We start from the raw sequence: 144,179 nt of genomic DNA, 5'->3' as shown, positions 1-144,179 counted from the left end.
TTTACTCTGCTCTTGTTAATACCCCAGAGAGATTGCCAAGAGTCACTGCCACCGAGCCTGTGATTAAACCATAATAACCACTTTCATGTTTATAAATTTTGTCCTTGATATCAGAGAGAAGTATTTTTAGGCTAGAACTTGGAGCTAACAATCCCATTGCGGGAATGTGGATTTAAGCAAACATCTCTCCTTAAGGCCTATTTCCCAGGACACAGCAACAAGGCCAGGAGAGATCTGTCCATTGGAGTCAAATTAGGAGCCTCCAGGCGCCATGTCTCAATCCTTGCGGGAAGCTAGTCACACGAGGGTGCACATCCCATACTCCCAGGGCACCTCAATAAATGTGGAAGCTTTGTGCATATCTGTGCTTGTCTGTCCTCCCACCTACATAGGGCTACGCAGTCGTTCATCCATTCATTCATTCATTCATTCATTCATTCATTCATTCATTCATTCATCCTTTCCTTAACAAAGTCATTCAACATGCGTTTATTGAGTGCTTACTATATGCCAGGCACTGGGATCAGGTGGTGATTAAGCAGACCTAATCTCTGCTTTCATGGAGTTTCCATTCTAGTGGTGGTTGTGGTGGCCAAATGGGGGACTAGACAATAAATTAAAAACACAATGCCATTTTGTACCGAGTCCCGTGATGAAAATAAAGAGGCAGAAAAGCTACATAGGACCCGGAGGGGCAGGGCTACTCGGGGTGGTGAGATAAAAGAGGTGGACTGAGAAGGAGCCAGCCATCTGAACAGCCAAGCTCTTTGCTTCTGCTCTGCTGACCCAAGTTCCCCACTCTGCCCTCCCTCCTACCCCTCCCCTCCCCCCTCAGTTCCCAGGTAAGCATCTTCAACCCCTCCATGAACCAGCTGTGACTGAGACTTGACTCTCCTGGAAGGCTATTTCTTCCTCTTGCTGGGTCAGAGCAGGTGTTAGAGCCCTTCTTCCCAGCACTCTTTCCACCCGTGTGTCAACTTGCCCACTCCTCCGTGATGCCACACCCTCGCTGTCATCACTGTTGTGCTCCTACCTCCTAGACCCGCTGCCACATTCACCGAGGACTTGGGGACCTGGTCCACAGTCTTCATTTTCCAGCCCAATATTGACACCACCTGTGTCATTCACAGAGTACCGTAGCCTAATATTTATTTAACCTTCCTGATCCTTTTGACTTTCACCTCCACTCCTCAGCAGTGCATGTCCCCAGCTCGGGCCCACGGGGACTCTATTGTCAAATCTCAAACCAAGCATGGTGGTGAGCTCCTGTAGTCCCTGCTACTCAGGAGGCTGAGGCAGGAGGATCGCTTGAGCCCAGGAGTTCGAGTCCAGCTTGGACAGCATGGTGAAACTCCCAACTCTTAAAAAAAAAAATCTTAATGTTTTATATCTCACTCTAAATATAGTAAAACCTGGCTTTCTCAAGCTGATTTCTCAGCATAGTATCACAAGTAAAAGCAATTACTATTCTGTCCCCAAAGAACCATGAAAAGTACTACAAGTCCTTCCTGAACTGAACGGTTCTTGAGACAGCGGCAAAGGAAGTGGGAGGTATACAGTAGTCCCCCTTCTGCAGTTTTAGTTACCCTCGGGCAACCACTGTCCAAAAAGAGGTGAGTACAGTACAATAAGATATTTTGAGAGAGGGAAAGAGCACATTCACATGACTTTTTAAAATAGTATATTGTTATAATTACTTTATTTTATTATTAGTTATTAATCTCTTACTGTGCTTAGCTTATAAATTAAGCTATTGTATGTATGTATAGAAAAAAATATATATATATATTTATGGGGCTCGGTAGTATTTGCAGTTTCAGGCATCCACCAGGAGTCTTGGAATGTGTCCCAGCTGAGGAGCGGGGACTGCTGTATACCACACAATATGCAGGACGTCCTTCGAAAAATGCCCTGTCCAGATCTCTCTGCCCAGAGTCCCACACCTTATGGAAGTTCCTTTTCTCCTTTCCTTCCATCCCACTCAAAACTTCCAGCCCTCCTAATTCGCTCATCCTTCCCCTCCTTTGCTTCCTCTTCCTAACTTCCCTTTCTTCTCTTTCTCAAGTAGGGTCTGTGTGTGTTTTTAAAACGCTCTCGTGGAAGACCCTCCATGAGTTCTGTGTCTTTAACCATCACCCGACCAGCAGATCAAACAAAGACTCCTAGAACCCCATCCTCCCTGGAAAACAGAGTTGAGTATGGGCTGGGGGGTTGGGGAGAGATTGTGAATATTTGTCATATGATTTGTCATTATTGTACTTCTTAGGGTCCACCATCTCCTGTCTTTCCAGATCTTTCGTTTCCATTGCTCCCACCTTGTAGAGCCCTGTAGTACCCACAGTCCACCTGTCTCTGTCAGATGCCTCTTCCCCGCTTCTCAGCTTAGCTCCGAATGATTTCTGTTTTTTTTTTTTTTTTTTTTACTATGCCTGTTGAGCCAAACTCAGTTCAAATTCCTCAATCAGCTCTTTCTTCATCTCTACCTGGAGAAAATTGCGCAACTTGAAAACTAGGGCATTGCAAATCCAAGGTGGCAAATGCCAGGCCCAGAGGGGTGCTCAGAAATCCTCCTACTCATGTGTGACCAGTTCCTTCTCAGACCGGGGCCTGCACGCCTAAACCAAATCACGTTTGGACTTTCCAGTTGCAAAAACAAAGAATTCCTCTCCTGCCTTTTTTGCTGGTTTATTTAATTGGAATTGGGTTTCTTCCACTTGAAATCGGAAGACTCCTGACATATAGAATTAATGACCCCAAGCCCAGAGAAAGTGCTAGGCGAAGAAGGAAAAAGCCACCTTCCGAATTGAATAGTCGTGTGGGATTAGATGTTGATCCAATTTGGTGTTCAGTCTCTGCAAATCCTGAGGACGAGCATGGAGGTCTGGGAAGCACAGGCACATCTCATAGAGAATATTCTGGAAGACAATTGATGAGAGCAGCTCTGTCCTCTTCCTGCCTTTGCTCCAAATCTTCCTTAGAAAAGCAGAACTCCCTGCGGTTTGAAATGGACAATCAGACTCTGCTAACAGCTGCAGCCCAAGAACTTCAGTTCTTGGCAAAAGGATCCTGACACAAAAGTATTTCTTTGTGGAAAATTATGCATTCATCGGGCTCATTTGAAACAAAATATGATTTGCATCTTAACTTCCTGTAACAAGCTCCAGTTCTTCTGCGGATTTCATAATGTCTGATTTTGTTGAACCAGATTGGTGGGGCACATGCTTTACCAAACAGTTTAAATTCAAGCCCAGGTTTTTCTTATTTTAAATAGCAACAGCTGCTAAAGCACGATAATTATTGTATTTCATCAAAATAAACTCACCAAGTTGCTTCTGAATATTCCTTAGAGCTGCTCTTCTGGGGGCTGGGGGGTCCTCAGGGCTGTCAAAGAAGGTTCAAAGTTTGCATCTGAAAAACACAGGAGATGAGGCTCCAAGTCCTAGAGGAGGACAGATGAGCAATTCCAGGAACAGGGAAGGGGGAAACCCGTCGCCAGCTGGAGGCAGATGCAGTGAGATACCTCTCAATATCTGGTTTCTCTCTGCAACGTTCAGCAATTCCAAATTTTTGAGGGTTGCCAGGATTCAGGAAGGGAAGGAAGAAAACCCTGGGTGTCCACTATGTGGGAGCATCTCGTACCCATATGGCAGCCGGGGTGATGTGACAGAGAATTCAGATCATGTCCCTCTCTTGCTTACTGGCCTTATTCCAGTGGTCTCAACTTTGGCTGCTCATCTAAAACCCCAAATAGCCCCGTGTGGAGGTGCACGCCTGTAGTCCCAGCTCCTCACGGGGCTGAGGTGGGAGAATTGCTCGAACCCGGGAGTTTGAGTCCAGCCTGGGCAACATAGTGAGACCCCTGTCTCTAAAAAAATAAAAATTAAAAATTAAAAACTCCAAATGCCTAGGCTACATCCCAGTCCGAATATATGAGAATTGGTGGGGCTGCAGCCCAGACGTAAGCATTTGTGAAAGTTTCCTGAGTGGTTTCAATGTGTAGTCAGTGTAAGAACCACTACACTTAAATCGAAAATTCTGACCACAGGTAGCGAGTCCCTGTCCTATTTAGCCCCTACCTTTCTCTCAGACCTCATCTCTAAACATTTATCCTCTGTTTAACTGAAGTTAAGTTTCTGGTCTTTTAGTTCTTTGGTCTGTGTGGAGTATGTTCCATGCTTTATAAGACCTCTGACCCAGGGGGAAACTTCTGGTGATCTGGCCTCTGCCCACTTCTCCAATCTAACCTTGGCCTCCTCACCCTGTCCCTGACCACCCTCCTTTCTGTTCCTTGAAGACATCTCTCCTTCCAGAATCTCTGTGCCTGCAGTTCCCTTTGCTGCCTTCTGGTAACATACTCCTTCCCCAGGTCCTCCCATGGCTAATTTATCATTGAGAAACCTCTCATGACCACGTGGTCTCTAACTTACCCCCTTCCTACTTTCTGTCCCATTACTGTGCTTTGTTTCCGGTGTAGCATATCATTGTCTGAAGTCATCTTATTGATTCGTACCTTGTTCTTTGTCTCTCTCCTAGAAGGCAAGCCCCACGAGGGCTGAGACCCCCTTAGATATGATTCATGGCTTATCCCCAGGGGTTGGTATGTGGCAGATGTTCATTTGTTGAATGAAAGAATGAGTGTGTAGGAGGTCACTCAGTAGACATTGGCTGAATGAATGAATGAATGAGTAATCTCATTTGATCCTTCAAACAACAGGTGTCCTCATCAGGGTCAGAGGCTAAATAACTCTTTAAGGTTGCAAGTAACCGTGGAGGTTTGGAAGCTATCTGCTACTGAAAGAAGAATGGTTTGTTAAGGGGGGAGCAGACATCCTTTTTCAGACCGTGGATTTTTGGGGACTCTGCCATCATTAGAGAGGGTAACTCCTTCCCTAATTGGCAAGAATATGTAATTAGGTTTTAATTGTGGTCTTCTGAAGGGACTATTTTAAAACCACATCTGTGGTTGCCTTTGATAGAATTTGACCCTCTGACCTTCAATCGGGTGATGGGAGGGTGATCTCGATGATTTGGAAACCAAGGGAGAACCTCATTATTTTGGGGGTGACATGATCTTGGCATACCCAAAGGAACTGGGGGCTGGGGAATGGAACAGGACTTAGAATCTCAGGGACTTCCCTGCTGTTGACTCATAGCAATTGTCAGATGGTCTCTACCGAGCTCTGCACCCTACGCTGAAACGAGAAACGGCATGAGTCATACGCCGATGGTCTCTGCAGTGAGTCAGCCAATGTGCAGGACTGGAAAGGAGTGTGGATTTTGGCTCCCTCTAAACGATAGGTCTGGGAACCTTTATGAGTATGGAAAACCAAGAGCACCTTGGTTTTCAGCTTTGCATCTGGATTTTAAAATAACAATAGGTGACGTATTTGTCCACTAGGGCTGCCATAACAAAATACCAGACTAGGTGCTTTAAACAGCAGAAATTTATTTTCTCAAAGTTCTGGAGGCTGGAAGGCTAATATCAAGGTGTTCACAGGCTTGGTTTCTTGTGTGTCCTCTCTCCTTGGCTTGTAGGTGGCTGCCTTCTCACTACATCCTCACAGGGTCGTTTCTCTGCACCCGGGCATACTCGATGTCTCGCTTTGTGTCCAAATCTTCTCTTCTAGTAAAGTCATCCATCAGATTGGATTAGGGCCCACCTTAATGGCCTTGTTTGAACTTAATCATCTCTTCCAAGGCCCTGTCTTCAAATACAGTCACATTCTACGGCACTGGGGGTTAAGGCTTCAACAGATGAATTTTGAGGGAACATAATTCAGCCCATGACAGTCCATGATATTTATTTATTATTTATTTATTTATTTATTTTTGAGACAGAGTCTCACTCTTTTGTCCAGGCTAGAGTGAGTGCCGTGGCATCAGCCTAGCTCACAGCAACCTCAATCTCCTGGGCTCAAGTGATCCTCCTGCCTCAGCCTCCCGAGTAGCTGGGACTACAGGCATGCGCCACCATGCCCGGCTAATTTTTTCTATATATATATATTAGTTGGCCAATTAATTTCTTTCTATTTATAGTAGATATGGGGGTCTCATTCTTGCTCAGGCTGGTTTTGAACTCCTGACCTTGAGCAATCCACCCGCCTCGGCCTCCCAGAGTGCTAGGATTACAGGCGAGAGCTACTGCGCCCGGCCCATGATATTTATTGAGTGTCCATTACGTGTTAGCCTCATGCGAATTATTTTACAAACATCATCTTACCTGATTTCCCAACTGCCCTAAGGGGTCAATATGATTATTATAACCCATTTTATAAAGCCAAGAAACTGAAATAGGTTAAGTAGTTGCCCGAGATTACAGAGTTAGAAGTGCCAGAGCTCAGATTCAAGCCTGGGTACCCCTGATTTTAGAGTCTGTTCTCTAAATTGCTGAATGCTATAATTTTGGCTTTTCTTTTCTCTCCTTTTAAAATAGCTATATGTGTTTATTTTTGGATGTCACATATCTATTTTTTATGTTTCATCTTTTTTTCTCATAACTTTTATCTCTTTATTCTAAAAATATAAAGAGATTTCTTGAGTTTGTCCTTTAAGTCACTTATTTAATTTTTCTGCTATAACCAATCTGCTCTTTCCTGCTTCTCCTTGCATTAAAAATTCATGAGTGAGGTCTCCTCTCTTTAAGGTGATTTTCCTATTTATTATGTTCCTTCCCCATGGTTGGTCCTTCTTGCTTTTGTCATACCTTGAGCAAGAAGGAAGTGTCATACCTTGAGCAAAAGGAAGCCTCAGCTGAGCATCATATGAAATAAATGAAAAGATTGTATAGCCATGCCTTCTCAAACAAAGGTATGGCAATCTTCTCTAGAAATCATCTATTATTGAAAAAACAATAACATGGCTGGGTGAGGTGGCTGGGCAATGTAGTATGATCCTATCTCTACAGAATATAAAAAAATTAGCTGGGCATGGTGGTGTACACCTGAAGTCTCGGTTACTTGGGAGGCTGAGAAAGGATGATCACTTGAGCCCAGGGGTTTGAGGTTGCAGTGAGCTATGATGACGCTGGTGCACCCTAGCCCAGGCAATAGAGTGAGACCCTGTCTCAAAAATAAATGAATAAATAAATAAACAAACAAAACTCAAACCAAAACCAAAAAATCCTGTTAGTTACCTGCATGCCCAAAGGAACTCTATTCAATGTTCAGGACAAGGAAGTGTTGGTCAATGAAGCTGTGCTTACTTCGCTATGTTCTCTGAACAATTCATTGGCCCTCTCACTTTTTTCAATCTCTTATTTTCAATCTCCTGGCCTAAGACCAGAACACCTCCCATCTCCCTGCCCTAAGTGTGAATTTCCCCTCATCTATGGGACAATGGGGTTAGGAACACTAGTAAAAATCAATAGGGTTTGATTTCTGTGCATATACCCATGAGAACTGAAAGCAGTTCATGGTAGTATCATTCACAATAGCCAAAACATGGAAGTGGCCCAAGTGTCCATTGATGGATGCATGGATAAGCAAAATGTGGTATATCCATACAATGGCATATTACTCAGCCTTAAACAGGAAGGAAATTCTGCAATATGTTACAATATGGATGAACCTTGAGGACATTATGCTAAGTGCAATAAGGCAGTCACAAAAAGACAAATACTGTATGACTCCACTTACCTGAGGTACTTAGAATAGTCAAAATCATAGAGACAGAAAGTAGAATGGTGGCTACCAGGGGCTGGGGGAGGACAGGAATGGAGAGTTATTGTTTAATAACTATAGAATTCTATAACTCTATGAAAAGAGTTACAGAGATGGATGGTGGTAATGATTGTACATTATGAATGTATTCAATGCCACTGAACTGTACACTTAAAAATTCTTAGGATGTACATTTTATGTTACATATATTAATATTTTATCATAATAAATTTTTTTTTAAAAATAGAGTCACTAGGGGTTGGCAGCATGGGGGCAGAAGAGAAGTTGAGCATCATGCTAAGATTTAAGCCTCAGGGTTGAGAATTTAAGGATCTGAATCACCTTGAACTTGAAGCGCCAGTAGAACATGAAGGACCGCTAAAGTTTGCCTTTCTCCAAATGATCTCTGATCATACCTGGTTTACTCCTGCAGGGGAGGGGGCTACAGGTTCTCCCATTTGAATTGTGCTGTTCTGTGTGGAATTTTCTTTGGCCTTCTATGGGGTCCTAGACAGAAACAAAAAGGGAGGTTTGGCTTATTTCCCTGCTGGAGAAGCAGGTGGGGTAGCTCCGTGAAGGACTTCCAGCTAAGTGCCCCGACTCTTGCCAGCAGCATCCCTCTCCTCCCCTGATCCAGATGTCTTCCCCATCAACTGGGCTCCCCAGGGAGACACTTTCATTGCCTCTGGCTTTTTCCCCCCTCCCCATGTGTTCGTTTAGATTCTAAAATGTGATTTATTGCAGCAGCCTCTGGGAACATGCTCAAAAACACCCAAACCACAAGGAGAAATTGTCCAAACTCACATTGCACCCAGATTTCTTGGGGAGCACTTTTCACAGCTGCCTGAAGGTCGGTGCAATTGTCCTTCGCCAACTGTGAGCCATTTGGGGCTCAAATCACTTTCTCATTATCAGTGAGATGGGCTCAGAGATACAACCCCCTAGATCCCTGAGGGCGTGGGGCCGGGTGATACCGGGTGTGACCAGGTGACCCACATTGCAACACGCTTCAGGACTGCTCATGCTGGTCTTTTGGTCTTCCTTTCAGGCCCTTTCTCTGCCTGCCAGCATTTGACAACTCTTTTTTTCTCGGACTGAATTTCAGAGATCACCTGTTTTTATAAAGCTTTATCCTGTTCTCAGAATCCCTTCTCATCTGCATCTCTGTTAGCATTGTGTACACATCTTCTATTCATACATTCAATAAATATTTATTTTCTAGTTACTGAGTGCTGGTATTTTGTCTGGCAATGGAGATACAGCAGTGAGGCTTTGTCAAAGAACAAAATTTCAACAAATCGAGTTTAAAGATCTAATTGGCTTTTATTAGTGACTCATGATTTGGGCAGCATTCCATCTAAGGAACAGAAAGGCACACTGCCGGGCGTGGAAGAACAGCTGGCTTTTGTAAGGTAGCTTGAGCAGGAACAAGGAAACAGTATAGCGTAGTATAGTAGAGTGGTTAATGCCAGGTTACTTGAAGCCACTTTCCTTGTATGGGTTAAAGCAGAGGGGACTTCCTTATAATGTGGGCTCAGGTCAACTGGTTGACTGGACCCCATTGGATCGGTTGTTGGGAATTTCAGGTTTTTGTTTTTGTTTTTTTGAAAACTGGCTGTTTCTGGGTTCAGTCTGATTTGTGGCACCTGGCACAGGCGACTCCACCGTGGTTTGGTCTGGTCTGTTGCGCCTAGTACAGGAACTCAGTCCAAAACGACGGTCTCCCATACATTTTGTCTAAACAGCTTTAACGTTCACGGAGCTTACCTTTAAGTTTGCGTAGACAGACCAACAGAACTCTCGCGGAAGTGTTTATCTCCCTTAAGTAGGCCCCTCCTTAGCTAAGATTTCACTGTGGCTTCAGTTACCCGAGGTCAACGGTGCTCCAAAACTTTCAAATGAAAAATTCCAGAAACCAACAATTCCTAAGTTTTAAATTGCACGCCCTTCTGAATAGCGTGAGGAAATCTCTCGCCATTCTGCTCCGTCCCAGTTGGAGCGCGAATCGCCCCTCTGTCCCGCGCAGCCTCGCTGTATGTGCTACCTGCCCGTTAGTCGTTGACGCTGTCTGCTCCTGACATCCCGCCATAGACGTCGTGACGGCTGGAGGATTCAGGATCCCCCAAGGCAGGTGATCCTCCTGACGTGCCTTCAGGAGGTCAACAGTAGCCTCACACCATGTCACCACGCCTATGCCATTCTCCTCACTTCATCTCATCACACAGGCATTTTGTCACCTCTCTTCATCACAGGGAGGGGGAATCAGCACAACATATTTTGTGTGTGTGTGTGAGAGAGAGACTGAGACCATATTCACATAACTTTTATGACAGTAAATTGTCATAATTGCTCTATTTCATTATTAGTTATAATTGCTCATTTCTTACTGTGCCTAATTTATAAATTAAACTTTATTGTAGGTATTCATTTGTAGGGAAAAAAACATAGTATATATATAGGGTTTGGTACTAACTTCAGTTTCAGGTATCCACTGGGGGAGTCTTGGAATATATCCCTTGAGAATAAGGGGGGACTATTAATACTGTACTAGGTTAAAAGCTGCATTGTCATCATACTCGTCATTGTCATCCTCCACCAGCTCCTTATCTTAGCAAACCCCGATACAGCACTTCCTGCGTGCCTGGCTCCTCAGGCACTCTGCGTATTAACTCGTTTAAGGCAGGCGCCACTCCTTATTGAACTCTGTGTAGCGCCCCACCCCTCATGGCCCATAATGCCCAGCGTCATGCCTACCACGTGGTAGATACTCGGTTCATCTATGTTGAATGCACGTGTTGCCCTATTGACTAATTCTGAACAGCCTGGCCTGGTGACACTTGTAACAGAAACATTTGAATCCAAGGGGAGATTTTTCCTGTTTTCCCTAACCCCTGTCTCCCAAACACATTCAGACATACACACAGGGTCTAACTAGGAAAACCACAATGACTTCAAGGATTCACTACAGAAGAAATTTAGGCAGAGGCTTAGTTACACAGGTGTTGGAGGAGATAATGGTAAGGTGTGGGAGATTGCAAAAAGGGCCACAGATTTTTTTTTTTCTCTCCCATCTAGAAATGATGTATATTTCCTCACCTTTTGAATCTGGGTAGGTCTTAAGACTTCCTTTAGGAGGGAATAATGTTGTATGAATTCCAAGCCTGGGTTTCGAGAAGGTTTTCATGTTTTCTTTCTCTTTTATTTCTCTCTCTCTTTTTTGCCTTCTGTTTTTTAGAACCATCTGCCAGCTGAATATGCCTAGACTGGCCTGTTGGATGCAGAGAGACTCATGGACCCACCATTGCCCAGATGGGGGCCAGCAAAGCAGAGCCCCTGCTCACTTGGCAGCATGAGAATGCCTCCTTAAGACCAGCAGAAGAACTGCCCAGCTGATCCCAGCCTAAATTGCTACCTCATGAATTGTGAGCTACAAATATATGGTTGTTGTTTTAAGCTATTAAGTTTTGGGGTAGTTTGTTTCCCAGAGAACCGGTACATGAAATAACCCAGAGATCGGCAACACCGTGGAAGCCACTACTGCTTTAGGCTGTAGAGACAAAGGGAGAAGGCAATGGAACTGGGGTCCGGGGTAGTGAGAGCTCGAAAAAGAAGAGGAGTAAGGGAGGGGTGTCCCGTGGGGGCTCAGAGGCACACAGGAGGTAGGGGAGAGGCAGTTGATTGAATTAGAAACTGGAAAAAATACCTTGACTTCTCCCTTCTATCTGCCTCCCAATCTTCCACCAGGGCAGGCTATCAGTTGGGCTCAGAAGGCAGCCAGCTGGGACAAGAGCCTGGAGATGCAGCCTCTAGGAGTTGGCCTCTCTGCAACACAGAGCAGAGTACATGAAGGGCTAGGAATGGATCCAAGTGCAAAGAGGCTGAGGACCAGTACTGTATATCCACTGGGAGAAAGAAAAGGGGGGGGGTTACTGATTGCATTTTCAAAACAACAAACTGTATTCCCTTCTGCATATTTTATTCCCTGCTCAGGAATTTAGACCAACAAAAAAGAACTGTAGCTATTGGAAAACTGTGATTGCAAGTATCTCGACTTTTGAGAACATATCCAATCAAATTATATTAGTCTATTTACAAAATGTTCTACTCACCTTGACCCATTAAAAACACAGATAATCAAAACATAGCCTGAACGATGCTATTGTTAAGTCAAACAACACAGAAGTCATAAAACGTAAATTTGATTAATTTTAATTAATTCGGCAAGCATTAAAATCTTTATGAATGCCAACCAAGCACAATGAACACCACAAGACATGCACACACATATACACACAGATAATTGTGGTATACTACAAATGTCATTGAGGTATGAAGGGAGTGGGGTGGGGTTATTTAAGCTGGGTCTTGAAGAGTGAGTAGGAGTTCGCCAGATGGAAAAGAGAAAGAATATAGCTTTCAGAAGGTGTGTGCAAAGGTTTAGAGGTAAGATGCAAGATGTCATATTTAAGAAACCATAAATACTACAGTTTAGTGTGGCTGAAACACCGAGTATAAGAGGGAAATGGAGAGAGAGGAGGCCATAGAAGTGGCAGGGGCTACCATGGAGGCCTCCTATGTCCCATTTATTAAAAAGAAAAAGAAAGACAAATGAGGTTCTGATATTGTGTTATACTAGAGCTAGGTAAGATGTTACCCTTGAGGGAAGCTGTGTTAAAGGGTACATGGGCCTTTCGGACCATTTTCACAATCTCCTATTAGTCTCTAATTATTTCTAAACAAAAAGTTGTTTTTTTTTTTTTTTTTAAAGCAAAAGACAAATGATAATCTGGTGGGGGAAGGGAACCTTTGCAAAACATATACATAAAGATTAATGATTAACAATTACTAATATTCAAAGAGATTTTACCAATTGAAAAGAAAAAGACACCCGAATAGGAAAAGGAACAGCAGTTCACATAAGAGGTTTGCCCTTTATGAGCAATTGGAAGACACTGACATTTTTTATTTTATTAGGTTTTCTTTTCTTTTTTTGTGGAGACAGGATCTCTCTATGTTGCCCAGTCTGATCTCAAACACCTGGCCTCAAGAGATCCTCCTGCCTTGGCCTCCCCAAATGCTGAGACTACAAGCATTAGCCACTATGTCCAGCCTATTTTATTAGATATTAAAGAATTAAATTATTATTATATGTGTTCATTTTAAAGAGTTAAAAAATGACGTAGATAAGTTTGCATCTAATGTCAGAAAGAAAAAAATGAAAAAAAAAATGACGTAGGAGGGGAAAAACGTTTATAATTTCTGTCCTCTCCTGCCCTGCATGTAGCCAGGGTGTGTAATCAGGAGGGTATCCTAACACACCTTTCTCATATGCAGGGTTCGTTGGTTTGCTTATTTGATCTGGCATGGATTGCAAAAATGGCATAATATACTTATTACTCTGCAACTTGCCCTTTTCCCTTAACGATATATGGACATCCCTCTGGATGAATTGGATCTAATTCATTTGCTTTTTCAACCATTCTCTTATTGGTGGATATTTAGGTTGCTTTTTGTTTTTAGCAATGACAAAATTACTGCCATTAGGATGATCCTGGGTATATTGGGACTTCCATTTCAGTAAAATAGATTTCCAAAGGTAGGATTTCTGGGTCAATGAATGTTTGTATTTTTAGTTTTAATATGAGTCTCCAGATTACTTTTGAAGGTTGTAGCCATTCCTATTTCTTAACGATGTCAGCCAGAAGTGGATATTATCTTTCTTTCACTTGTAAATTTTGGCAAATATAATGGGTGAAAAAAATGCTGGTTTAATTTGCCTTTCCTTGTCTCCTGCATATGTTGAGCATCTTACTGTACGTTCAGTGACAATTGCACATTCCCTTATGTGAACTGCCTGTTCCTTTTCCTATTCGGTTGTCTTTTTCTTTTCAATTGGTAAAACCTCTTTGAATGTTAATAATTGCTAATCATTAATCTTTATGCATGTGCTTTGCAAAGGTTCCTTCCCTCACCAGATTATTTGTCTTTTGCTTTTTTTTTTTAAAAAACTTTTTGTTTAGAAATAATTAGAGACGAATAGAAAATTGTGAAAAATGATACAAAGAGGGCCATGTACCCTTAACACAGCTTCCCTCAAGAGAAGCATCTGACATAGCTCTAGTACAATATAAAAACCTCTATCGTCTTTTTTTGAATTTTTTTACTTTTAGAGATGGGGTCTTGCAATGTTGCCCAGTTGCCCAGGCTAGAGTGCAGTGGCTATTTACAGGTGTGATCATAGTGCATTGCAGCCTTGAACTGCAGGGCTCAGGTGACCCTCCTGTCTTAGCCTCCCAGGTAGCTTGGACTACAGGCTCGTGCCACTATACTCAGCATTCATTTGTCTTTTGATGTATTATAGTTTATGGTATTGTTTTGATTTCAATAATGTCATTGTATATTTTAATACCTGGTAAGGGAAGTCTCACCACTCCATATTTTTTTTTTATTATTTTCTTGACTATCCTCAGATACTTATTTTTTCCATTTGAATTTTTTTTTTTCAAATTCCACTCTGTCGCCCAGCTAGAGTACAGTGGGGTCACCATAGCTCACAGCAACCTCAAACTCCTGGGCTCAAGAGATCCTCCTGCCTCAGCCTCCCAGAGTGCTGGGATTACAGGCATGAACCACCCTGCAGGCTTCCATTTGAAATTTAAAAGCCTTGGACAACTCAGTGCAAGGAGAGAGAGAATTACCCTTCCTCTGCCTTTTTGTTCTATTTGGGCCCTGAACAGATTGGATGATGTCCATTCACATTGGTGAGGGTGGATCTTTTTTAGGCAGTCTACTGATTCAAATGCTAATTTCTCCGGAAACACCCTCACAGACGCACCCAGAGGGGGATTACACAAGGCTGTGAATACCAAAAAATAGGAAACAGGACTCATTTTAGAGGGTGCTTGTCACACCATGGAATACTATGTAGCAGCCCAAATAAGGTGTCTCTGTATATAATGACAAGGAAAAATCTCCAAGATACATTGTTAAGACAAAAAAAAAAAAAAAAAAGAAAAGAAAGAAAGAGGCAAAACCATTTATGGCATCACTTATGTTAAAAAAAAACACAAAAAACCTCATCCATAAAAGAAATTTTTTTTTCGATAGATATGTATAGAAAATAACTGGAACATTGCCAACTGATTACCATGATTAAATCTTGAATTTTTTTATTATTCTGTATTGTTTGATTTTTTTTAAAAAGATAATATATTCATGTTTTATGCAATTGAAAATAATTTTCAATGAATAAATAAAACGGACTATATTGTGATCACAGAAGAGCGATGACAGCTATAAATAATATGGCAGCAAGGAGGATAGAGAAAAATAGGATATAAGGAAGGAGTATGTTAATGAAAAAAACCGGAACTGTAAAGTAATTTAAAGAGGTTTATTCTGAGCCAAATGTGTGTGACCACGGCCCAGGCAGCCAAGACTAAGAAGTCTTGAGCAAGTTGTCCTGAGGCGGTTGGGTTTATTTTGGTTTTATACATTTTTAGGAAGATAAGAATTGCAGGTAAAGTCCTAAATCAATACATGAATTGGTCTGAAAGGCAGGACATTTCAAAGTGGGGGGCTTACGGGCTAGAGGTGGATTCAGAGATTCTTTGATATATAATTGGTTAAAGAAATAGAACTTTGTCTAAAGGCTTGGTATGTTATCTTAAATTAGTTATTTAGAGACCAGGTCTTGCTCTGTCATGCAGGCTGGAGTGCAGTGGCAAGATCATAGCTCACTGCAGCCTCAAAGTCCCGCCTTCCATGTAGCTGGGACTATAGGCACACACTGCTACGTTTGGCAGGGATCTCACTATACTGCCCAGGCTGGTCTCGAGCTCATGGCTTCAAGTGATCCTCCCTCCTCAGTCTCCCAAAATGCTGGGATCATAGGCTGAGCCACCACTCCCAGCTGCTTGGAATGTTTTAGTTAATATAAGGAAGTCTATTAATCAGAGATAAGCCACAGTATACCACTCAAGTCACCTGTTAAGCAAACTGATGGTCTGTAGATGATTTTACCTTCGCCCTACATGGCCTTAGGTCTTGTTAATAGCTTAGTATCTTATTGTCACAAAGAGTCTGTTTTGTCAGTCTTGTGGTCTCTGTTTTAACATTAATGCTGGGCAGTTCTTGTATCTAAACTCCAAAAGGGAGGGGGTATAACTAAGGCATGTCCAACTTCCTTTCCCTTCATGGCTGGGAACTCAGTTTTAAGGTTTTTCTGGGGTCCTCTTGGCCAAGAGGGGGCCTGTTCAGCTGGAAGGGGGACTTAGGATTTTATTTTAGTTCACAGGTATTTCAGAGGTAAAAATCAAGAGGTTTTCAAGGATCTGATTTTTAAAGAAAGGAAGAGTTTAGGAGAACTTTAAGATTTCAAGCTTAGGTGACTGGGTGGAATTCTCATTTAATTAGAGAGCACAGAAGGAAGAAGAGATTTTGGAGGAGCTAAGGGTGAAACGCTTAGCTTTTAGCAACCCCCTCCATGCCTAAGGCTGACAAGGCCACTGGTACCTGTTAGTCTTGCATCTGGAGAGATTAAGAGGAAGCTGAGAAATGAACCTTAACCCAAATCCTTGACTGTCCTGCTTGTTATTAGCCTCAGGTACAGAGAAAAATGCCAGGGGAATTACTTATTACTACAGCGAGTGCTTTGGCCACAGACTCCAATGTCATCCCTTGCTGAGTTAAATGATGTTTATGCCAACCAGAGCACACCACTTGCCTCCAGTTGGTAAAACCTACCTAACCCACTTCAGGCTTCCTTTCTGCACATCCTACTCTGGATCCCCCTCCTTGGTCTTCTGCTTAGGAGAAGGCTTGGACTCTTTCCTACCCCACTAGCCTCTGGGATGAGAGAGAAATGCATCAAGATTGGGACCCAGAAATAAGAATCCTTGGAGAAAAGACAAACACCAAGAGAATGCCACCAGGACTTTTTGCCTTCTTGCTTCTTTCTTCTTTATGCAAAAACACCACCCCACAGCAACCAGGATTTGGGCTTTCCTGACCTTAGTGCTCAGAACTGTTCTGCTTAAGGTGTGTGTGCCTGCGTGTTGGGGATGGGACTGGGGCGAGGGTGATGGTTGGTGCCACTGAGAATCCAAACAGCCCCTCCATAGTTTGTCCTTCTTTAAACTGGAGTTGGTTTGACAACCAGGCTTCAGCCAACTAAGGATGGTATCACTGCAGTCACCATCACAGGAGATAAAATTCTGCCCATCTCTTTAGTCATTGCAATTTCATCGCACTATTCATCTGGGACCAATGGGAAGTGACCACTGGATTTAACAAGGAGCCTTTAAAAATATCTCTTTGGCACTGGCCCCAGAAGCTGCTGAAAAGGTCAGGAAGGATGTTAATAAATTAACCTCAAGGCCACAGTCTTCACTGAATCTAGGAGCCTCCCTGGATCAGTTGAGCCTCCAATCTCAACGGGCTTAGTTACAGTGTCCAGTGAGGCCCTACAGAGAGGGTTTAATACAATCAAACTTCAAACTACACAACACTTGAGTCATAAAATTCCCTAGACATGGCACTACTCTATGTTTTCACACTACAAGTTTCCTTTATCAATTTAATCTTTTGTTCCCATAGAACAATTAAAACTCCCTTTCCACTTTTGCCTCTTAAATACAGCGAGGAGGATCTCCCCAGATGTATTCACTGGCTGGAACTTGGATTTTTTCTTCCACACTCAGAGCTTCGGATTCTCAGCCCAGGCTGCAAATTAGAATCATCTGGGAGCTTCAAAAAGGGCCCCCATTGGACTCCACCCCTAGAGATTCAGGCTCCATTGGCCTGGGGTAGGGCCCAGGTATCAGGAGTTTCAAAGCTCATCAGCTGATTTTAATGGGCAGCCAGAGTTGAGAACTGTCCTATGGCCTGGGCATGTTCCTGGACTAACCCATAGCTCTTCCAAATGGATTTTGTCCAATTCCAAGTCTCTCTTGTTTCCACTTTTCCAAAATTCTAATCCAGTCAAATTTTCTGTAGTGATAGCTCCTATCAGGACAGGGACTAAGGTGATGCAGTAGGGTAAAAAATTTAAAGAGGCTCTTATTTTCAGGTGCCAACCCTCCATTTGCACAACACTGGGAGTGAGTGTCTCCTTAAATTTTGAGCCTTGGGTGCCTCCCTTGACTCACCCTAATCTCAGCTCTGATTCCTATGGCACATGCATTTTTAATGGGGGTGACATGCTGCCTCCAAGGGGGCAAAAAGTGGTTCCTGGTTGGGGTGGGGCAAAAAAATCTTACTAGTTTATTATGTATGAAGCAATGATATACATACAGTACATGAAGACATATGCAGTACATCTGTGCTATTAAAATTTCATGGGGTATGGTGATTAGAAAAAAATATCTAAAAAGGCTTCTTGCAGTGGGAAAAAAAGTGAAAAAGAGATGGAAAAACACTGACATAGAACATTGAGCAGGAGTAATATGGAGCACTTGAAATGTAGCTAGTGAGACTGAAAAACTTAATTTTTTTTTTTTTTTTTTTTTTTTTTTTTTTTTAAGAGTTGGAGAATTCACATTTATTGAATAACTGATGTGATACAACCTGGAATTTCTGAATTCCAAATAAATAAATTTCACTTTTGGGACATATGATCTGTTATTTTTAGCACCAACAGACCTCACAATGGGTTAACAACCTTCCCCTGCTGGCCCTTCAATCTGCTTTAATAACAAGTCCTTTGCTGCTTCAGTCATTCTCCCAGGGGATGGCCTACTGTCCTCCTTTCTGCACAATTTGGGCAAACCGACTGGTGATGGCTGAAAAACTTAATTTTATTCAATAAATTAAATTCAATTTCAGTTCATTTCAATCTACATACCTGCTTCCAGTTGGGGGTTACTATGTTGCACGGCACAGGTTGGGAGGGTGGACAAAGCAATGAGACATCACGGTCTACAGTCTGGTCCAGAGCACACACATACCCTAGAAACACATGAGATCTCCTTGGCAGTTCACAATGTAGGTACCCATCTACTCCCACCATCTCGCAGACCAAAGTAGTGTTCCCAGAGCCCACTGCAAATTACCAGCCATGCACCCACCGTAGAGAAGAGGCAGAACAGAGGAAAGAGAGAACTCAACAGAGACAACGCACTATAAAAGGGTAAGGAGGACACAGTTCTAGGGGAAAATGGTCTCCCAACCATGTGGCTTACCTCATGGAGGGGTGCTTGAGATATACTCTGTACCCTCTCTTGTGCCCAGGACACCCTGCATTTGTAAATGTTAATCTTTCCGTAAAATTTCCTGGATTTGCTCTCCCCAAACTCCCAATCTTAAACTTGTAACTCGCTTTACTTCTCCATTCTCATCAAGATCCCCAGTAGGCTGGATGCGACTGTTTCCAACCCTAGAACTCACTGGGCCTCTGTGTTCTGCTTCAAAGGCCCCTCCCTGTTTCTATAGTTATCCAAGCCAGAAACCCTCCTCCCCTCCAACCATTCTCTAGCCTGAGGCTGCTGTGACCTGAGGAGCCAGGGAAAAACAGTATATTCGCCAGTCCTGCTTTTCCATAGCTTAAAAAAAAAAAATTAAACATTTATTATCTCATAGTGTCTGTGAGTCAGGGATTCAGGATCAGACTAGCTGCATGGTCCTGGCATGGGGGATCTCATGAGGTCGTGAAGCAGGTTTATTGTATCCTGGTTACCAACTTGTCTTGAGTCTGGTGAGACAGAACAACTCATATGCAACAAGTTACATAAAACTGGTTTATTACTCACAGAGAGGCAGCAAGGGACAACAGATGCCTGGGATTCGTTGCAAGCTGGTCCCCTTAGTGCTCTGGAAAGCTGCCTGCAGTGGAAGGAGTCTCATCTGAGCATGCCCCACTTGCACCACAGCAGAGGGACCCCCCAAAGCAGCCCACCCTGAGTTTTATACCATGAGGTCACTGGAATTGCCAGGCTAAAGCACTGAAGGACACCCTAATCCAGGGGTGGTGGGGACTGGCACAGACCCCAGGCTATTTCTGCCAGTCTCTCCCTATTTCAGGATGTTGCATTCCTAGCATATGCTACAGTATTCTTGAGTACAGGCAAGAAAGGGGAGAGTACTGGCTTGGTCCAAGGCCACCTAGAGAACTGCCCTGCAGAAGTTGCAGCTGAGATGGCAGCAGAAAGGTTGTAGTCATCTGAAAGCTTGACTGGGGCTGGAGGATGCACTTCCAAGATGGCGCACCTCACTCATATATCTGGCAAGTTAGTGCTGGCTGTTGGCAGGAGCTCTCAGTTCCTTGCCACATAGACCTCTACCTAGGGCTGTCTGCATATCCTTCAGCTTTGTAACTCTTGGGTAAACCTTACCTATTCTGGTAGTTCTAAAAGCATTCTTTTTTCACCACCATCATTCTCTTGGCAGAACCCAAAGCTACTTCCTCTGGAGTTCTAGGTCTATCCTCTCTGATGTGTCATTATGGTTATTTCTTTTTTAATTTAAAAAAGTTTTACAGTTTTATTTACCTATTTTTTTTGTTGACCCCTTGGCCAATTTGCATCCTTATGCTTATTTCAAGTGGAATTGGTTGGGTACATTGTCTCCTTTCTCCCTTACCAGGGACACTCTTTGTAGATCCAAGTGCCTTCCCCTTCCTTCATCCTTGCTCCCACCATTCCTGTCTTGACTCCAATATTAAAATTTGTTTGTCAGGCTGCTGCTATTCATCCTTAAATTTCTGTCATTCTTCTGAATTCTGGGCAAATTTTTGTTCTCCAGAGACCAGTGTCTGAAACCATCTTACCACCTATGTGCTCCTGAGAAAACCTGAATTTTAGAGCAAAATGGACTTTTCAGTTCCTAAAAATACTCTTGGGTATGCAATAATTCTATTGAGTATTCCTCCCACTTCACCTGAAGAAAATGACACATTTCTTGTAGAGTAAAGCCCCCCTTCTTACCTGTCAGTTGATATTTGAACCCGCTCTTTGGGTCCCTAACTTCATGGTCATTATCTAGGTTTAGGAACAGCCCTATCATTTCGCTATTATCTATGCTCTTGAAGTATATAAATACATATATGTATATATATCGCTCTCTCTATAAAATATATGCTATATATTATTTAGTTTATATCCACATAAATATTATGGAAATATCATGTGATGGGGTGCTTCTGAGCACCTCTTTCCAACTTGCAACTCTGCATTCAGCAACATTATACTAGTTGTTTGAAATCAGCCATGCTTGAGTATTTGTACCATGGTAATCAGCCAGTGCATCAAATCAGGGACTGACTTAGTATTGTTTTTTTTTGTTGTTCTTGTTGTTTTGGTTAGATGTCTAGACTTTAGAAAGTGATAGAGAAAACTTTAATAATGCAGATTAAATGTCAATGTGTGTCATGTGCATAGTGGCTACATTGCTGATAGCATAAAACATTGCTAAATCATGACTGAATTGTAACCATAGGTTAGCTACAGATACAAGAGTTCAGCTAAATTCAACAAAAGCATCCTGTAAGAATTCATTGGCTATGCATAATTTAAAGTGAAGAGTATTTTATACTTTATTATTATTTGTAAAGTGTGTGATACACATTCTTGATATCAGTATGATTTATAATAAACATTTGCCCATAGCTGTATGCATGCCTTTTTCCCCTCCTCAAAGCTGGTGTTTAAATATGTACCAGCACCATTGAACCTGGCTGTCCAAGCAGGGCTTTGGCCAAAATGAGTGCTGCTGGGTGTTGCTACCTGAACTCCCTCTTAAGCTCAGATTCCCACTTCGCCAAGTCCCTTTCCTGTGGCAGGAACTGTGCTTCTGCCCATGGGACTTTGCCCAGAAGTTCAGTTAGGCTGTCCCAGGGAGGCGTCCTGGCCACCCACATCCCTACCTCCTGTGCACACTCATTTCCCTCTGCCAAATCACTGATACGAGATGTGTCTTGGTGCAGGAAAGAAACCAGTAAGGATCCTGAGCCCCTGTGTCCTCAGCCTCCTGCTGTCTTTCGAGAGAATCATATCATAGCCGGGCATGGTGGCGCATGCCTATAGTCCCAGCTACTCCAGAGGCCGAGGCAGGAGGATTGCTTGAGCTCAGGAGTTTGAGCTAGTTTAAGTTTGCTGTGAGCTAGGCTGACGTCACGGCACTCTACCCTAGGTGACAGAGCAAGACTCTGTCTCAAAAATAAAATAAAACCTAGATAAAACCTCTAAGAAATGTTTCTTCATGTGGGGCCTCCCACCAATTCCTTTAGAATCACTTGGTAAATATGTACATTACCGGACCCTTCCCAGGCCTGTTGGGTTATATTCTCTGGAGGTAGAGTCTGCAATTTTGAACGAATCAATTTTAATCGATTCATTTATTGAGTGCCTACTATCTGTCATGCACTGTTCTAGGCACCGGATAGGCCAGGGAACCAAACAGACAAAAATCCCTGTTTGCATGAAGGTTATAACTAGTGGAGAAACCCCTAATAGACAGAATATTTAAGTAAAATAGATAGCATATTAGCTAGTTATAAGTGCTAGAGAGAAAAATAAAGCCAGGGAAGGGGATAAGAAGTATGACGATGACATCTGAGTAAAGACCTGAAGGAAGTCATGAGAGCGAGTGACATAGAGTGAGCCATGTTGAACGTTTGTGGGGAAAAGTGCTCCAGGCAGAGGGAATGGCAAATACAACGGCCCTGAGGTAGGAGTTCTCCCACAGTGACCTGGGAAGAGGAGCAAGCCAAGATGGCTGAAGAATTCTCAGAAGATTATTCTGTGTGTGAAAACCGAGAACCCCTTAGGTGAGCAGATGCCCCTGGCTCTTTCATGTCAAGTCTGCCATCTTCTACACACTGTGGCTCCGGACTCATTCTGAAGTTCCTCCGTTTCTTTCAACAAGCATTTATTGTGCACTTACGAAGGGTCGGTGATTTGTGATGAGGCTGAAAATCCTTGACTTACGGCCATGACCCTGCTTCTTTTTTTTTTTTTTTTTTTTTTTTTGAGACAGAGTCTCACTTTGTTGTCCAGGCTAGAGTGAGTGCCGTGGCGTCAGCCTAGCCCACAGCAACCTCAAACTCCTGGGCTCAAGCGATCCTCCTGCCTCAGCCTCCCGAGTAGCTGGGACTACAGGCATGCGCCACCATGCCCGGCTAATTTTTTATATATATATCAGTTGGCCAATTAATTTCTTTCTATTTATAGTAGAGACGGGGTCTCGCTCTTGCTCAGGCTGGTTTTGAACTCCTGACCTTGAGCAATCCGCCCGCCTCGGCCTCCCAAGAGCTAGGATTACAGGCGTGAGCCACAGCGCCCGGCCTGCTTCTTTGCCTATCGGTCCAACACCCTTGGACCCCAAATGGATTTCCTTCTCCTGTTCTTTGAACCTCGAGTTATGAGGCTACCACCCCACCCCACGTCCAAAATAAACTTTTTTCCAGGTACCTTTCATTTTCTGCTTATGGCCACAGGATAACTTTAGCTCCCAAACCAGGCTCCAGCCCCCAGAACCTCCGTCCCAGCGAAAGGCCCAGCTCCCTCGCTGGCCTGTCAGGGGCACTGGGAGATTGAGTTTAGTCTTAGACGTAGGAGCGTGAGGCCCAGGGGGACACAAAGGGGGACATGCACGGCAGGAGCAGCAGAGCAGTGTTCATTGTATCTGTTAAGTAGGTTTTTACCCCTCCCCTCCTCATCCCTCCTCCCTTGATTTTAGGTGTTTTAATGGGTGTATGGTAGTATCTCATTTGCATAAATTGCAAATTTGGTCATGTTCCTTCCCTACTTGAAACCATCTATGACTCCCTATTGATTTCTAGGGTAAGCCCTAATTGGTTAGCGTGACTTGGAAGAGCTACTTGCTGGGGGAGAGAAGTGGGTCTTTCCTTGCCTCTCGGACCCAGCTGTTGCATGTCACTGAATCCCTTTTAGCTCCCTCAGTGCATTATGTTTTCCCCACTGTTACATTTCTCCGTATGCTGTTATCTCTGCCTAGAACATTCTCCTCCCTTCTGTCATCTGGTCAATGCCTTCTCATTTTCTTGTTCTTAACTTAGAGGTTGAATACTCCAGATGCCATTTCTTACGCCTGCCAGTCTAAGTCCTAACTCCCAGGGAACACTCCATTTCCCTCTCCTGCCCAGTTTCCCTACCTACACCCTGATGCAGCCCCTTCTAGCTGCTTCCAACTATGGTAAATTTCAAAACCAGCCACAGTACTTCACAGCTCTTCCCATCAAGAGATGGAGTTTCTCTCTGCTCCCTTGAAGGATTATGCCCATTTTATAGACAAGGAAACTGAGCCCAAGATCGCATAGCTTGTAAGTGACAGAGCAGCATTCAAACCCAGCAGTTCTGGGTTCAGATCCTAAGCTCTTCCCACCAGGCTGTGGGAATCTGGCTCCCACTGATGTGCCCATTTGCAGCCTGGCTTGCCTTGGATTCCTTTCTCACTGGGGTATGTCACCTCTCTCCTTTAGAGGAACTCCTGCTCCCATTCTAACATCATGATTTTAATGGGGATTATCAAACACAACATGCCCTGTTCCTTTGGTTACAGGGCATATGACCTCAGCCAGAAAATCAGAGCTTTCCTTGAGACTTTCTGAATTAGAACTATGGGAGGAGATGTGAGCTTGGCCACCATTGACTGCCATGCTCCCAGCTTCATGGAGAAAAACAGATCTGAGGAAAAGAAAGTACCAGCCAGCAGGGAATGGTTTGTGTTGGGCAGGGTGGGAGGGATTGGGGAGGAAGGGAGTTGTCATGTACGAAGCAGGAACATCCGAGTTTTTTGTTATATTGTCCCCAAAGGCAACTGCATCCTAATCTTCTCCAGGTTTAGTTGGTTTCATTATCTTGGTCAATAAATTCCCTGCTTTGCCTCATTTAGTTAAAACTAGGCCACCTGCAACAATTTTAAAGAGCCTTCGTAATATATTAGCCTTGGGGGAATTGATCGAGGGGGGAGGATTAAGGCATTAGGTAAAACCAGCCCCTTTGAGCAGCTCAGGGGTTGAGTTGGGGGTGGGGCTGTTGATGACACAGGTGAAGGTGTGGCCTGGGACTCTGGGTCCCCATAGAAAGTGAGGGCTTTCAGCCAAAAATTCAACTTTGGTTGCAAAGGACTTAGGGGAGAAATGAAAATGTGTGCTTCTACATCAGAAGGGGGAAAAAAGTGTCTAACAGGTTGTGAATAATTCAGATTTAATTACTAGGAAAATGCCTTCCTTTTCTTTTTACTTTTTTATTCTTTCCCTGGCCTGACGCTTAGGCAGCAGGTTTAGTAGATATTTTTGTTCCAGAAATTCTACTTGGGAAATAGTGAGCCAAGTCCCTGGCTTCCTTCTTGTCAGGTGCGAAGGCCAGATCGTTCTGGATGTGGGCGGGAAGCACCAGCAGGTATCCCCTAGCTCTTCCTACTGAAAGCTGCCAGGCGTGGTACCCACCTCGGGGGTCCTGCTCTAACACCTGGGACCTCTGAGCTTGTGACCTATACATTAGAATGCACAGGTGTAAAAGGCGCCCAACCATGCATGGGTGCCATTACAATTTTGTGGCTTTGTATCTTAGAAAGGGCCTCGTCACTGCTCAGCAATCCTATTACACAGCCACCTCCATCAATTTCAAACCTCATTACTCACTTCACAGCCTTAGGACTTAGTATCCCATCCCCACTCTCTCCTCTCCAGGAGGTGAATTTTTAAATAACAGCTTTATTGAGATATAATTCATATACTGTAATATAAAATCTACCCGTTTAAAGTGTACAATTAAATGACTTAATGATTTTTGGTATAGTCACAGAGTTGTACAGCCATCACTGCTATCTAATTTCGGAAGATTTTTATCACTCCATAAAGAAACCCCATCTCCATTAGCAATCACTCCCCATATTCCCCTCCTCTGGCAACCACTAGTCTACTTTCTCTATCTGCTGTCTTAAAATAGGATTTGCCTCTTCTGGACATTTCATATAAATGAAATCATACAACAAGTGGGTTTTTGTGTTTGGTTTCTTTCACTCAGCATTGTTTTCAAGGTTCATATATGTTGCAACATTTATCAATACTTTATTCCTTTTTATGGAAGAATAATTATCTATTGTGTAGATATAGATTTGGTTTTTCCATTTATCAGCTGGTGGAAACAACATTGGGGTTGTTTCCATTTCTGGACTTATTATTATTATGAATAATGCTGCCATGTGCATTTGTGTGCAAGTTTTGGTCTGGAGATAAGTTTCCAATTTGGGGAGGTCTGTCTCTAAGAGTGCAATTGCTAGGTCACATAGTAACTTTTTGAGAAACTTTCAAACTATTTTCCAAAGTAGCTACACCATTTTAAGGTCCTCCTGGAAATGTACAAGAGTTCTACTTTCTTCACATCCTTACTAACACTTGTAATTATCTGTCTTTTATATTTTAGCAATCCTAGTGGTAGAAATGGTATGTCATTATGGTTTTGATTTGCAATTTCCTAATGACCAATGGTGTTGAATATCTTTTTACATGCTTACAAGCCATTTATATGTCTTTGGAGAAATTCTATTCTCAAGTCCCTTGCCCATTTTAAAATTAGGTTATTTGTTGTTTTATTATTGAGTTATAATCCTTCTTTATATAGTCTGGATACAAAGCCCTTATCAGATATATGATTTTCTTTCTTTTATTTCCTTTTATTTCATCATATTATGGGGGTACAAATATTGTTGGGGTTACATATATTGCCCCTGCTACCCCTTCCCCACTCCGTGCCAGAGCTTAAAGCGTGTCCAACCCCAAAGTGGTGTGCACCGCACCCATTATGTAAGTATACACCCTTCCCCCGCCCCCTCCCACCTGCCCACCACCCGAAAAAAGTTGTTTTTTTTTGACATTGTGTATCTTTGCCTCTCCCTAAAAAGGGTTAGAGGTATTCCTTTCCCCCCCACAATGCTTGCCACATCCCTAATTGGTACTAACTGATTAAAACTATGGCGCTCAAATGGTGGTAGTGTTTACCAGGGATTGCAGGGGGAGACCCAGATATATGATTTTCAAATATTATCTCCCATTCTCTGGGTTGATGTTTCACTTTATTGGTGGTGTCTGTTGAAGGACAAAAAAATTTTTAACTTTGCTGATGTCCAATTTATCTATTTTTCCCTTTTCATTTGTGCTTTTGATGTCATACCTAAGAAACCGCTGCCTAAGCCAAGGTCATGAAGATTTACTTCTGTGTTTTCTTCTAGAAGTTTTATAGTTTTAGTTTAGGTATGATTTAGTTAGGTATGATTCATTTGGGTATAATTTTTAGGTATTCATTTAGGTATGATTCATTTAGGTAAAAATTATTTTGAGTTTATTTTCATTTATGGTGTGAGGTAGGCGTCCAAATTCATTCTTTTGCATATGGGTACCCATTTGTCCCACTGTTTGTTGAAAGACCATTTTTTACTAATTGAATTATCTTGGCATCCTTGTTGCAAATCAATTCACTGTAAGTAGGTGCTTCTATCTCGTCTCTCAATTCTATTCCACTGATCTATCTGTATGTTTATTTTTATGCCAGTTCCACACTGTCTTCATTCACACTGTAACTCTGTGCTAGGTTTGAAACGGAGAAGTGTGAGTTCTCCAACTTTGTTCTTTTTTTTTTTTTTCCTGAAAAAATGCTGACTGACAACTTTGTTCTTTTTCAAAATTGTTTTGGCTATTTTGAGTTTCTTGGATTTCTATAGGAACTTTAGGGTCAGCTTGTCAATTTCTGTAAAAAAAAAAAACAACAACAAAAGGCAGTTGGGATTTTGATAAAGATTGTGCTGAATGTATAGATCAGTTTGGGGATTACTGTCACCTTAACGATATTAAGCCTTCTGGTCCATGAATATGGGCTATCTTTCCATTCATTATAGTTAGGTCTTCTTTAACTCTTTCAACAATGTTTTGCAATAGTCAGTGTACAAGTCTTGCACTTTTATTGTTAATTTTATTTCTAAGTACTCGATTCTTTTTGATGCTATTTTAAGTGGAATTGTCTTCTTAATTTCCTTTTTGGATTGGTCATTGCTAACGTATAAAAAATTTTCGTATATTGCTCATATATTCTGCAACCTTACTGAATTTATTAGTTCTAGTAGTTTTTTTGTGTGTATTCCTAAGAATTTTCTATATATGAGATTATGTTATCTGCAAACAGAGATAGTTTCAGTTCTTCCTTCCCAGTATGTATGTCTTTTATTTCTTTTTCTTGCCTGGTTGACCTAGCAGAGGAGCTTTTGAATGGTTTAATATAGTGCTTGTGAGGTATAGCATGGGCTTTGGAATCAGTCAGATCTGGTCATAAATTCTGATTCTACCACCCTACTTACTTGCTGTATGATGGCAGGCTGGTATCTTGACTTCTCTGAACTTTGATAGTTCACCTGTAAAAATGGAAAACCCAACTTGTAGGTTTTTAAAAAACATATTTTAAAAATTAAAGTATAATTTATATAGAATAAAATGTATAGGTCTTAAGGTTCAGCTTGATGAGTTTTGACTGCCATATATGTCTATGTAACAACCCCCTCCCAAAATAAGGTACGAAGCATTTCCATCATTCCTTGAAATTCATTTGTACTTCTTTCTAGTCAGTCTAGATCTCCTATCTCCATAGATTCATTTAGCCTAAACTAAGACTAGACTGTGTAAGTGTAGTCATACAGTATGTTCTCTTTGGGGATTAACTTCTTTTGTTAAACATAATGTTTTTGAGATTCATTCATGCTGTTGTAGGTATCAGTGAGTTTTTTTTTTTTTTTTTTTTTTTTTTTTTGAGACAGAGTCTCATTCTGCTGTCTGGGCTAGAGTGCTATGGTGTCAGCCTAGCTCATAGCAACCTCAAACTCCTGGGCTCAAGCGATCCTCCCACCTCAGCCTCCCAAGTAGCTGGGACTACAGGCATGTGCCACCATGCCTGGCTAATTTTTTCTATATATTTTTAGTTGGCCAATTACTTTCTTTCTATCTTTAGTAGAGACACGATCTCGCTCTTGCTTAGGCTGGTTTCCAACTCCTGATCTTGAGTGATCCTCCTGCCTCAGCCTCCCAGAGTGCTAAGATTACAGGCATGAGCCACCGTGCCTGGCCAGTTTTTTTTTTTTTTTTTACTTTGTACTGCTGAGTAGTACAGAGTGAGCATCTCTAATCTGAAATACTCCAAAATCTGAAACTTTTTGAGTACTGACATGATGATCAAAGGAAATGCTTGTTGGAGCATTTTGGATTTGGGGTTTTCAAATTAGGCATGCTGAACCAGCAAGTATAATGCAAATATTTCAAAATCTGAAAAGATCCAAAATCCAAAACACTTCTGGTCCTAAGCACTTTGGTTAAGGGATATTCAACCTGTATTTCATTATGTGGACACAATACAGTTTGTTCATTCATCTTTTTGTTGATGGACATTTGGGTTGCTTCTAATCTGGGACTATTATGAATAAGGATGCTATGAACATTTGCATGCAAATCTTTTTGTAGGTATATATTTTCATTTGTCTTGGGTGAATACCTAGGCGCGAAATTGCTAAGCCATATAGTAGACGTAGATTTAACTTTACAAGAGACTTCCAAATTGTTCAAAATTCTTGTACCACTCTATATTCTCACAGCTATGTATGAGAGTTCCAATTTCTCACTATCTTTGTTGACATCTAGGGTTGTTAGTCTTTTTGACAGTAGCCATCCTAATAGTTTTGAAATAATATCTCATTGTGGTTTTAATTGGCATTGCCCTGATGTCTAATAATGATGAGCACCATTTCACGTGCTTATTGGTCATTTGTGTACCCTCCCTTATGAATTATTTGTTCATGTCTTTTGGTCATTTAAGAAATTAAGTTGTTAGATTTTTATTGTTGATTTATAGGAGTTCTTTATATATTTTGGGTACTATTCCTTTGATATAGGCACTATGTTTTTTTCCCCAGTCTGTGTGTGTAGGGTTGTTTTGAGATTGAAGTGAGGAATTAAATGTTAAGGACAGTGCCTGGCACATAGTAATTTTCAAAATAGAGAGAACAGAGGCTAGCAGGGGATGATATCCATCCATTCCTTGCCCAGCCACCCCCAAATTCAGCTGCTGTTCCTCCCATTCTTAGGGTTTTCTCCCCTGTGTTAGAGGAAGAGGAGAGTTTCTCAACCTAATCCACTTCAGCAGAGATCTTGCTATGTGAATGATATTCTCCTATATTTTTAACCTCTTTTTTTTAATCCTCTGCTTATACATATTCAAATTCTAAAATTTCCTCCATTAAAAGTAAAAACAAACTGGGCACAGTGGTGTGTGCCTGCAGTTTCAGCTACTCAGGAGGCTAAAGTGGAAGGATTGCCCAAGCCCAGGAGTTTGAATCTAGCCTGGGCAATATAGTGAGACCCTATCTATCTCTTAAGAAAAATAAAGTAAAAACAGGTGGGAAGAAGATAAAGGAAAGTAGTTATAAGTGACCTTTTTCTTCTCCCTGGTAGTTTTTAAGGATTTTCCCTTTATTCTTGATGTTAACAATTTTCACCATGATGCACCTGAATGTGGGACTTCTTAAATGCATCTTACTTGCCAATGCTTTTACCTAGTAAGTTTCTCAATGCTTAACACAAGGACTGGCTTATTCCACCTCCCCAGTTAATCACCTCAACAAATTCTCGTGGGGTCACACTTCCTTCTTGTGCTCCTCGACTCTGAGCTTGGAATCTCTACTCCTGCATTCCTACCTTTTCTGTATGTTCTCCTGCTTATTTTGAGGTGAAGTTTCCCTCCAGTTTTGTTTATCTGTAGTGTGTATGCTGTCCTCTTCTCTGCTTTCAGCTTTTTTTTTTTTTTTTTTTTTTGAGACAGAGTCTCGCTTTGTTGTCCAGGCTAGAGTGAGTGCCGTGGCGTCAGCCTAGCTCACAGCAACCTCAAACTCCTGGGCTCGAGTGATCCTTCTGCCTCAGCCTCCCGAGTAGCTGGGACTACAGGCATGCGCCACCATGCCCGGCTAATTTTTTGTATATATATCAGTTGGCCAATTAATTTCTTTCTATTTATAGTAGAGACGGGGTCTTGCTCTTGCTCAGGCTGGTTTTGAACTCCTGACCTTGAGCAATCCGCCCGCCCCGGCCTCCCAAGAGCTAGGATTACAGGCGTGAGCCACAGCGCCCGGCCTCTGCTTTCAGCTTTGACTTAAAATTTCTGGCCATCTGATGGCACTTTTTCATTTTCACATGCTGGCATGGACTTGTTTCATAGGATGTGGAGTAATAAAGATACAGGCACTTATGCTTCATTTGTCATCTCAGCCAATCTCCAAAGGAATTTTATAACACGTTACTTATGTATTGCATGCAGAGCATGGAATTTGGTCTGTTGCAGGCACTCAGCAAGTTATTTGCAGAATGAATCAAGAGAGTCGTGGGTGGTAGGGAAGCTTCCAGACACTGTAAAGCCCACTACCTTCCCACTGCTGATCACTGTAATATAATGTTCATAAACATGGGCTGTTGAAATAGACGGATGTGGTCTGAACCCAGCTCAGCTGCTTACTAACTAGGTGACTCTGAGCAAGTTACTTTACCTCTCCAGGGCTCACTTTCCTCATTCCTAAAATGGAGATGATAATAATTTCCATCTTGTAGCATTGCTATGAGAACACATGCAACAATGCACATAAGGTGCTTGGATTGGCACTTGGTGCATATATCAGAGCTATGAGTTGGATATTTATCTCCACTAAATCTCATGTTGAAATTTGATCCCCAGGGTGGTGGTGTTAGGAGGCAGAGCCTAATGGGAGATGTCTGGGTCATGGGGTGGATCACTTATGAATAGATTAATTCTCTCTTGGGTAGGGTAAGTGAGTTCACTCTCTGAGTTCTAGTGAGAGCTGGTTGTTAAAAAGAGCCTGGTACCTCCCATTGCTGTCTCTCTCTTGCTTCCTCTCTCACCATGTGATCTCTGCACACACCAGGTTGTCTTCTCTTTCTTCCATGAGTGGAAGCAGCCTGACACCCTCACCAGATACATATGTCCAACCATGAACTTTTCCAGACATCAGAATTATGAGTCAGATAAACTCTTTTCTTTATAAATTACCCAGCCTCGGGTATTCCTATATAGCAACGCAAAATGGATCGAGACAATCAGTACGGATTAAATTTGTTTTGAACAACAAAATATTTCAGATCTAAACACATTTTTGAGGTGCATGATCTATGTGACTTGCACTCTTCCCAGCTGTCCTCCCTCCCCCAGAATCTGTTTCCTCATTCACCTGTGTCTTCCTACACTTTGCACCCCTCAGCATCTATGTGCAAAGTCTCTCCCTTCCAAGCAATCCAGAAACTTGACACACAGTATTCCCTTTAGTGGGCCTTAATAAAAACCCTTAACCAAGCCCATCATCACTGTCAGTAGGAGGTGAGTAAGCATTTAGCATTCCTTACTTAATCGACCAGTATTTCTCTTGGGGTGCCAGTATCAATTAGGAGACAGAAATAAAGTTTTAATCTTGCTTCCTCCTAGACATAGCACGTGTGTGGTTGAAACACCCTCATTCCAAGGCACTGCATGGGTAAATTTGAGAACACTTTTATCTGGGGTGGCACTGCACAGTGGCACAGAAGTGATCATATGTCAGGGTTTAGAAATACATATGCTTCTTGTGCTCTAAAAGGGGGAAATGGACCTATGTGGGCTATGAAACCACAGAGGTATGATTCTAGAGAAAGTGAATGATAAAAGGAACTACAGAGGATGTATTTCTGGCAATTGAGAAAACGTAATATCCTAAGAGATGCCTAGAAATGGAGAGGATACATTTCTGTTTGGATAACAGAAAGCTCTTATTTATTGGGCAAATATTTGGCGAGTACCTACTATGTGCCAGTCATTCTTCTAAGTGCCAGGGTTACAGCAGCAAATAAAACAGATCTAAATCTCTTCCCCCATGGAGCTTACATTCCAGGTTAAGAGTAGTAGGGGACCAAGGGGCCAGAGGAGAAAGTAAATTTGGATGGTGGTTGAAGAATTTTGGATATGAGCAATGAATAGGATTAGAATTCTTCAAGGTAGAATTACAGGGACGGATGAAAGACCTTGGATCCCTGATCTTGTCTGGGAAGGGGGTGGAGAAATTCCTTGAGCTCATTCTCAGGGAGCTTGGGCACAGGAACAAAGATGAGCAAGAGGAGTTGTTTCCTGGTTTGGTGACCACAAGTAGGTCCTAGAGAGAGACATACTGAAGGGTTGGTGGGAGGGAGTAGTGTGAGCTTGCAAGCAAGCTCTCCTTGCGGGGGTGCTGGTGGCTAGAGGGGTCCAGGGCTCTGGGACTGAGGAAGACACAGAATAAATAGATCAGTTCCAGGCATGTGCTTTGAAATCAAACAGACCTGGATTTGAGTTGGAGTCTGCTACCTGCTGTGTGTGTGACCTTGAGAAAGTTTTCAACTTTTTCCTCAAATGAAGACCTCTGTTTCTTCCTCTTTAAAATGGGAGCAATGCTGGTAGCTTGTCGTATGGACTTAACATGTTAATGTGCGTGCATCTATATATATAACTAATATATACCTGGCATTATTATTATCCGTATGCATTGTTTGAAATATATCTTCCTTCTAAATTGCTTCTTCTTGGGCAGATTCACAGCCATGTCTAGAGAATGACTGGGGGAGACTCACCTCTTCTTCCTCAGACTGTCACGGCCACTGTCCCAGGGGTGCACTGCCCAGACGTCTAGGGTTGCTAAGGGTTCACTCCAGCTGGGCAGGGGTTCCTGGCTGCCTCTCTGTGTCCTTGCACTATGAGGCCTCTTTTCACTTTGTTTTTTAAATATTTCCCGAAGCTCTAATTGCTACACTTCCTCAAATGTTTTTAATACAAGCAATCAGTGACTACTGCAATTAGGAGGGCCTAATTACCATCGGCAAGCTTTCTCTTCTCTCAGAAACCACCATTGGAACAGTCACAAATAAACCTTAATGAAGACCAAAGATCTTTCTCTAGTCTAAAGCCATTTGTAATCATGATCTCTTATTGTCAAAGCCAGCAGGCAGAGGAGTCCTTTGAAGGACTGTTACATATTCAGCAGAACCAGCAACTGCAGCAGCAGCAACAACAGGGGGAGAGGCTCAATGGCTGGGAGTCTGTGGCCCATGCAAGTGACAGAGGGGGCTTGCATTCAACCTACTGTTGTTTTATTTGTCTGATAAAGTCTCTTAAGTCACTCTTTTAAAAAATTATTGAGATGTCACATATGAATGGTAAAGTGCACAAATATTGAGTGTCAAATTTGATGAATTAAAAAATATATATAGATGCCATGTGACCATTGAACGGATCAGGATATAGTACATTTCCAACATTCTGGGAGGCTCCCTCATGCCCTTGTGTGGTGTGTTGGTCAGAAAGCAGGACCATAATGAGTGTTGAGGAATCAGAGGTTATAAGAATTTGACCTTACATAAGTGTGGGAGGAAGTGCAGAAATAAAAGTCTGTTTAAAGGAAGTAGGGGATCAGAGAAAAGGCACTCAGCAGCTGTCCTGAGGCTCTGACACATGGGAGGACATGTCAGATCTTGCAGGGAGGCCTGGAAGCCAACCGAATTCGGCTTCAGGAGCGAGCGAGACCCCTAAGGGGCTGGTGGAGAAGCCACGGAAGGTTGTTGGCTCTTCGCAGCTGCTGCCTCTGTGAAGTCACGTCTGGGAGACACTGTGGGTGAGCAGGGTTGGTGTTCTAGGAGAAGAGCTGGACACGGTGTGGGGCAGTGAGGCCAAGCTGCAACCTGCCAGCACCTTTGCATCTGCCTCACCTTCTCGAAATTTCAGGGTGCCCCGGTGCATCTTCACTTCCTTCTCCCACCTCTCATACACCCTCACTTTTGGCAGTGCTGGCCAGGAGCCTGATGGGGAACAGGCCCCCAGTGGAACCAGGCTGACTGCAGAACAATGCAGCTCCTATGCAAAAATATTTGTGGTCACTAACTGTGGCTAATGGGTTGTGCTAACAGAAAAAAAAAAAAAATCCTAGACTCTGTAAAATAATTTAAAGAGGTTAATTCTGAGTTGAATATGTGTGTCTGTTGGCCCAGAAAGCCATACTCAGGAAGCCATGAGTAAGTGGTGCTGAGGTGGTTGGGTTACAGTTTGGTTTTATGCACTTTAGAATTTTATACATTTTATGAATTACAAGTAAAATCATAAATCAATACATGAAACGTGTACATAGGTTTGGCCCCAAAAGGTGCGACACCTTGAATTGGGGGTTTACAAGTTATAGGTGGGTTCAAAGTTTCTTTGATTTGTGATTGGTTAAAGAAGTAAAGCTTTGTGTAAAGGCTTGGATGTTTTAAATTTAAAAAGTCTGTTAATCAGAGACAAGACACAACATACAACTCAAGTGATCTGTTAAGCAAAATGATGGCCTGCAGGTGATTTAACTTTTGCCCTACATGGCCTTAGGTCCTGTTGATAATTCAGTACCGTATTGTCACAAAGAGTCTGTTTTGTCAGTCTTGTGATCTCTGTTTTAACTTAATGCAGGTCAATCCTTGTAGCTAAGCTCCAAAAGGGAGAGGGTATAAGGAGGTGTGTCCAACCTCCCTTCCATTCGAAGCAACTGGGAACTCTGTTTTAAGGTTTTTCTGGTGTCCCGTTGGCCAAGAGAGGGTCTGTTCAGTTGGCAGGGGGGCTTAGGACTTTATTTTGATTTAGTTTACAGTTGTGTCCTCCAGCTGTGAGATTGTAGGGCCCTTGAAAGAGAATCTTTATACTCCAGCCATACGACATTAGCACCAGAGTTGGTGCGGGGAGGAGGTGGCCAGCCACCCTTCACTCCTGTCCCCATCTCTCTTCAAGATAAAGAAGCACAAACAGAATAGGGTCAGATTCCAGAACAATGGGCCACGTTTACCAGTGGCCAACTCACTGTGCATTCACATGGTACTCACTTGTGTGTGGCTGCCTTTGGCTGTAGAGGTAAGAGCTTGGTTCTCAACTTTGGCTGCACATGGAGTCATCTGGGGAACTTTACAAAATACTGATGCCTGGGCCCCACCCCCAGAGATCCTGATATAATTGGTCTGGAGTACAGCCTGGGCATTGCAATTTTTAACATCTCCCCAGGTGATTCTAATGGGCAGCCAAGGCTGGGAACTTCTGGAGGGGCTAGACCCACAGCTTGGTAGGCTGTTTCTCCTGCTTTATGGGCTTTCTTCTTTCCCCCTACAGCAGGAAGGTTAAATGGTACTGAAGCTGGATGGCCTTGGGGGAGGTCTGACCACTTCTTTCCTTAGCGCTCATTGCTTTTGACTCCATGCTCAGCTGGTGTTAAGATCTGGACCAACAGGGAGCAAGAGGCTCCCCTTAGTGTCTGTAGCATAATAAGGCCAAATTTATTATTTCTCAAGGAATAAGGTCAAGGTCAACTTAGAAGAAGCAAACACATTTCTTAGTTAGCCTAAATGGGGGTGGTTTTTGAAGGGAAAATAACATCCTATCTGATTTCAATTACTTGATGAGAAAACAAGTCATAGCCCAGAGTGGAAATATCTGCTGATCCCCATCTTAGCCTGCACCCCTCATTCATGAAACTAGGACTCTTCCTTGTCACCATCTGGAAAAACAGAAGTATCAAAGCTTGCCCTCCCCACCAACAGAAAGAGCAGAGGAGAAATCTCTTCATATTCAGTAGACACCTGAGATGGCAGGTATTGCAACACATGAGACCAGCCTGAGGAATTGGGGCTTAATAAATAATATAATTATATAATTAATATTGTGAACTAAAAATAAAATCCTAAGCCCTCTGCTAAATGAATGGACCCCTCTCGGCCAAGGGAATCCCAGCAACACCTTAAAACTGAGTTCCCAGGCATGACAGGATGGGAGAGAGAAAGCACAATTACATGCATGTGATTTCCCTTCATAAATATTCATTACCCCTCCCATAACATGTTGAATATGTATATTTGACCACCCGGCTCATTCCCTTTTATCTCTTCTTTGAGGCCTGTGTGCCTGGCTGGGGCTTTGCTTCCCAACCTGTTGGAATGGCCACCCAACAGGTTGCCATCCTTTATGAGAAATAAAGCTCTTTTTCCCCCAAAGCATAAACCATGTTAATTTTTTTTTTTTAGTTAACAACATACATGTAATTCATATTCAACAATTCATAATATAATAATAAGATTAGCGGGGTGTTTGTGGTCAAAGGAGAGGAACACTTTCTTAAGACTTAAGCATTTGTTCTTGGACTGAAAAAAAAAATCCATTTGTTTCCCGTCCCAGTACAGTGTAAACACTAGCTATTCATTTCCCATTGGCGAGTGAAAGATTTAGTTTCTATCCTATTGTTAGGGACAGAAGAGGTGGCATCTACAGAGCAAAGTTTCTGCCAGGCAGCTGAAATCCTAACACACACCTAAGGCTGTCTCTGAAGATAACCCGGCTTTGGTTTGTGGAGCAGAGGCCATGTCAGAATTAGAGTTATTTTCTCTGCCCTAGCGGGAGAGGTTACGGAAGGTCATGTTATCATTCTTGGGAAGATGAATTTCTCCAGAGCCACAAAAGGCCTTTGTATTGTGACGCTCTGGGCCCCTCTGGAGGAAATCAAACTCTATTCTCTGGGAAGAGGGAAGTAATAATAGTCAGTCTTTAAGGAACAAATAGAAGCAGCTCCTGGGTAACTTTGGGGCCTCCTAGGAACAATCCAAGAACTACCTTTAAAGGGTGAGTAGCCCTGTAGTCTTGAAAGAGCGAAATGAGAGCTTTTAAGAGCTTAAAGGAGATAAATAGCTCTTGGATGAACCCCTGGGGTGGATAAAACCACGTCTTTCTGGGTGGCTAATACCTTGGAGTGGACAGTGAAGGCTCTGAATGGAAAAGCTGAGCAGATGCTCAACTCCAGTGGAGCGAGACCCTCCCTCAAAGGGTGGCTGAGGTCAGCTGAAGGATGTTCTGAGCGCTGACACACTAAACGGAAGCCATGTGTGACACCAGCAGGGGGTGTCGACAACAGGTGGATGAACCACCAGCACATGGAAGCCATTTGTCCTCTAATACTCTTCTTATTTTTCCTTCAACTTTGAAACTTGCCAATGTCCCCAGATGTCCTTTCCTCAAAATCTCTTGTCCCTCTCCAACAGGTAATAAATCCTCAGCCTTTCAAGCTGGCCCCAATTTGCCACCTTGGGTGTCTATTGTTTTCTGTTCTCTTCTGCTGGTGGAAGAGGGATGCGTTCTAATCTCCTTTTCTCCTGGTGGAGAGAAGGAAGCAAAGGGGTGATCTCTCCCATTCAGCTGTGGCTGGCTTCCTCCTAACATAACAGAAATCAGACTCTGTTCGCTTCCCTGAGGACTGACTCCTTATGGAAGAGCACCGCCCATTAAGTAGACCTAAAAAAGTTATACAGAGGAAACCTGCACAAAAGGAGACAGGTGTAGGCTCCAGTGTGGTTTAAGTTATTTTGGAGAAATGAAAGATTTATTACTGTACTCCTTGTTCAGTGTTGTGAAATATTAAAATCCAATACAGTTAATGCTACTAACATAATTATGGAGGAATATGAAGGTATTAACATTTCAGAGGCTTGATGCTACCCAGTCCTAATATTACTCATGAGGAAGCTTAATATTCAAACAGTTGGAATGAACTGGGCTACTTTAAACTCCTTCCTCTGTGCTCGGAGCAGACATTATCTTCTCAAGGTGGAATGGCCTTCCATTTGCATAATGTCTTTCCTTTTGTTCCTTCTGTCATCCCAACTAATTGCTTTGGAATATTGACCTCTCCTGTCTCTCCTCTCTTTCTTGCCAATAATGATTTATGGTCCTCTTCCCTCTTGATATGTAAAATATGAGTTCAGATACTTCAAAGGCACAAGACTTTGTGTGACTCCCCCCACATCTAGGGGATGGTGCTATTGGCCCTGGGGTGCCAGAGAGTGGATCTGGGTTGAGGAGAGAGAAGCCAGCTCCCTGTGGCTTCCTGCTTAATAGAACTATCTCCTTATGTGATGGGAGGGCATGAGTTTGAAGAAAAGATCGTAGGATTTGGGCTTTTAAAATTTTCATGGCTGTTCCCCTTCCTGAGATAGGCTTGGAGTGGAGATTGCATGCTTCTTTGTGACTAATAAAATCAACTAAGTTTCTGTGACCGAACTGTTCCACCTTTTCTAAATTGTCCTGAAACCTTAAAGGGCAAAGGTGCCAAGGCTGGGGGGTGAGGGGTGGATGGGACTAGTATTTGAAACTATCTAAGAAGTTCTCATTTATTAAGCATTGACTATGAGCTGGTCATGTGTTAAGTGTCTCAGAGGCATAGTCTTGCTTAATGCTCACTACACCGAATGAGTAGGATTCTGTTGTTATCCCTGTTTTGCAGTGTAGAAGGGGGAAATATTTTTCCTCCACCTTCTTGGGTTAAGTAACTGGGGCCCTGCAAATTAAACTGACAAAGGATCAAAAGGATAAAAGGCAAACATATTTTATTTGATGCTAATAATTTAATTTTATACGTGCACATGCAAGTTTCACAGACAAGAGAGTGAAAACCCAAAGGAGTGGTTAGGCTTAAGAGTTTATATACCACTTTAACAAAGGGATACATTTGTGGAGAAGTGATAAGACAAAGGAAAGGGTTTAGGCTTCTAGGGGTGTAAATTGTGGGAAGGTAAATATATGGTGGGGACTAATGGCAGATAAAGATTATTTCAGTAAGGTTTGCTTATGCAGATTTCAATTGGCCTCATCTCCAGTGATTAGTCATCTCTTTTTCCTGTGAGGACTGAACTCTGATCTTTTTCTTTGCCCAAAAAATTCCTTTCTAAGGAGGCCTGGTGAGTCACACCTACAAGTGACAAAATCTCAGTAAACAGGTTTTTTTATGATGTGGTTTACTTCCCAACCTGATTCCGGTGTAACATCACATAAAAGATAGAGGACCCTTCTCTTAACTCAAGCATTCCTTTCTGCTGATTCCTAGTTTTTTTGAACAAAGCCTAACTCTTTCAGCCAATTGTCAACTAAAGAATCCCTAAATCCACCTATGACTTGTAAGCCCCCACTTTGAGACCTCCCACCTTTTTGGGCCAAACCAATGTATGCCTTCCATGTATTGATTTATGACTTTACCGGTTATTCCTGTCTCCATGAATGTATAAAACCAAGCTGAAACCCAGCCACAGTGAGTCCACTTGCTCAAGGCTTCTTGGGTGTGGCTCCAGGCCATGGTCCTCAAATGTGGCTCAGAATAAACCTCCTTAAATTATTTTACTGAGTTTGTCTTCTTTTCCGTTGACACTTGGTGTGAGAGAGGGGAGGAAAGACACCTTCACAAAGGGAAATTTATGCCCTGCCTTTAGGCAGAAAGGGGAGGGTAGAGAGCTTTTCCTGCATCTACTATTTCTCAATTGCCTTCAACTCAAAATAATCCTTATGCCAAAGTGGGATATTTAGGGGTGGCATGCTCTGGCCCCCTAAGAAGCTGAGGACACCGAAACTCAGAAAACAACTTGTCACAGAGCGGGGACATGAACTAGATCTGTTTCGAAGACCAGGAGGATGGGGCTGGGGCAGTAGGCAAGGCAGCCAGGGTCGCGTAGCTCAAAGTTTCTGCTCTCCTCAGTCCTTTAGCCCTTGGGGATGCCCTGCACAGGGTGAGAAGCTGCTTGACCTCTAAGGAGGTGACACTCCAGGAGTGAGAAAGAACCAGGAGGATGAGGATCCGTGAGTCAAAGCAGGAAACTTCCATCAGTGGCCTGAGAGTCAGGATCAGAGGGGTCGGAGATCAGAAGGAGTCAAAATCAAAAGTGGGGAATAAGACCCAGGTTTTATGCCTTTAAACAAGGTGGTAAGGAGAGGGGAGAAGGCAGGGAGGAAGAGGAAACCGAGAGATAAGGGTATAAAGAGATTTATTGTGAGGAATTGGATTATGTGGTTGTGGGGGCTGGCTGGGCAAATCCAAAATCCACAGGGCAGGTTGTGAGGAAGGGCAGGCTGGAAACTTATGGCCAGGATGACACCTGTTGTCCACAGGTGGAATTTATTCTTCTTTAGGGGAGCCTCCGTTCTGCTCGTAATGCCCTTCGACTGCCTGCATCAGACCCACCCAGATTATTGAGGACAATCTTTTTTACTTAAAACCAACTGATTGCAGATGTTACTCACACCTTCAAAATGTCTTCACAGTAACACCTATGTCAGTGTTGATCGAATAGCTGCGTGCTATAGGTTAGCCAGGTTGACCCATAAAAGTGGCCATCACAATGCTCAATAGACATTTGCTTGAATTAATAAATAATAATAAGCAGTTAATATATGCCAGACACTGTTCTAAGAACTCTCCATTAATTTGTTTACCCTTTCCAACAGACATATGAAGTCACTACTATTACATCTGTAAGGCATTGGTGCTGCTTATCAATCAGTATTTCTTCTCTTTTCTGCAGGCATATGGTAGATTTTTGCTTTGCTGTACCCTTCACATTTGGTATAGCCACGTAACTTGGTTTGATCAATGAATTATGTATAGGAGTGATGGGTATCACTTACAGGTAAAAACATTTAAGAGCCAATTTATCTTCCTTTTCTTCTTTTCACTTTGACCAGCAATGTTCAGATGGTGGAACCTCTTATCAGCTTTGGTCTATTGGAGTGGGCATTGTGAGCTGAGCCCTAGCTGACCACGTTGAACACATAGTATTCAACTATGAACTATGTTCAAATGTTTTAAGCTAGTGATATTTGGGGGTTGTTTGTTCCCACTATATAACCAAATCTGTCCTGATTATCCCATTTTATGGATGAGGAAACTGAGGCACGGAGAGGTTAAGTAACTTGTCAAGTTACACAACTAGTAAATGGTGGAGCCAGGATTCAAACTCTTCTATCTGTTATACTAGTCCTTGCTGTCTAGAATCTTAGAATGACTCAGGTTTCCATCTCTTCCAAGGCCTAGTTCTTTAACTTCCCCATGCCTGCATCAGTGGTTCTCAGTTGGGAGTGACTCTCTTGCCTCCCCCACCTTCAGGAGACAGTTGGCAATGTTGGGATACATTTTTGGTTGTCACAACTTGGTGGGGGAGGGGAGTTGTGCTACTGGCATCTGGTAGGTAGAAGCTAGAAACGCTGCTAAACATCTTTCCATGCACGGGACAGACCCCCACAACAAAGAATTATCCAGCTCCAAATGCCGACAGTGCTGCTGTTGAGAAGCTCCGACTTAACGCTCAATCCCTCTGTTGCTGAAGTTAGCCACAGTGGCTTTCTTTTGCTTGCAACCAGACACTGAGTTGGGTTATTATGAGTTAGTTAATTGATTAATTGAGAACGGTGGGGTGTCAGTGCTGAGACTGGTCTTATTTGACATTTGCCTAACTGATCTGGAGGTGTAAGTGGTGATAGCTCCACATTTGCTGATGACACTTGGCTGTGCCAGGTAGTGAAATGCCAAGCCGCTGGTGACAAGCCGCAGGAAGATCTCACCAGGCTGTGTGAGTGGGCAGAGGAGTTGCCAAGGATGAGCTTCAGTGTGGGCAAGTGCAAGGTGCCGCGCTTGGCAAAAAATAATCCAAGCTATACATAGAGGTTGGAAGAGGATGGAACAGGATAGAAGAAAATGAATAAAAATGTAAAGGACTCCAGAGAAGTGATTCCCAAGCTTACCTGATTATAAGACTCACCTAAGTATGAGCTAACAATACAGGTGCCCAGGCCTTTTGCCCTGGAGCTGCTGGGTCAGAAATCTGGGCACTGATACTTGGGCCTGCTTTTAATTTTCAGCAGGAATACAGAGTTAGTTTTTCCAGATTTCCTGATTTTTCAAGAGAAGATGTAAATCCTGGCTTTTATGTGCAAAGTTCCCATTTTCCCCCCTTTTCTTGTAACCTTAAGTTTTGATATAATTTCAATCTATAAGAAAAATTGTATGAATGTTTATAAACAGCTCTGTATAGCCTTCACCTAGATTCACCAATTGTCAACATTTTGCCCCATTTGCTGTGTCATTTTAAGTTCCTAAATTTTATAAACATCTTATGGATCAAGCTAAACAAGAGGGTGAAATGGAATTGAGTCCTTAAACTATTAGTTGGTAACTTCTGGAGCCCAGACCAATTCAATAGAAATTTCTGGAATAGAGACTGGACATTTGTATTTTGAAAAATTTTCCCTCCAGGTGAGTCTAATGTGCAGGTAGGGCTGAGAGCCACTGGTCTTGGTCCCCTATGGTAATTTATTCCCCTTACTGATGACTGGCTTGGGAGTGGACACATGACTCAATGCTGTGTAGCAAGAATAAGGAGAGAGTCTACTGGTGTGCTTCTGAGATCACTTCCTTCACTTTTAAAGACACATGGGAAAGAGGCAGCCCCTTTCTGCTGGATGTTGTATCTGGATGTGATGGGACACAGGCCAAAGAATGAAGTGTGGAAAAATGCAAAGACTTTGGATTCCTACATTTATCTTTGAGCTGCCAAAGTAACTAACCTCATGGCCACTTTACCTTGAGATTTCTTTTTATGGAAGATACGTTTTTCTCATTTAAGTTGCATGGCAGACATGACTAGTTACCTGCCAAAGACCTGTGCACACCTTATATAATATAGAGTTATTACTTGGAAGCAACTCTCCAGCCATGGATGGCATTTTTGGCATCCCTTCCCCTGGAATCTAGACAGTACTGTGTGATTCATTCTCACCAACCCGATGCAACATAAAGTGGGTTACTTCGGGGCTAGGGTGATTAAGTTTAGGTGCATGATCCTTCCCCTTTTCACCACTGTTCCTTCCCTCTTCCTCCCATCTACCAGGCGAATGACACTGGGACAACCTTGAAGCCACAAGGTGGCAGAACTGCAAGACAGAAGCAGCTTGGGGCCCTGAGTCACTGCTTGCAGCAGAGCTACACAGCAGTGCCACCCAACCAGGAATACTTGCGTTGAGCAAGAAATAAAGGTTTATTGTGTCAAGCACCTGAGATTTGGGGATTTATTTATGACAGATAGCCTAGGCTACCAGACTAATATGAGCTAATTAAGTTGGAGTTAGGTGTTACTTGCAGCCAAAAGCATCTTGCCTAAAGCATCAGAGAAGAATCCATTAAGTACAGATCACCATCTCAAAACTCGTTTTATTTGTCTTTATTCACAAAAAAGCAGCTAGCATAACAGCAATTCAATCTAACATCCAGGAGTTGCTTGCTTTCAACCTGATGACTTACTTGGCTTTGCTGTTGCCTTTAGGGTGGCTTTGATTTTAGACTCATGATTTATTAAATTCTCGGATGCTGCCACTTGGTTTCTGGTTCCCAGTTCTCTCTCGGTCTTAGCTCTTTCTGAACTGAACTTGCGTGGAGCTTCTGTTCAATAAACATCCTGACTAAATACCTAGAAGTAGCACGGCTGTCCCACTCCTACTGTCTGTAAGAGGGACTCTCAGCTGACCCTCTATGGCTGAGTGTTCCCCAGTTCTAGAAGTGTCTTCAGGCACAGTTTCTAGTCAGCGTTTATTTGGTAACTAGGAACAGAAACTCACTCAGCCTTGCTCAAGGAAAGGGAGGATTGTTGAAGGAATGCAGATAAATTGTCTCGGGGATCTGAGAACGGCAACTTAGATACACCTGGGCCTTGAGGAAACGGGACAGGGAAGCTATTAGAAAACAAGGAAGCCACTCTCTTCCTCTCCCTTGTGATGTTTGTGCTTTCCTCTGAACAGCTCCAAATGCATTCTCCTTCCTTCCTTCCTTCCTTCCTTCCTTCCTTCCTTCCTTCCTTCCTTCCTTCCTTCCTTCCTTCCTTCCTTCCTTCCTTCCTTCCTTCCGGTATTTGAGCACTCACCAGGTGAATAGCTCCATATCAGGCATGGAGGATACACTCAAAGACTTATTTTCTTGGGGGGAAACCTATAAAAAACAAGTGAAGAAATCCACAAAAATAAAATATTATAAACTTTTGCACTATTAAGGGAATAAGTATGGACTCTAATAAAGAATAACAGGTGATCTATCTATTTCACAGAGCTAGCTAAGGAAGTCCTCTCTGAGGAGGTGATGCATCAGCTCAGACTTGATTGGTGACAAGGGGCCAGCCATATAAAGAGTGAGAAGATATTTTAAGCAGTGGGAATGGCAGGTGCAAAGGCCCTGGGACAGAAATGTTTGGCTTGACCAAGGAACTGAAAAGGAAGGACAGCCTCACTGGAGTGCAGGTATCGAGATGAAAGTAGCAGGGAATAATATTGAATAGGTCAGCATGCCTTAGATAATGCAAGCCCCTGGAGATGCTAGCAAAAGTTTGGATTTTATTTAAGTACAATGTGAAGCCTTTGCAGGGTGTTCCTCTCTTTACTGAATCATTTAAAAATAATATCAGCTTGCATTTGACCCACTGCTGCTGCCCTAGCCCCATGGCTGGCTCCCTCATATCCTTTCGGCACTACTACCTATAGCCAGCTAGTGATTGCCTTCTGTGTCTCTTACTTACAAATCCCAGTAGAGGCCAGGCATGGTGGCTCATGCCTATAATCCTAGCACTCTGGGAGGCTGAGGTGGGAGGATCATGAGATCAGTAGCTCAAGACCAGCATGAGCAAGAGTGAGAGCCTGTCTCTAGTAAAAACAGAAAAATTAGCCAGGCATTGTGGCATGAGCCTGTAGTACCCACTACTTGGGAGGCTGAGGCAGAAGGATGGCTTAAGCCCAGGAGTTTGAGGTTGCAGTGAGCTACAATGATGCCACTGCACTCTTCCCAGGGTGACAGAGTGAGGCTCTGTCTCAAAAAAAATCCCAGTAGAGATATCTAATTGGGACAGCTGACCTTTTGGAGCCCTGGCACGAATCCTAGCCACTGGCCACCCTATGAATGGATTGGCTCTCCTTATATCATGTGTGATCTTATGATTTAATCAGCTGTGACTGGGGCAGAATCATGGTCATATTTACCTACACGAGGGTCTGTGGACAAAGCAGGCAATGATACAAGCCCTTAAAGAACTATTTCCAGAGGTGAGATTTAGGAAATGAGTATTTCACTGTGTGCCTAACTTACTAAACTTCTGAAAATATGTATTAGGTTGTGTCCAATATCCCTAATTAAAAACTGTTAGGTGGCTTCTAAATGCACTTAGGGTCACAATCCCAAATCATTAACATGCCTGTAACGCCGCATCCTCTGGACCCAGCTCTGTCCTCTGCCCTCATCTGATGCTACTCTTCTCAGCCTTTTGGTCTGATCCTAAATGTCACTTCCACTTCCTTGACCCCCCAGCAAAATTAGAGATCCCTGTTTATATTGCTCTGTATTTTTTTGCTTTATATTTCCCCTTCATGGCATAGAGCATAACTTTAAATGATGTTGATTTGTGTGCTCACTTGTTTAATGTTTGTCTCCCCCACTAGACTGAGAGTTCTATGAGGACAGTAGTCATGTCTGTTGGGATTATAGCTGCTTCTGGCTGTCTTAATCTGTTTTGTGTTGCTGTAAAGGAATACCTGAAGCTGGGTGATTGTAATGAAAAGAGGTTTATTTGGCTCACAATTCTGCCGTCTGGAAGATTGGGCATCTGGTGACAGCCCCAGGCTGCTTCCACTCAGGGGGGAAGGCAAAGGGGACCAATGTGTGCAGCGATCACACGGTGAGAAAGGAGGCAAGAGAGAGGGCAGGTGCCAGCCTCTTTTTTAACAACTACCTGTCCTGGAAACTAGTAGAACTAATAGAGCTCCCTCCCTCCCTCCACCCTACCAAGGAGGGCATTAATCTATTCATGAAGGATCTGCCCTGACAACCTAAACACCTCTCATTTGGTCCCACTTACAACATTGAGGATCAAATTTCAACATGAGGTTTGGAGGGGACGGACACCCAATCAACAGCACGGGCACACAGTAAGGGCTTAATAATAAGTGTTAAATGAATGAATGCCAAGAAGTGAGAGATTGGATTGCCTGAGCAGTCACTAAAGACCTCATGGAAAGCTTGAGGGTTGATCTTGGCCTTAAAGGATGAGTAGGATTGGAGGAGGACAAGAGAAAACATTTCAGACAGGGAGAACATTTATCAGCAAAGGCAGAGAATTGGGAATACGTGTGGATATAGCCAGGGAACAGTGTGACTACCGACATGATTAGAGCAGAGGTGTATGCTGACAAGATCTGGAAAATAAGATTGTCTAGGTAGAAAAGGGCCCAAATGGAAAAAAAAATCTAAATCTGAGAACTATATTAAATAATAGTAGCTAAAATTCCTATGGTGCTTATTATGTTTCAAATTCTTTTCCAAGTGCTTCATGAATATAAGCTCATTTAATCCTCCCAACAAGCCTATGGAGTGAGTACTACTTTTGCACCCATTTTACATATGTGGAAGCTGAGATACAGGAAGATTATGTTGTTGAAGGTCTGTGGTTGATGAATGCAGAGCTGGGATTCTAAATCTGGACAGATACAGCTGCAGAGTTCATGTGCTTGAATGCCAAGCTGCCTCTCTCCTCTGGAAAAGTAGAGACGTAACTTGGCAAAAGATCAGCTTCAGGAGCTGCACGTTAAAACAGCTTGAAAGAGAGACGGAAGCATTCTGGTCTTGTGATCGGTGGAAGGACCACTCGTTTCTGGTCTAGAAATGAGTGAGCTGAAAAAAGGAAACTGCAGTTTTGGGGAAGAAGGAGATGGAAAACTCAGTGATGGTGCAAGAGATTAGAGAAGTGTGACCAGGAGAGCTTGGCCAGTGGCTGTGCGTAGGCCTTGGGGTCAGGCAGGCATGGGTTTGTGTGTCTGCTTTGCTGTCTGCTTGCAAGTTTCAGCATCTAGCCCATGGGTTTAACAACAATACCAACCACAAAATCAGGATTAAACGAGACAAAGTAAGTGACGCTCATGGCACAGTGCTTGACACACAGGGTGGTGGCTGAGTGAATGTGAAGGCTCTCTGCAGGGATTTGGACGGCAAGGACTGGCCAGAATCCTGGCTGCTACCTGGAAGTGATAATATTAATATTTATTTGATGCCAGCCAGCTGGGCACTGCTGAGCAGTCGTGAAGCAAGAGTACCCTGAGGCTCGCTGTGTCCCAGAGCTCTGCAGGGCTGGTGCAGGGGCCCTTTCCAGGGCTCAAGTGCCCATTTCTCTTCCTCCAGCTCCCTGGCCTTTGCAGAAGAGCTTCATCCTTGGCCTCCAGGGCAGGCACCCAGCTAGTTAAGACCCTGGGACCTTTCTCTCCACCCTGGATCAACTCCCCAGATGCCCTGTTTTTGACAAACTCCCAGTTCCCGGGGTATCTGGATGTTGCCTCTTCCTGTTCACAGTGTTCATCACCTATTTGTTCCAGCTCTCAGATCTGTCCCTCTCCAAGGGTGACAGGAGCCACTTTTCCCCCAAGAGTGGGAGGAGATGATGTGATAGGATGCACGGTCACAGTGTCATAAAGCATCGAATGACACAGTGAGAAAGGTATTCCCTTTGGGGTTCGCCTCTGGTCCTTCTGATGAAGCCAAGGGAAGCATCTTCTTTTGGTGCTAGAATATCTTTTAACACCTCTCTAACACTTCCATTATATCCTTTTGTCAAAGAGCTGGCAGCTAGCCTTCAGCTTGGGACAAGCGACAGCAAGAAAGCAGCACAATTATTTTGTTTTTATTGTATTTATTTTCTCAGTTACCTTTTGCTCATGGCAAGGAATTCCAGCTTTCCTTTTCCAGTAGTGACATAAATTTCCCTTTCAAAATCTACTTGTTGAAGGAAAAAATTTAAAGAAAAACATTAGGTAAATAATCATTTATGTGGTATGTGGATATGAACAACTTCCCAAGAGTGGTACCGAGAGGACTGAGATTTGGAAAACGCTGGAACACTGGGGAAGCCATCCGATGTAGGAAGCAGAGGCTTGGATCTGAACGCAAGCTTTGCTCATTAGCACCCAAGACGCTTACTCTCTTTGAGCCTCTCTTCCCTCATCTGCCAAAATGGAGACGATAGTTCCTACTACACATGGTTGTTTTGAGGATTAAATGATATAATCTGATGCATGTGAGTGTCATTTGCATGCAGTGACTCTTAAGTGTTGAATGGAATGAATCGTTCCTAGTGCACGTTTGATAATAAAATTCACTGCGTGAGTGGGAGCAAGTTACTGGTTTCCCAAGACTCCTGTCCCATCGTGGGGATAAAATCTGGGTAAGTCACGTAACCTCTCTTTTCGCAGTTTCCTCATTGATAAGATGGGGAGATCAATAGTATCTTATTCGTGGGGTTACTGGGAGGGTGAAATGATTTCCAGCATGTGTGGCACTCCTGGCATCAGCCTGGCACCCTGCAGTGTTAGGTAAGTGTGAGTTCTTAGGACCATAATCCTGCCTCCTAGAATGCTGGAGCCCTAAGCAGGAAGGCTCCCTGGAAGTGTGAAGTCCTGGGTGTTTGCCATAAATACTCGAGGAAGTCACTGCTGGTAGAGATGATGTATTTCTCATACTTTCTAAATAAAATATTCAAAATATTCAAATGTCCTTCCACTCTCTCTTCCCAGAGCCCTCAGAGCCTATGCAAAGTATACTCTCTTGCTCCCTCCATATAAAATAACTTTCCTTTGGTTTTTGTCTTCCTGCAGTAATGTTTGCTGGAGACTGAATTGTGGCCACACCCCCTCCCCTTCCCTCACCCAAAATTTGTATGTTGAAGCCCTAACCTCCAGTGGGATGGTATTTGGAGATGGGGCCTTTTGGAGGTAATTAAGGTTAGCTGAGGTCATGAGGGTGGAACCCTTGTAATGGGATTGGGGCTTTACAAAAGGAGGAAGAGAGACAGATTGCCTGTTTTCATCATGGGAGGACACAGCAAGAAGGCTGCTGTCTACAAGTCAGAAAGAGAGCCCTCCCCAGGAACTGAATCTGCCGACACCTTGATCTTGGACTCCCCAGCCTCCAGAACTATGAGAAATAAGTGTCTGTTGTTTAAGCCAACAGTCTATGACATTTTGTTATAACATCACAAGCAGACTGATACAATGATAACTCTGCCTTGAATCCATCCAAAAAATTAAAAAAATATATTATTTACAATGTGCTAATCATTTTACATATGATATTTTATTTAAACCTCACAACTCTACGAAGGGGAGCATTATTATCATGTTCCATTTTGCAGAGGAGAAGACTGAGGCTTGCAGCTTGGGCGACCTGCCCAAGGCTCTAGGGATCCTCTGGGCCAGAGTTAGATCTTGAACACCAGTGTTCACACGCCCACCCCCAGGTAGCCTCCGGGGATTCAAGTGGGGAAACACTCTGACTCTGGCATTTGTGGGGAACATCTTACTGGCTTCAACAGGTGAAGAGGGATCGCCCTTAGTGGCTGGAGTGCAGATGAGCAGAGCCCAGCTTCCAAGATGGAGAGAGGAGCCAGTTGAGTGGCAGGGGAGTGAGTTTGTGTAGGAAATACCCAGAAGAAACAAAACTCCCGCAGCTCAGTGGGTTACGACAAGGCAAAACCTTTAATAACATGAGTGCTTATTACATTAGCTGCTTCGGGGCTCTGACATCTTTGATTTCTGGTCATGGTTTTCTAACACGGAAAGGTGAATGCCTCCCTCAGGGCCGCCCGGGCGGCTGGTTTCCTGAGGATTTGTGTGGGTAGACGATGGGGACAGCCATGAACGCGCCCGATGGGGGTTCGGGAATCCCCCCCTGGCCACCACCCGTGACTTTTAGTAAAGTCCTCTTCCAAGGAGGGAAGAATGTGAAGGTCCTTCCAGTAAAGAAGGAAGAAAGGAAAACATCTGGCACAGATACGGAGAGAGGAATGACAGTAAAGATGGGCTTGAAAAGTGAGGAAGGGACGGAGGGCTGGGACTCGGAGGAGGACAGGCAAACGTGGGAGAGGGCTGAGTCCATTTGGTTTCATTCTTTGTAAAAAGTAATACCATCACGAGGACCATGCCATGCAACCTCAGAGACATCTCTGTACACTTCCCCCAAGGCTGTGTTGGGTGTGGGGCAGAGGCCAGAGGTCAGTTCAGACGGGCGTGGTGCGCCTGTTGGCCGGATTATTATGCAGCGACTCTTTGTACTCTTTGGGCGTGGAATTGTGGAACTGTAGAAACGCGTGGTCCCGGTCGGAGTTGAGGAGGGTCCCCATGGTGATCTTTGAGGGGTCCCGGGAGAGGGTGAACATCGAGATGTCGGTGGAAGGGATGGTGTGGAAGCCTTTGCTGATGGGGGACAGGTCTCGGGATCTGGGCTCTGTGGAACGAGAACTTGACCGCCTCCGGAATCTATACCTGTAGGGCGGGAGGCGGGCAAAGGTAGATTTCTTCAGGAACTCCGAGTGGGATTTGGCACGTAACTGCTGATGTTTTTCAATGTAGATGTGCACGGCAACCACTCCTACAATTTCCGCGATGATGAAAGAGAAGGCTCCGAAATAAAAGGACCAGCCATAGGAGTAACTTTTTTTGGAATCGCGCTGCCCAGGGTCTCCAGCGTTGGCTGATATATAAACTATGATGCCGATGATGTTGCTTAACCCTAAGAGAAGGGGGGGAAAAACAACAACACGTCTTTTATAAACTCAGAGGTGACTGTCATTTTGAGTCTTGAAATATTTATAGAAAACGTGGAGGTAACGGGGAGAGAGGAGAATGGATTAGAGCTGGGAAATCCAACCGCTGAGCTCTTCTTGCATGGTCTGTCTCTTGGGAAATGAAAAATTCTGCTGCTCCGTCCCAGGCAGTGTGCACTCAGCTAAGGAATACACTCTCCCCCTACAGCAAGTGCAGTAGAACTCAGAATGCATTTATTTCCCCTTAGAAGCAATTCGTTCCATCAACACTTAATCTTTGGCACTAAGTCATGGGGAAGACAAACAAGATACACATTCCTGCCCTTGAATTCCTTACCATTAGCAGGAGAGACTGACATATAAATGCAATTACAGCAACATGCAGTAAGAGCTCTACCAGAGACACATCAAATGGTTCAGGAGCAAAGGGAGAGAGAAAGACTAAGCTCTGTGCAGTGAAGGTGAGGTGACATTTGAGCTGGATCCTGAAAACTGAATAGGAGTGAGCTAGGAGATGAAAGCCGTTGACCAGGGGGTGTGAGAGAAAGAACTGAGAATGACTGACTAGGGTCCCAGCTTGGATGATGGGGAGGCTGGTGGCATTTTGAGCTAAAATAAGAGGCAGCAAAGAGACCAGGTTTAAGAGAAAAGGGGAGATTTGGCTACACTGAGTTGGAAGTGCTTATGGAGAGTCCAAATGGAGCTGTCCAACGGGTCTAGAACTACAATTTGGGGAATGAATAAACCCATAGGGAAGGGACAGCAGCTTACCAAGTCTTTTTATCTGCACAGGATAAGACAATGCTTTAGCTCAGCTGTCGTTTGAATGTCAGGAATTGGGGAACACGAAGCTGTTATCTCCAATAAACAAGGCTTGCGGGCTTAGCTTCCCCAAGTGCCAGCGGAATAGCATTGGCAATAGCTGCTCAGCCCATTGGAGAGGAATTGACTCCCTAGGGAGTGGTAAGAAGAAACAGTAGATTTTTGGAGGGCTGTGCCCATGTCTGGCTACCTTTCTCACATTATTGCTCCAAGGGGGAAGAAGAAATGTCTCTTTTTGTCCCTTTGTTTCAAGGGCTTGGTGCCAGCAATGACTCATGGAGGTTGGTACACCAGCTGGCATCTGCTTGCCTCCAAATTTAGGCTACCTGTACAGGGTGGTGATAAATGGGGGTTGTCCCTCGTTCAAGTTCCCAACACCAGTTGGTAAGCAACCATTTCTGAGAGCCTCCTGGGTCCTCTCTCCATTCGTGGAATGTTCCATAATCCTCCTGGGTATCCCCTCGATCTCCCTACAGTTGAGCAACCAAAGGACTAAAGCTTGGCGCAAGAGGACCCACAGGACTCTGCTCCAGTGCTACCATTCTGATTGGCTGGTGCACATGCATGAGGGTTATTAATATTTTGAATATGGCTTCTGATCACACTCCATCTAGAACTTGCCCCCAGAGGGAAGGGCTAGCATCTGCTTCCGCCCTGTCTCCTCTTGGTTCTACCCACGCGGGCATTCAGCAGGTAGGCAGCAAGCTCTCATTACTGAGCTGTTCCTTAATATTGGGGGTTGACACATCCAGTTTCGTGCCAGGCTGCAAGAAACCACAGGATGAAAAACGGCTCCTCTTCCTGGAGTGTCAATTTGGCTTGAAGATTAGTAGGGAAGACACATTCTTTTATATTAAAATGAACATGGATATAATAAGAAGGAAAAAGCAGAATTCACATGAATTTTTAAGTTAAATGGGAGGCAGACTTCAGAGACATATTGGCTCAATGAAGGTGGCTTCTGGCAATGGCCCCTGATGCCCCAGGGCCATGGTTTCTCTCTCCTCTACCAGCTGGGAAATTTCAGTGGCAAAATTTGGGAAGCCCCAGAAGGAGGTCTTGCTGGGTAGGGAGGAGGAGGAAAGAAAGAAAGAGAAGTTTAAAGAGAGGCTCAGATGTCAGACTAGGTAAAAATAGGCAAGACGCCAAGTGAGTTGTCAATCATTTATAGGGCACTTACTATATGCCAGGCACTGTGCATAGCCTTTATATACACCATGGCAATTAATGATTGCAATAGGCCTGCCTTTAAAAAAATTATCCCCTTTTTCCAGATGAGGAAATTGAGACGTAGAGAAGATTAAGTAACTTTCCATGTCGAACACAGCTAGGAAATGGTTGAAGGGAAATTTGAACCCAGAACTCTTAGCCATGGTGTATTTAGAGTTCAGTAATAAGGCTTGGGAAAAACAAGATGTGAATGGTCAACCACTTCGTTCCACCCATTAGACTGCAAGCTCCCTGGGGGCAAAGACTAGGGTTATCTTGTTCATTCCTATGTCCATAACTCTTAGCCCAGAGCCTGACCTGTAGGGAGTGCACAGTGCATATTTGCTGAACAAGTGAAGAGTGAACGATTTGGGTTGGCAGTGAGAATTAAATGGTACAGTGTATAAAACAACAGCTACTATGTATTGAGCACGTACTTGATGCTAGGCACCTTTCTGAGCACTTTAGGGCATATCAACTCATTACTCCTCTCAACAGCCTCAAGAAGTGGGGCTGTTATTATCCTCATTTTTCAGATGGGGAAATAGAGGCACAGAGAGATTGAGTGACCTGCCCAAGGCTACACAGCAGGGAAGTAGTAGAGCCAAGCTTTGCACCAGGCAGTCTGGCTTCAGAGCTCATGCTCTTGAGCACTGCACACAGAACCTGGCACACAGTAGGTGCTCAATAATAGGTTCTTGATTGCTCACCTGAAACCACAAACCTTAGAGCAGCTGAGCAAAACAGAGACTTAGAGAGTGTTGAATTCTCCACTCCTTTCATTTTAGAGGTGGAGAAACCGAGGATCTTAGGGGTGCTCGGGGAGATTAGTGGAGGGGTGGAGTATTACACCCCAAGCTTCCTGCTTCCTGTCAGGGCTTTCTCCATGAAGCCATGTGCTTTCTAGTTCCTGCACGTCTAATCTACCTGCCATCCCACACAACACCTCTTGTAAGAAGAAAGTTGCTGGTGACACACTCTTGCCTAACAATCCCCTTGGGGGACAAAATAATGATCTTCTCTTGTTCTTAGCAAACTCTCACATCAGCACAACGTTGGTCCTGATCCTCTGGATCCAGCAGAGCCTATAAGGTCTGGACGGGGCCACCAGTGACAGCACTGTGCCTCAAAGCCGCACAAGTCCCTGGGCTTGCCAGTTGTTGACATCTGTCCACACAGAGAGTGGCCAGAGGCCACCACCACCTTTGGGCTGACCACAATCCCCGGGGCAAGATGGCAGCTTTCTCCCCAGTCTCTGCTGGAGTCAGTTCTAGAGAGTCAGAGCTGGATGGTCCCACTTTCTCCTTTCACAGAAGGGAAAATGGTGGGGAAGGAACCCAAACAAGTTCCATAGGGCACCAGGATGCTGAGCTTTAGACTTGGGAACTATATTTTTGCTTTTCCAATACTAGAAAATGATATTGTGCTTTTTATGTTCAGTCTGCTTCCTACAACCCCATGAAGTTGATATTATTATTGTTTGTCATGTTAAAGTCAAGGAAGCCAAGTTACAAGGAGTTGGTCACATTTCCCAAGGCCCCCTTGGTGGAGGAAGGATTGAGATCTGGGAGGGTGAGCCTCTCCTTCTCACTGGCATCATTCCCATCTCAATAAATATTCTGCAAAGTTTGAAGGTCATCACCAAAGAGTTAAGCCACATCTTCCCCCATTTCTGCCTTGTTCTTTGCTTCTCTAAAGCATTTCATCCAGATGGCATTCATCTACCTTTGAGAGGGCTGGGGTGGAAAGTGACCGTAAAGAAATGAGAGGAAAGATGAAAACCCAGAGGAAATCGAGGAAGATGAGAACACCAGAGGAAGGCTGGAGAAGGGAGGGCAGAGAAGGCAGGACCATCTTCTGAAGATTGTCTCTCCTCTGCCTTGCCACCCTGGGCCGCCTCCTGGTCGGGTCTGCTATTGATTGGAAGGGCCTTCCCAAGAGCATCTTGGGCTGTTGTCTTTAATGTGTTCCCAGAGACACCTTGATGATATGAGGATTTGAGCACTTGCAAAGCTGTGAACTGTAGTTAACTGGCAAAACACATACCGCACAGGGCCAGGGACGGTATGCAAACGTGCCTAAGTGAACAGAAAAGTGGAGCCCTTTAAAACACACTGACTCTGTCTCTCAGTTCACACCTAGCACATGTACAAACATGCACATACACTCTCCTGTTAATCAGTCTCTCTCTCCTGACCCTGAAACCCTGTCCCCTCCCTGTCTTTGCTTTATGCCACCCTCAGCTGGAGTTTCAGCATCTTTGGTTCTAACGAAATTCTTTGCGTTGTTATCCTTAGCATGACAATCTGCACATTTTCTTGCCTTTTTTCCCCTGGAGGGAGCCCCAAATAGCATTGCTTCTCCACACAGCCCTGGCTTTGCCTTGGTGTCTGCGAAAAGATCAGGGCTGGGGGCCAGACACTCACCTGCAGAGACAAAAAAGATGCCCGCGCTGAGAATGACATTGTGTCTGCTGCGGTGGAACTCGCTGGCTGCCACGCAGAGCCCGCCGAAGAACAGCAGCGTGACGCTGAGGATGGGGAAGACACTGGAAGCCCTCACAGCCCCTGCGGAGAGAAGGAAGACGCTTCTGCCTGCACCCGGCCAGCCCCGGATCCGCCCACCGTGGGCAGGGGCTGCCCGGGGGAAGCCAGCGCAGAGGTACGTGGGCGTGAGACCAGCGCAGTCTCTCAGGGCCCTGTGTTTGGAAGGAGGCTCCGGGCTTGGGGTCAGCGCTCTGCAATCACCATCCTGAGAGTCATAATGATTGTGCCCTTGAATGTGTGTTTTGTGAATCTGAGGGGACGATGGTGCATTTGCTGGAGGCTTGGAACCTTGATGCATACGGGACCACTTTATCCACACCCTACGCACCCCTGCCTCCCCACCTGCCACCCGCCACCAACACCGGCCCACCTCCGGGCCTCCCTGGGACTCCCTCAGCCTCAGCCCAGTGACCTCTGCCACTCTGTGCCCCTGCTAAGGGTCTGGGCAATGAACACAAGAAAATCAGATTTGGGTATAAGCTGCAGGTCCCTGGGGAGATTTGCACTCGCCTGGAGAGTGCCCCTACCTCCAAGAGAGTGTGATATTAAACAGCAAATTAAAAACACCATGACAGGTCACAAGAGGGATCACAGAAGAAAGGAAAGGGTCCTTTTTGCCTGCATTTTGAACCAGGAGCCTGGGATTTTCACCTGCAAATTATGTAGCCAGACCTGTACACAGGGACTTCTCTCAGACCGCACACCACTCATCCAAATGCAAATCTTTCCCAGCACATACCTACATTTGCACACAGAGCCTGGCAATGCCCATTTAATACCCTTTTAGTCACTGAATGAACAAATGTATTTATTTATTCATTCAACAAACATTTCTTGAGCACCTACTAGATGCCAGGTGCTGTGCCGCGTGCTGGGTTACTAGCTGCAACGTTTAACAACCACAAGGCACAGGCACTGCCCTTCAGAATGGACACTGGTGAGGAATTGATGCAGTCCCGGAAGCCCCTGTGTCACACCTTAGTTTCCGGATCATGGACAGGCCCTAATGTCCTGGCAGAGGACTTGGGTGGGGATATACCAGGATTTACCCAACCAGGATAAGACTATTTCCCAGTAAGTCCAGGCCAGAATGTACCAGGTGGATAAATTCTTGTGCTCACTGGTGTACAAAAGCTCCAGGGGCCCTGTCCTCATGGGGCTCAGGTTCTAGCAGAGATGACAGGCAGGACCAGCTAGTAACTTGCCTTTTGTCAAAATAAAAATGTGAGGCCTCTTGTTCCAGATTTGTTAAGAATTTCAAGATGGTGACCGCAGACCAGTGACCCAAGGGTGGGGCCCTTCTGAGGGTGGGGCCCTGTTTGAACCCAGGTGAGAGCCCACTGCTCCTTGGGCTGGGGTGGTAGACCGGAGGTGAGGAGACGTGGTCGGATTCAGAGTGTGTTTTATGTTTTGAAAGTCAAGCCAAAGGACTTTGTGTGTGGACTGGCTGTGGGCTGCGAGCGTGTTTGGTCTGAGGGAATGCTGGAGCCCTTCTGGACCCAAACACCATCTGCAGGAGGAGCAGCACAGGGGGCCGCGAGGGCCATGAGTTCATTTTGACCATAGGGGGTTCAAAGCTTAGTTCACGTTACTCGGCATTCAAGGCTCTACCCACTACATGCACTGTGTGTTTCCCTGATGGTTTAGCTCCAGCCCTCTCTGTCTGCTACTGCATGTCAATGGCTCAGGCTCCAGCTGCCAAGCTCTTTGCACTTTTGTTTTGCTTGTTTTGTTTTTTTAAGTTTTCTGAAAGTTTGGTAACCGATTTAGTCCACGGGGATTGCCTGGCGGGGGTGGGGGGCGATAGGGGAGACCTGGGATGTGGGGCTGGGGGCACACAGGGGTGAGATTCTCTTAATGATCAGAAGATGGAAGGGTCCTTGCTTTCGTTTCAAGGCAGCTGCCTCAAATTACCCAACACGGGGGGTCTGGGCAGTTTAGGGTCCCAGGTAACTGCACTCCTCTCACCCCTCTGCTGTGATGACGAGGTTTTGGGAGGGGTTTCAAACTGTCCAGAAATCTTTCTGGGAGAAGCCAAGCATGGGGGAGAGGATCCTGGTGGTCTTGACCCCCTGGGGTGTGATTAGAGCAGTGTCCTTGCCAGCTTCTGAAACATTATCTTTGCCACCATGCAGGCTTGCAGGAGGCAGGCCTGGCCCCCGTGGCTCCGTTAGCCCCCAGGTCTCGGGGCAATCCCAGGGAGTGGGCTCTGAGGTCCTGGGTGTGGGTGTAGCTTATTCGTAATAAGGTCCACCTCTGGGCGCAGCTTACTTATCATTTCTAAAGATTTACACCTATGACCTGTGGGTTTCCATTGGGACCCTTGCCCCTGGGCCCCCACAGATACTAGTGGTGGGTCTGCTTCAACTGGCTTCTGGCACCCATGAGGATCCTGTGAACTAATCTTTAAGGGATCATTTGCATTGTGTATTGACAGTAATTGCTCAAATATTCAATGTAATGAGTATAATTGATAAAAAAGATAATATCATTTAAAAAATTTTCAAAGAATGATTAACCTTTGACATGTACCCTAAGAAATGATCTGAATGCCCAAAGCTATTGAATTGTGTTGGTTATAAAAGTATACATACATAATGAGCGTGATGCACACCAACTGGGGGATGAACAGGCTTGAAGCTCTGACTTGAGGGGGGAGGTGGGGCAAGGGCAATATACGTAACCTTAACATTTGTACCCCCATAATATGCTGAAAAAAATAAATAAAAAATGTATATATGTGAACTGTGTGGATATGAGATGTATAAATATGACTGTTTCCCAAATGGTGCAGTAACCGTTTGGCAACCCACTGGTGGCCACACTCCACTCTCTGCCCCACAAATGAAACGTGAGCAGATTCTATAAACTCTGGCTACAGTTGTCTGCCTCCGACAGGCCATTTTTGGCTGCTATTTTCTCCCAAGTCAGTTGGAGTCCATTCTGCATTTGTTTTTAGCCCACTGAACACATGGTGGCTTCAGAACCAAAAGGTTTTACTATCTTCTTTCTCTGTTTCTTCTCCCCAAACTATCTGGAGCTAAGTTAGGGTCATAAGGATGGGGACATGAGCTTGTTCGAGTGAATTTCCACCATCAGGGGCTGAGCAGGACTTTGCTGAGTGTAAGGCTGTGTGATGAGAGTTTCTAATCAACAGAACCTGTGGGCTGTTGAGCCTTCTGCTGTGGGTTTAGGCTGTCATCTATCCCAAAAAGCACACGAGAAAGAGAAAATGGCAGAAAAATCAATATGCAGAATCTCAGTTCTACCAGGGTTGGGGGTGTAAACTAAAAATAAGGTCCTCAGTCTGCCACTGACTGAATAGATGCTCTCTTGGCCAAGGGGACCCTAGAAAAACCTTAAAACTGATTTCTCAGCCATGAAAGGAAGGGAGGTTGGACACACTTCATTATACCTCCTCCCTTTTGGAGTTTGGACACAATGATTGGCCAACATTAATGTTAAAACAGGGATCATGAGACTGACAAAGCAGACTCTTTGTGGGAATAAGATACCAAATTATAAACAAGATGGAAGGCCATGCAAGGCAAGGGTTAAGTCATGCTTTCCAATGCATAAGATCTAATTAAACAGGTCTTTTTTGCTGGCATGGTATCACATGACAGATAACAGACCACCTTATCTTAACTTAGGCATTCTTCCTATTGACTCCAAATTTTTAGACAAAGCTTAACTCTCTCAGCCAATTGCCAATTAAAGAATTTCTAAATCCACCTCTGACTTGCAAGCCACTGCTTCAAGATATCCCAGCTTTTTGGGTCAGACCCATGCATACCTTTATTATATTGATTTATGATTTTACCTGCGATTCCATTCTCCCTAAAACATATAAAACTAAACTAACCTGACTACCTCAGGACCACTTTCTCAGAAACTCTTGACATTGTGTCTCTCCAGGGCTGTGGTCACTCATATTGACTCAGAATAAACCTCTTTTAAATTATTTTACAGAGTTTGGTTTTTCCCATTAATAGCGGTCATGGCAGGAACTGGCAGCATAAACACTGGATGGGCAGGGAGGCCCCTTTGGGACATGCCCCTGGCCCTGTGTGGCTGGGTCAGGGATTGATTCCAGAATTCCCAGCAGGAAATCTGTGCACTTGTTAATGCCCCTCCTTAACCTTAGCTGGATTCTGTGGCTATTGATTGGTGAAGCTTATGTGGACCATATGGTGTGGGTGAGGGGAGATGAAGGGACAGAGGACCCCATTTTCCCAGAGGGGAGAAAAATGCCTTCCTGGGAAAGCAATTGACCTCTCAGAAGAACCCCCAAAACCGGCTTTGCAAAGTTGTGCAATAGAAGCCACAGTTCTGTTTAGTCTTCAACATGGCAAATGTGAAAATATTTTATCAAAATGGGAAAGAAAAACAAAGAAAAATGATGGGCATTCCAGGAAAACTCCATTTGTGATGACTATAAAGCTGTTCTCTTTTGAGGAGGTCCAAGTACCCTGTGACATCCCCCAAATTTTGGCCTATGTCTCTACCTATGTGTGGCTTTTCCTCCCCACACCAAATCCTTTTGAGCTGCTGAAGGGAGGGGTTTGAATAAATTCTAGTTGATGGATAAGGACCAAAAAGGGATAAATGCTATGTTTATGTTAAAAAGTTAGCCTGAAAACAACTGTTCCTTTTACATTGACCACACTGTTCCTATTGTTACGCGATTAAGATCCACAGCCATCTGCAGACTAGCAGGCATGATTAAAGCTAAAAATGATTTCAATTTTAAAAACACGCTTCTTAAGCTATGAGCTACAAACGTAATCTGAATAGGACAATTACTTGGAGTTTTTATTTATAATGGCAGTTAGAAAAAAAAAACACCTTAAATTTAACGCTCCTGAATAGCAAATGAGTCAATGCCTTAGCATTTTCCTTTTGCATGAACTGGATATATATTTTTTGCTGAAGAAATCACATTTAAATCCTAAACCAAGTTCTCTCTGTGTCTGGACCAATGTAAGGTCATGTCTGCAGTTGAACTTTGCCGCTGCTAATCCCATACCACGAGCAAGAGCTAACATATATTGCCTCGTGACTACATGTTGGGCTCGGAGCTAAGTGTAATATGCATTAGCTTATTTCATTTTCATGACCCTGTCAGATAGATGATATTGTAATCTCCATTTCAGAATAGATGAAGAAATTTAAGAGATAGAGAGGTGAAGCAACTTGCCCAGGGGCCAATCCAGCTAGTAGGGAGTCAAACCAGGGTCAAAGCCAATTCCAGGAGGCTTGCTCGAAGCCACCACACTCTACTAGCTCCCACATGCTGTAGTTGTGACAGTTCGTGTCATATCCAGGTGACTGACCTTGGAAAAATCCTATGGAGACACTGGTCCTGTCCCAGTAGGATTGAAACTGAAGGGAAGTCAAAGGAGAGGTGATGTTTGGTTGTATTTCTTCTCCCAGGCCTTGCCCCTTGGGACCTTGCCCATTAGCACCTCACCTCACCCCTTAGCACTGTACCCATTAGCACCTCAAATCAACCCTCTGGGGAAGGCGAAAACTCGTATTCAAGTTCAAGAAAATTCCTTACATTTTTCTCCTAAGCAGACTAAAAAGAACCTTTTGGTTTTGACTCACCTACTTTTTCCTTTCCTTTCTATTTCTGGTTCATTGAAATGAAAAGAGACATAGATATCAGAACCACTTGAATGTCTTTGTCTAGAGGCATCTGAAGCTCCTTTGCATTTATCCATTTCTAGGGATGGGTACTGAGAAACCTCAAACTTGGAGGGAGGTGAGTCGTGGCAGGGACCCTTCCCTTGCAGCCAGGGGAGACCCAAGAAGCTCAGGAACTTACGCAGGAGATACTCAGCCGTGTCCTGTTCGTAGTCAGCATCTTCAGGGAAGTGATCGATTTTTTTGCACACACCTCGGAAAGCCCCTGTGGAAACAAACACAGTCTTGAGCCAGGGGGAGGAGACGGGGCCTCTGGGGCCCAGCCTGGGTCCTCACCCCCACGGTGCAGAGCCTTTTGCTGCTTGCTGGGGGCTGTGCCTAAGGGAGGCCCAAGTGCATCTTTCTTTAGGGCACAAAAAGGAGACCAGTAGAGGCAAACAAAAACAAACAAACCAATAAAAAGCAGAAGACTGAAATTTGCTGCTACTTAGATTTTGTGTGTTGTTGGGACCCATGTAGAAGGGTGAGACACCATGAAGCATAAGCACCGATTATGAGGATTATCTTCTTATCTTCCTCCTCTCCCCTGATCAGTGAAGGAAAAGGCAGGTGGAATTTAAGTACAGCAATTTATTAGATCTTCCCATTTTACAGGTGAGGACCCTGGGCTTAAGAATTCTGCCTGAAATCCCTCAGGTACGAACTAGAGCCAGAATTCCAATCAAGATCCGAATCTGGGCATTTCGGCATAGTCCGCTCTCCCTGGCAGTGCTCACATCTGACCACAGGGCTGTCCTCGTCCCTCTCTGCCCTCCCCAAAGATCACAGCTCACACTGTCTCTTGCTGTGTGGCTCACCCCCTTGGGAGCTGCAGATTTGCCGAAGGATGCATCTTGGAGCAACTGTCTGCACTGACTTCCTTTCCTTTCTTCAGCATAAACTTAACTCGGTTGTGGGTGTTTGGTAACTAGCCAATTAACCAACCTCTGCGGGCAGTTAATGGCTCTGCTAGTTCCTATCAATGACAAACAATTTTCCAAACTTCTCGCCTCAACACAGCATGAAATGATGCATTCTCGTCCATCCCTGCCATGGAAAGGAGGGAGGGGTGTTATGGTGTCGTGGAAAGTGGACAAGGCTCAGACTAAGACAGAGCTGGGCTTGTATTTCAGAGCAGTTATTGTTAAGTGAAATAAGGCCATACAGGAACGTGAGATAATTTTGCAAAGCTCTGGGCATGTCGCAATAATGGCTGACACTTACTAAGTGCTTCTGGTGGGCTAAGCACAGAGCTGAAACCTCACATTCCTTATCTTGTTTACTGAGTTGCTGGCCAGGAGAAGGCAGGTCAGACATGCTTGTCATACTCCCTTCCCCTCTTGGAGACGTCCTGACATCCTTAACTCATTAACAGGCCTAAGGCTATGCAAGACAAAGCTTAAACCACACCTGTAGGTCATCAATTTACTTAACGGATCACTTGAGTCTGAGTATATGTCTGGTGGCCTGTCTCTGATTAACAGACTTTCTTAACTTAAAACATTCCAAGCCTTTAGACAAAGCTTCATTTTTTTTTAACCCAATTACAAATCAAAGAATCTTTAAACCCACCTATAACCTGTAATGCGCCACTTTGAGATGTCCTGCCTTTTCGGGCCAAACCAACATATGCCTTCCACGTATTGGGGAACATATGGCCTTCTAGGTCCTAGGTCAAAAGTGCAGCCTTTTGACTGAATCCAGATTTCACAGAACAAATTCTTCTATTCAAAAGGGGTGTAGTAGAGATAGATGGAGCTTTTCTTGCCTTGTTTGGTGCTTTAAAAAGAACAATCTTGAAATCAGAAAGCCATGGGTTCCCCACCCTGCACAAGACCACTTGCTCAACACTTCTTGGGCATAGCTCTCCGGGCCAGGCTCACACATATTCGGCTCAGAATAAGTAAACCTCTTTAAATTATTTTTACAGAGTTTGGGTTCTTTCCTCTGGACAATACAATGGTGTATCACAGAGGAGATGAAGGTGTCACAGCTGGTGAGTGACAGAATCCAGATTCCCAAGCCTGTGGTTTCATCATTGCACTATGAATGGTGCCATTATTATGATGTCTACTGTCATTATGTCTATTATTATCTAATAATAATAAAAGTGCCATATATTTAATTCCTACTACAAGTAGACTCCAAGCCAGAGGCATTTCATTATAAATGTGATGAAATATGTAGAACATCTCCTTGGTTACCAGGCAAGGAATAGACTCAAGACCAAGAATGGGGTTCAGGAGAGAAGACTCAAGGAAATTCTTGGAAGAAATACAGACCCATAATTTCTTCCCTGATATCGAAAAAAGGCCTTACTTATTCTTGTTCAGAATTTAGAGTTTCATTCACATATTCCTGTTTGTTTTTAAGCCCTGTTCCCTTTCAGTTGACTGGGCACTAAATCATGAGTAACACACATTGTGCACTTGTTATATACCAGGTGCCATTCTAAGTATTTTACATGTTTTATCCTCTTTAGCTCTCAAAATAGTCACATAAGGTGCCTGGTGTTATGACCCATTTTATGAATGAGGAAACTGAGGCTTAGCAAAGTCAGCCCAAGGGCACAGCTAGTAAATGGTACACTCAAGTGTGGGTCTGGCTGACTCCAAAGCCAAAGTTTCTAACCACTGTAGGAATTGCATTCTCTTCAACAGGTTTTAGTGTTGTAAGCAGAGTTTCTTGCCAGGTGGCTTTATGATAGCTTTGTTGTCCATCCCCTGCTATCGATTTGTGGCAATGCACTGAACTAGTAGTTTCCCATCAACTATGCTTTCTTCATGATGTATGCCAGGGACCACTGGGCAGGCCAAGGGGGTTGGTGGAGTACTATCTCATTGCTAGCTATTTTACATACTCCATAAAAGAGCTCATGGGAAGAAAGGTTCAGGTGAAGATGGAATGGGAACACTACTAAACAGATCCATCTGCATCACTGTGGGAATTAGGAGCCACACCGCATGCCCACATCTGCTTGTGAAATGGGCGTATTCAAGGTGACTTAAGGATTTAGAACCAGCAAACACTGGTAGTTCCTGGAGACACAGTCACCATTTTTTAATGGTCTATACCTGTGTACCACCCATCTTTGTACTGCCCATGAGCTAAGAATGTTTTTTTCATAGATGCTGGAAAAATATCAAAAGAATGTATTTATGATATGTAAAAAAATGTGAAATTCAAATTTCAGCATCTATAAAGTTGTATTGAGACACGATCATGCCCATTTATTTACATAGTTTCAATGGCAACTTTCATGCTACTATGGCAGACTTGAGTATTTGTGGCAGAGACAGCAATGATGACAATATTTACTCTCTGGTTCTTTAAGAAAAATTTTGCTGATCCCTGGCCTAAAGTTTCTGTCCTGTATGGGCAAAAGTGGAAAGAAAAGGAGAGTTTAGGCCTTTCTGGGATCCAGCCTAGTGCTTCTAAAGTAGATAATATTAGGCTTCTTGGGCAAATCTGGGCTACAGACTGTTTTGTTTTGTGATTTTGTGTGTTTTGTTTTTATTTTACCTGCAATATTTCATTGCATATCTTATTTTTTAAAATTAAATATATTGCTACAATCTAAAATTCAGTGCATTTCACATGAAAACCTGATTCACAGTTTCTCTTAAAAAATGGGGAGCCCTCCAACAACCCCCTTTAGCTGGACAAACCCCCCAGTTGGCCAAAGTCCCCACCTGGCTCCATGTTACTTGACTGGCCCTGTAGATATTTGTGTTTGCAACCCCTGGACCAATATATGTTTGGTAAAAGCCCAGTCTTTGGTGGCATACTTGGATATGAATCCTGACTCAGCCACTTACTAGTTGTGGACCCTACAGCAAATTACCTCCAAACCTCAGTTTCTTCTTCTACAGAGTGAAGATAATAATAGTAACTTCATGGAGTTGCCATAAGAATTAATTGAGGCAGTAATCATAGTTACAGCACCAGTTGCTGTTCTCAGCACTTTACATATAAATCTTTTAATCAGGCAATGACGTAAAGTGTTTGGTACAGGCCTTGGCACATAGTAAGAACTCAATAAATTATAGCTATTATTACCATTGGTTTGGGTAGGTATTTTAGACCATAAGAGACACATTGGCACCATGGTGAGATTTCAAAAAGCAATATATAAGGAAAGAGAATCAGGAATTTCCCCAAGAAAGACTCCATACTGAAAATGAAGCTGCTGGCATCCCAAGTCATATATTCATCACAAAGTGAACTTGGCCATTCATATAAGTAGCATATTGCTCACTCCCAGAAATAACCACTACTTAGCATTTTTGCATATTTCCTTCCAGGCTTTTTTCCCTGTGCTTTCACACACAAATGGTTTTACAAAATTGAGATCATGCTGTTCTTTCTTCTTGCTTACATTTTCTCAGGAGTATTTCCCCATAACAGTAAATCTAAGAAAAATAGAATGGGGTTGGACTTGCCAGCACCTGCAGAGGATAGAACCAAGAGAGATGGTGGAAACATTCAAACTGCAAAGAGGAAGTCAGAATGTAGAGACAAGTACTGTCTTAGCACAGCTTTAAGCTAAGGCATTGGAGCAGAGAGAAGTAGCAATCGGAGTGAAGCAAACCAGGAAGACGATTGAAGGTGGCTGGTTTGGGAGACAGATCCAGTGGTTACAGGTGAGAGGTGATGGGGACCCCAGCATAGGGTAGATGTGAGAACTGAGCTGTGAGATTGCACAGACCCCAGGACCCCAGGGAGAGATTTGGAATGGATGATAGAGCCAAGAGGGATTTCCTGAGGTGTGGAAGTATTAATATAGTTGTAGAGACTGGCTTTGTGGTGACCACAGCTTCATCCTTGGCAGAGAAGATTGTACCAATAATGTTCTGGTTCAGATGATGGAAGGATACGAGGAAGGGTGCCAACCTTAAACCAACATTCCCTTTTTGCCCTTTTTATTTTTAGTTGACACGTATGTAATAATTGTACATATTTATGGGATGCAGAGCGATATTTCGATACATGCATACAATGTGTAATGATCAAATCAGGGTAATAGCATATCCATCACCTAGAACATTTATCATTTCTTTGTGTTGTAAACATTCACAATCCTTTCTTATAGTTTTTTGGAAAATGCACACTAAATTATTGTTCACTATATTCACCCTAGAGTGCTACAAAATGCTGGAAATTATTCCTCCCATCTAGCTATAACTTCTGATAATCCTTCTTAAAGGTCAAACCCTAGAAATATTTTTATTAAAATCAAGAATGAGACAAGAATGCCCACCATCGAATCTATTATTTACCAGGGTTCTGCAAGGTCTGGCTTCCACAAGAAGGCATAAAACAGAATTAAGAGTTGTAAGCAACAGAAAACAAAAGGGTAAGACTACCATTTTTTTTTTTCCAGGTGATAGAATTAGTCTACTTGGGGCTAATTCTTTGGGAAAACAATTTGCTAAGAAAACAAAAAAACATTAGAATGGGTAAAAAAACTGACTGCGGTGGTTTCTTATATGATATTAAACCACACAACAAAGCAGTGCTAATTAAGTCATTGTGGTTACGGGCATTTAAAAGTAACATTTATTAGGGTAGTTTTTCAATGCAGAGAAATATTACAAAGAAAAAAGAAGCAGTTCATTATCCTTTATTCTGATAATCCCTTTTAAATTAAAAGAATATATGTACACAGTTAGAAAATCCAAATAGTATGGAAAGGATTAAAAGTAAAAGCACTTCCCCCCCACCACCCAAAATTCTCTCACCTGATAACTCAGTAGAATAATTTTTGTTACCTGAATGTTGAGTGAAATCATGTCTAAGCTGAGCCCTGAAGGTTAATTAGAAGTTAATCAGCAGAAAGGAGGCGTGTTTCTCGAAGCAGAGGGAATAGCATGTGTGATGAGGAGAGAGAATGCAAAAGAGGAAAACGCATTGGAGAACTGGTGGGTGTGCTGCAGGGCAGATCCAGAGGGCACAAATGAGAGGGGAGGAGGTGCAGGGAATCCAGAATAGGGTGGAGAACCGGGCTGTGCAGATTGGTTTTAGGGCCTAGGAAATTCACCAGTGCCCAAGACAGAGAAGGTCCTCGTCCTCAGAACTTCCATTCTCACTGAGAAGAGACTATAGACTGGTAAATAAATGAACACGATGACTGTGCTTTGAAGGATAGAAAACAGGGTGATGCAATGGTGGCTTTGCATTGGGTGGGGACCTTGGAGAGGGTGGTCAGGAGTGGGGGGACATTAAAGCTCATATCTGACAAAAGAGAAGGAACCAGTTGTAAGAAGAGTCAGGAAAGGGCTTTCCAAGCAGAGGGAACTGCAAATGCCAAGGCCCTGAGCTGGGGTGAGGTTGGTGGGTTGGAGGAACAGAAGAGAGGCCCACGGGGAGAGAGAGGGACAATTGTGGTGGGTTCACTGGGTCCACTGACTTCCCTTCTAGCTGTCCCGTCAACCATGGGATCTCTGGAAAATCAAGGAGGTTGAGCGGCACATGTGCCACATGGTGGCACATGGGGCTCACCAAGGTCAGCCCCAGCTCTCCCTCAGGGTTGAGAGTGACCCCAGGGCAGCCAGGTTTGGGGCAACCTAAAGGCCCTCCCTGGCCCTGGGTGGCTTCCAAGCATGTAGAGGTGTGGAGGGAGCCTAGAAAATGGGATGTTTGTGCTTGTCACTCTTAAGCCCTTTATCCTCTATCTCCAGGTAAAGTGGCACCTCCAAGTGACTTGAGCTGAACATGGGGCTCAGAGTCCCCGTTGTGAATGTTTCCTTTGGGATCCCAGACTGAGCCCGGGATGTGGCCACCAGCAATCACAAAGAGGTATATGGCTGTTCACCCTGAATTTTTACACACAAGTCATAGGGTTGTGGTCTGGGGGACACGTGGACTGCCTCTTCTTCAGCAGGTACCTGAGTGACTTCTAGAAGGGTAGTGTGGTGTACTGGTGGGAACACAGGCTTTGGGGCCCTCGGGCTTGAATTTGAATCCCTAACTTGCAGGTTGGATGACCTTATGCAATGGACAGAATGTGTCCCTCCAAAATTCATATGTTGAAACCCCCAGGATGATGATGTTAGGAGTAGGGCCTTTGGGAGGTGATGCAGTCATGAAGCTGGATTAGTGCCCTTATAAAAGGGATCCCAGAGAGCTCTCTCATCTTCTTTCTACCACATGAAGGTAACAATGAGAAGAAGGTAATTGGCAACGTGGAAGACGGCCTCACTGGAACCCCACTGCCAGCACCCCGACCTCATACTTCCAGCCTCCGGACCGTGAGAAATAAACTTGAGTTGTTTATAAGCCACCGAGTCTATGGTACTATGTTATAGCAGAGTCCTGAGTGGACTAACTAACCTTGGGCAAGTTATTTATTTGCCCAAGCCTTGATCTCCTGATTTTTTAAAATGTTAATAATCTCCAGATTGTTGGGAGTTTCAAAAGAAATCATTATATGGTCCATTGTTTATTTAGACATAGTCTGCCAGGCATCGAGTTAAGGGCTATTCGCGTATTCCTGCTATCGGTTACAGGGTGGGTTGAGGGACATGCGTTTTTGGACCTAGAATGCCTGTTTTGGGATGCCAGCTCTGCGAGTTGGTTAACTTTTATGTGTGCCTCAGTTTCCTCCTTTGTAAGCTGAGATAACAATAGCATCTACCTCTTAGGCTTTTTATGAGAAGTAGGAGAGTCAATGTTTTGTCAAGTACTTTAGAGCAATGCTTAGTACATGGTGAGTATTATTTAGCTGTATGCTAATCCAATAAATGCATTTATAGACGAGGAAACTGAGGCATAAAACCAAGGTCTGTCTACCCCTAAACCCTGAGCTTTTAGCAAAATCCTCTTAGTAGTCATACTAATGTAGTGTGGGCTCACAAAGGACAGCTATTAATGTCACTGTTAGCTCTCTTCTGGGGATAGAGGTTAGAGGAAACCAGTGGGAAGCTGGAGAGTGTGGTCCCCTCCTCCTGCCCTCACAGACACATGTACACCCGTGCAGACCTGTGTATGTGGGTACATGCACGTGTGTATGCCACGTAGGGCTAATCTAGGCAGGGAGCCTGAGGGGCCATCACCCTCCACTGGGAATAGACATAGACCACCTGCTATGACAAGTTTGGCCAAAGGCTAGACAGAGCTTTTTTTGGGTTGTTCAAAGACAGCTGTGCATTTAGAGTCTTTTGGCTTCAAGTCAAGAAATACTGAATCCAGAACAGAGGGGCCTGGGAAGTGAGACTGTCATACATGGCCCAACCCTTTCATGTTTGCAGTCCTGAAATGAGATCCTGAATGGAGAAGCAGCAGACTTCCCCAGGATGTCCCTCCTCCAGTGGAGGAAGAGGACAGCAATGGAGCCTCTCCATGGTCTTCCAGAACAGACCCTTCATATCCGTCTGCTCTGGACTGTGAGCAGTTCACACGCGTGGTCTGGGGGCAGATTTTGGTGGTTGTGGGTCCACCAATCTAGCAAAAAGACATTATACTTTGCAGCAGGCTTTGGACAATCACATGCTCATAGTGAGAGTTGACACTGCTAAACAGCCCACCCAGCCCAGCTACAGTGCCCAGAACAACTGGTCCAGCCCAGAAATACAGCCAACCCCGTGCTCAGAGCTTGGCATCCATCCTAGCCACGAGCCTAGCCAGTGCAACCACATTCCAGCCCCCAAAGCCCCACTAAGAGCTCAAAAGGCTTCTGGGTCCAGCAATGTAGGTCTTCTGGTAGACCCCCATTGTGATGAATTTGCCTTGAGAGGTCAGGAAAAAAGAGTCAATATCATATTTGTTTATGCTCCCTGGGTACTTGAGTTAGGAAAGCAAGAGCAACATCCTGACTGTAAGAATGTTTGGGTTCCTGGTGTTACAGCAGATCTTTCTTATCTGAGGATAAGAATACCTTATAGCTGGGCTCACTTATAGCAGTGGCTCACGTCTGTGACTCTAGCACTTTGGGAGGCCAAGGCAGGAGGATAGCTTGAGCACAGCGGTTTGACACCAGCCTGAGCAACATAGCAAGACCCCATCTCTATAAAAAATTTTAAAAATTAGCTGGGCATGGTGGTGCACACCTAGTCGCAGCTACTCGGGAGGCTGAGGCAGGAGGATCACTTGAGTCCAGGAGTTTGAGGTTGCAGTGAGCTGTGATGACACCACTGTACTCTAGGCTGGGCAACAAAGTGAGACCCTGTCTCAAAAAATAAATAAATAATAAAAATAATAATTAAAAAAGGATGTCTTAAACCAGTGATTCTCAATGTTGGCTCACGTTAGAATTACTTTGGGAAGGGCGGGAGGTTTGAAAACGATTGAGGCTTGGGCTCTACCAGAGATTCTTACTTAATTAGTCTGGGCGTCTGGATTTTCCAAAGCTCCCCAGGTGATTCCAACTGTGGGGCTAAGGTGGAGAACCACAGCCTTCAAGCGAGTTCACTTAAAAATGGGACCCCTATTTCATACGAAGTCCAAAGTTATGCTTCCAACTTTATCTTGAAAATGAAATTATAATTTATAGAAACATTTATTTTGTCTGATCTTTTTCTAACTATGCATTAGGAAGGTGGAGATGCATCATTTTTCTCGGAAGATCTCATGATGGTCCAATATGTAATCCTTCGCTTCCCTGACAGGATCATGAAGTTTGACTTCCACAGCGGGAGCATAAAGTGGGTCATTTTTGCAAAAGAAAAAAATCTGAGCATGTCATCCGTTTTCCCAAGGGCTTCTGTTAATCCTTTGATATTCAAATCATTGGACGTGTCTATCGCATCATCATTCTTGTCAATTTTCTCTTCTTCCTTTGTTAGCTCGAGTCCCTGCGGCAGGCTCTCATTTGCCCGGGGTTGGCACATCACGTTTTGCTTCCTATTTGCATTGTATTGTCACATGTTGACAAGAGCTGGCAATCAGGGAGAGGCTGCCAGACAAAAAGCGTGAACCGCAGAGTGTTAAACGGGGCAGGGGTGTGGAGCAGGTGGGGTGGGGAGGACGTTTGTGCAGAGACTGATTTGATAAGCAATGTTATTAATGCACACATTCATGTTAAGCCAGAGTTTACATGCCTGCCCCTGCAGCCTCACACAGACAGCAATTGGGATAATGAATTCATGGCAGCAAGGACCCTGAACTAAACTTGGTTTCTCTGAGCAAGATGAAGCACTAAGAGTATGGCGGTTCTGAGTTACTCTTTCTATTAGAGAAATTATAAGAGCGAGTTACTGAGAAATTAATGTTTTCTTCTGACGTAACAGAGCTGCTGTTGGTGCACATCCTGATTCATTCTTTTGTTCAACAGATGCCTGCTGGGGTGCCTACCTTGCTTTAAGCACTGTCCTGAGTACTTGGAATTTATCAGTGAATAAACAGACTAGGTTCCAGATCTCTGTTGCATTCTACTGGGGAGAGACCTAGAATAAGCAAAGAAATAAATGGAACAGAGGCATCAATAAAAAGGAAAAGATGATTTCAGATAGTGGTAAGTATCTGTCCTTCTCCACCCCACAATAAATAGGCTTGTGTTATTTGTTTGCTTGTTTCTTTTCTTTCTTTTTTCTTCTTCTTTTTTTTTTTTTTTTTGAGACAGAGTCTCTCTGTCATCCCAGATAGAGTGCAGTGTCATCATCATAGCTCACTGCAATCTCCAACTCCTGGGCTCGAGTGCTTTTCCTGGCTCAGCCTCCCAAGTAGCTGGGACTACAGGCTCATGCACCGTCACACCTGGCTAATTTTTCTATTCTTTGTAGAGACGGGGTCTCGTTATATTGCTCAGGCTGGTCTCAAACTCCTGGCCTCAAGAAATCTTTCTGCCTCAGCCTCCTAAAGTGCTGGGATTGCAGGTGTGAGCCACTGCACCTGGCCTAGGCCCACTTTATTTCTGAAGAGCTTAGTGTTGAACTCTTTGCTCCACAGACCCATTGGGGAGATTTGGGGGTGAAATGCTTTACTTGATCCTTAATTATTTGGTTAATTGAGGGTCCACTGGCCTAGCCCAGAGCTCAGATTCTGGTCAGTCCCAGGGCACAGAGCCAAGACCCCAGCCCATCCTAGTCTAGATGGCAGGGCATGTTCTAGTTCACCAACACAGTGCCTGCAACTTCATAGGCACTGCTGCAGGACTCACCAATTAGGCAGAATAGTCATGTATTGGGGGTACCAGCAAAGCAGGGGTACAGAGAGAGAAAAAGAGAGAATGAGAACTGGAAACTGATGTTTGACATTTACCAAAAAGCATTAAAATGCCATGGGGAAAAAAATCAGAAGTGTGTTGATCTTCCTTATTGAATAGCTTAGTTTTATTATTATTTGAATGTTGGATATCTATGCGAGTAGGGTGGTCACCGTGATTGTTTTATTGCTTAGAGTGTCTGAACAGCTCCTGAACCCTGCCTTGGTAGACATCACACTGAGCTGAGAACTCATTCTGCTTCCAGACCACGGAGGCTGCTGTGGCAGTGGCAGGGTCTCTGGGGAGAAGGATTGGAAGAGAGCGAGGGTCCTGGCTGTGGCCCTCTCATCTCAGCTGCTTTTATGTGGTGACTTCTCTCCTGCTGAGGTGCCTGAAAAAGTAGGATCCGCCTTGTGCGAGCACCACCCAGGCTTTTGTTAAAACAAGCAAACAAACAAAAGCCTGCATTCCTGGGCCCCTGCACGATGCGCTTAATTGGAGATTCTGGAACTTGTGTTTTGCAGCAGGTTCCTGCAGGATTCGGACACACATCAGGGCCTGAGTGTGCGGCCCTGACAGCTGGAAGGTGCTCCGGTCCCCTGTCGCCAGATGGACGCAGCGTAGCATCATCACGTCCACGAAAAACTTGGTTTCTGTGTTTGAGGCCTTGGCTGGAGGACAAGAAAGGTGGGTTTGGGGGTGAGGAAGGTTCGTGGGGGGTAGGTATTGTTCCCTCTTACAAGGTCTGGGGTTTGAGGCCTTTTAAGACTTGTTCGAGGTCTTGCAACAATGGAGCATCACAGGCAGGCTGAGTCCCTGTCCCGACGGTAGCTGTGAGTGCAGAGCCGGCCGTGCCCTGGACTCAGGCTTCGCTTTCACAGATTCAGAAAGATTCTTTTGCTGTGATTCCCCAGTGAGGCTGTGCACAGTCACTGAGATGCACCGACAACGGGCTCAAGGGACATTCTTCGTGCAGCTGCTAACCCATACCTTGTCCCCAGATCCTACCATTTGCCTTCTCATCCTGTAAGCAGCATGGAAATGGCATAATGACAATACAATGTGTGGAGGTTTGGAGTTCAAAAGCTTATTTTTAAACCCGACTTGGCACTTTCTACTTTCTTCATTTAAAAAAAATAATGCTCAAGAGTTTTAAAAAAAAAAAGTGGCATCTCAACTCCTGAGAGACCTGGGCTTAGATTTCTGCACCCCCGCAAACTCCGTAAACATGTGCAGAATCAAACCCACAAAACCGGAGTCTATGTTTAACTGTCTGCATAAAGAGCCACACTTTTTTGACATTTTGTTAAATGTTAGTGTTCTGACTATGCTAAACTGAGAAAGGGAAGAACGGCTCCTGGATCTGTTGCCAGCTACCCTGGACTGTTCATTTCAACCTCCGCTGGTCAGCTCTGCTCGGCACTAACAGATCTGCTCCCAAGCAAATCCATCCCGCGCCCTGACATTTATCCGGGGCGTCTTTTACTCTCTTCTATTCATTAAGCGAGGGTGGTTGCCACGGCAACCATTAAGTGCACCTGACATCCAGGAATAGTTCTGGCGTTTTTTGAGCAAACACCACACTGGGATGTAGTTCTGCAAGGTAAAGAGCCTGGCCGCCTCCCTGCAACCCGCGTGGACGTCCTGGTGGTTCCCCCAGAATCTGAGCTCCCCCCCAGGCCTCCTGGCTGGATGTCCCTCCTCCACAGCCCCGTTCTCCCTGCCCACGCAGCTCCCAGCAGCTTTGCAAGTTGCCATAGGATGGGGGTGTGGCAGGGACTGTCTCTGAGTGAGGTGTGTTCAGGGCGGGGGTGTGTGTGTGTGTGTGTGTGTGTGATGAGTGAGGGGGTGAGGTTTGGGGGGGAACTGGGTTATCAGAGGTGGGCGCAGATGTATTCTGGAAGCGCAGAGATGTCAGTGGGCATGTGGCACCCCTGTGTGGACGTGACTCTGTGTGAGTGCACTGGGGACACGTCGTCTAGCGGCTCTCTCTGCCTGGACCTCTCTCTGCTGGCCCTTCAAGGAGCGCTCAGGTCCCCGCCTCACTTGCACACCGCCAGTGGCTTCCTTTATGGAGTTTCTGATTATCTGTGAGTGTGCTAATTGTCCTGCTTATATTTATGGCCTCACTTATTCTCCGACTTCTTCTGTAGAATGTAAGCACCACTGAATCTCAAACATCGTCACCCAGCCTGGTACACAGTAGGTGCTTCATGAATATTTACTGAACGTCTGTCTGTTGTGTGTATGGGTCTGTGGGACTCTTAGACAAAGTGGCTTCTGGTTGGATAATGACAAGAATCCTTTATCTGGGCTATATGAGGTGTGATCTGACCGGGCCCATCTCCGGATGCATCTCACCAACTGCCCCTGCGCAGGCTTCTGTTTTATCTTCCTGCCCCAGGGCCTTTGCATGTGCACCTGTGCATGGAACATCCCTCCCCATTCATCCTCCGTTTGATCAATTCCTACTTGTGCTTTAGATCTTACCATAAATATGTCCCCAGGCTGATGCCTTCTAATTATTTGCCCCCACAGCATCCTCAGCTTCTCTTTCTGGGACATATTATAAATAATTAATTACAAGTTTAATTATATGTCTGTTTATTTCACTCTACTGTAAATTCCAAGAGAGCATCTCTGCCTTGTTCACTGCTCCCCTTCCAGGGCCTAACACACAGTAGGTTGTTAAATAAACAAGTGGACAAATGAATGAATGAATAGGATGAGTATTGAGTGTTTCCTCCAAGTCTGGGTTGCTCTTTGAGCTTTGTTGGTTGGCTTCTCTTCACTGCTCAAGATTTTCTTTCTATTCCAGGGTCTGTCTGGGCCTGAGAGCTTGGCTTGCTTCTTTTCCTTTTCCCTTTCTCAGGGCTATGGTTTTTTGGCTTGGGGTCCCTGCCGTGCCCACTCCTTAGAGACTTAGAGACTTCATATCTCCCCATGAGGAGGTGGTCCAGGCTCCCAGAACATTCACCACCACCCCCTCCAGCTGGTAGTGCAGGCTTGAGTCCCAGGGAGTGGTCAGCCTCTGTCTCTGGCCTGAGCCTCAAGCCTGGAGCCTACAGTTAGCTAGACTGGTTCAGGATCAGGTGGTGGGGAGAGCTGAGGTCACTGGTCTGTACCAGGAGTCTGGAGGGGACATCTGTTCTAGCTGCCCGAGTAGCATCTATTCTCCCTCTGCTGGTAACAATTCCCTGATTCTACTATAGGGAATGACTTTCCCCCCATTTCAGCCTGTGTGTCTAGGGAGTAGGGTGGGGGATGACTCCATTGTCAGCTTCATGGGTGGGCATGTGATTTGGTCATGGCCAATCAGAATTCACCTGGCTATAGGGTAAGCACATGACCTAGATCTGGGCCAATCAACACATCCTGCCACTCTGACATGAGTGATTGGCTCAGGGATGGCCATGTGACTGAGTTGGTCCAATAAGGATAGTCCTAGAACTTGGTTAGAACTGTTGCAAAAGAAAAATACTCTTCACCATTGGGTTGCTGAGTTAGTGGGCTGGGGCTACTGCTGCCAAAGGCCACCCCTTGGAGAGGGCAAGCCTGAGGGTGAAATCAAGACAGAGAATGTAGAGCTGAGAGGCACTGATGGTCTGAATCTTGATAATTTCATTTGAGCCCCTGGATCCAGCCCTGCCTGAATGAGGTGACCGTAGGTATGTCAGTTCCATAAGCCAATAGCTTATGTGGCTGCTTATGCTTATTCGAAATGCGTTTCTGTCATTTGCATCTGACAGTTCTCACAAATATAGGATCATCTTCTTGGAACAGCAGCACCATTTATTAAGCTCTAACCAGGTGACAATCTCCCAGTCCCAGCTTTGCCCCAAGCCTGCTCTGCAAACCTGAGCAACTCACATAACCATGCCTGGTTTTGATTTCTATATTTGTGAAATGAAGCTCTTAAACTCTACCTTTCCCACCTCCTGGGCTTGCTGTGAGCATCGGACATGGCGATGGGTGTGAGGTGGCTTGTCAACTGTGAATCGCTGGCCGGCCGTGCAGAACAGTGCTGAGCACCTTCCCTCAGGAGCAGAGCTGGCTGGTGTCGGCAAGGCTTGTGCTCGGGGCCCTGTCTCGACCTGCCCCACCCCTGTCTCTAGGGTCTGGCTCCTGGGACTCAGGAGCTGCTGAGATCCAGGCTGCTGGGTGTGCCAGGTCTCAAGTGTGCAGAGAACTAGAGTGGGACAAAGACTGGTGGTGGGTGACTCTTCTGAATATTAACCGATGTCCCCGCCCCCCCCCCCCCAGCCCTTATTCCCAAGTGCCTCATGTCCTTCTTTTGTCCCAGATGCCAGCATGGATAGACGACCCAGACCAGATGTACCCACCCCTCTTGCCCCTCAGAATTTTGATCCCCCTCAGGGGAAGGAATCGGTTGAGATTAAATTCCTGCCCTCTTCCTCCAGTGGACACGGTGCTCCTAACAGAAACTCATTCATCCACTGCACTCAGTAAATGCTATGGCATGTCTGGCACCCCAGTAGGCACTGGGGCTCCCATGGTGTAGCACAGAAGGAACCCTTGGATCCTCCCGGGGGGATGGAGAGGACAATGAAACGAATGACTGCAAACAGTGATCACAGCTGAGAAGAAACCGAAGCAGGAAAAGGGCTCTGGGTGGCCGAGGGAGGGGAGGGGGGTAGGATGTCTCCGAGGGGGTCTGTGTGACCCGGGAGCCGCAGGGGGAAAGGACAAGCCCCGTTTCAGATCAGGGCAAGTACTCAGGAGGAGGGAAGAGGAAGGGCTGGCCCTTGGGTGGCAATGAACTAGCGTGTGGAGGGACAGAGAGGACCCAGTAGGGAACCTCTGAGAGAAGGCTGAGGCCACAGGCAGGAGAGCTTGCGGTCCACTGAGGACGCTTGTTCCAAGTACGAAGAGGGCGGGAGGTTAAGCAGGAGAGTGAAATGATTATATTTTTTACACGGCCCCTCGGGCTCCCTGGTGGAGAATGGTCTCAGGGGCGGGCAGCGGCAGCTTGGGCTGAACAGGCAGCTCGGGAGTGGGGAGAAGCTGGTGCCTTCAGCTAAGATGGAGTTTTGAAGGCCGAGCCAACAAGCCTCAGTGTGTCGAGGGTGGGGAGTGACGGAAACAGAGGCACCGAGGATGTCTTCGCTTTTGGCCTGTGCGACTGGGGTAAGTAGTGGCACCAGGAACTGAGACGGGAAAACCAGGCGAGGGACGGGTTAAGGAAGGAAATTGAGAAACTAAGTTCACCTGCAGAAAAGTAAAGTTATAGTCACACACACTGGAGTTCCTGGGCTGAGATCCGGATCCGTTAGAAATACGAGCAAGGAAGATGTGGGTTCAGATCCCAGCTCCACCCCTTCCTGTGTGACATCGGGCCATTTACCTTCCTGAACTTCGGCTTTCTGCAGACAGGATGCCAGTGTCTTTCTATAATAGTCTCTTTGATAATTCAATAAAATAGTGTATAAGAAGCCTCCAGTGAGGTGCTGGACACATACTTGGTGCTAAATAAGTTAGTTTTATTCTTTTTTCCTCTGGCCTTCCAGGCAAAGGTAACGCCTCCAGTTGGGTACTGATATTTATGGATATCAACCTATCAAGATGATGATCTAGACTTACTCAGAGTTGCTGTGATCAAGCCTCAGTATCAAATGCTTTGCATAAACATGAAGTCAGACCATCCTGGTCCTACCACGTACTACCTAGATATACCGCTGAGCATCAGTTTCCTTAGCTTAAAATGGGTATAAGGATGCTAAACTCAGAAGATGGCTATGAGTATTAAAAGGAGAGTGGTATTTATAAAAACCAAAAAGCTTGGAAACATCTTAGATAATCTTTATTAGGGGAAGGGTCGGATTCCTTGAAGTACAGCCATGCTATGGACTATCAGGCAGCTATCACAGAGAATGAGGAAGCTCTGGCCATTAAGGGTGACCAGGAAAGATGTCCCTAATGATTGTTTTTCTTAAAAGTGAGAGATCAATATGGAAGGCCTTATCTCATTTTTGTAAGGCAAAAAATATGCGTGAGTGGATTATAAGGCAGTTTATGTGATGGTGGCTCTCAGAGTTGAGCAGTGCACAACCTGGGCAGTGGTACATGGGTTATTTTGTAGACCGATAGCTAAATAGGCAGATATTGATTTAGATATGGACATAGTCATGGATATAGACGTGGACATACATATGTCTCCACTTGCATAGGGAAAGATTGAGAGAGTTACTTTAAGCACTGGTTACCTCTGGGGGTTAGGAGGAGAAGACTTTTAGAAGCAGAATGGGGGAACAATTTTTGCTCCTCATACTGTATTCTTAAAAGTGCATTATGAGTGAATTTTAGTTTTTTTTTTTTTTTGGCTCCATTTTCCTGTGTTTTTCAAATTTAAAAGTCTTCTAAAAACAGAGCTAATGTATAAGAAAATGTTTAGCTAAGCACTGCCTGGCACAGGGTTTGTGTGTTCAATAAAAATGACAACCAAAGGGAAAAAAAGAGAGAGTGTGTTTCGTAGGGAGGGGGCAGAGTAGGAGGCTAAAAGAAACTGTGGCCCTGGAGCTCGCAGCTTCTCTTGGCAGTCTCTGGGGTGTCCCCAAGGGTGGCGAGGGTTCCTTGGAGGTGCTAATGACCTCATAGAGCTGCTCACAGGAGCTGTTGGGCCGTGGCGCTCCCTCCTCCTACCTAAGGAATGATGCTGATGCGAGAGTCCGTATCCAAGTAGGAGAGCCGGGCACGGGGTGGGGTGGGGGTGAGGGTGGCTATGTTTGGTCTGAGTTCCAGGCCATTCTCTGTTCTCCTTCTCTGGCCATCTTGCTTCCCATCTGGGTTGCCTCTTAGCCATGTGACCTTGGCAAATGACTCAACCACGTGAGGCCTCAGTTTCCCCATCTGGAAAATGGGTATCCAGCAATCCTCCCTTACTCATGAGGGTCTTGTTCTAGGACACGCAGTGGATGCCTGAAATCACAAATGGTACCAAGCCCTATTTATACTATGTTTTTTCCTATACCTGCCTGCCTATTAATATAATAATGTTTAATTTATAAATTCATTGCAATAAGAGATTAACAGCAATAACTAATAACATAGAACAATTATAGCAATGTACTGTAATAAAAGTTATCACACACCATAGCCGTAACTTTTGTAGTTCGAGGTGCGACAGCAAAACCAACATGAATTTTTCTTTCCTCATTCACAGTTTTATGAACGCTGTAGAGCTAGCAACCTCAGCCTAAGACTTCTTTTTTCTTTTCTTTTTTAAGCCAAGAACTTTCACCTTTTCACTTAAAGAAAGCACTTATACCGCTTTTCTTTGGCACGTCCCGATTGCCAGCGTCACCACTCTTGTGCCTTGGGGCCATGATGAAGTAAAACAAGGGGGGCCTTGAACGCAGCACAGTGACGCTGGGACAGCTCCTAAGTGACCAATGGGCGCGTGGCATATCGAGCGTGGATACGCTGGACAAAGGGCTGATTCACGTCCTGGGTGGGACAGAGGGGGACGGCACAAGATCCCATCACGCTGCTCAGAACGGCACGCAATTTACAACTTATGAATTGTTTATTTTTGAAAGTTTCCATCTGCTATTTTCAGACTATGGTTGTCCTTGGGTAGCTGAAACCTTGAAAAGCAAAACCACAGATAAGGGGAGCTACTGTAATCATAGCACCTAACTCGTGGGGTTGCTGTGAGGATTATATGAGATCAAATAGGTAAAGCATGTAGCGCAGTGGAATACTCATTAACTCTCAGCTAGGATTAGCATTAGGATTATTTCTAAGGTCCACAATCTCTTATCCAGACTCCTGAAATCCTAAAAGCTCTGGAAAAAAATACAAGTTCCTTGAAGTTTATTGGCAGCAAAAATGTGAGGTCATCCCATGAACTCATTTTAGGGCCTAATCTGACCTGATCTGACTTGGGAAACTTCACCATTACTATTTATATCACTTGCTGTGACTATTTCTAAGATTTTCTGCAGGGTGAGGAATGCGTTTCATTGCAGGGTGCTTCCCAGAGGTGCTAAGTCACCTTTGGTAAATTAACTCTCCTGCCTTTGTAAAATCCTAAACATCCTAATTCCTGAAATGCATCCATATACAAGAATGTGAACTTATACCACAAGTACAGCAGGCTGCACATTCCCCAGTTTTTGTGCTTTTCTCCATGTATTTATATCACATGCTTCAGTATTTATCTTACGTTTCTCTTTTGAAAGTTGTCAGCATCAAAATGGAGTCACTTGTGTTGAAAGTCCTGCCAAATGACACTTCAAAGTGGTAAAGATGGTAAATTATATATGTATATTTTGCCTCGATTTAAAAAATTTCAACAGCGAGTGTAACGTATAGGATTAAAATTTCCTTTTACCACCATCCCCAGTGTTAGCACTGGTGGCATTTTTGCTTGGGCGACAGCAAGAACTAACTTATTTAGTTAGAAATAGAAAGTTTGCTGAGACACTGTGAGACTAAAGGGACCACATTTCAAAGGAGGCGCTGGACTAAATGCAACATTTATAAATAAGATGTCAAGAAACCAGTTAGGGCCAGGCGCGGTGGCTCACGCCTGTAACCCTAGCACTCTAGGAGGCTGAGGCAGGTGGATCGCTCAAGGTCAGGAGTTCGAAACCAGCCTGAGCAAGAGCGAGACTCTGTCTCTACTAAAAATAGAAAGAAATTGGCTGGACAACTAAAAATATATAGAAAAAATTAGCCGAGCATGGTGGCCCATGCCTGTAGTCCCAGCTACTTGGGAGGCTGAGGCAGGAAGATCACTTGAGCCCAGGAGTTTGAGGTTGCTGTGAGCTAGGCTGACGCCACGGCACTCTAGCCTAGGCAACAGAGTGAGACTTTGTCTCAGAAAATAAAATAAAATAAAAAAAAATGAAGAAGAAAGAAACCAGTTAGGCGACTCTTACCCCTTCATCCACATCGGTGGTATAAAAGTTAGAAATGAGAATGGGGGACTTTCTTTGGAGAAAGCTACGTAGTGAGTCTGAAGGAAGAGGGTTGAAGGACCTTGTTCTACGACGCCCAGGTAAAGGGGTTTTTTGAAGCTCATGGTGTGTCTCTTGCAACACAAAGGCCACGGCGGATGGGGTCTGAGTCACACCGGGAAAAGTCCAGTGGCTGCTTTGACAACGTGTAAAAGAGAAGTAACTGCTTGGGGACCACACGGCACTCCCAGATTTTTCTGGGGCAAGAAATGTGTGTTTCTCGAGGAACAAATATGGGCCACACGCAAGAGAGAGCTGATGTGAGTCATTATCTTAGTTTCTATCAGGAGAAACAGACCTCAAGACTTTTATTTTGATTTTATAGCCTATATTTTAAAGAGTATTTTATATACATTAAAAAAAAAGCCTTGACAAATAGAGCCAGGGAAGGCCACGAAGAGACGGTTCTCATGCATACATGCCTGATAACACAAGAACTGCAACAAAACACTCTGCAAAACCCACAATCTTGCACAAAAGCCATCACAATCTCTCTCTCTCTCTCTCTCTCTCTCTCACACACACACACACACACACACACAATACTTCCCCAAGGACACCTGCCCAGCAACTGCCTGCCTGGTCTTGAACTGGTGCCACCTTTGTTATTGATCCTTGTCGCCAAAGATCATTAGCTCAAGACAGTCATGACATCCTCCTCGTTTTTCCTTTAAAAATCATCGTCTTCCTTTACCTCCCTGAATGCGCACAGAGCTCACTACGGCTCGCACATTCCCGTGGCAGTGCCTGTTCCGGAATTAACATCCTTTTCTCGTGGAGAGTCTCCCTCTCTGATATTTAGGCTGACACTCTTTAAATCAACTCATTTTCCCTTTTAACTTAAATTTGTTTTCAAAAGGAAACTTTATAACCCAACTGTAAATGGAAAGCTAGTATCTCTGGCTGTAAATAGGCCACTGTAAAAATAAACACAATGAAAACAAAATGATGTTATTAAATTCCAGCTAGATACCCGTGAATGGAAAGGGAAATAGCTTTCTCGCCACGCGGTGAGATGTTATTTAATGCCGTGTCTGGATACCACATATCGGCCATCATAGGTGCCGCCTGTACTCTGGGGGCCTCCCCCTGGGGGCGCTGTTGGTCATTGGCAGAAAGAAGGAGCTAGTTAGCTCCTACCCCCTTCAACCTGGGGTGGGCAGAACAGATTTCCCCATGCCTCAAGGGGCAGCATTAACAGCCACGCTGCATGGGATTAGAGCAACCAGAATATGCCCAAAGCCACCCCGTAATAGGTGCCCCCACCTGTGACAGGACATTCCCTCCTGAGCTGTAAGACCCTTGGGCCAGGGTCCCAGGGAGACACCCTTGAAGGCACCAGCCATAGTATGACCAGGGGGCAGAGAACCTACTTGCTGATTCTGGCTGGAAGCAGGGTCTCAGGGTCTGGGCAGGAGGCAGGAAGCTGGTGTTTGCTCATTCATTCATTCATTCATTCATTCATTCATTCATTCCAAAAAGGGTATAGTGAGTGCCTCCTACATGCTAAGCACCATTCCTGGTGCAGAGGGACGAAGTGGCAGCCCTTGTGGCTATGGGAGAGGAAGAGTAGGAACGAGGTTACTACTGCATGGGAGGCGAGCTAGGAAGGAAATAAACGCCAAGATAGCCAGTCCCGGTGGGAGGTTAGGGAAGCCTCTCAGAGAAGGGGCACGTGGGCTGAGGCCAGACGCTGAACACAGCAGCTACGCTAAGAATAAGAGGGAAAGCGTCCAGGAAGGGCGGCCAGCAAGTGCTACGGCCCAGAGGCTGGAATCCCCACCTCTCTCGAGCCACGTGGAATCCTCTGGAGAGCTTGCGAGGCACAGACTCCTGGGCTGTATCTCCAGAGGGTCTGACTCAGCAAGTCTTGGATGGGTCCTGAGGTTTTGCATTTATTTTTCTTTTTTTAAAAAAGATTTTTTTTTGAGACGGGGTCTTACTATGTTGCCCAGGCCAGTCTCAGTTGAATTTCTGGCCTCAAAAATCCTCCCACCTCAGCCTCCCTAGTAGCTGGGATGACAGGTGCCCACCACCGTGTTCAGAAGACTCTACATTTCTAACAAGCTCCCCGACAGGCTGAGGCTGCTGGTCCAGGGTCTTTCTATTCAGCAACCCCCACCCCACCCCACTTAGAATGCCGGGAGCCCCCACTTTCCTACAGCCACTGCTGCCAGCCAACTACAAACACAGGGGGGCAGGGGGGCGTGGTCAGTCTCTCCAGGCTTCCAAACCTGCAAGCGCCCAAGATGCCAGCACGGGGCTGTGTTTTCCCCACACCTTGCTCTGCCAGAGCCGCCTCGTGGCAAAGAGAGCAGGACAGAGAGACTGGCTGTCCCCGGTGTGGTGGCTCTGGGCTCCACAGTAGGCCTGGCTGGGCCCCCCTCACCCATCTCTCGTGCAAAGGGGATCCCCCACTTTCTGCCGAGCACATCTACCCCGTCCTCTCTGTCCACCTCTCTGCCCGCCGGCCTCTCCCTCCAAGCGTGTCGGGCGCTGTCCTGTGGCCGCAGCGGGAGCAGCCTCGCAGGACAACCCGGCCAAGAGCTCAGGCTCGGGACTCGGCCAAGCCCGAGTTCAAACCCGCCTCTGCTCCTTCCTAACCGCGTCACGTTCTTTGACTTTCTCAACATCTCTAAGCTTCCGTTTCTTCGACTGAAAAATTGGAATGGCTGTTTATATCAGATAGTATAAATAAAGCACCCGGCGTGTCCCCGAGGCACAGGATGATGGTGGCAGTTATGCAGCGTGGGGCAGGGGAGGTCACTCCAGGGACCCCTTCGTCCGCAGAACTGCTGCAGATCCGGTGTAGGCAGCTGGTGCCATGAGGTCTCTGTCCCAGGTGCTTTCCTAGACGTTCCCCCTGCCGTGTTAGTCCCTGTGCGTCTTTATGTGTATTTCACTGGTGAGGACGCTGCAGCTCGTGGACGTGCAGTTGTCTGATGGTGACCCAGCCAAGCAGCCGAGCTGGAGTTTGAACCAAGGACTGTTTAGAACATGCCGTTTGTTTGGAATTTGAACCGGGTCTGTCTGTTTCCACTGCACGTGGGGCCGCCCCATCAGGACCTGGGAGGACGCCAGGCAAACGGAGCGGAACTATGTCACCTGCTCCCAGGAACCAAGATGTGGATGGGCTCGGGGTTTGGGGGGCCTGGGGTGGAGTCTCGGGGTGTCTCAGCTGGGGCTGCTGTGAGGAGGACTGGGACGGTACCCAGAGCACAGGCCAGCCACGGATGGGTCATCTGGTGTTGCCACGGTGAGCACCATGGTGCCCACGCCATGCTGGCTCTGTGGGGGACGTGGAAAAGCAGGCCGTGACCTTCCCGCGGGCGCTTGGCCTCGCTGGGGAGAGACAGCACAGACTCTCAACGAGGGGGCCCGCTTCAGGGCAGACAGCGCATGCTCCAGAGCTCTGGGCATCCAGGTCCCCAGCCAGGGAGGGCACTGCCCCGGGGAGGCACAGGGCGTGTGTCGGGGAGGGCTCTTGCCAGGGGCTGGAAGGGGAGATGAGGAAGGAAGGCTGCGTCTGGATAGTGTCCAGACAGCTCCTGGGCTCCTCCAAGTGGGGAAGACTTCAATTATTTTTGTTTTGTTTTGTTTGTTTTTTAAGACTGCAATTTTTTCACTACAGCCCAGGCTGTGTGACCGTGGGCAGGTTACTTACACTCTCTGAACCTTAGCGTCCTCATCTAGAATATAGAGATAGTAGTACAAGCCCCCTAGGTTTGCTGTAGGATTAAAGGTGACATCGTCTGGAAAGCACATAGTACATGCTCAACAAACGTTATGGAGATGGTAATGATGACGGTGAAGGTGGTGATCAGAACAAACAGGAAGATGTGAGGTGATAGACGTGTTTCTGACAGCCGAAGAAGTAAATCTGAGAAACCCAGACATCCCTTGCTAGGATTTGAAGGCGACCTTTCTTTCCCCTGGAATGTCTGGGAGAGACACAGAAATGGGGAAATCTTGATGAAAGGGACAAAGCCAGCCAGCAGTATGACAATATGGCCTGGCCCCTGGTCATTGCCTGGTGAATACTCGTTGAATTTAATAGATTTCCAGAAATCATTCTGAGATGCGTTGTCAAGAAGCTGGGACTCTGGCATCAGGGAAGCGGTAGCCCGGCAGTGGGACTCCCCTGGACAGTTAGGTGGACAAGGCCACTCCCATATTCCAGGAGCTTCCTAAGGAGCCCAAGTGGAGAATAAAAATGCCCTGCACGAGCCCCCAGCTTCCTTGTGCAGTGGCCCAAGGGACTCACCGCCTTGCAGACTTGGGGACTGTCGTTTTTCAATCCCCTTAAAGCTCAGAGCCCACAGATCCTCTGCCCCTGCCCCCCTCCTGTCACCTACCTGGGTTTCCTGATCGTGTGGGTCCCCTGCAAGGCATGGAAATGAGGGAGAGTGGGAGGGGGGCGGAGGAGGCGGGGGAGGAGGGGCGAGAGTCCCTGGAGAAGTTGCTGGGTTTCGGAACGGAGCTGCCACATGTCTGCTGGGGAGTCGGTGGGAACACAGGGACATATATATCTATACCGTGAGGGCTGTGGCGGCCCACACATGCAGAACACTTTCCTGGTTAATAGATCTCAGGGAGAAGAACTGGGCTTTGGCTCAGATGTGCTGGAGACTGAAGAGGAGCCTGCGGTCTAGGCTGACCCATGAGGACAGGGTTTCCTAACCTTTTTCACATGCAGCCGCACTGGGGCTCCCAGCCCCCAGCAGAGCTCGGATCACCCACGGCTGCTGTCCTGAGGGCCGAGGGATCCATAGGTCCCAGGATCAGCTTTGGGGACACAGCACCTGGGCAGTCGCACAGGGCCCCATGCTTAGAAGGGTCCCGTGCTTCATTTAATGTTCTGCTCCCCCTGGCTTGAAATTCTTGCTATTGTTTGAACAAGGGGCTCCCCATTTTCATTCTGCTCTGGACCCCATACATGGTGTATTGGTTCTGCTTAGCATACTAGTATCCCATGTCAAGCATGCCTCTAGGGAAACTCTGTTTCCGGGCATTGAAAACTTGCTAGATATTTCTTTTTGGCCAGTTTCATCTTTTCATCAATCCTGACAAGTGTAGAAGAACAAAGGTTTTAAATGCAAGAAGAAGCTCTCAAGACAATATAGCGGGGGTGTTATGAGCCTCAACTCTGAAACCGAAGTGCCAGAGTTCAAATTCCAACCCTGCCACTTTAAGCTGTGTGATCTTGGGCAAGTGGCTCAACCTTTCTGAGTCTCATTTTCCTCCTTTGTAAATTGGAGTAATAATAGAACTTATCTTAGACAGTGTTTGTGAGAAATAAAGGAGTTTTTCTACATGAAGAATAGTGAATATTTTAGTGAATATGTTTTAGCTAGTGTTAGTATTTTTAAAAGACAAAGAGCCCGTGCACACTGGGATTATTAGTTATTTAGTGCTTACTGGATAACAGAATATACTTCCATTTAATTCTCACAACAGCACCGTAAGATACTATTATCACCCAGTATTTTACAGATGAGAAAACAGGCACAGAGAGGGTATGTAACTTGCGCAAGGGAGCACAGCTAATGAGTGACAGAGCTTGGCTTAGAACCCCAGTGATCTGGCTCTGACTTTGTGCTCTTTGCACTGTACTTTTCTTTGTTATGCAACTCGCCACATTGGGGAAAGGAACATAGACTGCGCTTGTGGGGAAGGAGGAGCTGCTGAGCTCATCATGGATGGAAGAGTCAGAGAGGCCCGGGGAACATCCGAGTGGAGACGCCCAGTGGGCTGGGTTCTCGCTCAGATCCACCTTAGACTTGCAGCTCCCACCCATTTTCCCAAATCAATCTCCCAATGGGTCACGTCCAGGGACAGATGTGATGGCTGATCATGACCAGAAACTGGTCTGTGGACCGCCTCTCCTCTGTGCCCTCACCCACCACAAATTTTATCCCTTTATTACAACTTACAAAGCACTTAGAACGCACCTGGTACCTTTTAATGGCACCTGACCTATACTAGCTCATAATAACCCTGCAGGATGCTTACATGGTCCCCATTTTACAGATGGGAAGATTGAGACTCACAGAGGTAAAGTAAATGACCTTGGATCTATCTGTAGGGCTTTTGCCCTTAACTCTTGCCTCACACTGTGTCCGTGTCCGAAAGAGGCAACCCGAGTGCCCTGTGGCTGGCTTCTCTCTTCCCAGCATCGAAGAGGGAAACACCTTGAGAAGCCCTAAGGACCCCGGTCCCTCTGGCCAGGAAGCAGGATTCTGTGACATTCCTGGTATTTGCTCGTTGCAGGGACATCGTCTGTCTCTATGTGACCTCATACGGCCTTGGGCGTGTAGCTCCACTGAGCTGAGCTGTGCTTACTGACCAAGCAGCTCAGGGCAGGATATGGGGAGCCAGGAAAGTTCTTCCTTTTGTTCTTTGTTTCTCCTCCTCTTTGGGGAGGAGAAAACAGGGTGGAAGTTTAGCACAGAGACTCTGGAGCCAGGCTGCACAGACTCAAATCCTAGTAGCACCACTTACGAACTACGTGACCGGAGGCAAGTCACCTAACTGCTCTGTGCCTCAGTTGTCCCCATCTGTAAAATGGGGATCACAACAATGCTTATCTCATAGGGTTTTTGTGGGGATCGGTGATATATGTTAAGTGATTAGAATGGTGCCATCATAAACACTGTTTAAATAAGAGCTGTATTCTTGCTGACTAGCTCAGAAAAGTTGACTTCTTTTTTATTTATTTACTTAATTTTTTTTTCAGAGAGAGGGTCTTGCTGTGTTGCCCAGGCTGGAGCACAGTGGCACCATCATAGCTCACTGCAGCCTGCAACGCCTACACTCAAGGGAACCTCCTACCTCAGCCTCCCAAGTAGCTGGGACGACAGGCGGGTGCCACCATGCCCAGCTGTCTTCATGACATCTTTTCTCTCCCCCACAAACATCCAAGTTGTCAGCATATTCTGTCGACTCAGTCTGCAAAGCATGTCTCCTTGGAACGTTTTTCTCCCTCACACCTGTCCAAGCCGCCACCACCTCCCACCCGGATGGCTCCAGTAATCTCCTTTGTGATCTCCCCGAGTTCAGTCCTGCTCATTTCTTTCCCATGGCGCTATTTCACAGGGAAAGCCACTTCACAGGACTTTAAAGCCCTCCAGTGGCTTTTTGTCCTATTTAGAAGGACATCAGAAGTCACCACCAGGTACCATGACGGCTTCTGCGATTTGGCCCCAGTCTACCTTCCAGTCCTCATCTCCTCCTCCTCTAACCCCTTGGTCCCATCCAAGCTCTTCGCTGCCCCAGGGCCTTGGCACGTGCCACTCCCTCTGCCTGGAATACGTGTCCTCCACACGCTTACATGGCTGGCTTTGTCTTCCCACCCAGGCGTCCCCTTAAATGTCACCTCCTCAAAGAGGCCTTCTCTGCCACCCCATGGCAAGGCATGATCTGATTTGCTCTTTAAGAAGACCATTCTCGCTGCTTTGTGGAGAAATCACCACTCACCCAGCATGCTTGTCTCACTGTTTCTACCGAGCCCCGCCAGGCACCAGGCGTCCCTGCGTGAAAGTACGTGAATTGCAATTCATCCGCTCACTCGACAGGCTTTGTGCTGGGAACTGTGTGTAAAACCGAGACAAATGAGTAATGGGGCGGCCCGCCAGGAGGTCACAACCCGAGCTGGAAGCTTATGTGATGGTTTTCTCATGCTGAAAACGGTTTGTAGCTCGCAGCTTTCTGTGAAGAGGGAAGTGGCTCTAACGGGTGTCAGGAAGCCTGGGTTGAAATTCTGGCTCTGATGCTTGCTGTGATGACCTTGGCCAAGTTACTTGACCTCTCTGGGCCCCCCTATCTCATAGCACAGCTGTTGAGAGTAAAAAAACCATAAAGTATTGGGAAAGCACTTAGTACACATTAGGCAATAAATATCACTTATTTCCTGCTTTCTTTTTCTACCCTGCAACTCATTTGTCCTTCTCTCTTTTTTTCAAATGCCTTAACTTTGTGCACAGGGAGATATACAGAGCAGTGGTTAAGTGCATGCGCTGCTTTATTAGCTGTGTGACCTCAGGCAGGTTGCTTGACTTGTCTGTGCCTTGGTTTCCACATCAGCAGACCGAGAATGACAGTCTACAGGGCTGTCGTGAAGGTTAAATGAGCTAATTCAAGAAATGTAGTTAGGCCAGGGGCGCACAGTAAGTGTTTAAAAACTGTTAGCTTTTACCAATGAGAATATTAATTAATGAAATGCTTGCAGTGGGCTCAGTCCGGGACAGGAAGATTCAGGAATACAGAAGCAAGAAAGATACTGCCCAGCTACAAGGACAGCTTGCAGAGACGGTGGATGGAATTGAGCAGTTCAAGGTCAAAGCCAGCGCAGTTGCACAGGCCTGACGGATTCTCAAGTACAGAGGAGGGAAACGGGGCCTGCACCCGGGTTGCTGCAGCCACTAGAAGAGCAGACGGCTTCAGGAATAGCCACACCTGGGCCATGGCGCAACAAGGCAGGGATGGGCTCTTTCCCCAGTTCATCCATGGCATGGGAGTGAGCTGGGGTGACCCACCCGCCCGCAAGTGTGGTCATTCCACCTTTACTGCCCTTCTTCCCAGGTCCCTGTCTCTCATCTCTTCATTCAAGAAGCATTTTTTGAGTGTCCACAGGGTCAAAGATCATGTCCTATGCCCGGATGCAAGTGGGCGCTGGCCTCCACGCAGCAGCAGCTCAGAGCGCAGTGGCGGAGACAGACGTATCAGCAGCCCCATTGCTCCCCCGGATGCAGACGAGAGAGCACAGGTCTTGCACCATTGGACCAGGGAAGGGAGATTTTTCTATTGCAAGCCCAGGGCTGCTGGAGGGACAATGGCCCCCCTCTGCCTAGCTTGTCTTGGGAGATGCCACCAACCCCAAGAAGTAGAGTCAAGGGTCAAAAATGCAAAGGATGCAAAGCCGTAATGAAGTTGCCCACCAGGCAGGATTTCTTCCCTGGCCCCACGTTCTCCACCAACTTTGTTATACGTGGGGACCTCCAGTTCCAAGGAGTGCATGGAGAAGTGGAGGGGCTTGTGTCCCTCATCCGCTTGCTGGGTCCCGTGACAGAGAGGCTGTGGGCGCAGCCTGCAGTAGAGCACAATTCAGTGTGGAGTTGGGTGCTGTCTTAGTCATGGTCTCAGGATCACGCCGAGGTGGAGCTTTGCTTGCCTGAGGTTTATTGGGACGGGCTCCTGGGGACAACCCCCATGGTGGGGGGTGGGTGAGGGGAGCAGGACTCCACAGAGGAAGACGTGGGACTGTCGTCATGACTGTGGGTTCAGCCAGTCCTATGGGGACTCTGGAGCCAAGACGGCATTTAGAGATGTCCCGAATGAAGGCAACGGGGTTGAGCCTTTGTACCCTGACATGGCCCAGCCTTTGGATGTGGGAGCCCTCTATGGAGGGGGTGTGACCCTGGCCAAGGCAGCTCCCTTTGCTGAGGCTGATTCCCAAGAGGGGCTCAGCCGTGACCTGGCTGTGTCAGGGGAGCATGGGGGTGTCTGCAGCGTCTGCCCCCACCCTGAGTCAAGTAGACTGAAGGGCCAGCTCTGGCTCTGCCTCCTACAAGCTAAGAGACCTCTGGTGACCCAACCCTCTGCAGCCTCACTTTTCCCACTTGTGAAATGGGGTCAAGGCCAGGAGGGGCTTTGTACGGCTGGGGTGAGGGCTGAGCGAGGGGCTGTACGTGAAGCTTGGCAGGGCTTGGCACTGCTGTGAGAGGTGTTTGTTATGTCCTGTGACAGTGCAAACTGTCACACCTAATGCAAACTGAGGGGTGTGCAGGAATTTGGGGTGGGGAGGTAAGTGTCCAGGCAAGCTTCTCATGGTTGAGGACAGTTGCCCTTTGAAGAAACTGCAGTTCCTGGCCATAGAGGCAAAGAAATGGGGGAAGGGAGGTGCCACACAGATGAGAGAAATCGGAACAAGTCCAGTGGCAGGAAAGAGCCCACGACTGCCAGCTGGTCCCCGTTTCTGGGGGTCAGTGCCAGAGCTCCCTCCTTCCCTCACCCCACACTCCTGCACAGGAAGCTTCGGCTTAGTTGCTTTCTGCTTGTGAAGCCACCAGGCCGCCTTTGTGGCTTGTCCAGCAGGGCCACCGCTGCAGCCGGGAGGGAAAGACGAAAAGCCCAGCGGGAAGAACAGGAACCCGAGCTTCCCAGGGGCGAAATATAAGCCCCCCTTGAAGACAAAGAAACCCAAAGGCAGTGACCGCACAGTGGCTCCAAGAAAAGCCCACCAGTGTGACAAGCCCCACTAATGCGTGGCGAGCTGTGGCACAGCTGGGTAAATGGCACCAGGGGTGGGCACCAAAGCAAGCTCGGCTGGTGGCTTCTATCAAAAGGCTCCTAGTAACCCGGCCCTGTAAATGCACCAGTCAATTGCTTTGGGTAGAAAGGAAGTTAGGTCAGCTCTGAGCCCATCACTTAAAAAAATATATATATATATTTAAAAAAAAATATATATATATATGTATGTGTGTGTGTATATATATATATAATGTATATATACCTTATTTTTAAAAGCAGTTTCAGATTCACAGCACAAGTGAGAGGAAGGTGCAGAGATTTACCACACCCCCCGTCCCCGCATACAGCCTCCCCCATTGTCAACACCCCCCTCCAGAGTGGGACATTCATCACAACCGTTGCACCTATGCTGATGCTTCATTACCACCCAGAGCAACTAATTAACTAACCTATTAGTTTATTCAACAAACGCCGATTGAGCATCTTGTATTTGCTAGGCACTGCTGTCGTTGGATTAAAACTTAAAAAGACACACACACACAAAACCCCCAAAAAGCAACCATAAAACCAAAAACTCAATCTGTGCTGTTAGAAGTGAGGTTAGTGCTCTCCCAGGGCAGGGAGGAGCACGAGAGAGGCTTCTCGGGGCTCATCAGCTGCCATTCTTTGAACGTGGGTGTGTTCAGTTTATGCAATTTCATTGAGCTACATGCCTACGACATGCACATCTCTCTGTATGCATGTTACACTTTAATTTTTTAAAAGCTAAAAAATTTAAAAGCTCTAAGTACTGAGAAGATGATGATATTCTTTCCCATGTGTAATTAATAGAAAACCACTGTCCTTAAAATATGCATAAGGAAGTCTGAAAAATTCTAGTTTTTTCCATGATGACTATTTTAATAAGATTTTGAAATGTCAAATCTCATTTTTAAATCATTTTCTTTCTGTATTCCCTCTCCCCTACCCCACCCCATATTGTTGTCCAAAACATATGCTTCGTTTGCTATTAATCCAGCCCTCCTGGTAAATAAAATCCACGAGGTCACTATCTTCCTGCAAATGAAAGTCTTTTTTATTTTCTCTCTTTCTTTTTTTTTAGAGACCAGGTTTTGCTGCGTTGCCCAGGCTGGACTCAAACTCCTGGATTCATGCCATCCTCCCTCCTCAGCCTCCAGAGTAGCTGGGACTACTGGAGCAAGGGCGCCACCATGCCCAGCAGGAACTGAAATTCCAGTGAAGGAAAACAGCCATCCCGCAAACAAACAAATACAGAAAACCAGTTGCCTGCAGATAGCAATGCATGCCATAAAGGGAATAAATAGGGCAAGGGGATACAGAGCAGGCGAGGGGCGGGCATAGTAAGGTAAGGTTCCCTGAGAAGGCGACATTTAAACAGAGTCCTAAATGATGAGAAGAGGCTGACTATGAGAAGAGCTTTTTGGGTAGTGGCGATGCCAGAGCTGGGGGCCTAAGAGTTTCCTAGAGTATGAGACAGAGGCAAGCGTGGCCGAAGTAGAGGAGAGGGAGGTGGCAGGAATGCAGCTGGAGAGGTGAGGGGGGACAGATAAGGCAAAGCAGTTTTTTTTAAACCCCTGCTGCACCTTACAGCCACCTGGGGAGCTTTGAACAAATTCCAGGGCCTGGAAGCCATCGTGGCAGCAGATTCTGACTCAGTAAGTACATTTCTTACAAGCTCCCAGGGATGCCGATGCTCCTGGTCCAAGGACCACACTTTGAGTAGCAAGGGTTTGGGCTGTGATAAGAAGGCTTATTTTTACAGACCCATGAGAAGCCGTTGGAGAAGCAGGAGGGTAGCACGGCCTTACAAATATTTTCAGAAGATTACTCAGGCTATGATGTGGAAAAGGGATTGGAGGGAGAAGAGAGTGGGAGCCAGGAGCCCAGTGGTGGGGAACTAGAAGAGGCTGAGTTACATCTCCTGCTTTCCATGTCGCCTGAGGCCCTAGGGGTTCTGGGCTTTGGGAAAGCAGGAGCAAGATTAGAAACTCACAGTGTCTAAGGCCTAAATCCAGAACCTTCCCCTATGTCATCCCATCAGATATTCAGAACTATTTCATGTAGGATAACTCACCCGGGTAATGACTTTCAAACCCAGATCTATCCCCAGCCACAGAGATCTCAGAGAGCAGAGAGGAGGTGCAGTTATGGAGAAGTACGGAGGACCAGAAGAATATGCAGTTGTTTTAAATTGTAAGAAAATGATCATTAATGTCTCAACCCCTTTGTTGCCAACTAATGGTGCTCTCTTGGGCGAGAGTGTCCGGGCTGCGTGCCAAGATGAATGGAGAAAGTATGATATCCATTTGGAGGCTTGATACTGCTGGAGAGAGAATAATTCCCCCAGCTGCCTTCCCTGCCTTGGGTGATGCCTGCAAACCAATCCCCATATCCCTGAGAGAGAGAGAGAGAGAGAGAGAGAGAGAGAGAGAGAGAGAGAGAGAGAGACAGGGAGAGAAAGAGTCATGAGTCAGAAGAGCAAAGGAAGCCATGAAGACCTCAGGGATGAGAGACGACCGTCACCAGGCAGTACAAGGCCCTTGTCTGCCTGCACAGTGTCTGTGATCGTTTTGAGCTACGGGGCACCGTGCTGTTTCCCGCACCGCATAGAGAGGTTGACTGAGTTGGGTTGCTCTGCCTTGGAGGGTTTGCTGAATTCCAGTGTTCATTCCTCAGCCTCCAGAGAACCTAGATTCCAGCTTGCCTAGAAACTCATCGGCCCAGGAAAGAAATAAAAGGGGATGTTTTTGTAAGACAAAATGACCCAATGTTACCCAAATTTTCTAGTATGTGGGACACCTTTTCAAATAAAAAGGTATTCAGGGATCCCCATGTAATTGAGTTGTTAATGCTTTTTCTATCAAAAAGAAACTACAGATCCCAAGATCCCAAACTGGTGGTCCTGCCAGAGGACATATTTGGGTTGGCTCTTGCAGTGTTTTGGAAAGATTGACAATCATAGCCAACACTTAAAAACCGTAGGAGTTAACGCAAAAATCTAGATTTCTGGTTTTTCCAAAAAATGAGCCCACGTTCCCGAAAGAGGCCGTGCGATTTCCAGTTTGCCCGAGGAGTCCCCACCCAGCCCCCTCTCTCATATGTGACCTCCCTGGCCTCCGCAGGCACCTGATTAGGACCCCCGTGTACAGATTCAAGAGCCTATTGTTTGCCCCGTGGGGTCCATGGCCCACAAATTGGGAGCAAGAGACCAGCTCTTCATGTGGGATGTAAAAGCAGTTTGGAAGCAGTTCAGATCAAAGGCCTTAGTCATCGCTCAAAAGAAGACTCTACAAAGTGAAAAATAAACATAGAAATAACCACAGCTTTCCATCTGGAGTTCTTCTTTGATGTTAGTGGTCTCTGATTCTCAAAGTGGGTGAGTTGTACAGACAGTACTTTCAGGTTTTGATCTCTTCAAGCAAAAGGGACTGTAAGTCCCTCATATAACATAAGAAGCGTCATCCTAGGATACATCATTCTATCCTGTGTGTGTGTGCAGCCAACTGGATTCAAACCTGATGAGCAGCAAATAGTTTCAGGGCACACTTCTCTTCCCCTAAGTGCCCCCCTGATCACCCCAAGGTCATGGAAGGCAATATGGAAATATAATTCAAAAGCTTTTAAAATGTGGCTATCTTCAAGGGAGAAGGCTGGAATGAACCATGTGATACTGGATTCAAATTGGAGACATCAGTATGAGTAATGTTTAGTTTAAGGTAGGCACAGATGGACACATGTAGAACTAATTAGGAATATATCTAGACACATAGATCAGCATACACATGCATATTTCCAAGCTCTGTCCATGGAGAAGACCCAGCTGCTATCCCAGTAGCAATGAGCACATCGGTACCCAGATCTTGGTGTCTAACTTCATTCTCCAATCAAAGGAACCAAGGATCCTTGAAAAAAAAAAAAAAAAAGACTTCTTCTAGGGCTGAGTCAAGGAATATACAAGATGAGGCTGGAGCATCTTGTAGTGCCAGAGATCAAGGATGTGTTCGAAATGCAAACTCGTTGGTTGAGTGTGTGGGGGTTTATCAAAGGGACACAGGAGTCAGGTGGAAGAACTCCCATTGCCAAAGGGGGAAAACCTTTGGGCAACAAAAGAAACAATGTAGTGACGAATTATAGCCCAAAGTATAAATTGAACACCTATGCGTCCTTATGGATAAAAATATGTGAATACATAAATAAGTAAATGGGGGAGAATAGACAAATCTTCTGTACAGAAGGATTCTAAATAATTTATGCAGATAACAACCCCCTCAAGGAAGTGGAGGCTAATTCCCTACTTCGTTAGTGTGGGCTGTGCATAATGATTACCTTCCAAAGAGCACACTAAGGAAAGGGAGAAAAAAAAAGAGTAAATCCACAATGGAGAAATCTGATGGGCACCACTTCAGCCAGGTGATCAAGGTTAACATCATTAGTGGCACATCATGTTGAAAGCATGTACCCCTTGAGATGTGATGTGACGAGAAGGACATTTAACCTCTGTGGTCTTCTTCCCCCAAACGTATAACTCCTCATGTCATCATGAGGGAAACATTAGCCAAAGACAAATTGAGGGGCATTCTACAAGAATACCTAGCTAATATGTCTCAAGACTCTTAAGGTCATCCAAAACAAGGAAAGTTGGAGAAACTGTCACAGTCTAGAGGCGCATAAGGAGACACAATGACTACAATATGAGATCCTGGAACGGAAAAAGGATGTTAGGTAAAAACTAAGGAAGTCAGAATAAAATATGAAATTTAGTGAATAAATAATGTATCAATATTGGCCCATTAGTTGGAACAAATGTATCATGTTAATTTAAGATCTGAACAACAGGGCAAATTGGATGTGGACAGGAACTCTTTATGCCAGCTTTGAAGCTTCTCTGTAAATCTAAAACTATTCTAAAATAAAAAGTTTATTTAAAAATATGTTAATCTTTTGATTCAGTAATTTCAGTTCCAGAAATACCGTCATAAGAAAATTATTATGAATGTGTGCAAGGATTTTTTTTTACAATGATGTATATGTGTGTGTGTGTCTATTGTTTTTAATTGGAAGCAAACTAAGTAACCAATAGCTGGCCAGGTGCAGTGGCTCAAGCACATTGGGAGGCTAAACTGGGAGGATCACTTGAGGCCAGGAGTTTGAAACCAACCTGGGCAACATAGTGAGACCCTATTTCTATAAAAAATAAGAAAAGTTAGGCAGGCCTCGTGATATGTGCCTGTAGTCTCAGTTACTTGAGAGGCTGAAGTCAGAGGATCACTTGAGTCCAGGGGTTTGAGGCTTCAGTGAGCTATGATTGTACTACTGCACTCCAGCCTGGGTAACAGAGTGAGACCCTGTCTCTTAAAAAAAAAAAAAGTCAATAACTGAGGATTAGCTAAATAAATTATGGTCTATCCTACAACAAAATATTATCTAGTCATTAAATGATGCAGTAAAATATTTATTGATGTAGGAAGGATGATCATAATGTTTTAGCAAATGAAAAAGTACATTACAAAAGATGTACAGTATAATTCCATTTTGGTTAAAAATAAGGGTTAATTACATAGAGTAGAAAATGTAGATCTAGACACTCAGTGGGGATTATCTTTGGGGTAAGAGGATATGAAGATAATTTTTACTTGTTACTTCCAAACTATTTTTTATTTTCTAATTTTTCTATAGTGAATAATGCATTGCCTCTATAGCAAAAAAGAAAAGCAAATATATATAGATAGATGCTTTTTAAAAGAAAAGAAGACACATCACAGGCCCAAGCTGTGGACCGCCTCTCAGGCCACTGTGGCAGCAATTTTGGGGTAGGAGCCAGCCTTTCCCCCTTCTTGAGGCCACTAGAGAAATACAAGGAGATTCTTTTCAGTGCAAGAGTTTTCTTGCAGGCTGCGTCTGGGAAACAGAGAACAAAGTGGCTCACATGGGGTGGAGAGATTCTAGTACCTTGTGGAGATCTCCCCACAGCCCCTCTGTCCATCATTCTATGTTTCCTTTCTACAGTGACTCTCAGAGGTCTCAGTCTCAGAGGCTTGCAGGATGTGAGAGCTAAGCTGCCTGAGCTCTAGCCCAAAAGAGGGTTCTCTTTGCTCAGGCTGTCAGGACTGGAGGACACTTGCAGATAGTAGGTTCTCAATAAACACTTGTCAAGTGAGTGAGTGGATGGATGGCTGTTCAGCTTGCTCTAAGCCCTCTTGTTTTTGTAGTTCTAAGTTGAGAGGAGTCTGGTTTTGTTTTTTGGAAGCCCTGCTCCCTGTAGCACACTAGTTCTTATCCCTGTTGCCCATGAGAATCCCCTGAGCAGCTTTAAAACAAGCTGCTGCCCAGGACTTTAAGTGGGACCAGAGGAAGGAGCAGGCATTAGTATTTTCAAGCACCCCTATGGTAACCTCCCATGTGGCCAGGACTGAGGACCATCACCCCTGGCTGCAAGGTGTCATTCACAGACCCTGAGTAACTGGCAGATTGAATGGATGGAGGAAGCACTTTCTAGTCCAGGACATCACCTCCTTGGAACTTTTGTGATTCACATAGGCACCAAGCAGCCCCTCTCTCCTCTCTTTGATAGTATTTTAAGAATCCTTATTTTAAAAGAAAAGTAGTTTAATTATTCAGACACAGTAATAGTTGCCATGTACACCAAGGAATGAAGAGGGTTAATTCTTTACTGTCTTAAGAGAAGAGAAGAAAGGGGTGAAAAAAGCCTTACAGGGGAGCCTGTAGATCTTGAAATATCCACAGGATGAGCATACATCCCAGGAAGCCCAGACCTTCCTCTCCGGAGAATGGTTCAGGAGTGTCTTCAGAGATAACGGTAGTGTCGCCACAGCCCTGTGAGCTGCTTCTTTGCAGCTCTTATCTCAACTGTAATTGATTAATTTTTTGTGCACAGCTGGGTGTCTGGCAAAGAAGAGGTTTAATTTTGTTTTTTGCAAGACAGACAGTTGATATGCAGGTCTGGAAGAGCTGCAAGTTAAGAGGACACATTTACAGAAAGAGACAGAGATGTAAAGTCGTGGAACACAGAACACATTTGCTTGGCTAACGGTGTGGAAGGGCTTTGCAGATCCTTAGGTGAAAGTCACCCTGAGGGTGGAAGGAGACAGGACCAGGAGTAAGGTCATTGAGAAGGAATGACAGTTGTGAGCTGGTGGACACCAAGGGGCTTCTGACATTGCCATCCTGGGAGTAGTCTTGTACTTGAATCTAAAGATCTGCATGTCTTATTTTGTTCTGATGCACCTCGTGCAAAATTGTCCTCCTCCTTAGAGGCAGTAGGGCGTGATTAGTTATAGGTGATGGCTCTGGTTCCAATCCTGGCTCTTATTGTTGTTGCTTATTAGCTGTGAACTAGGAGGGTTAGTTAACCTCTCCAAGCCTCAGTTTTTCCATCTGTAAAATGGAGATAATACTTATCTCCTAGAGATGTTTTAAAGATTAAATGCGTTAATATATGAACCATGCTCAGAATAATACCCAGTCCATAAATCATGAAATCATCCAATAAATGTCAGTTGTGTTTATTACTCACATTTTAAAGAATAATAGCAGCCTGGGTGTAGAAATCGCGCTGTCTTTAGAGACTGAGATCTAGCTGCCAGCAGCTCCAGGAGTAGCAAGGTGACGATCTGTTTGGGGTTTCCCTAGCACAGAAGCACCAGGGCATTTGGCAGAGTGAAAGCCCATTCTGAAGTTAGCAGTTGTGGTGGCAGTAGTGACATATTGTAGTCTCCATAGAGCACATCTGGGCTCCAGTTCAGGCTGCAAGTCTGGAGAAATCTGGACTGACCCCACAGACCTCAGAACCACCTGGAGATTTAGGAAGAGGTCCAAGCTAAGAGAGATTGGCTTCCTGCTAAACGGGCAGGTGGAGGTCTAGGACGTGGCCTCTGGGGGGCGCTGCTGAGAAGCCATGCCTCAGCGCAGACTGCCATGGCACAGCCTTCCTCCCCCGCATACACGTGAGGGCAGTTACCATGGCTACCCAAGTGCCTGGCACCCAGTGAACACTCAGTATCTACCACTAGAATGAATGAACGCATAAAGTGCAAGATGCTTCTCAAGGTCCTTTTACAACTAGCATCTCATTTAATTCTCATAACGGCCCTGTGAAATACACAGGGCCACAATCGTTTTCCTAATTTTGCCAGATAAACCATCACAAGACTCCTGTGACTGGGTGAGATTCCAGCTCTCATTCCCCTCACATCCATCATGGCCTTTTTCCTACGCTATGTTCTTTCTAAAATATCTTTTGTTTGTTTGTTTTGCCGGGAGTTAAGGACAATATGGTTTTATCATCGTCATCCACCTAGACTTTTTGGAATGGGTAAGTCACTTGACCTCCTTGCCAAGAGTCCCCTGGCTATAAAGATAATTATCTCCTCCAGTGCCCTGGAACCTGGACCTTCTGCCCATCGGAGCAGGCAGATTTCTCCCGTGGCCCGTGGGCAGCATTAATGAACAGCGGCTGGGAACCCCAAGGCTTTGGCACAGGAGGCTCTGCTGCCCGCAGAGAGGGTGTCTCGTCCCTTCCTGCTGGCTGATTCAGGGGATTTCTCCCTCCCAAGCCAAGGGGACGCTGCCCTCACTGCCTGGAGGAGAGACATTCTGGGGCCTTCCTCCAGTGCCTTCTCTAAGACCTTGCAGATAAGCAAAAGGAAGCAATTTTACTACTGCATAGATTTTCCTTCCTGCCCCTGCACCTACGACCAGGTGCACAACATCAGGTTTGTGGGGAGAATACATCTTTTCAGATGCAGCAAATTTTCTCAGAAGGGAGATAAGGGAAGAGCAATTTCCTATGAAAACAGATTCCTGAAGCCAAGAAAGAAGCTAGAGGAAGAGGATGCAAGAGGATTGGAAAGAGAAGGATTCAAGGTTTTGTTTTTTTTTCTTTTTCCCCATGGTGTTTTCAGTATGGATCCCAAAATCAGTTGCAGAATGTTGGGGTGAGAGAGGACTTCTCCTTTCTAGCTTTCCCTTGGCTCTTCCTGCAGGCACTCAAAAACATCTGCTGACTAATGCTGGGCAGATAGTTTTACCTGTCTGGCTCTCAGATTTCTCAAGCTGAAACTAAAATGGAACCAGATCAGATGAACAACCAAATCTCGGTTTCATACTATTTCACTGTCAGTTGTAGGGAATATCACAAGAATATCATTACTGATAATATCGCAGGTTTTGGAGTGTGCAAGTGATGTACTTTTTAAAAAATTTGAGACAGGGTCTTGCTCTGTCACCAGGACTAGAGTGCAGTGGTATCATCATAACTCACTGCAACCTCAAACTCCTGGGCTCAGGCAATCCTCCTGCCTCGGCTTCCTGAATAGCTGAGACTACAGGTGTGTGCCACCATGCTCAGCTAATTTTTTAAAGTTTTTGTAGAGATGAGGGTCTTGCTATGTTGCCCAGGCTGGTCTTGAACTCCTGGCTTCAACCCATTCTCCTGCCTCAGCCTCTCAAAGTGCTAGGATTACAAATGTGAGCCACTACTCCCTGCCGTGATGTACTTTTTATTTGTGTAAATGAGAACAGGCTCTATTCTCATTCTGTTGCATTCGGCTATGCTTTCTTGAATAGTAGAGGGAAAAAAAAATGGATTGAACGACACAGATGTTAACCATTTCACAGATGGGGAAACCAAGGGCCCTGAGAATTCAAAGGAACTTGTTCAAAGATTCACAGCTGCCAGGTACAGAGGCAAGACTCAGATGCAGGCAGTAAAAACGAACGAAAGAATGAATGTCAGAGTTGGGGGACCCTTGAGGTCATCTAGTCCTGTCCTCTCATTCTGTAAAGAAGAAAACAGAGCCCCCCAAAGGGCGTGATTTATCTCAGGGCACAGAATAAAGCTAGGGGCAGAGCTGAGACTAGACATAAGATCCTGGCTTTTCCAAAAGAGATTCAAATAATTTCTTGACAGTTCCAGGACCGTAAAATCCAAGGATCAAGGAATGCCTGGCTTAGGAGGGGACCCACGCCTTCAGTGGCCAAGATCTGAATGACCACGTCTACACAAGCCATCATCCAGATGTTTCCAAGAGCCAGGTGCTCGGCATGGAATGGGCTGGACATCCGAATGACTGAAGACGTGCCTCACTCCCTCCCTGCTGGCTCCCAGGCCTCCTCCCCAAACACCTGCCTTTGGGTTCCTTCCCAACCCCCTGGTCTTCACGTCCCCTATGTTCTTTCCTGTTCCCGTTTATATCTGGGGAATTTTCAGCCCTTTCTCCTAATCTATCTCATTTTTTGGTTCATTCTGGCTCAGATTTTACCCAAATTTCTTAGGACTGACTCAAAGGAAAAAGCATTTTGTTAAAATAACTGCGTTGCTTTTAAACAATTTGTCCTCCTACTCACTTTTTCTTTTTGGAAGACAGAAACTGAATATAGATTTGTGGGAGAGAGATTTAAAGAGGGAACCGGAGAAGAGGAGTAGAAAGGAAGAAGGGGAGAGGAGAGAGAGGCTGGGGAGAGGGGAGGGCAGGGAGAGCAGGAGGAAGGGGAGAGGAGAGAAAGTCAGGGCTGGAAGGAATTTGAGCTCCAGGGGTGACGCATGGACCCTTATCCATCGCTGGTTGTCCGCAAGCTATCACTGAAGACCAGACTGTGTTTATGTCAAAAAGGAATCAATGCTGAGTCAACCTTCCTAAGCACTTACTAGTTTCACTTAACAAAGCGAAAGAAGGCCCCTCTAGAGCAGCCTAAAGAGGGCCTGGGGAAGCCGGTGGCCTGAACGCAGAAGGAATAGGCACAGACTGCACTCAACACAGGGATTCCTGTTGACTCTGTTTCTCCATTCATGACTCCCCCCCCACCAAACCCAGGAACGATTGAAAAAATCGAGCTGTTTGGCACAGCAGGACGATACATGCATATTCAAATCCCTCCTTCCCGTGCTAAACTTAGCTGCCACCTTGCTCATCCTGAATGCCTTCCTCCCCCACATGCCTGGCTATCTGCTCCACCTGTGCCCAGAAGCCGGTCTCATCTGTCACCCCAACTTCCTTCCCTTGTCAATAACCCCCCTGTACCCCAGTCTCTCTTCCCTCACTGGCTCAGCCTAAAACAACTCACTCCATTCTTCCTTCCTCTGAAACCCATCCTTTTAAACCCCTTCCTTCATCCCCATACTGTCTTCAGTCTCTCACCTTTCAGGTTCACTCTTTGACATTATCAGCTAACACTTGGGTCAGCTCTACCATGTGCCCTTGTTGAATACATCTCTCCTGTATCAATTCACTTGATCCTTATCACAGCCATCTGAGATTGGCATTATTATTGTTTCTCCCTCCCACTTTTTTTTTTTTTAGCAGATGAGGAAATTAAGGCACAGAGGGGTTGAGTAACTTGTCCCACCTCGCATAGCCAGTAAGTAGTGGAAGCAGGTCTTGAACCCAGAACAGTCTGACTCCCTATTCCATTCTCCTAACGGATAGGTCATAATAACTCCACCCATAACACCTGCCTTTTGCCAACACACTTTTTCTAAGGAGGATCCCAAAGTGGACTTTCATCCAGACCCAGGTCTTTGTAAGGCCCCTTGTCTTCCTCCCCTAAAGAACACTGTTTCCACCCCTCATTTGATTATTAAAGTCTGTGGGGTTTGTACTCAACTGATGAGATAAAACAGCTACCCTTGAACGTCTGCTGGGGCACACAGTCTGTGCATCATCACACAGTAGTTGCCAGGGTGCGGTTGAGAGGAGCAATCCATGGTGAGGGTTGTAGGTTGTGCAGGCTGCCCACTCTTCCTGGTGTTCTGAGTGTCCCTCTGGGCCAAGCCAGACCAGCAGTGATGAATCATGGTGGTGTTATCAACAACGGCAAACAACCAATCACATGGCCGCTGAGTGCTAACTGCATGCTTTACCGATTATAAATCCATTTGACTTCCTTAACAACCCTGTAAGGGAGGTTCTATTATTTTGCCCATTTACAAATGAAGAACTGAATTGCAGGAAAGCGTGGTGACATGCCCAAGGTTACATTGCTAGTAAGTGGCAGACCTAAGACCCAACCCATACTCTTGTCATGCTCCTGAACACTGTGCACCATTGCTTTGGGGGATTTTGCCCTCTGTCCCTATTGAAGGCAACATATTTTATTATGTGACCATCGTCATCTTAAGAAGGGAGACATTCCCATCTCATCCTGGTGCCAAAGAAAGTTGCGTGTCTCTATCATTTCTAAAGTTTATTTATTTTAGTTACCGTTTATTGAATACTTGCTGAATGGCTGAGGCTGTGATAAATACTTTACACATATTATTTCACTTTACTCTCAAAATAGCCCATGACCACCATTATTATCCCCCTTATAGGGGAAGACACTCGAACTCTGAGACATTGAGTAATTTGTCCAGGGACAGCCTTGGAGCCTGCCAACTGCAAGTTTGCCCAGCAGCCAGTTTTTCTGCAACCCTGAGCACTGCAGACATGAACTTGACCAGGCTTCCCTTAGTCAACGGGCTGCAAGGAAACTTGGTTTACAGCCAAACTTATGAACCACCCTTAGCAGAAAGATAGTTCACTATGATATGCATATTTAGACTCAGCTTGGATCTATTCTTTTGCCATATTTTCTTTTTCAGTCCAACTTAAAAATTAACCTATCTATCTTATTTTGTATTATTAGAGACCTTCTTCAATCCTTTCTGGAAGAAGAAAGGTATAAATCAATAAATTTATTAAATTATTGATGATTCAAAATGTTAATTTCACATGTTGACTTCTTTGAATGTTCCAAAGAGAGTCTAACACATAGTGAGTCTTCTATATCTATGGTGGTCTTTGTGCTAACCTTATACCTGTCCTACTAGGGCCCAAGCCTCTCTAATACCCCAGGACTCACTTCCCACCTTTCTTAGCCACCGCCCCAAATCTTCCTTCAAAACTGATTTTTCTCTGCTGGTAGATAACAGGCAACATTATTGAATGTTTCTTGTATTCTTAGTACTGTTCTAAGGCATTTAATAAGAATTAACTCACTTGGTCCTCAGAACAACTCCATCAGGTAGTGAGTATCCCATTTCGAAGATGAGGAAACTGAGACATCAAAGAATTAAGTGAATACGGTCCTATAGTTTATAGGTAGTGGAATCAGGCAGTCTGCAAACCCAGGTGACCTAGCTGCACAGCCTGAACCCCTTGCCACACTGTGCTGTCCGACCAGCAGCTAGGAGAGGACTGGAGTAGGCTGCACGGACTAACCCCAGGGTGTCTGTCACAGGGAGCCCTGCAGGTAGCTAGACGAAGACCCAGGCAAGACGGGCTCCCTGTGAGTGGGTAGCTGTCCATGGTGTTGATGGCTCCGGCCCACAAGCTCATCAAAACCCTCTGAAATGCAAGGCTCCTACTCCTGTCAAATTGAACCTGCTTTGCAGATTTCAGTTTCAATCCTGCCAACTTGAAAGTTTTAGCATTTCAGCTGTTTCAGAATTATAAAAGCCTACAAAATGCTAAGGTGCTTTTTTTAGAGTTAAAAAAAAAATGTGTCTTTTCCCCACCATCACATAACAATCTGAAGGGATTTTTTTTTTTTTTTCAGATTCTTGCCAAATGAGTATTTTTAAAGATTGCCTTTGGCCAAAGACCAGAAGTGGAAAATCTGAGAGGAACGTTGAGGAAGTTCTAAGGTGAATTTGCAGAGGAGGAGGGGGGAAGCGCTTTCCTTCCCGCAGAGCTCGGGATTGGTTGTAGGGATGCTGTGTACTTCAGCTTTCTTGCCACCTTTGTTGACAGAATGTTTCCTTAGGATGCTGACACTTCAGTTGGGTAGTCCAGGGGACTTCTGGGCTGCAACCCTGGCCAGGAAAGACCACCATCACTGCATGCAAAGCTCCCCGCTGGGCAACCGTCATCAGAAGCCAGATGGCCCCTCAGTGGAAAAAGTCACTGTACCCTTTGGATCAGGCCAGAGATCAATCCTCACTAATTAAGTGTCTGGTGTGTGTGTGTGTGTTTATGTGTCACAGACTCTCTCGCACTGTGAATCAGTTCAATCATCATTTTGCAGTGTTTCAGCTTCAGATTGCAAACATCCACCAACAAATAGGAGCCTTGCTTTCTAACGAGCTGGGGATGTGTGGAAAATAGAATCACTCACACTAGTAGTGAGCCACAGATGTTCCATGGAGACAGCAGGCTGTGCCAAGCACAGACAGTATGTGTGGCCATGAGACAGGATGCAGAGTCTTGCCATGAGAGTGTTGCCCACAGAGCAGAGGAGATGAAGGGAGAAAGACAGTAGGTATGGAATCTGGCTTCTTTTCCCAAAGGCATGGCCTTATGTAGAGCTGCATGACACCACATTTAGAAATGGTCTAGGAAGCTAAAGGTTTCAGTTTGAATAACTGCCACCAACACCTTCCAAAGCAAGAGGAAGAGATGCTTCCGAGGAACCAGAAAGACCTGGGTTTAAATCCCAGCTCTAATGCTTACTGTTTGAGTGCTCTTGACAAGTCACCGTAACCACTGGGGACCTCAGTTTTCTCATCTGTAAAGGGGACAAGTAATAGGACTTACTTGATAGGTTGTTGTGAGGATTAAATGAGATAATGCAGACAAAGCTTTTAGCATAGTGCCTACTTACAGAAAATGTTCAATGAACAATAAGCTATCATCATCATCATTCATCACCACCACCATCATTTCTAGCTTTCAACCCTAGCAAAGTTATCCTGACTCTGTTAAGTTTCACGTTTCTTGTCTATACCATGGGAATGATTATACCTACTTCTCAGAGTTGAGTTAATGTTTATTATGTTCCAGGGCAGTGCCTAACATATAGTAGTTCCTCCATAAATGTAAATTCATTTTCATTCTCCCCTTATCAGCCTTCGATCCTACTTTAAAACACTGCTGTATTTAATTGTGGATAATCAACATTCTCCCAGTGCTATGCAAGTTCCCTCAGGACCCATAAGCCAAGAGGCATAGGCATTGGCTTGTCCCCAAGGAGACGATCCTCTGGTAGGTAAGATAAGATACCGAATAGGACAGTTGTGTCATCAGTGAGATCATGAGGCCTGGAGAGTCTCAGAAAATTGCTCAAGGTTAACGAGTTGGTTTCCAACCCAGGTCATTCTGACTCCAGAGTCTATACTTTGAATGATGGGCGTTTGTTGGCCATCATGAGAGAATGAGGAAAGGTCAAACCAAGGGTTCCCAGTTTCTCTTAATAGCTTCGGTTCTGTTTTGAGAAAGAAATAGAAAGGGAGATAGAGAGAGAAAGAGAGAGAGAAGAAAGCTGGCTTCTGAGTTTTGTGCAGGGAGAAGCAAACATGCAACCATGGAGTCCTAGGCAACCCATGAAATCACTTGGTTCTCTCTGGATCAGGGAGGGCTTACCTGGAGATCGGGCTCTCTGCAGGGACCTTGCACAGCAGGAGGCCAGGCTTGGCCCCTGCCGTTGTTCAAGGTGGACGTCAAAGTTCTCGTCACTTGGGGCTCTAATGAAACAGTCTCAGTGATGGCATCCTTGGAAGAAACCCCACACGGTGTAAGAGCACAGGGCTTGGAGGCATGCAGAAATGGAATCAAATCCCAACTATGCCACCTCCAAAGGTGTGACTTAAACTCTCTAGGCCTCAGTCTCCACTTCTGTAAAATGAGGATGGTAATAGTATCTGTCTCTTACATAGCAGTGCGAGTAGAACGAAAGTGTATTAACTTGGCCAGCACAAGACTCTGCTGTTGTTTTCTGTTGTTCCTAGAGCAGTACCCACTAGGGGTTGGCATGGTGGTGGCAGCAGAGGACGCTAAGGACAACTGAAACTCCAGGCTGTTTGTGCTCCCAACCCATTCTAGGAGTTCTCCTTTCAAAGCAAAAGTCTTTGGACGTGTGTGTCTGTGTGTGATTCCTATCTTTTAATAATTAAGAGATTTGCCTGATAACTACCCCCTTTTCTATAACCATTTAAGGATAATAATCTGTCAATGCCAATTAAGATCATGCTATTGATCCAGCAATCTCACGTTTGGTAATCCAGGCAAACAATTAAAAGCCCCAATATATAAGGACACATGTTGTTGTCATTCAACATGTGACGAGAGTGACAATAACAACAATAAAAACTGGGAACGAGATGAATGCCCATTCTATGGAATGTTATGTAGCTATTAAAAAGATTAAGTTAGACCTGCAGTGTCTATGGACCTGGAAGGATATCCATGATGTATTAATGGAGAAAAGCAAAAGGTGGGCTAATGTCTGCAGTATCATTTAATTCTGAAATGCAAGCAATGCCCCTCCTTCTGTGCATGCACATGCAATTTGAGGGCAGAGAGGGATATGGGGGAATCACATCTAGCTGTTAACAGTGGTTACTTTGGAGTGAGGTGCGGGTGGAGCAGGATGTTATTACTTCTTTTTCTAATTTTTGGATACTTTCGCTGGTTGCAGTAAACACGTTACTCTTATAATTGATGAAGAGGAAACTTAAACAATCTGTGTTTGTAAATATTTTAAAAATGACGTGAGGTAACCTTGGGATCTAGGAGACCACATAATGAAGAAAGGATACTCTAAGTCCCCGGGGGCAGGGGCCACATCTTTTCATCTTTGAAAAGATGATGCCGCGATGCCTTACCCAGAGTAAGTCCTGCTGAGCATGAAACACAGGAGTGAACAACATTTGTTCAGCCAGTGTTAGGGGATGTGGCTTTTAGTGAGCTCAGTGAACCTGAAGTGAGTTCGTGGTCAGCTGTATCTTCTGATGGTAATGTTGCTTAACTAATTCTTTTTTTTTTGGATGGGAATCCTACAAAACAGAATTTGCTATAATTCTTGTGTTTGTAAGATAAAGCTAACAGATCCTTGGCTAATTTTTGTACCACACTGCTACGTCCTTGAACTTTTCCTGTTCAGTGATTTTATCAATGACTTGGTGAGAACCGAAATGGCAAGCTAGTTAATCACATTGGCAGATGACACTTATCTGAGAGGTCTAGTGACGCTGCTGGATGGCGGTTAGGGTCCCACAAGGACCTCTTCGCATTAAAACATGCCAACCTCAACAAGATGAAATTTTAAATCTAGGTTAAAAAATTCCCAAGAGCAAAAACTTACTGCTCAAAATGGCATTTGGTTGGCTGCCTTCAAACTGCTCTTCCCAGCTTCTTAAAAAATACATTAAAAAACCCAGAAAGAGATGAAAACTCAAAGCCTAAAAGTTGAAGACTGAAAGACAACTTAATGACATAATCTTGGAAGAAATGACACCAATTATAAATGCAGTTGGAGACAAAATGAGAAAATAGAGAAGAAAAAAGGCAGACTTAGAAGAAAATAAACTATAAGCAATCACACCGTTCAACCCTAGACTAAAACATTGATACATTTCTATGAAGTGAATGATTTTCTAGGAAACAAAAATGACTCCAGAAAAATATAGACATGAGAGAAGTTGTCAAAGCACTACTTTCAAAACGGTCCGAGACCCAGAGGGTTTTATATGAAAATTTCCATGCTATTTAATCTGCTTCAGAGCATAGAAAATCATTTGATCAAGTTACTACAGCTCTGATTTTTAAAACTTAACAAAAATAACACACAGGAGACAAAATACAGGCAAATTTCATTGGCAAATGTATAGAAAAATCCTAAATTATATACTGGCAAACCTATTTCAGCATAATACAATCAAAAATAAAATATGCCCCCAAAAGAATTATTACAAGAATGAAAGCCAGTTTGCTGATATGAAAGGCATTAACATAACTTGATTCTATTAATAAGCCAAAGAGGAAAAATACTTGTAATCTCAATAGATATCAAAAAATGTAAACCTCCATACTTAATTACAATTTTTAGTTAGGTGGACATTGACAGAAACCTTGATAGCATGACAAAGAAAACCTACCTAAACCAATAGCAAATGCCATGCTTTTCGGTGAAAACCTGGAGGAGTTATTCACTTTAGGGGAAGCAGAAATCACCTTACATGTTTGCAAAAATGCAGATCACCAGGCTTACATAAACTCTAAGATGTATAGCCAGACTTGTAACCACACTTGGAGAAACACTGAAAGTCATCCATTACAGTTAGGGCAAAGGCAAGGTGGTCTTTGACCAACACCATTATTTAACACTTTTCTCTAAGCCTCAGGAAAGAAAAAAGAATGGGAGCAAAAACGTTCCACCTATTATTTGTAGATAATATGATTGTTTATCTTGAAAACAAAATGAAATTAATTAAAATGCAATTGGCACCAGTAAGAAAGTTCAAGCAGCCTACAAATAGATAATTCAGATCAATAATAGCTTCCTCACTTACTAGTAATACTAACCACTCAGAAAACATCCTGCATCCCTTAACATGAGTAATCAAAAATATAAATACTACCTAGAAATAATGTACCAAACAAATGCATGAGTTCAAATGAGGGAAATGTTAAAATGTCTTTAAAAGACATAAAAGAAGATGTCACCAAATGGGAAACATGCTTTTAAATGTGAAGTTTTAAATGTTCTAAAGATGTTGATTGTGTCCCAATAAGTCTATTAATTAAATATTTGTTAATATCCTGGTTTTTCTGGCAAAGGGACAGAATGGGCAGAAGATTTGCTGGGAAAACCAAATTATAAGAAGTAAGAGGTTGATAAAGAATAATAGTACAAGAGAATATGCCCTTCTAGTATTCAAAGTCTTGTGAAGCTATGTTAATTCGAATGAATTCTACAGTATGGTAGAATCTCAGAAATGGAAATATAGATTAAAAGAAAAGAATAGAAAATTCAGAAATCTGGTCATATGTCTCTAAATAAATATACGTATACATAGTCATACATACGTGCATGTGAATTTAATATAAGAAAAATTCAATTTGGATAAATTACTTCATAAATAGCTTAATTTACAATGTAAATTTCTGAGGGCAACTTTGTGACCAAGTTCTTGAGGGTCTCATGTCTGCCAGTAACAAGTACAGAAGGAAAGTGATGAGAACATAGCACAAGAGGTTAAATGCTCAGGATTAGCCTGCAATAAGCTCAGTAGGTATCTCTGGGCCCACGTGGCTTCCTAAATATTTACTAATCTCTTAGGTTGCATTACTGCAGGGTCAGAGAGGGTGGGCATAGGATTCTAGTCCCTATTTCACTATTTACTTGATATTTGACTTAGAGCAAATCACTCAACCTGAACCTCAATTTCCTCATTGGGCAATGAGGAATCATGCTCCCAGATCCTGTCTCATTTATAAAGCTGTTGGTTTTGATTTTCCTCATCACTAAAATGATGAAACAATAATACCTACCTTGAGGGGTTGTCATGAGGAGCAAATGAAAAAAAGCATGCATATGGCTTAGAACCATGCTTGACATAGAGTCACTGATCAATGATGGTTGTCATTATAATTGTCCCTGGGGATCTAGGCACCTCCTTCTCCAAAGCTGGAGCACATGACTCGAGCCTAAGCCAATCAGCCCCGTGGGACCCCTCGACTGTAATGATTGGTTCAATAATGGACATGTGATCTAGTCAAAACTAATGAAATACAAGAAGACCTTTGCTTGCTGGGAAAGAACTTCATGCCTGTATGCTGGATTCAAGCATAAAGGAATAAAGCCCTGAGAGCTGCTGTTAGCCATCCTGAATCCTTGGGTCTCCCATCCATTACTCTGAAATACAGTCAACAGAGAGAGAGCAGAGGAGACAATAATGAGAGAAACAGTATACTTGTGAATTTCATCATTGCGTCAAACCATACCTCTGCTATCCAGGTATGTGAGCCAATAGGGCTTGCACTGTCATTCTCTCAGTCTCTCTCCTCCCTCCTCACCATCCTTAAATTAGTTAGAATTGGGTTTCCTGTCACTTGCAACTGAATGAATTGTAGGTGATACAACAGTATTATTGTTCCAGTGTGACCTCAGACAAAATGTTCCCAAATTCTCCTGAAAAAAAAAAATTGGATCTGGTCTTGAGCTTATTAACATAAGCTCAGCACCTAGTGCATTTTTCATCCTCAGACAGTGTGTGGTCACACAATTATGAATGATGATCCTTCATCCGAATGATGGACATTTTAAGGATGAAAACAACACTGCCCTTTTCCAAATTGTGGTTGAGAGCAGGGGACTTGAGACAAGTCAAGAGCTTCAAGCAGCAGCCCCAGGGCTGGAATGGAAATTAGCCAGAAACCATCATTTCAGATTCTAAAAGGTCACTGTTTATGAAAGGGTTCTTTAATGTTCACTCAAAGCCAGATGAGAAGTCAGAAACGGAAGGGCTGAAATGATCGTTGTGGCCAACTTGCTTTCCACGACCCAGTAAACTCTACCCACACCTAATTAGACTGGCGGTGACCTCCCGAGGTTGCATTTGGACTTTTAACATCAGTTCATCTGCTGCACCGCACCTCACCTCATGGCTTTGCACCAGTGCCTCCATTAGAATTAGCAGTGGCTAGAACGTACCTCTTTGACTGCTGCTCCCTGATCAAAAGGCATAGCGACATACGTGTGGAGTGATTAGACACGACATCCCTCGTGAGTTCTTGGGCGGTGTATCCAGAGCCCTCTTAGCTCTCCCACTTGAATGTTAGAAAGGAAGCTGCAAACTCCGCACGTTCAAAACCAAACTCACTGTTCCCCCGTCACTAAACTTTTCATCACTAAATGGAATAGCTGTCCATCAAAAGGTTAAAAGGCAGGAACCTGGCAGTCCCCTGAGCTCATTCTCTCTCACCCTTTTCCACACAACGAGCAGGACGTTTTATGGATTCCAGCTTTCAAACGTCTCCCAAAGTGGTGGCCAATGTGCCCATTACTGCTGCCACCTCCCGAATGTGACATTATTACTAGATTATTGCCTCAAGGCCCTAACCAGTCTTCAAATAGCCCTCTTGCATTCCGCAGTATACTCTCCACACTGCAGCCAGGATGAGGCTTAAAGATGAAAAGCTGATCACGTCAGATTTTTTTTTTTTTTTTTTTTGAGACAGAGTCTCGCTTTGTTGCCCAGGCTAGAGTGAGTGCCCTGGCGTCAGCCTAGCTCACAGCAACCTCAATCTCCGGGGCTCAGCGATTCTACTGCCTCAGCCTCCCGAGTAGCTGGGACTACAGGCATGCGCCACCATGCCCGGCTAATTTTTTGTATATATATTTTTAGTCGGTCAATTAATTTATTTCTATTTTTGGTAGAGACGGGGTCTTGCTCAGGCTGGTTTCGAACTCCTGACCTTGAGTAATCCGCCCGCCTCAGCCTCCCAAAGTGCTAGGATTACAGGCGTGAGCCACCACACCCAGCCTCACGTCAGATTTTAAATCTCTCATTTTGAAGTTCCCAAAGGATTTCTGTTGCCCCCAGGATAAAGTCTAACTTAAGGTGCCTTCCAAGGATCCGCGTGACACGGCCCCATCTGCTTCTCCAGTCTCTATGCACGCCCTAGCCATGAGTTTACAACTGTCCTGACCATTGCTGGAGGTGTTGGTTTCTCTCTCACGCCACCCTCCTTCCAGCCTCTAGAGCTCTGTTCGTGTTGTTCCCTCTTCCTGGAACACCACCCCTCCCCCCATCCCTCTAACTCTTGTGCATCTTTCAGCTCTTGAGAGTTGTGATTTTTCTTTTGGAAGATTCTTCTCAGTCCTGGGAGGCAGCTTGGTAGATAAGGGGGGATGCCCATGGAATTAAAGCATTTGAATTTAAATTTTGTTTCAGATAATTGCTGCATGTGTGACCTTGGACCAGTTACTTAACCTCTCTGTGCCTAAGTTTTCTATAATAAGGGTTGTTAAAAGGGTCAAATGTGATCGCGTAAATTACTTAGCATAGTAGCTGGCACTAAACTCTCCGACAACATTAAATCTCATTATTATTTTGCTTGTTATATATAGATGCTCCCAAAGGCTCTGTCTTTGATCCCATTCTCTTATTTTTCACAGCCTTATTGGAGGTTTTTATTCATACTCAAGGCTCTGCCTTTTTACCACTAATGATTTCCACATGTGTATTTGCAAATCATCCCTCCTTCCACACTTCTGGAATCTTCTCTCACTTGGGTTATTGCAATATAGTCCACTGGTTTATCTCCTGCTCCCCTCATACCTCTCAAAAGTCTGTTTCTACATGGCACCTGACTATACTTTAAAACATCAATTCAGATCATACTGCTTCTCTGCTTAACACCTTTCAATGGCTTCCCATGACCTTTCGGCACCCTTGACATTTGGGACTGGATAATTCTTTGTTGTGGGGGGCTGTCCTGTGCATTGCCAGGTATTTAGCTGCATTCCTGGTCTCACCTATTAGATGCAGGAGTATTCCTCTCATTCCTCAATCAAAAATGTCTCCAGATATCGCCAAATGTCCCTGTTGAGAACCATGCCTTAGTATAAGCTCCAGATGCCTTATGATAATCTTCAAGGTCATTTCTAGGTCACATGCTCATCCTGAGAGCCAGGCGGGAGTCAGTTCCATCCAAACTACATGGACTGAGTGTAGGGTGACAGAATAACCCCAAAAGAAAATCAGGACATTAGTACCAGAACAAGGAGGAACGGGTGTGAGGCTGGCCAAACAACAAACAACCAAAAACATTCACAGCAATATTCACACCACCCGTCCTCCCACTACCTACTTCTCTGTTTCCCAGAGCCCAGCACTGGGACTGGCCAAGAGAAATGTTTGCTCAGTGACTGCCCAATAGTTCCTTCTGTTTGTGACATTTTCCACCCTCGCACACGGTCCTCTAATTAGAGGTTAGAAGGTGGACAGTTTAAAAATTTAAACCCCCATCCACCAAAAACCCGAGGACTCGTGTTTTCACGAGCTCAAGTTTCCCTGCATTCTGCTTCATCTCACATGTGAGGAACATCACCACGGATCCCAGACCCTTTGTGGAGTGGTAGCTGAGCTTTGTCGGTGTTTGCGAACAAAGACACAAGATGCTATGAACCCTCCAGGCCCTGTCAAACTTTATACCAGCAGGGTTGCGTTTTAATCAAAGACACCTCTTTCAGGGCCTGCTGAAATCTCATGTTGCCTCTTACATTCCAGGGATGGTGGAACAATGGCTTAGCTTAGCTGCAACTAAAGAGAACTCAAAAACAGAGATACCGGAACCCACCAAGGGATCGTGTTTCATCCCCCACTGAAGATGAGAAGGCAGAACTAGAAGGAAATCTTCTAACAGAAATATGAAAATATCTCTTTTAATTTCTCTCCTCAACTATCTGAAGGTAGTCAACAGAATTAAAATATAGCTGTATGCAGAGGCTCTCCAACTTTTTGGCTTCAGAACTCCTTTGCACTTGGACAAATTATTGAGCTTTTGTTTATATAGGCTTATCTATTTGATGTTTCCTGTGTCAGAGGTTAAAACTGAAAAAAGTTCCAAATATTTATTTTAGAATTCATTTGAAAATGATAGACCCAATTGCATGGTAACATAAACAAAATGAAAAATAACTACATTTTTCCAGAACAAAAAAAAAAAGGTAGTGAGAAAAGTGGCATTTGTTTTTACATTTTTGAAAATCTCTTTAATGTCTGGCTTAGTAGAAGACAGATTCTCATATCTGCTTCTGCATTTGATCTGCTGCCAAATGTTTTTAAAGTTGAAGTGTATGAAGAAAATCTAGCCTCACACAAATCTGTGCTTGGGCATGAGAGGAGTACTTGAATAGTCTTTGAAGATAATTGTGGATGTTCTTTGATACTACACCAAAACTCGACGAGTGGTAGTTTCTTAAAGCTCATGTGCAGTGTGGAATCTGAAGCCATATGAATTAACTTTTTATGCTCTACTATATTAAAATCCATTGTTCTAATCCTGCACTTTGACCCAGGCATAATTTTGTAATGTCATGCATTGGTCATTTGGAAAATATTGGTTCACTGAGTTACACAGGTCTTCTACATTTTGGCACACTTCATCACATGACATAAAAACAAATCACATTGGCTCACGGGGCCAGACACAAGTTTTCCAAAATCTTAATTTTCACTCGAAACCTTGAATGTTATCCTTGGCAACAAATACTGTCAGTTGCTTTCTTTGAAGTGACAGGCTCTATTAGCTCATTTTTGAGAAAATATCTGCCAGATACCTAACCCTGAATAACCATAATTTACCTGTCAGTCATTCTTTCAAGTAAATAGGGTGTTTCATGGAGAAAAAAAGCAGCTAGTTCAGCTAGCAACTCGGTCGCACAAGTGCCTTTGCTTGAGACCACCGGTATACTCTGGTTTGCATCTGCAGTGCTTAATGTGTACTTCCCATTTTGTTATGCAGAATATTAAAAGCTAGTTCTCAAAGTTTGAGATTTAATAAAATTAATGCTTTTTTACTGCTTCATCACAGACGTTTTCAAGTGAAACTAGCGTTTTCTTTCCCTGAGAGTGAGTGGTGGTGATGAATACAGTGACTACTGTGCCTCCACTTTGCTTCACACCTGGGCTCCAGCAGTTGTACCTGCCATTGTTTTTGCATCATCAGTGCAAAATGTCACCACAGTGAAAAAGGCAAATCATATCCTATTATAACTCTGAAATAGTTTTGACCTTGCCAATCCCCTGAAAGGATCTTGGGGATCCCCCTCCCCCAAACCTAGAGGTTAACAGACCACACTTTGAGAGCTCTGGGCTATAGCATCAGGATCAAGGTTTTCAGATTTAAAAGTCCTGAGTTCGAATTCTACCGCTACCACTTACTAGCTATGAGAATTTGGGACAGTTCTCTGAGTTCCATTGACTTATCAGTAAAATGGGTACAATACACCACAGGGCTTTTGGGAGGACTAAATGAAATGATGCATGTAAGCACTTAATATGCACGTGAAGTTGTTGTTTATTAAGTGCTAAGGGTTACCCAGTGTGGCTCATCTGGGGGATATTCTAGAACATAGATTCCCTCAGGTTTTGACCACCTTTCATCAACCAGTATGAAAAGAATCAGGTCCAAGACTTGTCACCTAAGACTGCAAGTCTTGTTCCCTGATTGGGTCTCCACCAGCTGTATTAGTGGCTTCGGTCTTCCCTGATATGTGAAGATTCTTGGGGACTAACAGAGCAATGATAACCATGGCCCGGATGATTCCCTGCTGTTGGCGGAACAACACAGATAAGTAGGTTCTGTCCAATTATGTATCCCAGGAAAATGGTAATAACTGACACCAATTAGTACTTTTGTGTGCCAGGCACTGTTCTCAGTGTTGTGTGAGTACTAAATACCCACAGCAACCCTATGAGTAGGTACAGTGATAATCCCCATTTCACAGATGAAGAAACTGAGACACGAGGAGGATAAGTAACGGGCCCAAAGTCACACGGCCATACGTGGTTGAGCTGAGACTTGAGCCCAAGAAATGTGAATGCAGAGATTGGGCTCTTAACTACGATGCTACATTAAGTAAGCTGCAAAAAGGGAGAAGAGTGATGTTTCCAGAAAGGTCTGTTCTCCCATACAGGGCTTGTGTTTTAAAGAAGCCTAATTTTGTTCTGAAATGACCTGTTAAAAAAAAAAAAAAACCCTTTGAGTCAATCAGAGATTCCAGGATAAGTGAAAACTGTACCAAAAAGCCCAACTGTGACACAAACAAATATATGACATGACTTTGAGCAACCGGTTGTGTTAGCAGACTCCATTTGGACATTTTTCTTTAAATGACTCAGAGATTGTGACATTGAAACCACAAAAGAGAAAAATATAATTCCAGAAAATGACTCAGCTTCGAGTTGAACATTATCTACATAATCATAATAATGTTCATTGGTTTTCAAACTTCAAAATCCATCTATAGCCTCAGCGTGGAAGACACAGGTATAGTTACAGAATAAAATGTAAATGGAAAGAATTTTGATGATGAAAAGGCAAAAAAAATACAACTGACAGGCATGGGCTGGAGGAAGTGGGGAATGTGGACATCGTCATTCTATAAAGTGGGAAGCTAAGACATTTTACCCAAGGTGGATGGAAAAAGAAATGAAGATGTATGCTATTTTTAAAAATTAGAAAGCTAATCAATACAGAGGGAGGAATGAGTTAGCTAAATCCTCACCTATCATGGCAGGAAGTCGATAGATTATAAATCAACAAATAGAGGGGTGAACATATCATTGAGAGATATGGCTATTATCACCAGAAGAACTGAATCAGAAATGGTTAAAACAGCTTGCTCTGGGGAACAGGACTTGAGGTAGGGAGGGAAAAGTAGCCCTGATGTGGAAGTTTGTCATTAAAAGCCTTTCTGTACGATCTGATTTTTAAAACAGTACACATGATTAAATGTCTCAGTAATTGTAAGATAATTTTTTAAAAGCTTTAGAGTAAATTATGAATAATTTGAACTTGAAGAGAAAAATATACCCTCCCTAATCTCTTTGACTTGGTATAGCAGAAAAATAGGGAAATGATATTTAATACTTATTAGATATTCACCAAACAGGAAGTAATGGTCATTTGAGGGAAAAGGGATGAGATTATGCTGAGGGTACAGGGGAAACTTTCTCTTAACTACTTTGATTTAAAAGTTTATACTGAGAACGTGTTTTTGCATTACTTTTATATCATAAAAGGTATTTTAATTAAGAAAATACAATAGGTAGGGCACAGTGGCTCATGCCTGTAATCCTAGCACTTTGGGAGGCCACATTGGGATGATCGCTTGAGGTCATGAGTTTAAGACCAGCCTGAGCAGGAGTGAGGCCCCGTCTCTACAAACAATAGAAAAACTAGCCAAGCATGGTGGTATGCGCCTGTGGTCCCAGCAACTCAGGAAGCTAAGGCAGCAGGGTTGATTGAGCTCAGGAGTCTGAGATTGCAGTAAGCTCTATGATGCCACTGCGCTCTAGCCTGGGCAACAGAGTGAGGACTCTGTCTCAAACAATAAATAAATGGATAGATAAATAAATATAAATTAAAAAAAAATACAATAGGAAAAACATGCCACTCAAAAGAACATGATAACACTCAAATATCCAGAATTTATTTTTATTTATTTGTTTTTACAATATTTATGATAAAAAGGACAGGATTTTTTTTTCCAAAAGAAAATTTAAAAATGAAAAAAAAGAGGCCGGGCGCTGTGGCTCATGAGCCTGTAATCCTAGCACTTGGGAGGCCGAGGCGGGCGGATTGCTCAAGGTCAGGAGTTCAAAACCAGCCTGAGCAAGAGCGAGACCCCGTCTCTACTATAAATAGAAAGAAATTAATTGGCCAACTGATATATATATAAAAAATTAGCCGGGCATGGTGGCGCATGCCTGTAGTCCCAGCTACTCGGGAGGCTGAGGCAGAAGGATCACTCAAGCCCAGGAGTTTGAGGTTGCTGTGAGCTAGGCTGATGCCACGGCACTCACTCTAGCCTGGACAACAAAGTGAGACTCTGTCTCAAAAAAAAAAAAAAAAAAAAGAAAGAAAGAAAAAAAAGGAAAAGAAAAATGTGTAATCGTTCAATATATTTTCATAGGTTTCTATGGGTAGGCTATATCCCTGTTCTCTTTCCTTTTTGCTTAAGAATAAGAAACCAAGGGCTCTAAATTCATTTCTACTCTTGCTCTCAACACAAGAAGAGGTCAGTCCTCCTCTGTGTATCTACGCAAGCCTTTTTGTGCATTTTGACAAATGTGTTTTGAGCACCTGTTGTGGGCCAGGCACCTTGTGGACTCAAAAGCCTTAAGAGAACATTTCTGTGACAAGCCCCTGCCATTGATTAATCCAGGACCCCGTACTCTATGCTACAGGCGTCCCATGCACTGCTTACTTGGGTAGACTTTGTCAGCATCTTCCCTGCACAATTGTGAGCTTACCAAAGGCTGGAACCTCATCTATCTCATTCTCTGCTGAACCCTCAGGACCTAGCACAGTGTCCAGCACATAGTAGCTGTTCAATAGGTCCCTATGGAGAAAGGAACCCAGGCTGGAGGTCCTCAAATGCAAAGCACTCACTTCACGTCTCTTATTGGATCTCCAGATTGAGAAGCGGGATGTGCATGGGAGGAAATGCAGGCTTGAGCTGGAAAAGGGCGAGAATCTGTGAATTAGGAAGGGGTTGCCTAGCGGGGACGACAATTCTAAGAGCTTTGCAAGACTCACTAAGCATTAAAAACTTCTACATCAATGTCATTTTTTTTAAACCGCATTTCCCCACAATGAGAAATCAAACACTGAAAATAATAACAGACCATGGGCTTGTCCTCAGAGGAAGAAGGAAGGAAATGCTGATGAGATGCTACTGCCATCCCCAGTCATAGAGAAGGATGAGGGTGGGGTGACGCAAAAGCTTTAAAGTCTAGAACCAAAGTTCTTGCCTGAGGGAAGCAAGGGAGGTCACGGGACAAAGTGCCCTTCCTTACAAGCAGCAAATGATGAAGTTGAGAAGACTCAGATGTGGCAAACTCAAGAACATGTCATTTCTGGGCTCAAAATCCTCCACAGGCTTCCGGTCCACTCAGAATCAAAGTCAAGGTCCTCAACTCCCTTCAAGGCCCTGTGTAACTTGGCCTGCAGTACCCTCCCCTGATCTGCTTCTCTCCTCCTTGTTCCCTTTCTTTGGCCACAGGAGGAAGGATGTTCTGCCTTGAATATCCCCAGCACATTCCCACCTCCAGGCCTTTGCATTTGCTGTTCCTTCTGCCTGCAATGCTCTTCCCCCAGATAGCCATTTGGCTTGGTTCCTCACCTCCTTCACACTTTGAGTTGAATGTCACTTTCTCAGGGAAGCCCACCTCGATCACACCATGTACAATTTCATCTCCCACCCCACCCGACACACCTTTTCTGCTTTACGGTAGTCAGGAAGAAGTCCACAGTGCTGGGCTAGGACTCTCTATTTCTTAAGCCACTGGGCTGTCACTGCAGCTGAACCCCAGGGACTGTGACTGGAAAGTCATCTTTAGGGTGGCCCAGACCTGGTTTCCTTGGTTCTGACCTTATTATCTCCTGGGACCCAACCCCAACTGCTCAGGAGCTAAGCCATCACTCACCACAGAGTGAAAAAGCAGAAAAGAGCAATTATTATGCTGCTCAGCAGACCTTTGACGCAGATTAACATCATTACCTCTTGATTTGATCTTTTTATTTCTCTCTAAACACCTAGAGCGTTTTGAATGCATGCCAGATTCATCTTTGGTGAAAAGTAATATTTTGAAAAATCACGACTTACTCGGTAATACACATTTTAAGGCATTTTAAGCTGATAAACAGCTAATTGGTTCTACTGTCCTGTAATGTGCAAAAGAGTCAAAATGATTTGCTGTAAATATGCATCTATATTAACTGCTCTATGCCAAAACCAATTTCCACAGGTGACAGTAGAATTTTGTAATGGATGAGGTGACGGAAGACATCTCAACACTTACGCATGAATTTTGGGACCACTTTAATTTAACGTGTGGGTATTATTGTATTCCAGGGAAGCTATGCACGATGCTGAGCAGCGTATGCTACAGAATACAGAGTGGTAGAAATGCCATTTCCTAAAGGTGCAGGTAGCCAGATATACATAGACTCTCAGGCACAAGGAATAGAAACAGTATCTGCTGCATTTGTGCTCAGTGTGTCCACACAAGATACATTTTCTTTCCCTGAGTTTGCACCCAGGATATTGAGGCAATCAAGATGAGACTGTTGATCTACTCTTGATAATATTCCAGGACAGAATGGAAAAAAAAAATGAATCGACAAATAACATTTAGATTTTCAAGGCTGGAAAACCAGACTCCTTCAAACTACAGGCTGCTGAATTACAAACAATTATGGCTGGTTTTATAGGATATATTATTAAAAGGTTGGTTTGTAAGCACTTACAAGCAGAACAGCAATTGTTAGGGATTACTCTGGGTGATTCACTAGGAGAAGCTCAAAGTAATTGAATTACCTTCCTTCCAGCAACAGATATTCTTTATTTCAAAATATTAAGGGGGTACAAATGGTTTTGGTTACCTGGATTGCTTTTGTAATGCTTGAGTTATGGCTATAGGTGTGCCCCTCACCCAAATAGTGTTCGCTGTACCCATTGGGTAGGTTTTTGGCCCTCCACTCCTTGCCAGCAACAGATTTGATGTCTATTTATTGAGCATCTACTACACACCAGACTCTGGTTCTAGGCTGGTGGTTCAGGGAAATGTGGTGGATAGAGTTTTTGGATGGCAGCAAGGTACTGATAACATTTCTTACAACATGCAGGTTAAAAGGTGGATAGATTGTGGTAGGCTTTGCTTGCCCTAGTCTTATACCAGCTGCCCATTTTGGGATGAGAAAGGCCAGTCAGGTCAAGCCCAAGGTGAGTAAGAACCAGACCTGGTGGTGCATTGGTCTATTGCATGTCTGATGCTCTTCAAAGATGGTTTGGGCCCTCTAATGCTGCATGAGAATCCGGCTGTAGACCACCTATGTACAGAGTTTTTCAAGCCAGAAACCAGGAAGTGGAGGTGGGTGGAATCTTTGACTCTTTCCTGACACAGAGTTTAAAGCTCAAAGAAGTTAAATAAATAATGTGCCCAAATTTACTTCTCAGGAAGTGGGACAGCCATGAACCTGATGACGTCTTCAAGTTTGCAAACACCCCAACTCCAATGTAGAAGATGTGAGCCTCTCAGATAGTTTGCTCACCTGCATCCAGTTAAACTTCTTGTCATTCTCTCTTCCAAATGATTGGTGTTACTTTTTATTTTTAAGAAAAATTTACAGTTGATCTCCAGAGGTGATGTTTCTTCACAGCCTAGTGCTACAATGTCTAAATCTTATCGGGTTTACCCTTTTTTTTTTGGCCTTGACCTTGATTTCTGGATTTGGAATCAAAATTGGCAAAGGTTGGGTGAATTATTTTTCACAATATTTCCAATAGTCAAGTTGTTCAGAGCCAGCGACTGACATCAAATTGTCCTTGACATAGGAATGGGCAAGTTGGCAGAGATCAACCCACCAGGCCTGGGCCCTTGAATTGAGGCAGAGCAGTGTGGTAGGTAGGGTGAGGCTGTGGGTCATATCCCAGCTCTGCCACCACTCAGCAGCATGGCTTTGTGCAAGCTACTTCACCTCTTTGAGCTTCAGTCTCCTTGCTGGACAACTGGCAGTAGACAGGGCTATTGTGAAACTCAGTTGAGTTTCTGTGAAGCATTTATTCAAGTGACTGGCATATGGTTAATGAGAGACAGCAGAAAGTCTGCTTTTAATCCCAGCTCTGCTTTACTAACCATGTGCCTGTCTTGGTAAAATGGGGGTAATGGTAGTATCTATCTCCTGAAGAAGTCAGGAAGATTAAATAATATTTGTAAAGTGCTTCCTTATTATAGTGCCTGGCATCTAGCATGTGTCCGCTAAATAAATAAGTGCATGCTCAGGGACTGGCCCAGAAATGAATGCTCAATCTGCCATATAATCATAGCTTGGCACATTTAAGTTTTTGCTATTAATTATTTTTACTTATTCCTTGGCACCTCTTTCTGCAGTTCTCAAATCCCATATTCTCCTTTTACAGCCTCTTTGGAAACAGCCTCCTGAGGATTCATAACAGCATCTCACCTGCTGACCAATCACAGCAAGAAGAGTGGACTTGCCCTAGAAGTGGGTCCCTCATACCAACCCACAGGTGAGTCTCCTGCCTTGCAGAGAGCTCTCTTAGTCTGGAGAGCTTCTAGTAGTAGACATTGCTATTCACCTGCATCATTTGGGAGCAAGCCTCAGAAGACAAAACGTTAGTTAAATCCTGAATTTTCCTTCTCCTCCTTCACCTCTGCTTTTTCTCAGTTTTCACTGGCTCCTCTGTCCTTTGTCCATAAGCGTTAGTGCCACTTAGGCTTGTTATCTTCCCTCTTTGTATTCATTGGGTTTTCTCTGGTACCTCTTGTGTACTTTCCTGTCTTTGATTACCATTTATGTTTGCATGATCCCAAGTGTCATCCTAGATTTCACCTCTGTGCTAAGCTCCATATTCACAATTTGTAACAATTCTGTGTATAAGACTCTTTCTATAAAAGTGCCCATTCACATATTTTTTTCATGAAGTTTCATGAACATACTGAACCCCATCCATGGAACAATCTGGGAGAGTACCCGTATCTATACTGCCAACACCAGCTGCCTGCTGTGGACCTTAATTTCTTCACTGTCACCCACCCAGGCACTATGTCTTATTGAGTTTACTGTCACATTTTTCTTTCTTTTTATTGCCAGTGGAAACACTGGCTCCCAAAACTTTCTTCTTTTGCCAGCCCCAACAGATACTGTTTCTTGTGTACCTGGTCAGGGGCTACCTTTTCCTAGAGACCATCAGAGAGGGGAGGATCTCACTACATTTCAACTTCTCTATGTCTCAGGAAGAGGCCAAGGGCCACCTGGGCAAAGAACTAAGTGAGAGTTCTCCAGAAAGAAAGAATACCTGACCATATGAAGAGTCTATGATAAAGGCAAATGGTGCAAGAAAAAAAGAAAAGCAATTCACTACTCTTGGGAAAACAAAGAGTCTTTCTAGAAATAAAACACTATTATAGATTTCTATGTGTCCCTGCAGTGAGATGTAGCAGGGGTTGGCAAACTTTACTTTTTCTGGAAAGGGCCAGATAGTAAATATTTTAGGCAAAAATTGAGGATACTATGTAGATACACAAATGACAACCGAGAAAACAAGTTTCCATAAATTTTTCACTGACAATATTTAGAATTATGGATATGCTGAGATTTGAATTTTATATCATTTTTATATGGCATGAAATATTATTGGGTATTACTTAGTTTTCCAACCATTTAAAAGCATACAAAACATTCTTAGCTGTAGGCTGTATAGAAACAGGCAATGAGCTGAATTTGGCCCAGCCATAGTTTTCCAAGCCTTGAGATATAGCCATGCACCACAGTGTATATACACCATGGAGTTCTCAACTTTTAGAATTGTTGAGATACAGCATGACAGAATTATTTATATTTATTGATGAGTCTCAACTTAATGGGACATAAACATGCCATAGTTTTATTTTGGCTTTCAACTGTGTTATATCAAATCCCTTATTTTCTTAATGATATTTTAGGCAGATTTCATAACTTCCCAGTCACTTTTGGTTGTTAAAACTTCCAATTCTGTCTGAAATTTCAAATTGCATGTTGCATTCAAAGCTCTATCTCTGCTCCTTCCTCGTTTAAATTCTAGCACCTTCAGTATGTTGTGGCAGGGGGCAGGAAGAAAGAAAAGGTCAACATGTCACTTCGCGTAGCTGGGCAAGGCTGCAAACCTTTCTGGCATGCTGCTACTGCTTCTCTGGCTAACACCCATGCCCAGGGCTCTCTGTGGAGCCGGCATCTACATGGTGACTCTCTCGTGGCAGCACGTGTATCGGTTATTGGAGGATGCTGTGGTGCCTTCCCAGTGCAACTTCCTTTCCTGATGTGGAATATCTGACACTGATCTAGTCTTTTCCAACCCACCTGGTTCCCTCCATTGGCAACTGATAGCTCCATGCTGCTGGGACTGCGGTTGGCCCATGCAGTATCCAGAAATATTTATTAAAGACCCTCATCCCCTTGGACAGACTCAGTTCTGGATCAAAGGTATGGTTTGGTTAGCAGAACATGGTTTGGCTTTGAGCCCCCTACTTGACCCCTAAGCCAGGCAGTGCTGTATAAGGCAACATCTTCACAAACATCATACAGCCCCAGCTAGGGTCTTCTTGGCTACTGGACTGCTCTCTCAGGTGGGATACAGGCACAATGGTTCAAGCTCAGCTGTCTACCACCAGATCCAGTCCACTCACAGGCCCTCACCATTGCAAACAGGCTACCCCACTGCCACACCTTCTCCCAGCTCTGCTGTTCCCTCCAGCGCCCTTGCTGAGGTAGGCACAGGAGCACGTGAGCAATCATGCTGCCTAAGCAAGTGTCCAATACAGGAATAAGTTGCCAGTCTTTCTTTTACTGCAGACACCCTCAGTCATTATGAATGATTCTTCTTGGAGCCACAGATAACTCATTGAGGAACTAAAAATATTAGAAGGAAGGTGAGTACTGGTATATGAAAGCTTACTTTCATTTGTCTTAGTGAATGGCTATTGTCTAAAATGAATACATCAAGGACTAACGGTCAACATATTATTTAGAGATATCCAGGAACCACAAGAACTAAAACAGAAACAGTTTGAAGGCACTTGATACTTTGGTTTCCTCATTTGGCAGATAAGGAAACTAGTGCTTACAGTTTAAGCAATGTTCAAGGTTTCACAGTCAGTAAATGGTAAGATCCAGATAAGACCCCAGGTCCACCTGACCCCCAAATCCCTGCTATTGGCTCACATTCTCCATGGTCCCATAAATAATTAAAGGCCCATTTGTTTCTACATTGAAAAAGTGTGTTCTGGAAGAGCCATGGGGGTAAAGGAAAAGAAATACAACTTTTGGGTTTTCTAGGCTTCTCTTTAACCCCAGAAACATTGTTTCCCTTGGAGGTACTTCCATATGTCAAAGTATAATTTTCAAATTATTAAAAACATAAATCTCCTAAAATACATAGTGAGCTCTTGTCATATTTTATTCAACTCAACAATGAGGAAACAAGCAGAATGACAAAATTCATTCAAAGGAGAATGTTATATTGTTTTTAAGTGAAAAAAAATTTTTAAATAAGACCACTGAGTTAATATAAAACTGATTAATGTTCTTGGGAGGGGGAATAAATCCACAATATTTAGGTTCATCTTCTCTAATGAACATAAATCTTGTGCAACTTTACTGAACAGAAAATTTATGTGCATCATCCCAGTTTTCTACAAGTAAATATCTAATAGTACAGCAAGTAGGCCTGATTCTACAATAAAAGCTAAGTCCATCAAAGTTATGTTTCCCCAGAAAACCAGATAACCCCTGAGGTATGCTTGTTGCACTGTGCTCTATGAGAACATTAAAAGATCACAGTCATATTGTTACCTAATTTCTTATTTTATTTTTTTTCTTGACACTCGCTGGTCACCCACACGAATAGCCCACACCGGTTACCCAACCTTGGAATGAAGGTCATTTGCCTTTATTCTAATCTGGAAGATAAAATTTCAAAGGATGAAACAAACAAAAGTATTTCTAAGATATCTGCTATCTAGGATGGTGGAATTCTGGAATCAGAAGGCAGAGGGTTGGGTTTGAGGTAGGAAGAAGACAGTAGGTCTTTTCCACCAGTGATGACATAACTGGGAGTAAGATTGACAATGCTTAACAACCAGTAGGGCATGAGACCAGCCAATCAGAATGGAGGGTTACGTAGTGCTGGAGTAGGGTCTTGATGGCACCTGCTGGGCCAGCTCTTTACCCTTTACTTGATGGATCTTAGGGTGGTCTGGGAGGTCCTAGGAAAGGCTAGAGTGTGTGCAATGGCAGTGGAGAGTTGGTGAGGAACTTGGGCCAGGTGTTGTTTGCCAACAGATAGGGGAGTATTTTAACATTTTAACGACCAGTGTGGCTCTATGGACACATTCTGGCTAAATGTTAGTCATGCTCATACTTCTGACCTCTACCACCTGTCCAATACTGACTCAACCCACAGTTACGGTCACTCACTGCCATCCTGCCTAAGACTCCAGCCCACTCCTCTCTTCCATCTGTCACTTGGGCTTTAGGGGCAAGGAAGAAGAACACAGGAAAAGGAACAGGGAGAAGGTCAGGAGTAGGGAAGGGAGTGAGACAGCTCCAGCTCATTCTGAACTCACATCTCAGGGAGGGTGCAGAATTAAATCTAGGACTGGAGGCACAAAAGTGATGCCTTGGTACTGTTTCTAAGCTTTAGGAATGCAGCAGGGCCCCAACAGACAAGAATCCCTGTCCTTATAGCATTTATATTCTACTGGGGGAGATTGGAGATGTGAAAAGTATGTGTTAACCTATGTGAAAGCACCTAGCACAGGGCTTGGCACATAGAAAGCACTCAATAAATGCTATGTCTTCCTCTTACCTCCATCCTCAACCACATCTTTGCAGCTTCCCTGAAGGCTTGTGAACACATAAATAAAGCTGGAACCCCATCTGGCTGAAAAAGTCAACCATCTGGAGATTTGGAAATATGGGGGAACTTCTAATGACTGGCTAATTTTTTTTTCACTTTTTCAGCCAGATGTTTGGTGTCATCCAGGCCCATCTGTGGCAGAAATAGCAGTTTGTTGAACCTCTTTTCCATAATTTTAAGTTCTGTGTCCTAAAATCCTAAGTGGGTGTTCTTTTCTTAGTAGGCAATTTTTTTTAATGAATTGAAAACATGATTATTGACTAATAAAGAGTAATTTAGCATTCAGATTTAAAAATACCAGAAGTTTGGATTAAAAAGGTCATTTAGGCCTGTGCGGTGGCTCATGCCTGTAATCCTAGCACTCTGGGAGGCCAAGGTGGGAAGATCGCGCAAGGTCAGGAGTTCAAGACCAGCCTGAGCAAGGGTGAGACCCCATCTCTACTAAAAATAGAAAGAAATTAGCTGGATAACTAAAAATATACAGAAAAAGTTAGCTGGGCATGGTGGCGCATGCCTGTAGATCCAGCTACTCAGAAGGCTGAGGCAGGAGGATTGGTTGAGCCCAGGAGTTTGAGGTTGCTGTGAGCTAGGCTGATGCCACGGCACTCTAGCCCGGGCAGCAGAGTCAGACTCTTGTCTCCAAAAAAAAAAAAAAAAAAGCCATTTAGATAATTTCTAGGGCTCAAAAGTGGTAGCCCATAGGCCAAATTCAACTACAAGGTAAATTTGGATTGGGTATTATTATGTTCATAAAAAGCTGAATTTGTTTCCCACATTTTAAGAGGCAAGAGGCTTTACATCTGACTTTCTATACTTGGAGTACTGGGCCACATTTCCCCAGGATAAAAATCAACTCAAGCCAAGTAGTACTTGGCTCAACTCAAGCCAAGTAGTAGCCCCCTTTAGATGGGACTTGTGCTCTCCAGTTTGCCATGCTCCACACCACTCCCTATTGCCTCCAGACTGCAACCAAGTTTCAGTTACCAAACATCTTGTCAAATGTACTATTACTCTCCCTCCTACATAGAGTTGAGTTAAGAGGACTGCAAAATGCTTGTTTCACACTTTGCATTACCTGCCTAGTCCACGTGGACAATTGGATTTGTTACTCCTTAATCTTATCTGAAGTCCTCATTTTAGAATTGGGTAAACTGAGGTTCAAAGGAGAAAAATATCATGCACAATTCACATAACTCTTAGTAACAGGAATGTATTTAGCACCCAGGATTCCTCACTCCTAGGCCAGCAATCTTTCCATTATCCAAATACCTTGCTTCAAGAGGTTTTCTTAATGAGAGAGAGAGAGTCACATATTGAACACGTTCTCATTCAAATTCACACATTACCATTGAAAACATACAACAGGTTGGGGCACTACTTTGTGAATGCTTTGCATATTTTTCCAGATAATGAGTCAGGCCTTCCTTTTGGTTTCTTATTGTGGGTGTCTCTACATAGGTTGATTGTTTCTTCATTCAAAGCGTGTTTTTTGCTGCCTCTGAGTTTGAGCCTGTCTGGTGGCTCCTGCATCCCTGCCGATGCTGCACAGGCATGCTGAGTGCTCTAAGATCTGGGACTTCCGCATGGAAAATTCCCATGTGTCTGGGCATTCTCAGAGCTAATGTTTGCACCAGTAGCAAACTATCCACCAAAACATGAATTGATGTTCTCTAGCAAATGCTCCGAGAAGTAACATGACTTAGGTTAAGTACTGCCTGCTTAGGTGTGTGACCTTGGGCAAGTCGTGTAAATGCTCCAGGCCTCAGTTTCCTCACCTATAAAATGAAGGTGATAATAGCACCTACATCACTGAGTTCCTTTGAAGATGAAAGAATTAGTCTTTCAAAATTCTTAGAATGGTGCAAGCACGTAGTAAGTTCTAAATATAAATGACATTCTGGTGGGTTATAGGAATGAAAACTGGAAACATCCTTCTCTTACTCAAGTCACATGATCCTCCTTAAAACATACAGTCTTCCCCAGGCCCGGTGTAAATACTCAGTACACATTGGCTTTAACATCAGAATTGCTTGGAGCACTTTTAGAAAATTCAGATTTCAGTGAATCACCACAGACCTATGGAAGCAGGGGATCTAGTTGTGAAACCCAGTAATATATATTTTTTTAAGCTCTTCCTGTGATTCTGATGACTAGCCAAGTTTGGAAACAATCAATGTAGTTTTCTTCGACTTAAATATCTTTGGTGTTGGATACCCTATCACTTCCTAAAGCTTTTCATTCCACATTGGACAGTTATTTATATTAAGGTAATACCTGTTTCCCTCTAGCTCATGCTTCTACCTTCTTAAGGCCACACAGAACATTTCAAATCTCTCTTCCATATGACAGCCCTTCAGATATTTGCAGACAGCTGTCATGTCTCTCCTGAGCCTTCTCACAGAATTGCTACATTGTCTCAGGGCTCTTTAAAAAAGTATGGAAGAACTGACTCTTCTAATTTGATCTCTAAGAAAATTGAGCTACAAGACCCTCCCCCCCAACATTATACTTCCACACGTAAAGGACTAGAAAATGAGATGTTGAGGCTCTGGAACATATAGGAGACACTGAATGGGAGGTGGTTGTATGTCTCCATTCTAGGCGAGGATGGAAATATCTAAGTCAGATGCTACCAACTGCATGCATGTGTCTTCCCATGCAGAAATTAGAGGCTCTTGCAAATTCTTTGAACATTTGATGTACTCAGTACATTAAGAAAAATCTTGCCTTTAAATTTTAGTCAGGCCCATCTAGGTGTTGTTTGTATGGGTGTACACATAGCAAAAAACTTATCTTGATTCATTACGTTTTGTGCATCTTACTGTATTTAATATTAAAAAAAAAAAAAAGTAGGGAAAATTAGCCAGGCCAAATTGTATGGAGACTGCAACAAATTTACTTAATAGAATTCACCTGCCCAAGGACACGTCTTCAATTCATCCAATTCCTTCTTGATTCAATTTCTCTCTTCTCCCACTAAGCTTACAGAATGCCTGGGTGGGGTTTCAATTCCTTGTACAAACTGTAGGTGTAGGAGATGATGTTGGAGAAAAGAGAAACCATCAGTTGAGAAATTCTGAGCAAGGGATTCAGGAATTGTAGGTCTTATTATTTCTGCTCTGATAGATTATTTTTTCATTGATCATAATGGGAAAAGCCAAACTTGGTGTTTAATTGTGCATTCCCAGGTTTAGTTCCCAGAGGCTGAATAATTGGAAATGACTAAAGCACAGTACACATATGTGCCATTTTTGGCTTGGAGGAGCCTCAGATTTTTTATGCCATCTCTAGAACTATATAGGTATTGCAACATCCACCTAATCATATTTACAAAAGATAATTCAGTTCCTTATTGTGAATACGGGAAAGGGAAATATGGAATTTCTCTAAGGTAAATGACTTCACCATGCCCAATCACAAATGATCACAAATATTAGACTTTTGCCAATGTTTAGGAAAGAATTATTCTAGAATTTCTGTCAGTTTAGTATATATGGTATAAGCTTTGCATAGTGCTAATTCAAGACAACCTAATCCAAAGTAATCATTTCCCAGATTAACAAACTGAGAGTTGGAGAGGGTAAATGTCTTAGCCAAGGTCACACAGATAGTTTGCAGCATTACCCAGGTCTTCTGACTTCACGTGATCCTTGTTGTCTTTAAAGTACCCCTTTCCTACCTGGGCTTCCCACCAGTTGCAAATTTGTGTTAGAAACAAAATCAATTGTAGTAGCGCCACAGTCAGGAAGGCAGTTGTTCAAAGTGTCAGGACATGGGAAGAAGGCCAGGGGATGATGCAATATTACACTAGCAAGTGATGTCATAGCATGATTTCCTAAGTGATTTACATAAATGCAAGTTCTGAAGAAACCCTGACAAATGCCAGCCAGTGGGAAGGCAGGTGTGGGGAACCAATGGCAAACAGGGGAGGGGAGCATATAGGAAACCCAGATTTCCTTGCCTGTCACTGTGACAAGCTTCACTGATTCCTTGGAAGCCTAAGAAAACTCTCTACTGCCCCTCTAATCCAATGACTTCCCTTAGGCATATAGGCTACAAAGAGCTTTGATTTTCCTCTTTATCTTTCTGTTTACTCCCAATGACATCCAAGAATTGCCCAATAATGCTGAGAGTGACTTCTGGTGAGGTGAAAGCAAGTTTAATAATGAGATAAGCTACCCAAAGGCTTGATATTCTAAAATGTTCTGTCTTTTTCACTATAATTTAGAATGAATACTCTAATTTTTAAAATCAGAAGTGATGAGCTGCAATTCTTGGAGAATCTATCTTATGTAAATGTCATGGAAATGTATTTGTTGGGTTTGGGAATGATTTAGGAAGGAAGACAGGTGTATACCAAATACCAAGACTACAGGTTTGTTTTGATCCAAAATAGTGAGGCGTGTATTAATAAGGAAGTTTTCTTAAACTATGTGCATGGAGATGCAGGTGGGAATGGGGGTTTACATATGTTACCCTAGTACTGGTTGGTAATGGAAGTTCATGACAATATTAGGTGAGACCAAACTCAGAAGAAACTGTAAGACTATGTTGAGAAATAGGGAAATAGCTCAGAATGTGCCAGGCCAGAGCAGGGTTTCTTTCTCCCTCACTCCCTTCCTCCTATCTCCCTTTCCTCCCTCTCCCCAACCCCCTAAAATGCAATTTAAGCAGAGTTAAAGACCCTATTTCAAGCCAGAGCACAGTTCACAAACAGTTCACAATATGCCTAAGGATTTTGGATCTGAAGACTTTTCTCAACTGCAGAAGCTGCCTAGAGTGGCACAAATCTCATCTCATAAAGCTTATGCAAAAAACAATCAACAAGACCCAACCCCTTTAGCCCACACAGTGTCAGTCTTGCTGGTAACAGAGTCAGGACACCTGCACATTCTCAGCAGAAATTTGAACTATTCTTCTTTCCTCATCACCACCTCCATCTCCCCAAACACCCACCAGAATATCAGCAACTGGATTATTTGGAGCCATTGAGAGGAATTTGTAAATACCTTCTAGGCAGCAGGTCCTCCACAGCCCCGAATGGGTCATTACTTCTTCATTCTTCCTGCTGGTTTCATTATCACTTGTAGATTTAGTCCTGCACACACCTCTGGAATATAACCAGTAGTCCGTGCCCACTGCAATGGTCATTAAACTAAAAGCTGCAAAGGCTCCCACAGTGGTGATCAACATCTGGATACCTCTGTCACACATCCTCATAATTCTTCATGGTACTCTGGACGGCTGGGGGTTGGAGGGGGAGATTCAGTGCCAGAGGGGAAAATCACTCTGCAGCTGGGTAACCTAGGACAGGCTCTTCCAAAAATTCAGGTCTCCTTTTGTCAGCATCCACAGGGACTTTGGGAAAGCTGGGATTTCCTGTCTGGAGCTCTCTCCAGTTCCCCGGGTCGCCTATGGCCCTCGGAAGGGTGCAGGCTCCAGGGGGTTGGTCCACATCACTGCTGCCTTCTGAGGGTCCCTGGGTTCCTTTCATTCCTCAGGAGCTTGGTAAGGACGAGAGTCCGTGCAGGGCATGGCTCCGGAGCCTGGAGCTGCCAGCCTGGTTTGAGATGCGCCTGGCTCTTCACAGCCCCGGGAGACTCAAGGCAAAGAAATCCAGAGAGGTCTGTGTGTGTGTGTGTGTGTGTGTGTGTGTGTGCGTGCGTGCGTGTGTGTGCGTGTGTGTGCGAGCGCGTGTGCTGGGGGTGAGGGCGGATAGCAAAAAATAGCACTGCTGGGAGGCGAGTCGCTGAGAAGAGTGTTCACTGCTTCCCCAGCCTCCCAGGAAAGCTCTCCGCCTGCTCCCCACACCCCCGCTCAAACTGGAGAAAAGACAGAGTCCTGGGGTGGGGGCCGGGTGGTTTCACTGGAGGGCGAAGGTCCGTAGTGCTGAAGGGACAGCTCCCCGGCTGTTGCTCCGCCTCGGCCGTCCTACCGCCCCTGCTTTCAGGTCCGTGGTGCTGAAGGGACAGCTCCCTCCTGCGGCTGCACCCCCGCCTTTCTAGCAGCCGGGCTAGAGACCCGGGGTGCTAAAGGGTCTTTCCTCTACCCCACCCTTTCCCTGTCCCTTCCCACGTCAGCCAGCCTGCTCCGCTCTGCCCATGCAAACCCACTCTCCGCGCAAAGTTTCGGGAGCCCAGGGCAGTCAGCACCCCGGCTCCCTGGCGCTGCAGCACGACCCTGTTCCTCCGCTCCGGGAAGGGTTAAGGAGAGGGGAAGGGGAAAGAAGCCCGTAGCGCGCTCTGGCGCTCTCTCAGCACCCACCCAACGCGGCATTCTTCTAATGCCCCCCTCCTTCCATGAGCCAGACAAGTTTGCCTTTTGCTGCTGGCGCCGCTGGAGCCCACTGGGGAGAGAAGACCCGAAAGACCGAGTCTTCTTAAAGGCACCAGCGGCTCCAGCGACGGCTCTATGGCTCACTTAGGAGGGCAAAAAGTGGTGTCACAGGCACATCTGTGTATAGTCTGTCTCAATTTGGTTCCCCAGAAAACAAACCAATATGTCTACCCTCCTTTCTCTGGAGCTCTGGTTTACACCGGAGACAACCTGCTCAGATCAGACCCGGAACTGTTCATATACATATGATCATGTATTCCTAAAAGACGGAAGGAGCTAAATGTATATAGACTCTGTCATGCATATATCAGGGATCTTGGGCGAGGAAGTGGGAGATTTTAGCCTCTGAATACCTCTCTTATATATTTTAATACCTCTACATTTGAATGGGTGATGGATTCAAAGTGGAAGAGTCACCGAAAATTTCATATTATTTTCAAAGATCTCTAGTATGTTCATTTGTTAACATTCTTGTCTAAGTCAGACCAGAAGGCAGAGGAAGTTGGGTCTGCTTTCCTTGTTAGCTCAAAGTGCAAATGACATTGCACACCTGAAACCTCTCCTCCTTGGAAATGGCCAATATTGCAAAGGACCAGCATTTAACCAGCTTTTTGTTTCTATGTATTTTAGCATATACGTGGACGCACACTGAGTTGACTAAGGACAGCCCACAAAATTGCCTTTATTATTTTTTGTTTTCTTGTAGCATAATGGGACTGATACACAGAGTTTGAGCGTTTGGAATTGAGGCTGTTTGGGTTGTTTCTGCAGTCACTGAGATATGTCCACAATCAACTGTCACGTTTGAATGCTATTTAGCTGAACAGAAATATAATGGGAGGTAACCGCAGACACACATACTCCCCTGCTGCCATCTCTGGCTGTCTGGGAGCTTCTATTCTGATGACTGACTAGCAGCAATGTATTGAAGAGTTCTCAAATGCAGCTCACAACTTCGTTAGTAACTGTGCTACTTTTATTTTCGTGTTAAGGTTATTTGAAGACTTTGTTCTTGTTGTTAGATATACCTGCATGTGCATGCATAGGCCTGAATATATAGTTATGGTGTATTTGTGTTTGAATGTTTACCTGTGATATATTCAATTTAGTTATGAATTCTGAACCACTGTGAATTTGTTGTAGAAGTAAAGCAGGTATGTAAATATATGTTTGTATGTGAATACAGTGTTATGGGCCATACCAATGTGTTTACTGCAAATGCATAGGTGTGTGTATATGTGGGTGTGTATGTGTGTGTGTAGGTAGCGTATAGGTTTGAATATATAGATGTGTATACCTATGTGCATTTAGTTGCATATACATGTGTAACATGGAGGTGAAGATGATCTTTCCTGGGAGTGGTTATTAAATGAGTGAAAATTTCCTTCCTCATTCTCAGAAACTTAAATAATATGAAATAATAATAATCAGAACAGTCATTTCAGGATCTTCTTGATTCTTCTCTTACTTTAATAGGGGTGAGAAAGGTGTTCTCTCAAAGGACTGCGTTAACGGAAGGTCAGTGGGCTTGCGGCTGAGGCAGAGTATGTCCCAATCACTCCATTCACCTGCCCACAGCAAAACAATAGCAACCCTCCTTGGCTCTGTAGCACAAGCCCAGACAGACAGGGTATGGTGCCCAGGAGGCCCTGCAGAAGGGATCAGGTATCCAGGTAGTATAGTGAGGACAAGGGTCAAGAACTCAGGTAGATAAAGGTAACAATCATGAGTCAGAAGGTGGACAATTTTTCTGAAGGAGAGAAAGGGATACACATCATAAGAATGGAGTTTTATACTGAGCCTTTGGCTTGATGAGGCAGGATCATTCTTTGTAATTCCTGTCCAAATCCGAACTGATCACAGTGTGGGAAGTCTGAACCTGCATGTAGAGCAAATCAGAACACCTGACTGGAGTAGGAGTGTGGAGGCAGGGAGGCCGTCAGTTAGTTCCTGATAATGCCTCCTCCCTTACTAGGAGGTGAGCTCATCCTTTCCTTTCATTCAGTTGAATGTGTAGGTGTGTGTACATGGGTGCGTAGAATCTGCTTCTAAGGCTAAATAGATTAATAGTTGCTCATTTTCACCACTAGAGGGCTCTTTCAACAGATGCATCAGGGACCCAAGAGATTGAAAGCACTCTCTCTCCTTACAGGGATGGAGCCTGGCTCTTCCTCTGCATTTGCTGATAACCCTCTCTGATCCTACTTATCTGGCAGCAGACTTGCAGGCATTCAGACATCTTGCAACTGATGTCTGATTCTCTTATTAAGACTTTTTCTTCCATTGGGCTGTCAGCTCAGTGGAGTAGCTGGCGCAGTGCATCTATTTGTGCTTTTTCCTGTTTATCCTCTTGTACATCGGCATTACCTTCACCTCTGGAGGGGTCAGTGCTCCCTGTAAATGGTTGTGTCATTGCGGAAGGAGTACTGACAGCTGATTCAATTCAACAAATGCTTCTTGAGTGCCTACTATGTGGAAGGCATTCTGCTCAGAACTTTGGAGAATACAAAGATATAGTTCCCATTTCCTAAGGAACAGATTATGTAGTAGGGGATATTTTACTAGTGAGTGCATTTTAGCTGAAAACTGCGAAACTCACTGGAGCTAGCTTAAGAAAAGAGGGTATTTAGTATCAAGATATAATGATGTTTCAAGGAACCATATGGCAAAGACACAATCAGGCCTAGGCAGGGAACTGGAATAGAAGCCATCAGGAGCCTCACTAGTTACTCCATTTTCCATCTCTTCCTCTTTTCATATTTTTAGCTGAAAAAATTGTTTGGCTTTCTCTGTTCCTTGATCTTTGAGACGGAAGCTGGATTTTGAATTTTTATGTCATCTCTATTAAAGAAACCAACCCAGACTAAACTGGACAGTCTTAGTCCCAATTCAAAATTTCTAGGAAAGGCAATCTCATCAGCCTAGTTTGTCTAGTGTGCCACTTGTGTCACTTCCTGGCCCAATTGGCTATAAACGAGGAGACAGGGCCAGGTAGTACACACATTGCCATTATGACCAGCCCCTGTGAGTTAAGAAAGGGAGGACAGTCCTTAGAGAAGGGAGAATTTTCATGATATCTCTGAAGACTCTGCTATGATAAGTCCATGTGATCCACTTTGGGTACCACTCTGGCGATGTCTATGAGATCAGCAGTAAAAATCTGAGATCATGAATGAGAAGACAACAGAGCCCCCTGCTAGAAGGAGAACTAGGTTGGGTGTCAGTGGTACCACACAAGCCTTACCTTTTGTCTGTGCCCTTTTTCCAAGGGGAGCAAGTGGGCATAAGTTAAAAGAGAAAAATTCTTCCAAGGTAAAGGCACCCACATGGGTATAAGTTAAGGAGATGTTGAAAACCTGGCACATGTGGATTGAATAGTGTCATCCTGTCATCTTGAAATTCTCTCTTGATATTTCCACATGGTCTAGTTATTAGTTTTTCACTTTTAGATGCAACCTATAGAAAAAGCACTGAAAAATAAATATGCTTAAAACATTCACACTTCATTATTTAAACTTCAGTCTTACTAGCCTTCTTTCAATATCCGAAACCCTCTATGCTCTCTTTTGCATCCACCACTTGCAAGTGATGTTTCTACTGTCTAGAATAGCGATGGAAGTTGGATGGCGGAAGGAGGGGAGGAATAGCAGGAAGCAACATCCTGATATTACAAAGACAGCTGATGAAAGGAAATCCTGAGTATCTAGTATACTGTTGAAGATTACAAAGGTAATCAGTAGAGGAACTAAAAATACTCTACAACTATATTTGGAGAGGAGAAGATGAGAGGTTGGGGTAAAGAACACTAAATTAAGACAAAAGAAGCAACGAGAATGACCAGGGTGGAGCAGGACAGTTGCTTTTCATTACAGCCCCTTCTATCCTATCTGATTAAAAAATCCTGTGCATGTATGTTTTGATAATTGTGTAAAGTTAATTAACAAATAAATGAAAATAGTAAGCATCATGCCACCTGTCCATTTCTTCCAGCCACTTCCTGCTTTATCAATACAGAAATGCCAGGTGTTTCCTGTGACTCATCCATTGATTCCCTGTGTCTGGAATGCTCTTCCCTGAGATACATCTTTTATAAAAATTTTTCGACATAATTTGGAATTTACACACAAATTGTTGCCACCAGATACTCTCCTGGTTCAGTACCTTACTTTGTTCATACCTTGGCTCAAATGTCACCTTCTTAGAGAATCCTTCTTTAACTGCTCTATCTAAAATAACACCCCATACTTCTCTCTATCCTCTCACTCTGCTTTATTTTACTTCATAGCATTTATCAAAACATGACATTATACTGTGTATATGTGTACATACATTTTTGTATTTCTTGTCATCTCCCCACCTAGAGCCAAAGAATTCCATCAGGACAGGTGCTCTGTCTTGTTCACATCTAAATTGCCAGACCCAAGAATAGTGCCCAGAATAGAGCAGGCACTTAATTAGCATTTGTTTAATCAATTAATTGCAAAAATAATTACTAAGTTTTGCACCTGTGACAGGCACTGGCACATCAATAATAAGCAAGAAAAGACATCGTTCTTGATCACCCGAAACTCTCAGTCTAATGGAGAGGACAGAGATAACAGGAAAATTAAGAACAACTGTAGCAAATGTTGTTGTTACCCCACACCCCAGATTCTCCTTACTGGGTTGGTGCATTTACAACTCTCCAACTCTGACCTCCCCAACACACAGCTGCTTCTTCTTGGGAGAATAGCTCTCAGCTGATGTGAACTGCGCTGCCCAAGGAAATATAAGCCCCTCTCCTGGGCAGGCAGCCTGCAGTCAGTGAGTGGCAGATACAGGAGTGCAAAAGGCTACCCTCTTGCCAGTGGCAGGGACAGCTCTGAGATGCAGTTTATGCTCCCAAATTCACTGTGGATAAGGCTAAGACTAGACTTTACTTGAGACCATATCTTTATCTACTTCGTCCCCTCCCCCAGTGGTTGTCAAATCATAGCCTGCATTAGAGTCCCCTAAAATGTGTGTTAAATGATAGATTACTGGGCTCTACCCCCAGAATTTCTAAGATGAGTGATGTTTGAAAATGTTCATTTCTAGCAAGTTCTCTGGGGGTGCTAATGCTGTTCTCCAGGAAACCACAATTGGATGGAGAATCACTGTCCTTTCTTATTCTGTTTCCCATATGCTCTTGAGGATTTTCTTAAAGATCACTTTCTCAGATAGGCCACTTGTATCTGAACCCCTGCCTCAGGCTCTGCTATTAGGGAATGCTACCTAAGATAAGTGGGAGAGCTTAAGCTGAACTCTCAAAGATAAATAGCCAAATGGTATGTTGTTATAGGCAGTTAGACTGGCACATTCAAAGCCTGGTTCATGATGAGTTTTAAGGAATGGAAAGAAGTTTAGCATGGCTGGAGAGTAATGTGGAATTAGTGTAGTAGACTGTTCATGTTTGAATATTATGTGTAGACAAGATGCTTGCTCATGGGTATGCTTAACAGGAAATATTTGAAACATACTAGCTCTTTGGAGGAACTATATTTCCGAATAATTCCCAAGCTTGATAGGTAGCAACCTATTACTATTAAATCCCTAAACAGTTAAACTCCTAAAAGGTCATTGAGCCCAGTAGGAAACTTGTCCTCTCCAATTCCGCCTCAGATGAGTCCAGGGGGAGAGACGGAAAAAGAGGAAACTTCCAGAGGGCAGATAGAAGGGTGATGGAAAGTCATGGGTAAGGGAGCTCCCCCTTGAAAAGAGAACAGATGATCTGCTAAGCAGGGAACACCCTCCATTCTCAGGAAAGAGGAATTTTGTTATTTCTGCTCAGTTGATCATTTTCTACACATCTGTGGCCATGGTGTATGCTTCAGTCTCTGCTTTTAAAAGTTCTTGGATGTGATACCTGTCACCCCATTGATCACCAGGGTTGATTCGGCTGATCTGGCTGGCTAGGTGGGTGTCCCCTTCCTCTCTCATTGCTCCATGTGTGTCTGTCTCGAAGTGCACACTTGGTCAAAGAGGATGACCTTCCCCAATGGAGAAGGATCGTTTTTTTGGTCAGAGGTGTATGAGTAGCTGGGGTACCCTGCTAGAACTTCAAACAAGTTCCTAAAAGGAGTTCTTATTGAGGCATGAAACCTTAAGAATCCTAGAAGAAGAGGTGGGAAATCCCTCTCAGACATTGGCCTAGGCAAAGAACTCTTGAAGAAGACCCCCAAAGCAATCACCATAGCAATAAAAATAAACAAATGGGACCTGGTCAAATTAAAAAGCTTCTGCACAGCCAAGGAAACTATCATTAGAGCAAACAGACAACCTACAAAATGGGAGAAAATATTTGCTATCTTCACTTCTGATAAAGGTCTGATAACAAGAATCCATCTAGAGCTCAAAAGAATTAACAAGAAAAAAATCAAACAACCCCATCAAGAAATGGGCAATGGAAATGAACAGAAACTTTTCTAAAGAAGACAGAATAGTGGCCAGCAAACATATTAAAAAATGCTCAACATTGCTAATGATTAGAGAAATGCAAATCAAAACCACAGTGAGATATCATCTAACCCCAGTGAGAATGGCCTGTATCAAGAAATCCCAAAACAACAAATGTTGGCGAGGATGTGGAGAGACAGGAACACTCTTACACTGCTGGTGGGACTGCAAATTAGTGCAACTTTTGTGGAAAAGAATTTGGAGATACCTCAAAGAGCTAAAAATAGAAGTACCATTTGACCCAGCAATAGCATTATTAGGCATCTACCCAAAAGAGCATAAGACATTCTATTATAAAGACATCTGCACCCAAATATTTATGGCAGCACAATTCACTATAACAAGGACGTGGAAACAACCCAAGTGTCCATCAATTCATGAGTAGATTATTAAAATTTGGTATATGTTTACAATGGAATATTACTTAATTCTAAGAAATGACAATGAGCTAGCACTGCTTATATTATCCTGGATTGAGCTTAAGCCCATTACCCAAAGTGAGGTGACACAAGATCAGAATAATGGGCTCCATATACACTCGCCATTAAATTGGTACTGACTGATTAACACTATGGTGCTCAAAGGGTGGTGGTGTTCACCAGGCATTAGGGGGTTGGAGGGGTAGTCCCACATCTGTGGGATGGGATGAACATTGTGGCAGGGAAGGGCATACTTCTAACTCTTGCTAGGAAGAGGCAAAGATATAAAATGTAACCAAAATGTTTAGAAAAAAAGAAAAACAAACAATTTGTCTGGTGTGGGGCAGGTGGGAGGGGGGAGGAGGGGATGGGTATATACATACATAATGAGTGTGATGCGCACTATCTGGGGGATGGACATGTTTGAAGCTCTGCCTCAAGGGGGGAGGGGAGACAAGGGCAAGGTATGTAACCTTAACAATTGCACCCCCATAATATTGTGAAATGAAAAAAAGATGGAAAAACTGTGATGATAGTTTAGGCCCATACTTTGATTAATTGTATTGCTTCTTGTTTGAGATATAATAAAACACACTTTTGATTCAACAACAACAGCAAAAAAGGAGTTCTTATTGGTTATCTTATTCCTTCTGCACTATTGAATAATAGGTGTGCTGGTAGCAAGTAGGTTTCTTTTAGTTTAGAGAGGACACATCTAAACTTACTGGGGGCTGCCCACTGCCCAGAAATCCTACCTTTCTAATGGATGAGACTTTGGGGCAGTATCGTTTGGGAAAAGGTAAATGTATTCTGTGTATATAATGATATTTGCTGGCAATAGTGGATTGTTGCAGAAACTTCCAGCTGCTGACCAAGTAGCCTCTCTTTATTTCTTCTTACTAATAAAACTTCAATTGTGATTGGAGACACTCTGCCTAGCTGAGAAAATTACATTTTTCAGTCTTCCTTAAAGAGAAGGGTGCCCCTGTGGCAAAATTGTGACCAATAAAATGTAATTAAAAGTTGATGTGTGGACAGTAGCCCCAAAGTGGAAACAACCCAGGTGTTCAGCCACAGATGAATGGATAAACATAATGTGGTACATACATATAATGGAATATTATTTAGCCATAAAAAGAAATGAAGTTTGGATGCATGCCACAACATGGATGAATCTTGAAGACATTATGCTAAGTGAAATGGGCCACACGCAAAAGGACAAACACTGTATGATTCCACTTACATGAGGTACCTAGAACAGGAAAATGCATACAGACAGAAAGTAGGTTGGAGTTTACCAGGGGATGAGAAGGGATAGGACTGGGAGTTCATGCTTAATGATTACAGAGTTTTTGTTAGGTACATGAAAAAATTTAGAGATAGTGGTGATGGTTGCACAACATTGTGAATGGGATTGATGCCACTGAATTGTATACTTAAAAATGGTCAAAATGGCAATTTTTGTGTTACATACATTTTATCACAAGTAAAAAAATAGGGGAAAACGACGTTCTGTAGGTTTTCCGTAAAATCCCTTTCCAGGAGCTTTCTGGTCAGATTTTGCTGGCACGTGAGTGACACCTTTTGCACTTTGCTTTCTCCCTGCCTGGAGCTAGGACTCAATGCTGGAGATTGGGCAGCCATCTTGTTGTCATGCCTAGGAAAACCAAAAACAAAACTGAAGAAGCCCGAGTCCCTAATAGCATTGTGGAGCCACCATTCCAAGCCAGGACCATTTATCTCTAAAATTCTTAATACATGACAAAAATAGATGTTTTAACCTGCATCACCCCTCTTCAAGCAGATGAACACAATTCCTAATACATACAGGTAAGAAATGAAACTAGAGACATAGTCTATTGATCACGAACCTTCTAGTCACAGTTGAAAGAAAACCAACTTAAAGTGTATAAGAGAAACAAAAGTAATCGACCAGCATTTATAACTCAAAATTCCAAAGGTGGATAGGCTCGGGCATGCCTGGATCCGGGGCCCTCACAATGGCTTTCAGTATCTCTCTTCATCTCAGCACAGGCTCCATTCTCAGCTGGCTCTCTTCTCGAGAATCAAGAGCTCCCAGCTTGCATCCTACCAGCTGAGCAACCCTAGAAAAAAGAGGACATCTTTTCCCCAAGAGTTACAGCAAATGTCTTGGGGCTAGTTTCTCATCAACTCATTTGGTCCATACCCACTGGAACTAATCACGATGGGCAGAGAAAATGGAGCTCATTTATTTTTAGGTTTGGGCTACATTTCCCTCCCTGGACACACAGGAAGGACAATCAGTCTGTTTTTAATCCAGGTGGACTGAGAGTGGGGTGAAAGGATGAGTTTTTAGAGGAAATTGAGGGTATTGTTACCAGAAAGAGTATGGATAGATGGTAGGAAGTAAAACATAACAGATGTTCCCTGTGCACTACAGATATGCAGATGCCAGATCATGCATGGCCTTTTAGCCTTGTTAGATCAATCAGTGAATATCTATTAAGATTGACTTACTGGCCACACACTGCTGTAGGTACTGAGGATACAGCAGTGAGCAAGCCAGACAGACTCCCTGCCTGGAAACAACTTACATTTTGGGCAAGGGACACAGCTAGTAAACATGTAACTAACCAAAAACAACCAAAAAAAATGCAAATAGTGATAAATGTTGTGAGAAAAATAAAATTGGGTAACGTGATAGTATATGACGAATGTTGGCGGTAGAAGAAGGACTGCTTTAGGTCCTCCCGTGTTCAGGGAGGACATTCTTGGGGAGATGACTCTTGAGTTGAGAAAAGTCAGTGGTGGAGGAGTTGGCTCTAAGAGAATCTAGGAAAACTGTCCCCAGCATAAGGACCATGAACATGGCTTGTTGAAGGACATAAAGGATAATGTGGTATATTGTGCACAAGAAGGAAAAAGTGGTAGAAAATGGGGTCAAGGAGGTGGGCTGGGCCAGCTTATGCAGCTCTAGCTAGCCAGGGCAAACGGAGTTTGGGTGCTATTCTTTCACAACGTGAAGCCATTGCAAGACTTTAAGCAGGAGAGTAACATGATCAGATTTGTAGTTTGGAAATTTCACTTTAGCCACTGAGAAGATAATGGACTCCACATGGGCAAGAGTGAAGGCGAGGAGATGAATTAGGAGGCTGTGGCATTAACTCAGGTTAGAGATATTGTATTGACGTCTTGGATGTTAAGGAGTGTGACTTTTTCCTAAGGACCATGGGAAACATTG

The 144,179-nt window shown here is 44.3% G+C and overlaps 1 protein-coding gene and 2 long non-coding RNA genes across 6 annotated transcripts in view; 1 reads left to right on the top strand and 2 right to left on the bottom strand.

Moving 5' to 3' along the window:
* LOC142862391 (uncharacterized) overlaps nucleotides 1–19,015 on the bottom strand; it is a 30,091-nt gene extending 11,076 nt beyond the window's left edge. Inside the window, exons 1-4 of one of the 3 annotated variants that reach the window (XR_012913440.1) lie at nucleotides 18,839–19,015; nucleotides 18,502–18,605; nucleotides 11,362–11,480; nucleotides 8,001–8,165 (exon numbers count right to left, since the gene is read on the bottom strand). This is a non-coding gene — a long non-coding RNA (uncharacterized LOC142862391). Of the gene's footprint in view, nucleotides 1–8,000; nucleotides 8,166–9,425; nucleotides 9,546–11,361; nucleotides 11,481–18,501; nucleotides 18,606–18,838 lie in introns of those variants that run through there. The other 2 variants (XR_012913439.1, XR_012913441.1) reach the window with 2 other exon arrangements.
* Nucleotides 9,682–43,575, top strand: LOC105879716 (uncharacterized). Its single transcript, XR_012913438.1, has 3 exons — nucleotides 9,682–9,785; nucleotides 10,894–11,080; nucleotides 43,417–43,575. It is a non-coding gene; the product is annotated as an uncharacterized LOC105879716 (long non-coding RNA).
* A 1,785-nt stretch (nucleotides 43,576–45,360) lies between these two features.
* Nucleotides 45,361–133,534, bottom strand: CACNG3 (calcium voltage-gated channel auxiliary subunit gamma 3). 2 transcript variants are annotated; one of them, XM_075995183.1, is made up of 5 exons: nucleotides 67,181–67,316; nucleotides 61,552–61,635; nucleotides 61,058–61,106; nucleotides 55,602–55,742; nucleotides 50,503–51,110 (listed from the first exon to the last, which is right to left on the bottom strand). In XM_075995183.1, the coding sequence occupies exons 1-5, from the start codon at nucleotides 67,199–67,201 to the stop codon at nucleotides 50,599–50,601; spliced, it is 807 nt and encodes a 268-aa protein (XP_075851298.1). In that variant the 5' UTR covers nucleotides 67,202–67,316; the 3' UTR covers nucleotides 50,503–50,598. The 2 variants fall into 2 exon arrangements, with proteins under 2 accessions (XP_012635621.1, XP_075851298.1); XM_012780167.3 differs by lacking the exons at nucleotides 61,058–61,106; nucleotides 67,181–67,316 and adding an exon at nucleotides 132,737–133,534 and having other exon boundaries at nucleotides 45,361–51,110.
* Nucleotides 133,535–144,179: the final 10,645 nt, after the last annotated feature.

This window comes from Microcebus murinus, chromosome 19 (assembly GCF_040939455.1).
Source record: "Microcebus murinus isolate Inina chromosome 19, M.murinus_Inina_mat1.0, whole genome shotgun sequence".
In the NCBI taxonomy this organism is placed as follows: Eukaryota; Metazoa; Chordata; class Mammalia; order Primates; family Cheirogaleidae; genus Microcebus; species Microcebus murinus.
This window is presented reverse-complemented; position numbering and strand designations above follow the sequence as displayed.

Coding starts and splice junctions, on each gene's coding strand:
- CACNG3 (XM_012780167.3), bottom strand. CDS start 132,947: ATGAGGATGTGTGACAGAGGTATCCAGATGTTGATCACCACTGTGGGA. Junction 61,636..132,736: donor GAGGACCTGCTGCCTAGAAG/GTATTTACAAAT, acceptor TTGTTTCCACAG/GGGCTTTCCGAGGTGTGTGC. Junction 55,743..61,551: donor CACGGCTGAGTATCTCCTGC/GTAAGTTCCTGA, acceptor TTCTCTCCGCAG/GGGCTGTGAGGGCTTCCAGT.